General features: G+C 39.5%; 3 protein-coding genes across 9 annotated transcripts; 2 read left to right on the plus strand and 1 right to left on the minus strand.

Moving 5' to 3' along the window:
• Positions 1 to 19,743: 19,743 nt before the first annotated feature.
• Positions 19,744 to 21,477, minus strand: LOC140516693 (syncytin-2-like). The gene has a single exon (XM_072627680.1). The coding sequence runs from the start codon at positions 21,475 to 21,477 to the stop codon at positions 19,744 to 19,746; it is 1,734 nt and encodes a 577-aa protein (XP_072483781.1).
• A 13,780-nt stretch (positions 21,478 to 35,257) lies between these two features.
• On the plus strand, positions 35,258 to 66,280 carry LOC140516694 (carboxypeptidase M-like). Its single transcript, XM_072627681.1, has 6 exons — positions 35,258 to 35,293; positions 35,801 to 36,041; positions 37,572 to 37,784; positions 40,326 to 40,478; positions 57,348 to 57,496; positions 66,182 to 66,280. The coding sequence occupies exons 1-6, from the start codon at positions 35,258 to 35,260 to the stop codon at positions 66,278 to 66,280; spliced, it is 891 nt and encodes a 296-aa protein (XP_072483782.1).
• An 8,478-nt stretch (positions 66,281 to 74,758) lies between these two features.
• Positions 74,759 to 104,684, plus strand: LOC140516583 (E3 ubiquitin-protein ligase Mdm2-like). 7 transcript variants are annotated; one of them, XM_072627527.1, is made up of 11 exons: positions 75,332 to 75,464; positions 75,594 to 75,678; positions 77,638 to 77,712; positions 81,011 to 81,144; positions 82,251 to 82,300; positions 85,961 to 86,028; positions 86,149 to 86,242; positions 87,979 to 88,139; positions 98,494 to 98,637; positions 99,084 to 99,161; positions 103,521 to 104,684. In XM_072627527.1, exons 2-11 carry the CDS (start codon positions 75,613 to 75,615, stop codon positions 104,085 to 104,087), a joined length of 1,437 nt encoding a protein of 478 aa, XP_072483628.1. In that variant the 5' UTR covers positions 75,332 to 75,464; positions 75,594 to 75,612; the 3' UTR covers positions 104,088 to 104,684. The 7 variants fall into 7 exon arrangements, with proteins under 7 accessions (XP_072483633.1, XP_072483628.1, XP_072483630.1 ...); XM_072627529.1 differs by lacking the exon at positions 99,084 to 99,161; XM_072627528.1 differs by lacking the exon at positions 77,638 to 77,712.
• Positions 104,685 to 121,263: the final 16,579 nt, after the last annotated feature.

Here is a 121,263-nt window from a genome sequence, read left to right on the forward strand (position 1 = left end):
TTCATTCTTGTGTTTGAAAGTCAGATTTTCTTTTCATCTCTGGTCTTTTCATCAAAAATGCTTGAAAGTCCTCTATTTCATTGAATGCCCATTTTTTCCCCTGAAGTATTATACTCAGTTTTGCTGGATAGGTGATTCTTGGTTTTAATCCTAGTTCTTTTGACTTCTGGAATATCCTATGCCATGCCCTTCGATCCCTTAATATAGAAGCTGCTAGATCTTGTGTTATCCTGATTGTATTTCCACAATACTTGAATTGTTTCTTTCTAACTGCTTGCAATATTTTCTCCTTGACCTGGGAACTCTGGAATTTGGCTACAATATTCCTAGGAGCTTCTCTTTTTGGATGTCTTTCAGGAGGTAATCAGTGAATTCTTTCAATATTTATTTTACCCTCTCATTCTAGAATATTAGGGCAGTTTTCCTTGATAATTTCCATGAAAGATAATGTCTAGGCTGCTTTTTTGATCATGGCTTTCAGGTAGTCCCATAATTTTAAAATTGTCTCTCTAGGATTTATTTTCCAGGTCATTTATTTTTCCAATGAGATATTTCACATTATCTTCCATTTTTCATTTTTTGGTTTTGTTTTGTAATTTTTTGGTTTCTCATAAAGTCATTCGCTTCCATCTGTTCCATTCTAGTTTTTAAAAAAACTATTTTCTTCAATGAGCTTTTGAACCTCCTTTTCCACTTGGCTAATTCTGCTTTTTAAACCATTCTTCTCCTCATTGGTTTTTTGGACCTCTTTTGCCATTTGGGTTAGTTTATTTTTTAAAAGGTGTTATTTTCTTCAGCATTTTTTGGGTCTCCTTTAGCAAGCTGTTGACTTGCTTTTCATGATTTTCTTGCATCACTGTCATTTCTCTTCCTAGTTTTTCCTCCACCTCTCTTACTTGATTTTCAAAATCCTTTTTGAGCTCTTCCATGGCCTGAGATCATTGCATATTTATTTTGGAGGTTTTGGATGCAGAAGGCTTGACTTTTATGTCTTTCTCTGATGATATGCATTGTTCTTCCTCATCTGAAAGGATGGAAGAAAATACCTGTTCACCAAGAAAGTAGTCTTCTATAGTCTTATTTTTTTCCCCCTTTATTGGGCATTTTCTTAGCCAGTTACTTGACTTCTGAGTCCTTTGTCAAGAGGAAGGTGTACTCTGGGGACCTGTAAGTTCACAGTTCCTCCACGGTGGCACAATTAAGGGAGAGGAGTTTACTCCTCTCCTGGCCTGTGCTGTGGTATGGGAGCAACCACAAGCACTCTTCTGTCCAGGATCTGCGAGTAGGAATCCCTGTCCAGAACCTCCACAGCCAGCGCTCCTCCTCACCCCAGGACCTCCACTCAGGGCTGAAACCCCGATCAACTGCTCAGTTCCCCCAGGGTCTTTAAGCCAAGGGCTCCAAAAATGGCTGCTGCTGGTGGGGCCAGGCCACATTCCCTTTTCACGGAGATGAAAGAGTTTTCTCACTGACCTCTGAAGCTGTCTGTGGCGTTTGTGGGTTGAATAACATGGGAACCGCAGCTGCTGCTGGGGATTCCACCCCTTGAGGCCTGCTCCAATCCTATTCCTGTTGGTGCCCTGCGGCCAAGGCTGGGCTGTGCCTGGTGCGATAGACCTTTCCTGTCAGCCTTCCAGACTATCTTGGGCTGGAAATCTCTTTCGCTGTGTCATTTTGTGGCTTCTGCTGCTCTAGAATTTGTTTAGAATAATTTTTTACAGATATTTTATGGGCAATGGGGGGGAGCTTCTACAGGTTTGTTCTTCTACTCCACCATCTTGGCTCTTCCTCCTCTCTCCCATTTTGACACCAACCCATACACTACTTTTTGGGTCCAGCCATTCAGTTGGTTCTGAAAATCCACCTTTTCTCTTCTAGACCACATATCTCTTCACTTTATAATAGGTAGCATATATATATATATATGTATATACATATATATATATACCTATATAGGTAGCTTATATATACCTCTAGTATATATAAGGATATTGTCAAATATTTTTCTGGGTCTCTACTGTATTCTGATTTATTAGACTAGTAACCATGTTTTTTAAAAATTTTGTTAAATTTGTGTGTGTCCAAGCTTTAATTTCTCCCAAGCTGGCTTGACATGTATTGCATGGCAGTTACAGTGCACAACTGGGCCCCCCTAAGGGGACCAGTTCAGAATTGGCTCAATTTGGGATTTAGGGATACAGATTGTATGCCCTTTGAGTAACCCTGTTTTTCAAAAAAGCAATATTGGCTTAGCGTAACTGATTTATCGGTGAAGCCACAGTGGCTCAGAGATCACTGCTTCTGTCACTAATATTTTAATAGTTCCAGCATCTCACAGATGAAAGTACTCACTCTTATCAATATAATGTGCAGCCTGCTCATTGTCCTTTTCCTTCCCCCATGGATACCCTACAAAAGATCCACCCCAACATGCCAAAGGTTCCCCTCCTAGGTTTTGTCACATTGTGTAAGGACCATTGTAGCACCTGGGCTGTTGATCTGCTCTCTTTGCATTCCAGGATCTCCCTCCCCTTTCTTTGCCCACCTCTTTCCTGGACATAGATTTCATGGGTATAGTTGTTGCCACCTATTTCACATAGGTCCATCAATGGATATGTACTACAGCCTACTTTCACCCATTATATTTCTCTCCAATGCTTTTTTGGATTACCTGCAATTTTTCCTTTTATATATGGTGGTCCAAGATGTATATCCACAAAACATCTCCAGGAAAATACCACTTAAAAAAGATTGTTCCTTGTGTCAGGTTATCCGCTTGGGATCATTAAAAGCACTGCATTCATCTCCCAAATTTGATTTAACCTGCTCTTTTTCAATTTAATTCTGGGCATACAGTAGCTTATTATCTTGGGCTGTATATAATACAATGGTACCCTCAAGGGCTAAGGTAAATATTTCCAACTCATTGGCTTTTATACTTCATTGAATATAGATTTAGAGCTTGAAAATGCCTTTGAGGCCATCTCCTCAAGCTTCTAAAGTTACAGAGAGAGCAAATAGCAGGGATGGGATTTGGTCCAAAGTCCTCTCACTCCAAATCCAGCGTCTTTCCAAAACACACTTCTGTTGTCCTTTTCTAATTCTTTTCCTTTTGGTATCTGTTTTACCTTCTAGATGCTAGGATGACTGTTATTACTTTTCTAATCTACTGTCTTCTTTTATTGTTGTTCAGTCATATTTGTCTCTTCATGACCCCATTTGAGGTTTTCTTGGCAAAGATACTAGAGTGGTTTGACATTTCCTTTTCCAGATGAGGAAACTGAGACAAAGAGGGTTAAATGACTTGCCCAGGGTCATATAGCTATAGTGTCTGAGACTGTATTTGAACATGGGAAGATGGGTCTTTTTGACTCCAGGTCCAGCACTCCATCCACCATCCCTACCTTCCTGTCCTTTATACGTAAGTCTAAATCGATGAGCTTGGAAGTGAGGCCTTGACTCAGCTTACATAAAATGCATTGGCTTTGTGAAAGTCATGTTCCTTATAGCTGTGGGCTTCCCCCCCACTCCTAACTCTGTTCATGTCTATATTGTAGATAGTTAAGGTGACCAGAAATTAAAAACATTCAAATGAAAATTTAGTGATACATATGTTATATAATTACAAGGCCAATTTAATTTAATCACCATGGACTTTCTTCTGCAATGTGCTTTCAAGATACATGTAAAAACACAAAATAGCAAAACATTTAGTGAATTTAACCAGAGCATATAAGAATACTTTATAAACTGTGTACATTGACACTTAACATTATATTGTAAATACAGATATGAAGCTTTAAGAGTTTTTGCTACATGTATTTCCATTCTATTGCTTTAAATGAAAGGGAGGAAAATGGAGACATTAACAGGTGCCCCTCCATGCCAATTAACTACCATAGAGTACCCTCAAATCAAGTGCTAACAGCAGTAGGAAAAGCTGGGGAAAATCAGCCCTGTTGGACAAAACTTGAATCTTCACGAGTTATCTCCTAGTGAACCATGATAACTCATTTGTCTTTACAGTGTAGTGATATAGAATACAGTTATGCAGAAAAAGCAAATTGCTTCTCTTAGGAGATTAGATCATTTGGTTCCTTTCTACGCGGCCCCCTTTTTTGTTTTTCTTTTTCTGTGCTTTTAAGCACTCAGCAGTTTCAAGGCACAATCGTATAGACTCAACATGGTCTCCATGCCTTGTGAGCATTTTTCAATGTGACAAGAACAGTTAAAGAAATGAATTCACTTCTGTGTTGAGTTTCTCAGAGATGTTTGGCTCACCAGAAGTAGGTGGTATTTTTCTCATTTGTTACAGAGATCAAATTCCATTATGGTGGTAACCCTAGGGAACTTGATCCGAACACCCTGGCCACACCTCTGAAATGAGATTTCTTTGAAAATACACTGGTGTGCAATGAAAAGCCACAATCCATTAGGGGCCACACCCAAGTCTGATACAAACCTGAATTCAGAACAATACTTTTCTGCTGCTTAATATTGTGTTGTGTTTTGAGTATTGCTTGAAATATTACAACAGAGATTTCCCTTATTGTAAAGCTATCCTTTACGATAAAGTCAGCTGCAATGGTACTTACGGTTAACATACTATTTTCCAAGCACCAATAATAACAACACAGCAGTAAGAATGTTTGGCTCAGTAAAGCTATTGCTTTTAGATTTATTTACTGACTTAAATATGAACACTCTACAACTGAGTTGCTTGTGAATGGAGATGGCATGGCTCCAGGATCCTACATAGCTTCGCAGTAGGGGCCTACAGTAGTATTGTGCTCCTAAAATCCTACCCCTATGGCTCCATTTGGTACTGTAGGCCCTTTGTCAATTCATTGGTGAATCTACCACATTCCTCATAGCACCACTAATGGCATTAATTCATAGACAGCTTGCCCTTGGTATTTTTCTACAGTCTGCACCCTTCATATGACCTCTCCATCTTCTGCCAGAATTCCTGAACTCTGTAATTTTAGCACGCCAAACAGTGAGAAGCAGGTCCAAACTGGGAGGAAAGACGAAGACTCTACTGTAAGCACTAAGGAAAGCTAAAGGAGAAAAGACTGGCTAGTCATTGAAAAGAAAAGAAAAGAAAAACAAAAACTGATCCATTGTTCTGAGTTCGGTGAGACAGCATCTAACCTTACCCTGACGTAGTGACTAGTAATTGTGCCAAAACCTGTTTCTGTATTTTACCCTGGCCCTGTCAGCCAATGTAACTTTAGATTTTGACCAATAACTCTAGCATTGATTTCTCTAAACCCCAAAAACAATCTTTGTAGTCTCTGTACCACCAGCCTCTACCACTTGAGCCAAGGCCTTGCAGGCAACCTTAAATGTTAATTGATTGATTTTGATCTCATTCTTATGAATTCACTTAGGAATTTCCATTTTATTTGGCAAAGTGGGTTCCATTTTTTTCCTTAGAGGAACTACTTTGTATTCATTTTTATGTTACATAATGATATCTATAGACCCCATCTCAGAATAATATATTTTTAAAACTAATTGAAGTAAATGTTAAATTTCCGTTAGAGTTCAGTGAAAATATTTAATCCTTTCCCCACCCCCCATCTCAAGTTTATGACCTCCTGAAATCTAAACATGCAAGTGTGTCAACCCTAAGTTAAGACGTTCTGTTCTAAAGGCTGAAGAATGAGAAGTCATTCAGAGGTCAGAGCTCCCAAGTGACAAGATGGAAATACACTTTGCTGGACCAGATGACAGATGGTCAAGACCTCATTTGGCAGGTTTGTTAGACCAGAAGATGATTCTTGTCTCCTCCAAACCCTGCTTAGCTGTGATGAAGCCATCAGGTTCTGTTGGTGAAAGTTGAGGAAAGACCTAGAGTTTTCTGATCCACCTTAACAGGTAATTGAAATTCCATTTTGGAATTTCTGAGCAGCATCATTATTGGCATGATTCTGGCATGATTTTATGGGTATCTTAAATATTATTGAGGCTTTTCCAGATACTTTGAGTGATTCAGGAATATCCAGTTCTGTAGGAAAGAGATGCCCCCATCTTAGGGAAAAGTCCATGGAGACCAGACAGCTGACAAGACAGAGTGGGCAAAGTTGAACTGGCCTGGCTTGTTCATTACACATCCTGGAATGGGGGTGGAGGGTGGGGAGCGAAGTTCTGATGGTTTACTTTACATGAAGGATAGATACAAAAGTCAATAAAAATAAGGGGATAAAATGTGATGTCAGTCTATCAGAATGGCTTCTAAGATGCATGTAAAGAGGAACCTCAGAACATGAAACCCGGGTGATCACATTATAATCTGATTTCACTTGGAATGGAAAAGGAAAGTCCACCCTGAGTGCACTGAAGTTTTGCGTGTTCTCTGGTATGGTCACTTGCTTTAGGATTGTTTTATGTCCAGGGACTGTAGCCTAAGGAGAAAAAAGAAACGTCATTTGACTCAGTTCAGATGTCCCACCTTGTCAACATGTTCTACATCAAGAGATAAAAATATTATTTTTGTGTAGTTTCCACAAAGCTTTGCTTGGGCTCCTCCCTAGTCAAGGTCAGAATCCTTCCTGAGAACTCAATGAGCTTTCCAGGGATCCTGGATAGGAATTGATAGTGTTTAATATAAAATTTTGGAATAATCTCTTTGTTCTCTCTGAAGCAAACTCAGAGAGTTTCTTCCTATGTCAGCAAAAGCCAGCCAAAGCTGACTCTGCATTCCTTGGAGACCTTTAACCTATGACATATCTTGAATAATGGGTCTTTCCTTTGTATCTTATTATCTATAGACACATACTATGTTATGGCATATTAATGGTAAAGAAAATATAGACATCTTAGGTCATAATTTCTATTGAACATTGTTTGCCCCTTCCTGTGTCAGTTATCTGTGGTGGGATTTCCTTCCTTGTCACCGAGACATATGTTTACCCAGCTTGGAATCTCAACATTTGATTGACATTGCTTTGTTAATTGTCTTGTCCTACTAAATTTATGATTTGTTCAACTAGGAGAGTTTCGTTCTCACGGCAAAATTTATATAAGCCAGATGATTTCTGCACTGGGTAGCCAGAACATTTCTGGCTCCATAATGCATTATGTTACCGTTATCTTTAATGGGGAATTGATTAATTAATTAAATCATAAAATGTATGTGAGTGGGATAGACTTGGTGAAGACTCCTCAGATTGTGGTTTTCTCCCAAGGGTGAGGTGGGGCCTGGAGGCTCGGGGCTGCAGTGTTTTTGGAATAGAATAGTTCCATATAAGGTATAAAACTGTGTGGTGTACTGGGGTCTCAATGATTGGACAAAACTTGCGTAATTCCTCGATGTCTTCATTTCAAAGGGATTGGTTAGATTTCGTGTCTAGAATGTAAGACCATATCCTCAGCTAATGAGGATAATGGTCAGTGGGGGGAGGAGGGACTTGCGTTAGGGTTTATAAATCACTGTCCTGATTTTTGTCTTCGGCTTTCCTACTCCTACAGGTGAGCCCCGCTTCTCAAGAATCGAATAAATCACTTTTCTGTTATCACTTTGAGAGGCCTCTGAGTAATTGATTTATGTAGGGACCTGAGTGGGACCATCCCACACAGTTTGGGGGCTCGTCCGGGATCTGTGACCTTTCTGAGAGACGGCTGACAGCTCAGTCCAAGGACTTGGGCGCCCGTGGGGAGATTTCCCCATTGTCCTTGAAAGGAGCTGCCGGACCTCCCTCTCTGCAAGGTAACGACCCGAAGCAGAGGAACTCAGTGAAGACAGAAAAGAATAGAGATAAGGACTCCAAAGACTCCGAAGCTGTGAAGTGTGTAAAAATGCCAACCGGTTGGTGTTGAAGTTTGCAGTCAGGCAACTTGTACGGGTATACGACCCAGCGGTAAGCGCGGGGGGGGGGGGGTCTGGGGGTCAATTCGTTGAGTCTTAGACTCGGGGAGAAGGTGACGACTCCCAACCAAATTAGTGGACTGCGGGACCCCAGGGTGAAGGGCCCCCCCAAAAACGTTTGTTGGGTGACTGCTGGTGACGGGCGACCCTCACCTGAGAGCTGGCAAGAGAAGCTAGCAAGGGAGCTAGCATAATTCGTTGAGTCTCAGACTCGGAGGTGTTGGCGACAACCCTCGACCAAAATGGGACAAAAGCAGTCCAGGAATAGAGCTTCGGAGTGGAGTCAGGAAGAAATACTGGCAAATAGTCCCTTGGGAAACTGATTACAAAATTGGCATGAACTACCAAAATTATAGAGAAAAGAATGTAGAAGAAGATGATTAAGTACTGTTGTTTCATATGGGGTGAAAAGACATTGGAAGAGGAGGCACAATCTGGCCCAAATATGGTTCCTCCGAGGACTGGGTGTGACAAAAATTTAAACCTATATGTACTATTCTATTCTGTTAAATGTTTTGTCTGTATATGTTGTGTTGGTATTTCTGTGTGAATGAAAGTCTGTGTGTCTCTGTTTTTATCTGATAAGGTTGTAAATTTAGCCAGCCAGCCAGCCAGCAAGAGCAGAAAGGCTGAGCTGAACTGTCCTTGAAATTCCTGTTACTCCCTTTCTTCAACCCCTCCAGACTAGTTTCAGAGGGGCGGAGGGACAAGGAGGGAGAGAAAGGAAAAAAAAAAATTCTTTTTCCCTCAGACCTAAGAGGCATGCTAGCAACCAATTAACCATTTCCTGCCTCACCCAAAGAAGAAATTTTAGTGTAATGGGAAATAACAGAAAGTTAAGTGAATTCATTCTGGTCGTATTTGGAATTGGGAATAGGTGAAATGTGTCATTCTTAATTGAATGCTTCAGATAGGTTAGAATTTATTAAAGTTTGGTGGAAGTAAGTAGAAGATTAGAAAGTAAAAAAAAAACTCGGAAGTAAGCAACTTAGAGCTGAGAGTTTTGGATTTAGGTTTAATTAGATCAATATATTGGATGCCAGACAATGTATTTAAAGTAAAAAGATAATAAGTTTAGGTTTTTCTTTTTCTTTGCAGAGTGGGAGGGCCAGAAAGGGGTGGCCTTGGGAATCATGGCACAAATAAGAGGAGGGCAGAGACACCCAGCAGCATTTCTGCCAAAAATGTTAGCTCCATTAACAAAAGGATAGGTATTTGTTAGATGCAACATTAATCTAATGTAACTGTTACACGATTTTAAATTTTGTAATTTATTACATATAGATTGGGGTTTTAAAAAGATGTAATAGAAATTTGATAATTTGAAACTTACATTTGGTTATAAAAAGAGCTGAATACATTAATGGCTTCTTTTAAGTTTTAAGTAAACTTAAATAAGTTTAAATTTTTAGGTAATCCATCTAAATATTGTATTAGAAAAAGAGTTGTTATGAATTGTTTTTTTTGTAAGAGTTTTCTTGTTGTAGCATTCTTATTAAGAAAATGAGAATGCTTTTAAAATGTACGGGTATATATATATAGGTGTGATTTTCAAGCCTGTTTCATCTGAGCATGTATTATGTTAAAAGTTTATTTCTGCTGTTGAAAAGGAAATTTTAGCTAAAATTGTTTTTGCCATGAATCAAGCATTTACTCTAAAGTTATTTTTGTGTAAAAGAAAGTTTATGGGCAAATGTGAAAAGGCTGTGGGTTTAGGTCTTGTGATTTCTGTCAATTAGTTTCAAGGGGATTGTGATAAATTGTAAAAATATTTGCTGTATTAAGAAATACTTTGTAAAATCCTTCATATGGGTTTTTGAAAGGCCTACCTATCCAATTCGTATTTGTAAGTTACAAAAGTGGGAAGAATTTAGTTTCTCTAATAGGATATGAAAATACAATTGATGTCATCTGAAATTTATTGTTCAGGTTCAGAGCTAAAAAAAATTTTGTTACCACTTATGAAAAATTATGTTTGCCATTTGTAATTCTAATGCTAAAACCTAAAGCTGGTACACTGTGTGAATATGTGGGGGAAAGAAGCAGTCCTCAGGCTAGTAACAAGTGCAGCCCCAGCAGCTGAGGAGATTGTGTATAGAACTTGCTTTGGTGAGAATTTGAAAATGTACAAGAAATGATCTTCAGTGATTGGCTCTTTAGGGCAAATTTAAGATCTAAGAGGTAAATAAAATCCCTGGGAACATTCTTTCTAAATCTAATGGGAATAAATAGATATTGTATCATTGTTACATAGAACAAGATTGGGATTTAAAGTGAACTGTAATTGTATTTTATTTACAGAAGGATTCAGGGAAAGGAATCCCTTACAAAAAAAAGGGGGGGGGGGTGGCCCCAGGTGGTCTGGGAGCTCCAGGAATGGTCTTGATGGGAGTGGCCAGTAAACTGGAGATTTGGACTGATAGAATTAAGAGTGGGAAGTAGAATAGACTTGGGTATAGTGATAGAGTGGACCTTAGGAGAGTCGGTTCACGTGGCAAAAAAACCAAGGAGTTTTCAAGGTGAGGTTTTTCAAGGCCTTTAGACAAATGGGACTAAAACTTTTTTGGGGTAATGGACAAAGGTCCCAACTTGGAGTGAGATCTTTACAGGTTACAAAATGATGTAAAAGCAATTAGTATTAAAGCAATTAACTGAATTAATTACTGAGACTAAATCAGAGGCATCTTCAGTTTGGGGAAAGAATTTCAGTCTAATTTTCTTAGAGGTAGGTAGCCTCTGGTAATATTTGGCATTGAAAGTTAAATGATTGTTTTGATTTGAATTCATTACATGAACATAAAAATTCAAGTTAGTGTTTGAACTTATCACATGTGTAGCTCATTCTTTTAGATTGAGCAGGGTTAGAAAGGGATAAAGTAGTTTGGGAAACAGATATAAATCTATTAGAGCAATGACTTATGATTGTTCTTCAATCAGGAACTAGAACATGTATAGAAAGGCATGTAGGCTACTTAGACCTGCTTCAAAGATGTTCCTTGGCCAATGTGAAATTAGTCATGTCTGAAACTGATCATTGGAGCTTGCTATTTTAAGATTTTTGTGGGACTATTAACTGACTGTTCTTCTGAGTCTAACTCCAGGTGTGGATAGCAAGAGAGGTGGTCTGAGCCACTGATCCATGATGCCAATAAGCCTGTGAGATGCTGGTATGAACTGCAAAAAGGTGATCTCATGGGAAGGTCGGGAGAGCGACTGTTCAGTCTGGGCTGAGGTAGGATTCTCCTGACTCAATTTCCCCACTGACACCTGGCAGACTTGAAGCCTGGCTGAATGCCAGTTGACAACCTACTCCTGCCTGGAACTGACGTGAAGTAAGGGAGATGATTCCCTGCAATGTCCCTACTCTTAGTGGCAAATTCCTAAAATCAGAAGTTTTGTAAGTAATAATACCAGATCTGTTGAATAATAGATTGTTGGTAGGGGAACATCTGAGGTTAAGTCTAACATTGAGCTAACAGGTTTAGGACTTTAGAACAACCACAATAAGTTAGGGTCCTCTAATTCTTAGTAATGGTGTGGAGATGATTAGGTTAAGGGCTTGTGAGGCTAGCATGCATAGTTATTATTTTGTCCTAGTTGGTTAATGCTAAACGAAAAATGGTTTGTAGACTATATTGTAAATGCTTTAAAAGAAGCATCACATGATCAGAAGTTGGAATTGTTCTATGATGTGATGTGCACTGTGTTAAAAATGATTATTTATTGTATTTATGTAAGTACTGGAGCCTGGTGTTGACTCCTTAGTGAAATCTCATCTTCCTAATGAGGGAATTAATAATGACTTACTGTGAAATGTAGAAGCTGCATTTTAATGTGAATTTTCTTTTTTTTTAAAAAAAAAATGACAATTTGTCAAAGTTTCAATTTTGATTTTTGTAAGAGTGATAGGAATGGTAATCTAAGATGGTATTAAGTTCAGTTTTGCAGGAGAGTGGACATCTGGATTTCTACAAGAAGATAAAGAAAAGAAGATGCTGAGATGCTGTGCTGACGACTGTTTGAAGGAGCGTCCAGATCAGAAAATTGCATAAGATGATATTTCTCCCCAGACTGCTGTATGAGATGGAACCTCTAAATGGACAGTTCATTAATTTAAATCTCTGTATCTGTACTTATGACAAGGGGACTGCCCCCCCTGTAATTTGCTAATGTGTCAGTCAACTTTGCTTTCTTCCCATATTCATATAAAAGGAAGATAGATGAAGGGAAGGATTCATAAGGGAAAGAATGTGAAGAGGTATTTCTTGATTGGATTTAGGTATGGAAAAAGGAAAAATAAGAGGAGGGGAGGAATATGGGTAAGTTGAACCTTGAACTATCTATTCCCCCATACCAATTCAGAAAATGTTTAGCATGATTGGGAAGCCAGTAGACAAAGTTATGGAAGGTTATTGCATTTAAAATTTTAAAGTTGTTTACTTTCATTTATAATTATTGCTATTAGTTAATAACTCTCAAGCTTCATGCTTGGAGACACACTTTGTCAGTATTAAAGCTCCATTTGAAGCGTGTGTGAGAACACACAGAATTTGGAAAAAGATGGCCAACTTGCATACAGGCTGTGGCAGCCACTGCCCTCCTAGTAGAAGAAAGTAGAAAAATCACTTTTGGAGGCTGTTTGATTGTGAGTGTACCTCATCAGGTGCGATGTATCTTAAATCAGAGAGCTGGGAGATGGCTGACAGATTCAAGAATTTTAAAGTATGAGGCCATATTATTTAATACTGTCCCAAGACCATAACCTTAATCCAGCTAGTTTTCTGTCAGCCTCACCCGAGGAGCCTGTAAATTTGGAACACTGCTGTTTGGATATAATTGATTATCAGACAAAAGTGCGGGAGGATTTACAAGAATCCCCTTTGTTTGAGGGAGTGAATTGGTTTATAGATGGGTCCTCTCGGGTGATAGAAGGAAAGAGACAGAATGGGTATGCCATAATAGATGGAGATAGAAGTTCTCTAGTACAAGCTAGTAGCTTACCTAAGACTTGGTCAGCACAAACTTGTGAACTGTATGCTTTGCATCAAGCTTTAAAATTATTAGAAGGGAAAGAAGGATCTATATATACAGACTCTAAGTATGTTTGGGGAGTAGCACATGTTTTTGGAAAAATTTGGGAAGAAAGAGGAATGGTAAATAGTAAGGGAAAGGAACTAGCTCATACCACCCTACTGACTAAAGTATTGAGTAGTTTACTGTTGCCCAAAGCAATTGCTATTGTGCATGTGAAAGGACATCCAATAGGGAACACCTTTGAGGCTAGAGGTAATCGCCTTGCTGATGAGGAAGCGAGGAAGGCTGGGGAAAAGGAACCTGGACAGACTGCAATGTTGGTATTAATTCCTACTTTGCCTCCCAATCTCCCCTCCCCATCCTATACTCAGGAAGAGAAGAAAAAGGCTCAAGACTTGGGAGCCAAGGAGACAGAAGGAGGGCGCTGGTTTCTCCCGGATGGCCGTGAGGTACTGACCAAGGCAGGGATGAGACGAGTCTTGCAATACCTACATCAAGGTAGTCATTGGGATGTCCAAAACCTGTGTGATGCTGTATTGACCAAGTTTGTGTCACCGGGCTTATACACACTGGCCAGACAATTGGTGGAGGGTTGTCTGATTTGTCGAAGGACGAATAAGACTGCTCAACGCCACCCCCCCAAAGGGGGCAGGCCCCTGGAATACAGACCCTTCCAAAGCATTCAGGTGGACTTCACCGAACTACCATCAGTGGGCAGTCTCAAATACCTGCTGCTAGTCATAGTAGATCACCTGACCTCATGGGTAGAAGCCTTTCCCTTATCACGAGCTACTGCCTCCTCAGTTAGTAAGATATTATTGGAACAGATAATTCCACGGTATGGCATGGTGGAGAGGATAGATTCGGACCAAGGCACTCACTTTACTGCCAAGGTTTTGCAGTCCTTAATAAAAGCACTGGAGATTACTTGGGAGTTTCACACTCCCTGGCATCCTCCTTCCTCAGGCAAAGTAGAAAGAATGAATCAGGAAATTAAGAGACAACTAACTAGACTAGCCTTAGAAACACAATTACCATGGACTAAATGCTTACCATTAGCTCTCTTAAGGATTAGAACAAAACCTCGCAGAGATGTAGGCCTATCTCCTTATGAGCTTCTATATGGGCATCCCTACCCGGGAATACAGGAAGGAAACTGGGATCCAATTGTTGATAACAAGGATAGATTTGTAAGGGAACATGTATTTGCTCTGATGAAACATTTGCATGAATTACGACGTAAGGGACTTATTGCTCAGACTCCCCCGTGAGGTTTTGTGGTGCACAAGTTTAACCCTGGCGACTGGGTCCTGATCCGGGTGTGGAAGGAGGAGAAGTTGACTCCGAGCTGGGAAGGTCCCTACCAGGTTCTCCTGACTTCAGACACAGCTGTAAGAACCCAGGAACGAGGTTGGACTCACCATACCAGAGTAAAAGGACCCGTGGATGCCCCGAAGGAGTGGATTGCAGATCCTGACCCATCAAATGAACTAAAGATCCGTCTAAAATATAAGTGAACAGGGATAGTCAATGAGGCCTCTGTATAAATTCATTATAAGCTTTGTTATTTGGGGAACTATACTAGGATTACTATTGTTTGTTATTAACAGGATTCTCTGTTCAGCAATCGTCCTGAGGCAACTACCACAATATCTAAACAGCACTCTTTTATTAAGGCTGTGTGGACTCGACAAACCGTGGGAACAATGCAACCAATATGTAATACCCTGGGACACCAGGCCCCAGTTATCAACCGCCCCTCTTGAAGATAGTTTCCTGGCCCTAATTCAGACCATTGCGGACACCTTTGAGGTATCTGACTGTTGGATTTGTGGGGGACCTCAGCGGTTAAGCCAATGGCCATGGGTAGCAGTACCGCTGAGTCCAGTCTGGATCTTAAGTAATAGATGCTTAGTACATGATGGAACAAGATTCTGGACAAGCCAAGAGAAACACCAATGGTCTTTGTCCGATTCAGTTCCAGGTGAACATTGTTTAAACCAAACAGGACCTGAGTTGCAAGAGACATGGTTGGGAGAAAGTAATTGTAAATGGACATTCACACGAAGGCCAGAAACCCTGGCTCGTATTGATTGTGCCCAGTATGCAGATAGATGGGATCAGAACAGTATTACCTGTTCAGATGGTAGTGTGACTCCCTGTACCCATTCATTTTTCCCATCCTCTTCATACGAAGAGAGAACAAAAGGGGAATATCATGAAAGTTGTGGGTATAAGTTTTACAACCCCTCTGATCCCAGAAAACCATGTGAAGGGGGTCACGACCATGACAATTTGTGGAGTTGTATATATATGAATAGCACAAAGAATAACACAAAATATAAAGAATGGGTATGGAAGTTGGAGAATGGAACACATAGGATGATGTTTGATACTTTCTGGAGTGTAATCAATAGAACTGGGGAGAATTATCAACATTGTACATGGAAGAAGAAACAACAACTTTGGAGGTGTAAGTCAGAAATCATGAAAGGGGGACCATTAGGCCCAGATGATGTGAAATACTTTCCGCCTGTGGATTATAGAGTAAGACTGTTTCTAGAGGAAAATCCTGCTTTGAGAGGGCATTATTGGATATGTGGACAGACAGCCTATACTCACATTCCGCTAAACTGGAGAGGTGTTTGTTACATTGGATTGGTGAGACCTAAATTCTTTTTCTTGCCTGAATCAGGGAAACAGCATCTAGGGGTTCCTCTATATGATGATCTAGCAAAAAGAAAGAGGAACATCGACACCTCCCTCACTCAGACTGGAAATGCAAATGGGTGGGGCGATACTTGGCCTCCTGAGAGGATAATCAGAGAGTATGGGCCTGCAACTTGGGCTCAAGATGGAAGCTGGGGTTATAGAACCCCTATATATCTATTAAACAGACTAATCAGACTTCAAGCAGTAGTTGAAATTATAACCAATCAAACAGCAAAGACTTTGGACTTACTGGCTGATCAAGCCACAGAAACTAGGGAAGCAGTACTGCAACATAGATTAATCTTAGATTATTTACTTGTAGAAGAAGGAGGAGTTTGTGGGAAACTAAATTTATCTACATGTTGCTTATAGTGAAAGAGATCAGCAAGAATAAAATAGTTAGAAATTCTTTACTAAAACTTGCTAGAGTAGAAGAAAGGACTGAAGGAGCCATTCGACTGATGAAATTAAAAAAGGAAGGTTGGGCACCTGTGGAGACAAGAGACATGAATGATCCTGATTGGGATGAGGAGATTAATAGACAGTGTGAGATTATGTTACAGAACTTTGGTTGAAACATCCGTGAGAAGTCTTCAGGCTGATAAAATAAGAGGAGGGATTGAGTGGGATAGACTTGGTGAAGACTCCTCAGATTGTGGCTTTCTCCCAAGGGTGAGGTGGGGCCTGGAGGCTCGGGGCTGCAGTGTTTTTGGAATAGAATAGTTCCATATAAGGTATAAAACTGTGTGGTGTACTGGGGTCTCAATGATTGGACAAAACTTGCGTAATTCCTCGATGTCTTCATTTCAAAGGGATTGGTTAGATTTCGTGTCTAGAATGTAAGACCATATCCTCAGCTAATGAGGATAATGGTCAGTGGGGGGAGGAGGGACTTGCGTTAGGGTTTATAAATCACTGTCCTGATTTTTGTCTTCGGCTTTCCTACTCCTACAGGTGAGCCCCGCTTCTCGAGAATCGAATAAATCACTTTTCTGTCATCACTTTGAGAGGCCTCTGAGTAATTGATTTATTTAGGGACCTGAGCCATCCCACACAGCATTGTTAATATTTAATATAAATTTTAGACTTTAATAAGGGCCAAAGTTGGAATTAAGAAGAGTCTGGACCTAATAGTCTCCTTTGTTTAGAGGAAAACACAGATACCTGGGCTTGTAACTTCAGCTTTTGTCAAACTGTTAAGGCCTGTTTAGGACAGGATACCTGTTATCTGGGTGATGGGACCTTTTCCTTATCTTAAATCACAGAGATATGCTACAGAATGAAGATGCCCATAGCTTGGGATCATAAAACCCAACTGATGCCACTTTTGTTTACAATGTGTCCATCTAAGAGAATTCCTTTCTCATGGCAAAATGTACTTAAGACAGTCGATTTCTGTAGTAAGTCAGCCAGTTCTGATCCCGGCTCCATAGCGCTATGTAACCATTTTCTTTATGGGGAATTGATCGATGAATTAATTAAATCCTAAAATGTGTGCATTTAGCCTGTTGCCTTTTCTCTAACCAAGTTTTCAGGTCAACAGCATCCATTATCTCTCCCACCCTGACCCTTCATTGGTCAGGGAGTTGCAACAGTAACTTTCCCATACAGTTCTTTCAGTCAATTACAGTTCATGGACAGACATTTGTCAAGTACCTGTGTTCCAGGCACCCTTGGGAGGCTTTGGGGGTACAAGTACCAAGTACAAAAAACCATCTCTATTCAAAAAGAGCTTCCATTTTAATGGAGAAGACAGCAAGTACATATATAAGCATATACAGAATAATCAGAAGCGAATGCGTTCAAAGAAATAGAAAGCGGTTCAGTATGGGTGATTTGGAAAGAAGGGTACAGCCAGCTGCAGCAAGAGCACCGTCAGCTTATCTGGGCTTTGGTCACTGTCCAGCAGAGTTATTTCATCCATTTGTATCGTCCAATCCTGATCTGTAATGACAATCTCATTAACTATAACCCTGTTTTCTGAGAGAAAGGTACAATTTATTTTTGCAGTTTACTGCCAGTTTGGGTATTAGAACTCTATCAATTTTCTTCTTGCTAAAAAAGACAGTCACATTTCTAGCTGATCTATCAACTCCTGTTGTTCCCCAGCATTCCACAGCTGTGCTATGTATATTAGGCAACAGTGCTCAAAAGTTGCACTTTAAAATGTCAGTACTGTTCTGAGATGAGCTTCTCTTATTTATTGCACAATCTCTAGAAACATTCTTTTGCTGCAAAGCAAACTTCACTTTTTCTTACAATACTCATTAACTCAGCTCCTCAAACGCATCGAATGGACGCTGCTCACAGTCGAAGGACATCTTTCCATCTGGCTTAATTTGTGATAACTGGACTAATCTTTACAGAATGGTAGGAAACAAAGTTAATGAGGGAGGGGGAGACAAGATGTTTTGCAATACATTTTCCAATAGTCATCAAAGATAAAAATTCCAAAGATAACCCAAATTTCATTATAACCTTTGAAATAACCAGATATGAATAGTTTTAAAAGAAAAATCCCAGCAGTTATGGAATTAGAGTAAATTTGTATAGTCTTCACACTTTTTATTTGGTGAGAGCTCTATTATAATCAAGATATTTTGTAAGAGTGCTTCAGTTGAAAGAACTAAGATCATAGTACACAAACAACATGGATCACCTAAATTCTATAGCCTTTTTAGTTTGACCAGAAATTTTTAAACTTTTTGAAGAATATTTTCATTTGTCACATGTGGGTATTCCCTGCAATGGTGCAGGTCTCAACCCATCCATGTCCTTTCATACTCTGCAACTTTTGTCCATTAAGCTTTTCCTTTAGATTTCTAGATATTGCAGGAATGCCAGTTGAGTATATGGACTTTCCATTAGACATCTCTAACTCTCATCAAAGACTTTTTGTGGGGTCATACAATTTTCTGATGTAATCCTTTATCCTATAAGTTCCTCATGTGTAATGTATAATGTTGCTAACTCACACCCACTATCTGCCACCTTCAACTTCTTAGAAAGTGGCATTCCATGACTTGCAGCTATGTAGAATCACTGGAAGAATATTGGTGCTAAAAAGATAAGCCTTTCTTTCAAGAAATTTGAAGTCATTCAAAGAACCATGAAGGCAATCCATTCTGCCATCCTCCTCCAGTTCACCTTAGGGACGATCTCATGATTCCTTTGCAAAGTCCGGCCAAAATATTTATACTGATGATAAGCTCTTGTCATGTTAATTATGTCAATGAGAGTTAAAGATCTTCCCTACACGTTAAGAGAAGCTTGATTAGGAGAAATTCATCGGAAGGCCCACACCTTTTGTTAATTTCTAATGAGGCACTGGTTCTCAAGGGTTGTGCCCTCTGGCTTTGAAAAATGTATATATACTCTGAGGTGAGGCTTTGTTTTGGGGCTTACTCACTGGAAGTGTTTGGCCAGACAAGACTCTGGGTAGCTGCTAAGGAGCCCCATGCATATGCACACTTTTAAAACTGAGAAGTTGATGCTTCTCTCTCAGGTAACTATGTATGTATATAGTGTTAACCTGAAAACTTGGTTAAAGAAAAGACATTAGACTAAAGGCATGCGTTATTTATTAATTAATTGATTCCCTCTTAAAGATACCTAGTACAGAAATCATCTGTCTTAAATACATTTTGCCATGAGGAGGAAACTCTCTTAAGTACGCAAATCGTAAATTCAGTAAGAGAAGACAATTAACAAAGCAATGTCAATCAAATGTTGAGATTCCAAGCTGGGTAAACATATGTCTTGGTGAAAAGGAAGGAAATCCCACCACAGATAATTGACACAGGAAGGGGCAAACAATGTTCAATAAAAATTATGACCTAAGACGTCTATATTTTTTTACCATTAATATGCCATAACATAGTATGTGTCTATAGATAATAAGATACACAGGAAAGACCCATTATTCAAGATATGTCATAGGTTAAAGGTCTCCAAGGAATGCAGAGTCAGCTTTGGTTGGCTTTTGCTGACATAGGAAGAGGCATTCTCTGAGTTTGCTTCAGAGAGAACAAAGAGATTATTTCAAAATTTTATATTAAACATTATCATTCCCTCCTTTTGGTCAAAGGCAAGCCGAAGGCTTCGCCTGTAGACCAAGGAAAGCTTCACATTTCTTCAGGAAATGGGAATGGGAGTTCTAGAAATTCTTCCTTAATGGAACAGGGAGATGCACTATTCTGTGCATCTGGAGTAGGTTGGGGGAAAATGATCTTGGTCAGCATTATTTTGTTCACCAAAGTGGTGGAACATTTGTGGACCAAGGCTAATCCTATTCGGATACCTGGGAAAATAAGAACCAGAATAGCAAGTACTCCCGCAGCAGAAAGGAGGATGGATCTGAGTAAGCCACCCACTCTTGGGGAAAGGGAACTAAACATATCATACCACTGGGGTGCTTCAGCCCTTTTCCGTAGCTGAGTGGCATGAGAACGAAACACATCTATGCTATCCTGTATCTGTTGGGATTTGTTAACATAAAAGCAACATTCTTCTCCGAGAAAGACACAGACACCCCCCTGAGCCGCAAGGAGGGCATTAAGTGCTCTTCGATTTTGTAAGACCACTCCGGCCAAAGAGCCAAGTTCAGTCTGCAAGTCTCCCACCACCTGGGTCAAATTGTCAATCAGGTCTGCAATTTCGTGAGATAGATCCTTATAAACTTCATTTGTAGCGGCTAGCCCTACTATTCCTACTCCTGTGGTTGCCAGGATACTACCTCCTATGATGAGGGGCAGGAATTGGATGGCACGCCTGAAGCGGAGAGGCTTGGCAGGGGAGTTGGGGTCAGCAATAATTAGGTCTTGAAGTGGCATGGGTATCGGAGTTGAGCCTGGGATATATCGGAGGTCTGGCACTACTCGAACAATGGTACAGAGTCCTGTCCACTGAGGAGGAAGGGTCTGATAAAGGGATGTACCACACAGGAAGAACATTCCTAAGGAAGATGGTAGTGTAAGGGAAAAAGTAAGGGAACCCGGGAACGGTCTAATACTATTTCTAGATCCTCGGTAAAAGTAAGTTCTAGTATCGTTGTACAAAAAGCGTGACTGAGAAAGAATGAGGCCCATAGAAGGGTTTAGGCAGGGGTTGTTGGTCATTCCGTTGGAAACAGGGCCATACCCTTTTTCTGCCCACAAGTAACCCCGATAGTGGTCCCAGTAAACTGTTTCATTTCCTGTTTTATCAGGCCACAGCTTTAGGCAGGATCCAGGGGTGAAAGTGGCATTGAGGAGAAACCAGTCACTGCCACAGACATAACCATTGGGTCGCCCTGCACAGTAGGTGGAAGTAGAGTCTTTTTGAGTTGTGTTGGTGCCTAGAATCCAGGCAGAGGGCAAGGTTACAAAGATAACACTTGATTTCTCTCCCGTAGTTGAGAGCATTCTACCAGGGCGCAGCCAGATTATGTGATTGCACCGGGCAGGGTCGAGGTTCCCTACAGGGGTTCCGGAAGTGTGGTTGGATAAGTAGCAAAAAATAGCAGGGGCTGCCGTGGAAGCCCAGGCTACCTTTGAAAAGACAGGACCCTTAGGGCTAGTTAAGGCTAAATGGACTCTGGTTTTCTTAAAACGCTTTCGGAAATAGGGGGCACTAAGGAGAAGGTCATATTCCTCAGTAGACTGTGCCTGATTTGCCTTTTGAACCAAGATCGGCATTCCAGGATGCCCATCTTCCGAGAACCTAATGCCCTCCATGGGGTGAGCCTGGGACTCCGCTTCGAGAGACCCCCAATCAGAGGCTGATATAGGGTGTGCTGAAATGCGTGTTAGAGGGTCAAGACACAACCAACAGTTGGACAGATTAAATAGTCTGGCCGCCCCCTGGCTCAGCTTCCGCATGGGGTAAATTGGGAAGAAGGAATCACCTCCTCCCCATTCTTGATCATCCCCAGAGATAGGCAGCCATTGCAAGACAATAACAATTAAGCAGAAGGAGTAAGTTGTAAAGGAAATCAAAGTGGATAGTGGGAGGTACAGAGTGGGACACAAAGCGATTAAGCAAGAGTGGGGAGGGAGCTGTTGCTTTTCGCACAGGCCTGGTCCGGACTCTTGGGAGAGCTGTCTACACCAGATGTCGTCTTTTTCTGGCCCTTTCGAAGTCGGAGGGCAAGGTCTCCTATCGGTTCAGATGTCCACTCAGGAGCAGGAGCTAATTTCAGATGTGACAAATGGATCCAGGAGTCTATTCCTTGGAGCTTGGCAGCGGTGGAGGTTGTGAGCAGCACCTGAAAGGGTCCCTTCCACCGTGGTTCCAGAGAGTGTTTCCGTAGGTGGTGCTTCCAGTATACCCAGTCTCCAGGGGAGATGAGAGAGCTGGTTTCCGGCGGTGGACCTAAAGAATAAGACTGAGAAACAAGGTCCTGAACTTGATGAATCTGCTGACCAAGTTTGACACAATATTCCTGAAGACAATGCGAAGCGAGTGGGGAGAGGTCTGCCGGGGTGAGAGGCATTGGTCTCCCAGTGACAATCTCATAGGGGGAGAGTTTAGTCTTGCCCACAGGTCGAGACCGGAGGGCAAGGAGGGCAATAGGTAGCACCTTAATCCATGGTGCCTGGAAATCTGAAGTTAATTTTCCTAGTAGCCCTTTCAATACTCCATTGGTTCTGTCTACTATCCCTGAAGACTGTGGGTGATAAGCACAATGCAAGTGCTGATGAATTCCCCAAGCTTCCAGAATGGTTCTGAGTCCCTTGCCAGTAAAATGAGTTCCTCGATCACTATGAACTTCACGGGGGACTCCCCAATAAGGGATGATGTGTTCACATAGGATTTTTCCTACCATCCCTGAAGTGGCTGCTTGACATGGGAAAACCTCTACCCATCTGGAAAACATACAGACCATCACAAGGGCAAACTTATATCCTCGGTAGGGAGGCAGCTGGATCAAGTCAATTTGCCAGATCTAAAAGGGTGAGAGGGGGAGAGGAAAGCAACCCCGGGGAGGTCTAAGGGACTTGGAGGGATTATATAAAGGGCAAGACTGGCATCCGGATACCACCTCTTCAACCACCTTCTTTGATATTCCCCACCAGTGCTGAGAGGCGAGTTCATAAAGTTTATCTGGTCCCCAGTGACTCAGATGGTGCAAGTGACTTAGTAATGGTCGATGCAGTTGAGGAGGTAGGACAACCTGCTGTCCATGTTTCCAAAGTCCAGTTTCAGAGTCCCGAGTGCATCCTTGTAGTTCCCACTGACGCGCTGTTTCAGGAGAGATAAGAGCTTGGGCTTCAGTTAAAGCTACCAGATCAATAGGCGGGGGAGCAAGCAAGGGGGTGCAGGAAATCATCACAGGAACCGGAGGTAAGAGGGCTGCTTCCCTGGCTGCTTGATCAGCTAGTTGATTCCCTTCAGCCTCAGGGGTGGATTCACGAGAATGGCCTGTAGTTTTGATAACAGCCACCTTCCTGGGGAGTAGGAAGCATTCTAATAACCTAGAGACTTGCTTACTGTTCTTTATGGGCTGTCCTGGGGAGGTTAAAAATCCCCTTTGTTTCCACAACATTCCAAAATCATGAGGCACCCCAAAAGCATATCTGCTATCTGTATAGATGTTAATCTTCAGCCCCCTCCCCAATTCACAGGCCCTTGATACAGCTTCTAACTCTGCCTGCTGCGCAGAGTTAGCCCAGGGGAGAGGGCCCAACTCCAATACCTCAGTTACCGTAGTGATACCGTAACCGGCTACTGCTTGCCCGTCGGAGTTCCTCAGACAGGAGCCGTCAGTAAAGACTGTGAGGTCGGCATCTAGGATGGGTGTTTCCTGAAGGTCGGCTCTTGGAGTCAGTAGGTGATCCAGGATTGTGATGCAGTCGTGATTGGAGGGGTCAGGCTCACGATCATTCTCGAACTGGTCTATCTCAAAACGGGGAATAGTCTCTAGAAACTCAGCAGGATTTAGTACGTTTAGTCTTTTGATTGTGACCTGGGGTCGTGTCATCAACTGGGTTTCGATTTTTGCCAGGCGGCTGCTTGATAGATGTTGGGTGTGATGTGAGTTTAGGAGGGCCTCAACCGCATGGGGTACAAAAAGCGTCACTGGCCAATCGCGAATCGAGTATAATGTCCTCACTTTGTTTAAAAATCTCAGTTATAGCGATGACACTTCTCAGGCAGGGTGGTAGGGCCCTGGCTACTGCATCCAGTTGCTTGCTATAATATCCTACTGGTCTGTAACGTTCCCCATGTTTCTGTGCTAAAACTCCTACTGCATTCCCTCCTTTGTCCATAGCAAAAAGTACAAAAGGCAGGGAATAGTTAGTAAGACCCCAGGCTGGGGGTTGAGAAAGGGAGGCTTTTATGGATTCAATAGCCAGGTGCTGTTCTTTGGATAAGCAAAGGGGATCAGGGTTTTGGTGTCGCAGGGCTTCATACAAAGGGCGGGAGAGTACAGAGAATTCGGGAATCCAAGAGCGGCAGTATCTAGCCAGGCCCAAAAAGGCCCGAAGCTGCCTCTTGGATGTTGGGAGAGGAAAATCACGGATAGCCCGAATTCGGGAGGGATCTAGGGAAACACTGCCCTTAGAAATGACACGACCAAGGAACTTTACAGAGGCACGGCAAAACTGAAGCTTGTCTCGGGAAGCCTTGTGACCATTTAAAGCCAGAAATGTAAGAAGGGTTATCGCATCATCTCTCCCTGAAGTCAGGTCAGGGGAGCAGAGTAATAGGTCGTCAACATACTGGAGAAGTACAGAGCAGTGGGGTAGGACCAGAGAGGCGAGATTGTCATGCAGGGCTTGACAGAAATAGGAGGGATATTCAGTGGAGCCCTGAGGAAGGACTGTCCAGGTATACTGCCGTCCCTCCCAAGTGAAAGCAAAAAGATATTGACTGGAAGGGTGCACGGGTATAGAAAAGAAGGCGCTACAAAGATCCACAGCAGTGAACACAGTAGCAGACGGGGGAATAAGGGACAACAGAGTATGGGGATTGGGAACCATCGGGGATCGAGGAAGAACAATGGCATTAACAGCACGGAGGTCCTGCACGAGGCGCCAGCCTCGGTTACCAGGCTTCTTAATAGGGAAAATAGGAGTGTTGCAAGGAGATGTACAGGGGACAATCAATCCTTTGGAAAGGAACGCTTGGAGGAGAGGCCTAGCACCTTCTATAGCGGCAAGAGGGAGACAATACTGACGGAGACACGGAAGAGGACGCGAGGGGTCAATCTGAACCTCTATGGGGACGGCGGTGGAAATGCGCCCGATGTCTGTATGATCCGTGGCCCATAACTGGGGCGGAACCTCGGCTAAAGCTAGTTCCTCGTCAGAGGGGGCAGGTATATCAGACTGAGGTAGGAGGGATAGGGCTGTGACGAGCACTGGGGAAGGGGAACGGTGTTCTAGCTGAAAACCCGTTGGGGTAAAGCTTAATAGAGCAGAAAGGAAAGATAGGATATCTCGACCAAGGAGATGACAAGGGGCCCCAGGGACAAGGAGGAAGGTGTGTTGGAAGTGGTCCTGGCCGAGAATGACTGAGAGGGGATTAGTTCGGAAAGCCCGAAGAGGCTTATTGGAAACCCCCACCACCAACAAACTATCGTTACTCCGAGGAAGGGGAGTGGGGAATTTGCAGGGATCCAAAACTGACAGAGTAGCACCGGTGTCAACTAGGGCCAGAATGGGGTGACCTTGTACTACTACAGACAGTTCCCCTAGTTGAGAAAGAGATAGAGAGGGGAAGATAAAAGTTGGACCCTGCAAACCTTGCTCGGAGCAACCCTATGGTCGTTGGGGGGAGGGGTTGTAATGCCCCTGGCGTTTCTGTTGTTCCAGTACCTTGAGACGCGTTCTGCATTCTGATTTCCAATGCCCTGGTTTCTTACAATAGTGACAATTGCCACGTTTGCGACGTGTTGTCGCAATGGGAGAAGGGTGTGAAGTTGGAACAGGAGCTGTTAGTTGTTGAAGCTGCATTGTATAAACCTGATCCTTCTTAGTTCGAAGTTCCCTTTTTGCTTCTAAGTCCTCCTCAGCCTGCGTTGCTAAGGTCTGAGCGAGCTGGGAGGCAAGTTCAGCTATGAACTGCGGATGTTTAGACTGCCACTCCGGCTGGGTGATTTTGATATTTCGTGATAAGGAAGGTTGCAGGTTATTAACAAAGTAGGAGAGGAACTGCGTTTGTCCCCCACCTTCCCGATCATGTACTAAGCCAGAGTTAGCATCAAAAACTTCAGCTAGGCGATTATAAAATTGAAACACAGTCTCATCAGATCTCTGCGTAACACACTTAATCTTAGAAAAGTCTACGAGTCGGGGAAAGGCCGCTGGGATAGCTTCAATTAGGGCTTCACCCAGGGCTTTAGCCTCCCGATAATGGTCTTCCTGATTCTTATGAGCAACCCAATCTGTTTTTTGCATTTCTTCAATTGTGGCCTTTATCTCTGCCTTTTTCCACCAATTCCTGGCTTCACCCTTCCCAACCAGGACCACTACCAAAAGGCAAATGTCAGGGATTCCCGGCCTATAAGACTGGAGGGTAACCCCGAATTGATCAGCAAAACCTATAGGGTCCTGGCGAGGATCAGGGAAGTCCTTCTTAATAGCCTGCAATTCGCCCCGCTCCCAAGGTTTAAAATTATACTGAGTGGTGGAAACGAGCGTGACAGTTGGCTTCACCTGGCCTTCTTTGTCTGTTATGGGCATAGTTTGGGGGCTTTGCTTAGTAACCACCTTAAAGGGATAGGCTCCAACGGGGTCACACACAGACTCCTGACCTGCAGACGCGGAACAATCTTGCGCTCTAAGATTAGAGTCTTTAAGGGGAGGGAGAGAGCAAGGGGGCAACGATGGTGGAGCAGAGTTATCCCCCTCACCTTCCTCGGGATTAGAGCAGGCAAGAGCAGGCGAGGACAGAGAGAACAACCTCGAAGAGCTTTTGTCTTTCCCGGAATCAGAGCTTTCAGGGGAAAGAGACGAGGAATGAGGGGGCGGAAGGGAAGGAAGAGAGGCAGGGGGAGGGGAGGGACAGACTGGGGCTGTCGGGGAAGAGGGTAGAGAAGGATAGAGAGAGGTAGCAGGGGTTGAGGGAGGAGGGGGTGGTGCTGAAGCAGCTTTACGAGCTTTAAAGGAAGAGGCCTCAGATTTCCTTTCTCGCTCAGCCATTTCAGCAAACCAACGATGAAAACATTCCCACTCCTGATTAGATGTTTTGTTGGCCTTTAAACTCAATTGGGTTTTAAGATAGAGTAACTTTGACCGGTCAAAAGAGCCCCATCGTGGCCAACATAATTTAGGGCTATCCTTAGTTAACTGATACCAGCGCTGGCAATATTTGTGATCATCAGACTGGTAACGACTCGACATATAAGAAGCAGGGGTCTTGTCGGCCGGATTTCTGATCTTAGTTTTTGACTGACCCATGGCTAGCTAGCTTTCCTAGATCGATCCTCAGAGGAGACCTAATTAGTACAGAGCGACATAACGCGAATTGGTCTCCGCCCCCAGAGTTATCTTTAAGAGAGAATATTTTGGACTGCAACCAAAATAACGGGAGTCCACTGGAAGCTGGGAAATAGAAGCACTTACCCCGACCCCGTCAAGATCCAAGACTCCAGGAAAAATGGATCCTGTTGGCGCCTGAGTCCTGGCGTTGGCGAGGTGAGGAAAATGTCTTCGTCCTTTCCTCAGTTCCAGTCCCCACGTCACGGCACCATTACTGTTAACCTGAAAACTTGGTTAAAGAAAAGACATTAGACTAAAGGCATGCGTGGTTTATTAATTAATTGATTCTCTCTTAAAGATAACAATCATAGCTATGGAGTCAGAGGTGACTCTGACTACCTAGTACAGAAATCATCTGTCTTAAATACATTTTGCCATGAGGAGGAAACTCTCTTGACTATGCAAATCATAAATTCAGTAAGACGAGACAATTAACAAAGCAATGTCAATCAAATGTTGAGATTCCAAGCTGGGTAAACATATGTCTTGGTGACAAGGAAGGAAATCCCACCACAGATAATTGACACAGGAAGGGGCAAACAATGTTCAATAGAAATTATGACCTAAGACGTCTATATTTTTTTTACCATTAATATGCCATAACATATTATGTGTCTATAGATAATAAGATACAAAGGAAAGACCCATTATTCAAGATATGTCATAACATAGTATGTGTCTATAGATAATAAGATACAAAGGAAAGACCCATTATTCAAGATATGTCATAGGTTAAAGGTCTCCAAGGAGTGCAGAGTCAGCTTTGGTTGGCTTTTGCTGACATAGGAAGAGGCACTCTCCGAGTTTACTTCAGAGAGAACAAAGAGATTATTCCAAAATTTTTTATTAACCATTATCAATAGACAGTTGGATCTGTCTGTTGATTTGTGGTGTATGTACTGCTTATGACAGACATTTGAAAGGACTGTCTGTTGGTCTTTCTGTTTGCAATTTCTGCTGTAATTTCTGTTTATATTTCCCTGAAGTTCAGGGTGCTGACTTTCCCCCCTGAACTAAGTGAATTATATATGTGTTTGATTAAAATAGATTGCTGGCCCCTCAAAAGTTGCCTTCCTTTTAAAAAAGCAGATCTGAGAACCTGTACCCTCCTGTTTATGCTGTGACAGCTCTGTGGGTTGTCCACCTCGCTGAATATCATAATACAATAGGCATTTTTCACCCACTTGCTTTTTCCTGAGTGAATAGATAAGCTGAATTCTTTTTCAGTAACTATGGAGGATAAAGCTAAAATTAGCATGAAATTGTATTAACATAAAATGACAAATTATAAAAAGGGGTTGTATTGATTTGCGCTATTTTGTTTACTCAAAGAAAACCAGAGTATCTTTCAAATCAGGCAAATTTGAATTTTGCTCTATCTAAGGACTTGTAGAAATGGAGGGGTACTAGAAGGTTGTGTTCAGTTACTTATAACTCATTTGCTATTTAATAATTATTCCCATATAAAAAAAATAAAATGTGAAAAAATACTCCAAATCACCACTAACTAGAGAAATGCAAGTTAGAAACTCTCTGGGGTTCCACTTCACACCCACGAAATTGACAAAGATAACAAGATGGAAAAATGACAAATGCTGGTGAGATTAGGAGGGAAAGAGGCACATTAGTGCATTGCTGGTAGGACTATAAATTGGTCCAGTCACTTTGAAAAGCAATTTGGAACCATGTCCTAAAGTCACTGAAGTGTGCATGCCATCTGACCCAACAGTACTACTACTGGACAGATACCCCAAACTGATAAAAAGGACAAGGACCCATATAATACAAAACATTTCTATGAGCTTTTTTCATCTTACCTAAACACTGGAAATTAAAAATGGGGGAGGTACCCACCTACTGGGGAATGGCCAACATAGTATATAAATAAATGAAATACTATTGTGTCATAAAAAACGATAGAATAGTTTCACAGGAAGCTATGATGCAGAATGAAGTGAGGAGAACCAAAACGATTTATACAATTGACAACATTACAGAGAAAAAAAGCTTTGTGACGTGAGAACTCTGATCAATGCAATGACGAAAGACCAGAGAAAGAAAGGTGGTGTGTTTACTAAGCACCTCTTGCCAGAAGGGTGATAATGGACGTTAAATAAAGAATGATGAAGACATTTTGGATTTGACCATTGTGGAAATTTGTTTTGCTTGACTTTGAAGATTTGTTAGGAGGGTTTTCTTTTTTTTCTTTTTTTTTTTAATTGTTCAGTGCTGGTGAGATGAGTGAAAGAGAAAGAAAATAAACACTTGTTAATTAGAACAATAATATTGTTTATTAAAAATAGCAAAAAATTTTTGAAATTAAGTCAGTGAAAGTATAGATTTCGTTTCAATCATATACAGTAAAAATGCAATGGAAGAAAATGGTATTATTTCAGTTATTTGTATTAGTGAAGTATTGTGATTGTCAATAGAACATGTGTGGTTAAATATGAATTAGCTAAATAGCCAGTATTTTGGCAGAATTAACTCAGCATTGTCACACCCATGAGTTCATAAAGATTTTAAGCCAGAAAGTGTGTGAAGAGAGACAACTTTAAAAAACATTTTATTTAATATTTTCAAGAATTAAACAAAGGCAAGCAACATAGCTGTTTTTTAAAGCCTGATATAGAAAGGACCAAAGAAGAGAGAAAATACATTTTGAAGGTTTTATTAGTCATCTATTTCTTGCTAGCATCTGTCCTCTGTTTTTGTCAGTCTAGATTCTTCACTTTCTCCAATAGATATAATTTCCACCTCTGTCACCTACATATTCTTGGACAAATCATTTCCCCTTTCTGTGAATCAGTTTTCTCAAATGTGGAAGAGAGACTTGTACTACGTGACCTCTTATGGTCTCTTCTTCTTCCTTCTTTTTTTACCTATTAAAATCCTTCACATCCTTGAAGTCTCTTAAGTAAAAATATTTTAACGAACAATCTCCAAATTAAAATGTAGCCAGTTTTTATATTTCCTTAATCCAAACAACCAGAAAGCTGAAATCTCTAGTTGAGGGTTTGTTTGTTTTTAGGGACTAAGGAAGTGGACTAGATAATCTCTGAGGGACTTTTCAGGTAAAAGTTCTATAAATCTGTGACAAGTGTCTCAAATTTTTGGTAAAAAATACGAATGACTTCACTTTTCCGTGAATGTTATAGGTTTATTCCATTTAAGTGGAACACCTTTTTCTCTGATGACTCTGGATAAATGAGGTGTCACTGTTATTCTTTTCTTTAAAGCTTCCAATTTATGTCTTTTGTCCCATGTCACATCTAGAAATTTTAACTATGAGAACAAAGTGTGGGATGAGAACAAGAGCAGATTTTTGGATCATGCTTCTTCTTAAACCTAGCCTGAGAGATTAAAAGAGAATTAGATATGTCCTTCCTTGCTCCTCAAATCTGTTTGGGATGTGACTTTCAATGTTTGGGTCATATGCCCCTTTGAAGTTCACCTTGTATATGGTGTGAAATGTTGACCTATGCCAAATTTCTGCCATATTGCTTTTCAGTTTTTTTGGTTTCTTTGAACAGTGAATGTTTATCCTAATAGTTGAGGTCTTTGAGATTATGGAACATTATGCTTCTATGTTCATTTTCTTCTGTATGTTGTGTACTTAGCCTGCTAGGTTAATCAAGCTCTCTACTTTTTTTTTTTAACAAGTACCAAATGGTTTCAGTGACTATTGTTTTGTAATGTAGTTTGAGATCTAGTGCTACTAGACTACCTTCCCATTTTTTTTTTATTATTTCCTGGGGAATTCTTGACCTTCTGTGCCTCCAAATGAATTTTGTTATTATTTTTTTCTAGCTTCATAAAGGCATCCTCTGATAGTTTGGTTGGTATAATACTAAAGAAGAAAAGGAGTTGAAGTAATATTGTTGTTTTCATCATATTGGCATGGCTCTCCTCATTCTCTCCCTCTTCTGTCACATCTTAATCCTACTTTCTCTTTCTCCTTTTACTAGTTGTCCCTGTGCTGCCAATTCTTTCCAGTTCAACTACTGATGTCCCTGTTCTTTCCATAGTCAGCTCCTTGAACTTTCTCCTCAATTATGGGATAGATTCTTGTTTATACAAATTCCTTGGAATGTGACCTCACCCAACAGAACCAGTTATACCTAATTTTAAAAAGCCTTTGATTGATTGATTCAAGAAGTTTACAAGTAATTTCCAAACTTAGTTCTAAGATTTTCCTAACAAAAGTAATTGCATTTAAGTGGGAGTAGGGGTAATCAATGGATCCCCATCCTTACACAACTATGGATAGGATAAAAATTGATAACCAAACAAAAGATAGAAAAGTATTAACTGAGTAAAACTGGAAATATTTTCTTATATAAAATTTTAAAAGTTTTTGCATAAAAAATATGTAGTTAAAATTAGAAAGGAAACATTGTTCTGACTTTTTTTGTCTCTAAAAAAATACCATCTATTAGATGGAATATCTCTTAGGAAGGTAGAGGAGGAGGGATACATGGGCTATTATGGTGATATAACAAACAGAAAATATCAATAAAAACTTGTATTAAAAAGAAAAAAAGAGAAAACAAATAATTAGGGGGGATCCTTATGCCAAGTTTCTCTGAAAAAGGTCTGATATTTTAGACATATGAGAAACTGATTCAAATATGAGAACAAGAGCCATTCCCCAATAGTTGAATGGTCAAAGGCTAAAAACAGGTAGTTTGAAAAGGAAGAAATCTATTACCCAAACAACTAAAAGTAGGAAAAATGCAAATTAAAATTACTTTGACATTCCATAGCATGTCAATCATATTGGTAAAGAAAGCAAAAAATAAAAAAAAATGACGCTTGTTAGAGGGGCTATGGGAGGACAGGTATACTGATGCACTGTTGAATGAACTCTTGCGCTATTCATTCTGGAAAGCAATTTGGAACTACTCAAAAAGTCATTAAACTGTATACTCTTAGAACCATTAATAGCACTACTAGGTCCACATTTTAAAGAGATGAAAGACAGAGGAAAAGGATCCATATATACAACAATATTTATATGCCAAAGAACTAAAAACTAAGGGATGGCCATCAATTAGTTCATTGCTAAACAAGTTGTGGTATAGCAATATGATGGAATATGATTGTCCTATAAAAAATGATGAAATGAGAATTTCACAGAAACCTGAGAAGATTTGTATGAATTGATGGGGCATGAAATAAACAGAATTAGGAAAATGAATTCTATAATAACTGCAGGGGTATGCTTGGCCCTTTAGTGCTGATTGTTAATTTTTCCCTGTGAAAATCTACACCTCTGAAATTGGTGCTAAAAATTAGGGCTTGATTTATTGCTATTTTAAGAAGACATCTGAATGATGATGAAGCCTCTACCACCAGACAGAGGTTTTGGACTCAGTTTACATAATAAGTCAAATATTTTTGGACTTGGACAATGTGGAGATTTGTTTCTTTTTTTTTTTTTCTAGTGAGGCAGGTGATATAGAGAATTGAAGGGCATAGAGGGGCTGGCAATAGGGTCACCAAAGGAAAAAAAGAAAAGATCACTAAATCACCTTTTTTTAATACATAGAAGAGGATAGAAGGAAGGTCGGAAGGAAACTCAGGCACAACAGCTTTAAAAGTAACAATGCAGAGTTTAAAATATCCTTGAAAGGAAAAGCAAGTTGTACATAGTAGAAACTTGTAACTTCACATACAATCTTTTCCTATTTGCTTTATATATGAAAATACTCATTTTATTTAATATTTGTTAAGTTCAGAATTTTTAGTAACAAAAAAAGTGGATCTAGGTGTAGTCATTGAAGAAAACCTAAAGAATCACAGAAAGGGAATGGAAAGAGAGAAATGGAAGAAAAAGAGAAAGAAAAGTAGGAGGGGGGGAGTAAATTAGAAATAGGAGGAGAAAATGAAAGAGTTGGGACATGAATTGCCTCAGGAGTCTTGGTTGTCTAACCGTTATATGTTGTCCAACATTTTGCTTCAGACGTTTTAGTAGCTCCAGGTTCTCCCATCATTATTAGTACTATAAAAGAAAGAACTAACACAATTATAAGTTGTAGACTTTCATGAGTGCAGGAAGATAAGCTGACTTTTTTAAAAAGAATATCTTTATTTTTTTTCAATTATACATAAAAACAATTTTTAATATTCCTTTTTAAAATAATTTTTGAGTTCCAAGTTCCATCCCTCCATCCCTGCCCCCCTCCTTGAGAAGGCAAGCACTTTGCTATAGATTACACATGTGCAGTTATGCAAAATATATTTCCATGTTAACCATGTTGCAAAAGAAAACACAGATAATAGCAAGATAAATAGTTTTAAAAGTATGCTTCAATCTGTATTCAGACTTCATCATTTCCTTCTCTGGAGGCAGATATAAGCTGACATTTTTAAAGGGGAAACCAGAATGTTGCAATATGCTAGAACTTAACATTTTTTGTTTAGATAAATTGTTTTATTTTTTATTTTCAACATTTTAACATGCATTCCTAAATCAGTTCCCTATAGTTTTTCTTGGTTACGGATAGCTATATTGATAACGAAGATATCAGTTCCTTCTAAAATATTAGATTGAAAAATTTCAAATTTAATGTAACCTAAAAATCCAACAACAAATCTTCCCATAATACGTTTCCATATTAAACATTGTTAATAAACTGCAGTTTAAGGTTTTTAACTGCAAGAACAAATCTGATTCATTATCCAGCTATGAAAGGATTTCACCGATTTAAATTCTCATTTTAAGCATGTCTCAGAGAATCAGCTTTCAGAGTTGTGTTTTCTCAGTAGTTCCACCTAAGAGCAAAATGATGTTAAATTTATGTGAGTAATTGGAAAGAAGCAACCAATCAATCAACAAACATTTATTAAGCACCCAGTAAGCCAGGCATCGTGATATAATGCTAATATCCTAAGAGGAGAAAAAGGAGCATTGCCCAAAACCCTTAATTACTTCAAAGGGTATTGAGAAAGTTGAATAATAAACACAGAGATCTATGGTGTGGATTGGTAACGTTCTGAGGGCTTAACACAAAGAAAGAGAAGGGAAGGTAAAAAGAGAAATGGGTTAGCAAAGAAAGGAAGAAGGGGAAGGGCGAGAGACGAGTACACAAGCATGTGGTAAGAAGCTCTTGTTTGTAGAGTACTAACATCTGGTCTTGCCCATATACCAAGTACTATGCAAATGTTGGCTGTTGTGATTTTCCACGCTCCCTTCGGTTTTAGTTTTTACTACCCTCTTTGTTGTTCAGGCATTTTTCAGCTGAGTCCAACTCTTCCTGATTCCATTTGGAAACTTCTTGGCAAAGGTAGTGGAGTGATTTGCCATTTCCTTCTCATCTTACGAATGAGGAAACTGAGGCAAATGCCCAGGGTCACACAGCTAGTAAGTGTCCAAGACCAGATTGGAACTCAGAGCTTCCTGAGTCCAGGCCCTGGTGCTCTATCCTAGCTGCCCCCTGATGACAATAACAATAACAGTTGTCAAACTAAACTGGGAAAGCTGTGTATATGTGTGCGCGCACGTATGTACATATGTGTATAGATAAAAAGAGACATATATTTCCTAGTGCTATTAATGTAAAATTAATTGCATGCTTACGTTATGAAACTCGGTAACACCAGCATAGAAAAACGACTTCTCTTGTAATTCAGATTCTGCTAGTTTATAAACTCATTTGTTAAAGAGCTGTCTAAAGGTTGCAAAAAAAAAAGTATATAAAGGAAAGAGTGGGGGAGTGGGAATCACATGAAACTCACTTGTATCCAAAAGACAGAGGAAAACTGAGTATCCACAATTTGTTGTAGGAAATACATTAAATTCAACATGGAAACACTTGAGGATGAGGGCACCTTTAAGAGGAAGGGTAATTCTGGGGAGAGGATAGCTATAAACAAAACCATTTATTGTTCTTAAAGAAGTATTGAAAGTAAGGAAAAAAAGAAAATGAAAAACCAGACTAGAAGGGGATGTCTTAGATCAGATCTAAACAATTGGAAAATGGCAAAACAAGTTTTGGTATACAAACGTAATGTAATGTGATTGCACCATCAGACACGAAGAAGATGACTTCAGAGGATTTAGAGAGTAGAAAGTGAAGCAAACAGAACCGGGAGAATAATTTAGACAAGTGTCACATTGTAAAGAAAAACAACTTTGAAAACTTAGCAACTGTGATCCAAAGAAAGACCAATGATATCACCCAACGTCACCTGTCACCTGACAGAGGTGATGGATACAAGGCATAGAGACATACCCACTGCGAGGATTTATTGTGCTTGATTCTATCTGTTTGTTACAAGGAATTTTTCTCCCCTTTCTTTTCTGGGTTAGTTGGGGAGAGGTGCTGGGTTAACAATAGTGATGCCCACATGAAGATGGCCTTGAAAACTTCTTTTGATTCACAGAAGAGAACAGAAGCAAGTTCAGAAGAAGCACAAACAGGACAATTTTGAAAATAAAGTGTAGAATTAATTTTACATATATATATGTGTATATATATTTTTAATGAGACCTGACTTAAAAACAATGACTGGGACCCCAGGAAACATAAGACTGTCGCAGTCTAGGAACGCTGGGAACCCTGAAATCCAAGGGCAAAAGACATGAGTCCCACCTGAAAGGTATTCAACTCAAGCCTTCCTTCAGTCAGAGACAAGTTTTATTAAAACGCTGGTTAAAGTGGGTGACATTGTAAGAATCTGCTTTGGTAGAGGAGACGAACCCTTTTTATAGGGAAAAGGTGTGTGGGAAGATTTGGATGGAAGTGGACAAAAGCGTCGTCACGGTTCTTTCTTTCTTCCTCCCCCCTCCTCCCGAACCGAGCGCGAGGGGGCCGGCCGTGCGGCCGGCGTGGCGCTGCTTGCTCGCCGCGGGGCGGGTCGACCAGCACTCCGTGAGAGCGTACCGCCGCGACTGGAGGACAGGAGGATCTGTCGATCGATCGCGGACTGCACGGACCTGGGTCGCGCTCTCGGTCTCGCCCCCCTCCCTCCCTCCCTCCCTCCCTCCCTCTCTCTCTCTCTCTCTCTCTCTCTCTCTCTCTCTCTCTCTATCCCCCCTCCCTCCCTCCCTCTCTCTGTCTCTCTCTCTCTCTCTCTCTCTCTTCCTTCCCCCCGCCCCTTCTCTCCCGGACCCTGCGCGCATGTGCGGACAGGGTCAGGGCTGCGGAGGGACCCTGGCGCATGCGCATGCGCCCTACTCTGTCACAGAGGGCGGCGAGGGTAGAGGTGGGGAAGGCCGCCAGCTCTTCTGGCTCCACATGCGCAGCTCCACCAGCTACGAGGGGGCAGCTCCTCTGGCTCCACATGCGCAGCTCCACCAGCTACGAGGGCGCAGCTCTTCTCGCTACACATGCGCAGCTCCTCTGGCTACACATGCGCAGCTCCACCAGCTAGGAGGGCGCAGCTCCACCAGCTACGAGGGCGCAGCTCCTCTGGCTACACATGCGCAGCTCCTCTGGCTCCACATGCGCAGCTCCTCTGGCTCCACATGCGCAGCTCCACCAGCTACGAGGGGGCAGCTCCTCCGGCTACACATGCGCAGCTCCACCAGCTACGAGGGCGCAGCTCCTCTGGCTCCACATGCGCAGCTCCACCAACTACGAGGGGGCAGCTCCTCTGGCAGCCACCATGATTCCCCCTCCCAGTTAGACTCTGCTGCCAAAGAGCAGGAGAGAAAAGAGGAAAGGGATTCCCACCCACCTAGTATACCTTACTCCATACATATATCCCCAGCTGTCCTTGGATTGTTCCAGAGAAACCTTGAAGACCCTTCTATACATTTCCCTGTCACCCTAATGCCCTAAACAATGGGTCTCAAAGACCCAGCAGGGCTGCTAGTAGCCTCTTGAAGAAATGTTATACAGCCTTCCAGGTGACTAGTTTTTGTCAAGGAGAAACAAAGATTCAGGTCATTGTAATACCGTAAAACTTGAAACAGGAAATCTAAGTTCGAAACTACTAGTCCTAGACAACAAGTTGTTTTAAAAAAAAAATAAAACAAAATTTAAAAACAAAATCACTTTTTTTCCCCTTCAAAGCAGAAAAACTCTTCTGGCTTTGGATCGGGCCCTGAATTCAAAGCTTTTGTCAAACTCTGGCCTTGATTGGGTGACAAAGCAGTTCAAACCCAACATAATAAAAGGCCAAATATTCACTTCATTTTCCCACTTGCTCAAAATTTTCTGACTCCACATAGAGCCAGTGAGTTCCCTGGAGTGAGATGGAGGCAGAGAGTATTCTCCATGCTTTGGAAATTTCATTTAGCTTTTCCTTCCCCTGCCTGGGAAACGCTTAGCTGCTCCCAGAGCTTATTCACAGTGAATAAACAGGACAGCAAGATGCTTAGTGAACCCAGCCCTGTTCCTGGTTTGGTCATAGGTTTATCTTGTTTTCTGTTGCCTTGTCTGAAGATAGCACACCCATTCACTTCACTGTGCGTGGGATGATCACATTGCCCCCTCGGGGATTTGTCAGAGCTGTGCTATAGCTTTCCTCAGCTTAAGTTGGCATTTACTGCTATGTATCTGTCTGTCTTCCATTTACAGAGACTGGGACAAAACGGGGCTTTAGCCGAACCCCAGACAATGATGTGTTCGAGTATCTTGCGTATACCTACTCTTCAAAGAATCCTGAAATGAAAACAGGAAACTTTTGTGAAAATAGTATAAATTTCCCCGATGGTATAACAAATGGATACTTGTGGTACCCACTCAAAGGTTAGTTTTTCTCTGGTTCTACTGTGTTCTTTTCTTGTCTCTTTAATCCAAAGGTTATATGTTCTTCTCTCTATAAGCAGTTATCCAAAGACCCCCCAGTCCTTGCAGACTACTGGCAATCCCTTGCTAACAGAGTGTAGATGAGTTTGTGTTTGACATAGATAATAATAACGTTTCCTGTCATCAAGAACCCAGGCAGAAATGAGAAAATGCAACATTCCATGGCCACAGTGGGTCAGGCCCCTATGGGAAGAGTCCCCTCCCCTAGAGGCGTGATTGTACAAATAGCAGCCTAGATACTGCTTCTTTTGAATTCCAGGTGCTGATGGGCCAGAATACTCACTAGTCCCTTTTCCTAACTCCCTCCCCATTCAGTTGTTCAGCTGTGGGAAGGACAGAGAGCAGACACACAAGTTGGTACTTTTTACAGCAGGATGGCTCTGGGCCAGCCACATGAAAGAATGTAAAACAAGCAGACAGTAGGATTGATAATGCAGCCAAATAAATAGGTGTCTTAAGCACATCTTTCTATGGGTTTCACCTCTTTGCTCCCTCTGTTTCCAGGCTTCTGTCACCTTCCTCCCCACTGTTGATACAAAGTTTTCTCCTTACACTTAGAAGAGAAATATTCTCTGGCTCAAAGGCAAGCTTTACTGTCTGTCTCTTGCGTATGAGAACAAACCCGTATTGCGTGGGATTAGTTGGAAACATAGTGACACACAACAGTAATTCTGGGACTCATTCCCATGTGTGAGTCTCGATAGACTTGTGTGTCTTCAGTGCTGATGAATGGGGAGTTTGGCAGGAAGTGTGCTCTATTCAAATGTTTGAAGGGCTAGCATGTGAGAAGGAGGGATTACATTTGTCCTGCCTGGCCACAGAAGTACTCGGTGGAAATTACAGGAAGGCAGATCTCAGTCAACATAAAGGTCTCTTACCCAACAGAACTGTCTATAAATCAGAGCTAGAACCATTCCAGCACAAACCTTGTCAGGGAGATCGTTAGAAGTCATTCATTCTACAGATGGAATATACACTAGTCCAGGGGAGGTTCTTAAATCTTTTTGCATCATGAACCCCTTTGGCAATCTGATGAAGCCTACAAAAGCATGTTTTTAATACATTGGATGACAAATGAAACCAGTTCTATTGAAATGAGGTTAGAATTTTTTTCCCCATCCAAATTCATGGACCTTCTGGCATCTACCCACATAACCCTTAGAGGATAATAACCCCTGAACCATAGAAGATACCTGATGTGTGCATACTTTTCAACTCTTCTAGGATTCTAAGTTAAAATCAGATAAAACATTGTACTTTACATTTATAATCGTCTTAAAAATACGTGCTGGAATGAGAGGCAAAAGAGTGTCAGAGTGAACACCCTCAACATCTGGAGTAGTGGGGACCCCCAGTTCAGTCTGCATCAGTAACAGCAAAATTTGTGCCTTGCTTTTCTATCAGAAGGTTACTCTGGTGATGATTGACCCAGAAATGGCCCAGGAAGTTGAGCCTTCATTACAAAAGTGCAGGTGTGCCCTCTCTTTTTTTTTTTTTTTTTTTGGCCTTAAAGAGATGTGCACTTGAGGAAGCTCTATCTTAAGAGGATCCAGCAATGAGTCATTTTGTTAAGGGAGGAATCCTTTTGTAATGGAAATTTTGTAACATGGGGACAATCTTGGACATGTTTCAGCAGCCTGGTATAAGAGCCATAGTGGAGCATTTCCAGTTGCCCCTAGATAATTGCTTTGTCAGGTCTTGTGTCTGTACACTAATTGATGGAGTGAATGGGGTGTTCAGGGAAGGCTAGTACTTCTGGTGTGAGGGCTTGCTGAGCCCTTGTCAGGGCTACTCATCCACCTTTGGTATCCACCTGTCACCCAACTCTCACCTGTGGCTCCAAGAAGCTGGAGCATGTGCAGGTGGTCACTCCCCAAGTTAAACCATAAGGGTAACCAACAGGCCTCATCAGTGAATTAGGGGGATGTCTAAACCAAACATGTGAAGACTTCCTCCATCGGAATGGGCAGATGAGAACAATTTGTTCCAGCAGTCATGAAGGAGGTGAGGCAGGCTCTGTGGAGTGCTTAGAGCTTGGTCAGACATCAAAGATGCCATGGTCATCCACTGCACCCCAGATCATCACCAGTCATCTTGACTTTTGTCTTGTGACTGGACTTTGATGACTCAGGAAGACAGAATGAGGCTTTATGCAACTCTGCCTCTCTTAAATACAATTGAAGGGCAAGTCAAGACATCATTTGTGAGGTCGCTGGTCATGTTTGAAAACAAAAGAAAACAATACTAATTGGTAAGCACTTGTGAGACAGTCTAATGCAGCCCTCTCATTTTAGAGAGGTCAAGGGACTTGCCAGGGATCTCCTAGGTCTTCAGCAGAAAAAAACAGAATTTAACCCACATTCTCTGCCATCAAATGCAGGCTCTTATCACTGTGAGCGATATGCCTCTTCTTTTCCTGTAACACAAGCATCTGCAGCTGCCTAATTCACCCATTTCTGTTTGTCTGGTGCTTTTGTTTAGGTGGGATGCAAGATTACAACTACATCTGGGCCCAGTGTTTTGAAATTACGTTGGAGGTGTCATGCTGCAAATATCCACCAGAAGAAAATCTCCCAGACTTTTGGAATAAGAAGCGAGTCTCACTAATCAGCTTCATGAAACAGGTTCATCTAGGTCCGTAAGATTTTCAAATGAATTCTTTGCTAACGCCAAGGATGACTTCTAGCAAAACCTGTGGGATAAGAATGCGAACTTACCAATTTCCTGGCTACATTATGGTTTTTCCTAGGAGGCATAACTAGAAGTGAAGAATTTTCTCTGCTAGAGAGGAATCCTTCCATATTTGGGAAGGTGCTATGTCAGCCAGTTGGGGTAAAAGAGAGGACAAAAAGTGTTGATTTCCAGTGGGCCCCAAGTTCAAATATCAAGTCACTTGGAAACTGGCCTCAAGACAAGAACACCCTGTGTTAGTGAAAGGGATGACGCTCATTCAACAAATATTTATTACAAGAATCTGGCATATAAGACGCTCTAGGAGGCACTGGGGCTGCAAAGTGTTGACCTGAAAACTTGGTTAAAGAAAGGCAACAGGCTAATGCATACATTTTATGATTTAATTAATTAATCAATTCCCTATTAAAGAAAACAGTTACATAATGCATTATGGAGCCAGAAATGTTCTGGCTACCCAGTGCAGAAATCTTCTGGCTTATATACATTTTGCCGTGAGAAAGGAACTCTCCTAGTTGAACAAATCATAAATTTAGTAAGACAAGACAATTAACAAAGTAATGTTGGTCAGGCCTTGCAATTCCAGCTGGGTAAGCATATGTCTCGGTGATAAGGAAAGAGACCCCACCACTAGTAAGTGGCAGGCTTTCTCCCTTAAACAGATAATTGACATAGGAAAGGGTAAACAGTGTCCAATAGAAATTACGACCTAAGATGTCTATATTTTCTTTACTACTAATATGCCATAACATAGTATGTGTCTATAGATAACAAGATACAAAGGAAAGTTCCATTATTCAAGATATGCCATATCATAGGGTCTTAGGTTAAAGGTCTCCTTAAGGAATGTAGAGTCAGCCTTGGGTGGTTTTTGCTGACATGGGAAGAGGCACTCTGAGTTTACTTCAGAGAGAACAAAGAGATTATTCGAAAATTTTATATTAAACATTATCAACCCACATAACCCTTAGAGGATAATAACCCCTGAACCATAGAAGATACCTGATGTGTACATACTTTTCAACTCTTCTAGGATTCTAAGTTAAAATCAGATAAAACATTGTACTTTAAATTTATAATCGTCTTAAAAATATGTGCTGGAATGAGAGGCAAAAGAGTGTCAGAGTGAACACCCTCAACATCTGGAGTAGTGGGGACCCCCAGTTCAGTCTGCATCAGTAACAGCAAAATTTGTGCCTTGCTTTTCTATCAGAAGATTACTCTGGTGATGATTGACCCAGAAATGGCCCAGGAAGTTGAGCCTTCATTACAAAAGTGCAGGTGTGCCCTCTCTTTTTTTTTTTTTTTTTTTTTGGCCTGAAAGAGATGTGCACTTGAGGAAGCTCTATCTTAAGAGGATCCAACAATGAGTCATTTTGTTAAGGGAGGAATCCTTTTGTAATGGAAATTTTGTAACATGGGGACAATCTTGGACATGTTTCAGCAGCCTGGTATAAGAGCCATAGTGGAGCATTTCCAGTTGCCCCTAGATAATTGCTTTGTCAGGTCTTGTGTCTGTACACCAATTGATGGAGTGAATGGGGTGTTCAGGGAAGGCTAGTACTTCTGGTGTGAGGGCTTGCTGAGCCCTTGTCAGGGCTACTCATCCACCTTTGGTATCCACCTGTCACCCAACTCTCACCTGTGGCTCCAAGAAGCTGGAGCATGTGCAGATGGTCACTCCCCAAGTTAAACCATAAGGGTAACCAACAGGCCTCATCAGTGAATTAGGGGGATGTCTAAACCAAACATGTGAAGACTTCCTCCATCGGAATGGGCAGATGAGAACAATTTGTTCCAGCAGTCATGAAGGAGGTGAGGCAGGCTCTGTGGAGTGCTTAGAGCTTGTTCAGACATCAAAGATGCCATGGTCATCCCCTGCACCCCAGATCATCACCAGTCATCTTGACTTTTGTCTTGTGACTGGACTTTGATGACTCAGGAAGACAGAATGAGGCTTTATGCAACTCTGCCTCTCTTAAATACAATTGAAGGGCAAGTCAAGACATCATTTGTGAGGTCGCTGGTCATCTTTGAAAACAAAAGAAAACAATACTAATTGGTAAGCACTTGTGAGACAGTCTAATGCAGCCCTCTCATTTTAGAGAGGTCAAGGGACTTGCCAGGGATCTCCTAGCTCTTCAGCAGAAAAAAACAGAATTTAACCCACATTCTCCGCCATCAAATGCAGGCTCTTATCACTGTGAGCGATATGCCTCTTCTTTTCCTTTAACACAAGCATCTGCAGCTGCCTAATTCACCCATTTCTGTTTGTCTGGTGCTTTTGTTTAGGTGGGATGCAAGATTACAACTACATCTGGGCCCAGTGTTTTGAAATTACGTTGGAGGTGTCATGCTGCAAATATCCACCAGAAGAAAATCTCCCAGACTTTTGGAATAAGAAGCGAGTCTCACTAATCAGCTTCATGAAACAGGTTCATCTAGGTCCGTAAGATTTTCAAATGAATTCTTTGCTAACGCCAAGGATGACTTCTAGCAAAACCTGTGGGATAAGAATGCGAACTTACCAATTTCCTGGCTACATTATGGTTTTTCCTAGGAGGCATAACTAGAAGTGAAGAATTTTCTCTGCTAGAGAGGAATCCTTCCATATTTGGGAAGGTGCTATGTCAGCCAGTTGGGGTAAAAGAGAGGACAAAAAGTGTTGATTTCCAGTGGGCCCCAAGTTCAAATATCAAGTCACTTGGAAACTGGCCTCAAGACAAGAACACCCTGTGTTAGTGAAAGGGATGACGCTCATTCAACAAATATTTATTACAAGAATCTGGCATATAAGACGTTCTAGGAGGCACTGGGGCTGCAAAGTGTTGACCTGAAAACTTGGTTAAAGAAAGGCAACAGGCTAATGCATACATTTTATGATTTAATTCATTAATCAATTCCCTATTAAAGAAAACAGTTACATAATGCATTATGGAGCCAGAAATGTTCTGGCTACCCAGTGCAGAAATCTTCTGGCTTATATACATTTTGCCGTGAGAAAGGAACTCTCCTAGTTGAACAAATCATAAATTTAGTAAGACAAGACAATTAACAAAGTAATGTTGGTCAGGCCTTGCAATTCCAGCTGGGTAAGCATATGTCTCGGTGATAAGGAAAGAGACCCCACCACTAGTAAGTGGCAGGCTTTCTCCCTTAAACAGATAATTGACATAGGAAAGGGTAAACAATGTTCAATAGAAATTATGATCTAAGATGTCTATATTTTCTTTATCATTAATACGCCATAACATAGTATATGTCTATAGATCAAAGGAAAGTCCCATTAGTCATAACATAGTATGTGTCTATAGATAATAAGATTCATCAAAGGAAAGTCTCATTATTCATCAAAGGAAACTCTTATTATTCAAGATATAGTGTCTTAGGTTAAAGGTCTCCTTAAGGAGTGTAGAGTCGGCCTTGGCTGGCTTTTGCTGACATAGGAAGAGGCACTCTCTGAGTTTACTTCAGAGAGAACAAAGAGATTATTCTAAAATTTTATATTAAACATTATCATTCCCTCCTTTTGGTCAAAGCCAAGCCGAAGGCTTCGCCTGTAGACCAACAAAGATGTGAAAAAAACCTCTAAATAACCAGTAGTGTGAGAGTTTACTCTTCATGCAAGTCTGGTCCAGGCTCTTGGGAAAGTTGTCTATGTCTGATGGCATCTTCTTCAGGCCTCTTCAAAACTGGAGGGCATGATCCACTCAGGAGCAGGAGCAATGGAGGTGACAGATGGATCCAAGAGTCTATACAGAAAACTTGACAGGGTCTCCCAGAAAACATGGTTTGATAATTGAAATGAAACAATACAACATAGTTAACATGGCTAAAGACACTTAGCAATAGTTCAGTTTCCCAGTCATGCAGGGCTAGGTTCAAGCAATACAGTGAAGTTTTTTTACAGTTCACAAACTGCATTTTTACATTAGATCAGGTACAAATTAAAACTTAGATGGCTCACAATAGACTAGTTTTGAAAGGGAGATTTACATGTCACCAATATAAACAAGAAAATTAAACATGAACCATATAAATCAATACAATTATTTCAAAGTTAATTAACATTAAGTTCCTTGTATCCCAGTAATCCATTCTTAATTTTCATTTAACTTTGAATCCCAGATTTCTCATTTAGTTATCTGATACCTAGATATCTTTTCTTTGACAATAGGTTTTATTCTTGGGACAGTTCAAAAAAGAGAATTCTGCTTTTCTGGTTAAGATCTAGAAGTTCCCACATACTTCAGACAATATAAATTAGTACAATCACTTAAAATTTGTTCTCCACTTTTGAAATTTCAGAAAATTTAGGTTCACATTATTTGCTGTTTCTGTCTTTTCCTAAATCTTGTACCTGGAATAAGAATCTTTTAAAATGTGAGGGTTCAACTATATAATGAACTCATCTGCCTTTTAAATTATTGGACAGATATTTTAATGGAGAAGAAATAATTTCACTTACTTTTACTACTATCCTATATAAATTTTATGCAAAAATCCAAATTTGAGATCTTATTAATAAAAGCATGACAAATTTTAGAAGTCAATCAAATCCATTTGCATATAATTCTTAGAGGAATCAGGCTGATCCTGTTATTTTTACTCAAAATTTGCTACTCTATTTAATTAGACATCTATCACATTACATCTTTGTCTTATTACCTGATCTAATAATTTCCTTGATGTTATGTCTATATTATATTTATTCATTTGGCCAGGAATATAGGTTAAAGTTGTAAGCTATTCATTCCTGCACCCCATTATAATAATTCAGAGATGCTCCAATTTCCATTTATTATTTGATAGACTTAGTATTGTACTTTCAGAACTTCTTGATTATAAAGATTTGCTATAAAAGAAAAAGAGGGACAGTGTTAACAGAAGGAAAGGATCTCCTTAGTTCTGGTTGACTCCAGGAATAAGCCATTATCTGACATGTAATCATGAGGTTACAAGGTGCTGAAAGCAGGGCTTAGAGATAATCAGGTGGGAGATTTCCTTTTTCAGAAAGGAAATAGCACATTTGGGAAATAAAGTTAGGAAGATCCTACCTAGGCCGTGTCCAAGGTCGTCTTCAAAACCTTTCCAAGCATCCACCATTAGCCTGCAGCACATGTCAATTGGCTTTATGATAACTTAGACAAGTATTCCTGTAATCAGAGCTTCAAACAATAGTAAATTGCAGTCCCAGTCTTATATAGCAAATATTGGCTGGTGTCTCTCAGGTAAAATACTTCCTCACTCTTTAAATCACCTGAAACTGACACAAAAGTATCCAGAACAACTATCTAGGAGCAAGAGGGGTTTGCATAACCCATATTTATTCCCAAATCTTATCTACCTTTCATAGTTTCAATCAGAACTTAATTTGTCTTTCCAAATCTCTCAATCCTATTCTTCCACTTGCTTTTACATTTTAACCATAAGACAAGATAGCTCACAAGTTATTACTTTTTACTAGCATAACTGTACTGGAATCTCATTCCAGCTTGAACAAAACAAAGAGGTTAATGACTAAATTTATAGTTTGATGGAATTCTGTCTTTGTTTCTCAAGTTGTTATTCTTCCCTAATTATACTCACTCTGGAAGAATGAGATACTTCAGGAATTAAATCTTTTACACAATAAATTCAAACACAAACCTTAACTCTAACTTAGGCCATAGAATAACTACATATTCAGATCAAAACAGCTTAATTTAACAGCATATTATTTTGAAGTTTTGGTAGGCCTTCTAAGAATCACACATGATTTTTCAAACCATTTCTTCTAAAAGTATTTTCCTTCTTTGAAAACAGTTTAAAATTTACTCTAATGTTCACTAAACTCTTATGAAGAAAACTAGTTGGAAACTTTTAAAATGCTTGATATCTCTTTCTCCATTTTTTTCTTAAGCAAAAATAAACCTTTAAAACTGGAATTCATTAAAGATGAGTTGTTACAAAAATGTTCTTAAGTAATATGAATTTCCAAAGTATTATAACAAACTGAATTCTTAATTACTGCAGTATTCTTAGATATGAGACTGACTCACAGAAAAACACTGTTGTTTTTAAAATCCTTTTAAACAATGGGAACATCTTAAGGTGAATCTTAAGTAGTTTACATAAACTTCTGCATATATTCTAATTTCAGATAAAAATAATATTAGATTTTCCAGTAAGATTACACAAAAGGCTCACATATTTTGCTGGTCACTTGTTATTGACCATAGAAATTTGCTATAGAAGGAAAAAGCAGGGACATATGACATATTTGGTATCATATATGACAGGATAAAACCATCCTTTACTCTGTTTGAATTCAGATAAGAGTGAAATTCTCCAGTCATGCAGTATCTGTTTCATAGCCAGGCTCAAGAATAGACAGGTGAGAAACATTCCTTTTTAAAGGAACACAATAGGGAAACTGAGCCAGGGGGATCCCATCCTAGATTGAGTTTAAAATTGTCCCCTCAGTGTTTAGTCAGATGAGAAATATTTTTTTGTGGCATGTGTCTCAGATACTGATTTAATGCAGACAACTATACCCAAATTCAAACTCAAAACAAAAAATAGTAATGGTCCCAAATGCCTTTACCTTAAACAGCAAGTCTCACCAATCACAACTTAAGTCAGATAACAGTTATTTCCACTCTCTTGGAGTTACAATAAACAATAAAGATTTACCAGGACACACACACATAAGGGATTCCATTTAACATCTTTCCTTCTCAAATTTAAAACTTTCTGATGTAAAAGCCAATTATTAAAAATTTTCTCTATCTATTACAACTTCTGTGCAAGTAATATTCATTGTTTAGAATCTGAATTAACAAACCAAATTCCTTTACTAGGACTGATGATCTTACCCACAGGAATGCAGGAATGGGAGGACTATTCTGAATGAACAGAAGGAATTTAAATAAAGCTTTTGCTCCATTCCCTCCTTTCCATACATAGGAATCATTTAACAATTTTAGGTTTCAGCATTAAAACAGTAATCCCAAATAACTTAGTTAACAATCCTACAACTTCATAGAAGATAGCCAAATTGTTTAGCTTTAACTTTTTTAACAGACAAGGGTGAAAATACCTGGTTTTCTAAATGACAGTTACAAAACATTAAAAGACAAGGTTAGCAGGACTGATAAAGTAACACGACTGGTGTTACACAATTTTCCCAACATCTTTTAGTTTCAACAAAATTCAAATTAAAAATCGCTTTGTCTAACACTATTTCTAGATTACAGTGGTCACTCAATTTTCACAATCTAAGAGAAATTCAGAAATACAATCCTAGAAATACAGTTTTAACACAACAATAACTGCAGATGGTATAATTTGCATTTCCAGAAATTATTGATCTTATTACTTTTAGCAATTAAAACCACTTCAAAGGTAACAATTACATTATAGATAATGTTGTATGCAACATATACCAGTCATTATGTTAAGCATGTTACAATCATTTTATCATTTTGATCCCATAACAACAAGCATAATTATTTTTACAAATCAGAAAATGGGTCAAATAGAGATAAAATACTTTTTTTGCAACTGGAACAAAGAAGTGAAGCTTACCACGAGCAGAGAAACTGATGTCCCAGTGGTGACTTTCGCAGGCAGAGTAGAGAATGCTCGCTACAGGCCTGATTCATCCATCTCCCCCAACCCCCCACAGCGGCAGAATTTACTGAGCCCCTAAGGCGATATGCAGGTGCTGGGACAGGGTGGGCGGAATTAGGACCTAGAAAGGTGGGCTACTCACAATCTTAGGAGTAATTTCAAATAATCAGTTCCTGAAATGTTTCTGATTAATTTCACAACGTACAAATCTGCTAAAATGATTTTCCCTAAGATGATCTACCTTTCCATTGTAATTCCAGGTTGGCCAGACCAGAATGACAAGGAAAAGTCTCAAAGTTTTGTTTGTTAATTTATTTCCCTAGCTGCAGCCCTTGAAGTCTGGCTGCTTGCACTTAAATCTTACAAGATAACGCACTCATTCACAGCACACATGATACGGACAGGGACATACACCAACAGACAAACTGACAACAGGACAAACACAAACGTAGCTCACAAAAAAACAACCCAGAGAGAGAAGGCAATTAGAAGCTTGCTAGAAATCCCCATCATGAATTGGCTATTATCAGTCTGAGGAAAGGGGGTTGCAAGAATCCAAGGTCTGATAATAAAGGGGAATCCTGCAGCCTTTGCTCAGAGCACCCCTGCGGTCATTGGGTGGGGAGCCTTGGTGCCCCAAAGTTTCTGACTGTCTTAAAGGAACAGGCCCCATGGGAATAGGTTCAGGCCTCTAGTTCTTAGGTGGATTGTAACTGTCCTCTTCAGGACCAGAGCCCTTACGGGAAAGCGGGGAGGGGGAAAGGGGAGGAGGGAGGCAACAGAGGCTTGAACAGAAGCTGCCTTCCTCAGCTCTAAGGTAGGGGAAGGCCAGGGGGAAAGATTGCATCTAGGTGCCCTCAGTTTCCCCAGATCAGAGGCTTTCAAGGGGAAGGGGGAGGAAGGAAAAGGGTGAAGAATAGGACGGGGGGAGTGAAGGGAAGGACAGACTGGAGCCCTTGAAGAAGAAAGGATTTTTGCCAGGACACGGCTAGGTGCTGAAGCAGCTCCCAGCCCTACAGGGAAGAAGCTACCTGTCTTTTGTTCTCGTTCAGCCAATTCAGCAAGCCCAGGATGAAATATTCTCGCTACTGGCTAGTTGTTTTGTTGGCCTTCCTTAATTTGGTTGTAAGATAAAATAACTTTGACCGGTCCAAAAGAGCCCTGTGCTGGCCAACATAATTTAGGGCTATCTTTAGTTGATTGACACTAGTGCTAGCAATACCTGTACTAAGTTTCCTGAGATCGATCGCCAGAGGAGACCTAAGTAATACAGAGCGATTTAACCCGACTTGGTCTCCGGTCCGCAGAGTTTCCTTTAAAGGGAATTTAAAGTGAGAGTTCTTTGGAAGCTGGGAATGGAAGGACTTACCCCGACCCCGTCAAGGCCCAGGACTCTAGGAAAAATAGTTCCTATTGGCGCCAGAGTCCTGGCGTCGGCGAGATGAGGCAATGTCCGTTCGGTTCCACAGTTCCAATCCACGTTTGGGCGCCATAACTGTTGACCTGAAAACTTGGTTAAAGAAAGGCAACAGGCTAATGCATACATTTTATGATTTAATTAATTAATCAATTCCCTATTAAAGAAAACAGTTACATAATGCATTATGGAGCCAGAAATGTTCTGGCTACCCAGTGCAGAAATCTTCTGGCTTATATACATTTTGCCGTGAGAAAGGAACTCTCCTAGTTGAACAAATCATAAATTTAGCAAGACAAGACAATTAACAAAGTAATGTTGGTCAGGCCTTGCAATTCCAGCTGGGTAAGCATATGTCTCGGTGATAAGGAAAGAGACCCCACCACTAGTAAGTGGTAGGCTTCCTCCCTTAAACAGATAATGGACATAGGAAAGGGTAAACAATGTTCAATAGAAATTATGATCTAAGATGTCTATATTTTCTTTATCATTAATACGCCATAACATAGTATATGTCTATAGATCAAAGGAAAGTCCCATTAGTCATAACATAGTATGTGTCTATAGATAATAAGATTCATCAAAGGAAAGTCTCATTATTCATCAAAGGAAAGCCTTATTATTCAAGATATAGTGTCTTAGGTTAAAGGTCTCCTTAAGGAGTGTAGAGTCGGCCTTGGCTGGCTTTTGCTGACATAGGAAGAGGCATTCTCTGAGTTTACTTCAGAGAGAACAAAGAGATTATTCTAAAATTTTATATTAAACATTATCAAAAGATAAAAGGTGACATTGTCCTTGTCCTCCATGAATTCACATCTCACATCCCACCGTATAAGTTAATGGTGACCTATCCTAGGTTACTTATTACCCATTATAGAAAAAAATTAATAAAAGCCCACCTACATATGTGATACTTCATAATTTGAACTTCATAAATTTCCATATTTCACTTTAGTTTCCCAGTACAACTCTTCTTGGCCCCATTTCACATCTGGGAAAGCTGATGCTAAGAGTTCAAATGACTTCCTTGAGGTTATAAGTGGTAAGTGGCAAAATGAGGTCTTTGAGGACCAAAACATTCCAGAGGGGTAACTGGACACCTGCTTGATGACCTTTTGTCCGTTTCTTTTCCAAGGTAGGAAGGGACCAACAGTGACTCCAGCATCCCCCCCCTCCCCCCTAGAAATCCTGCCAAATGCATCCAAGCTAGTATCATGGGGCTCTACCCGGCCTGCTTCCGGAAAGTCCTTTGCCAGTGTTTCCCACAGCTGCTGGTCAAATACAATGAACAAAAGAGCAATATATTAACTGGGATCATGTACAGTTCAGCGCCCCAGCTGTCACTCAGTCTTCACTCATGTGGGCTTTGTAAAGCTCTTTGACTTTGTTAAATGTTGGTACCATCTGCTTCTATTTAGAACGTCCAGAAGAAAGATCAGAAATTGGCAAATGTTTTTCTGCTATAACGTCAAGTAAAGTGCAGGGACGAAAGAAAGCGTTTGGGCTTTTGGTTTTGGTTTTTGCCAAGTTCTTGCCCTAATCCTCAACAAAAAGCCATCATATTACATCATCCTTTTTTTGGTTTGTTTTAGAGAAGGTATCATTTCCATCTTCACTTAGGTTCTAGGGTTTTTGCCCATCATCCCATGTCTTTCTCCTTTGCTAAATTCTAAACCTTGATTGATCTCTGGTTACCAGTGCTGAGCCCCCAAACCTTAATCCCCTGGGTCTGTTAGGCTTCCTGGATTTGTACACGTTGTATATGCTCAAGTTCTTAATTACCCGCTTCCTTCTTCTGTCATTTCGGTCGTAACTGTATGTCTACTTTGGGCATCCATTTCCCTTCCTCCTTTACTTTCTGTCTGCCATATGAATTGTACCACAAGAGTATATTTTCTAGGATATGTTCAGAAGGGGCTGTAGGGGGAAAGGACATAGAAGTTTAGAAAAAATTCACTAAAAGTAAATAAGAAATAGATATGAAAGAAAAAAATGACCCAAGTCTTAGGCAGATTGACCCCCTAAGCTTGTTTTCTAAGTTGAGTCATAAAATATAAGTATATTCAAGAGGATATAAATATCACTAAAAAAGGTTTCATTATAAAATATATGATCTGTCTTCCCTCAATTTATCATGACCCTAAAATTTCATCCACCCTTCGCATTCATCCTGAATCACTTCAGCCTGAAAATCCCCTCCTCTTCAGCCTCTAGCTTTCCTCATCTAATACCTTTCTCTCAAATTTTTTTCATCCGTGCCCTGTAACCCCTGTTACAAACAGAATTAGGCCAGCAAAACAAATTTACCATGTTGGACATGTTCAAAACAGTACGTCTTCATTCTGCATCCTGAGTCCACCTCTGTAAGGGGGTGGGTTATAGAAAAGGTAAATGATCTCTCTAGGCCTATGCCCTAAATCATTTGTCTTTTCTCTGATCCATAGCTTTAGCCAAGCAGCAGAGGATGGAGGAATCAAAAGATATGGGTTTCAATCCCAGCTCTTCCACTTACTTCCATTTGAGTCCTTGGACAAGTCGCTTTATTTCTCTGGGCCTCAGTCTCCTCATCTGTAAAACTGGGATAATAATTCCTCCCAGGATTGTAATAAGGGTAAAATGATATAATATTTATAAAGTGTTCTTGCCAATTCTAAATGCTAGCTATTATTCAATGACAGGCCTGGGGCCTCCTGACTCTCAGGTCTGTGCTTTTCCCATGATGTTTGAGTTCTCTTCTGTAGCTAATTCTCATTTGCTCTGATTCAGGAGGTGTGTCCATATTGGCTCCCTTCAGGGACTATAGGGGTAAAGGAACCTGGGTATCAGTCACAGAGTCTCTCTCTCTGGCATACCATAAAGAACCAAAGAAAGGCATTCTGGAGGGGAGAAGGGAAGCAAAGAGAATGGCTTACGCATTGCATATCAAATAACTGATCCTACTCGTAGAATGTAGAAGGGAGGTATAGTTTATCCACACAGAATGTGATTGGCACAAAATTCAGCCCATGGAGTCATTTCTTGCTTGGTTAGAAGACCAGCAGACTGTATACCCCATGCTGACCATTCCAGGACTTTAATGAATGAGAAAACACTGGCTTAGGAAATGATGGACAGGAGGACTTCAGAGAGGCCTGGAAGGACTTCTATGAACTGATGCTGAGTGAAATGAGAAGAACCAGGATTACATTGTACACAGTATCAGCCACAGTGTGTGAGGACTATTTCTGGTAGACCCAGCCCCTCACAGCAATACAAACATTCCCAAAGGACTACTGAGACAAAATGCCACCCACATCCAGAGAAAGAACTATGGAATCAGAACACAGAATGAAGCAGAACATTTCTGCTTTGTGTTGTTTTCGTTTGGTTTGTTTTCTCTCATGATTTCTTCCATTCATTTTAGCTCTTCTATGCAACATGACTAATGGGAAAATGTGCTTAATAAGGATGTATATGTAGAACCCACATAAGATTGCACGCCGTTTCAGGGAGGAGGAGAAAATATAAGACTTATGGAAGTGATTGCAGAACACTGAAAACAAATAACTTAATTATTAAAAAGAAAAGATTGCACTAGTTTAGGAAAGAAAAGATCTACAGTCCCCTTGAGTCAAGTCAACCAAAGACTGAAGGTAATTTCAGAAAGCTACAGTCACTACAGCATTTTCTTCTCTTTTGTCTTTCAGTGAGAACAAGGTAGCGCTTTTCACTCAGGTCTCATCCTTTTCTTCCAGCTTAGAAACAAATCTGCTTTGAAAAAAAAACATGTAGTTTGTGTTTTATCCTTTAAGAATCCTGAATTGGGGTCTTTGCACGCTAACTGTAATTCTTTTATGGTGCCCCACGGTCAGGGTTGGAGGCGAAGGAACATGATTTCTCCTGGATTCTTGCCGGGGGAGGTTTCCAGCTGCAATTTTATTGCAGAAAACAAAATTAATTAATTAAATTAAATGACTGCATGGATTGGTGCAACAATTCTGCCCTCTTGCGGTTTCAGACTGATATTTTCCATTGCAACTGCAACCGCTTTCAAGGTTTCCTCGTGAGGCTTGGATTTCAGGGTCTTCCATGGAATGTCTTTTCTGCCCTTGTGACTTGAAGTCCATGGGAAATCTTGATTCCTGAACTTCCTGACAATGGGCATCTGTTCTAGTGCTCTTCAGCTCTGACCTCGACATTGAAGTGTCTGGTGACTTTGCCATCAATGACCCAATTTCATCATTTGACATGATGTATCTAAAGTGGTTGAGACTGCTATTACTTCAGACTAGACCCTACGTATAAAAACCTTGTTGTAGTGCTTTGAGCACTGGATGTTGGCAGCAGGAAACATGGGTGCCATCACTGACTACAGTTAAAGGTAGTTAGCTAGATGGTGCAGTGGGTAGAGTGCTGGAATCATGAAGACCTAAGTTCAGGTCCCACCTTAGACATTTATTAGGAAAGCCCCTTAACCTCATTCATCTGCAGTTTCTTTATCTGGATAATAATAGCATCTTACAGAGTTATGGTGAGGATGAGATAAATCGTGAGAATGATTCTGCAAACCTAAAGCATTATATGAATGTGAGAGATCATTATTACTAACTAGCTGCATGACCTTAGGCAAGTTCTGTGTCTGCTCCTCTTCTGAAAAATGGGGGCAGTAAGTCCTATTCTATCTAATCCATAGAGTTCACATGAGGGGGAAATGAGATAACACGTGAAACTGCTTCAAAATGACCAGAGGTCTCCAACACGGGAGAATACCACTTTATTATTGTGCCACTCTCAGGTGACATCAGATCTCCTATTGCATTTTCAAGGACTGAGCTTAGAGGGGAGCTTACACATAATTTCTTCTAACAGCTGCATTTTTCATAGAAAGAAGCTAAAGACCTAGAAAGAAGAGAACAGTTTGGCCAGTGTCCCAGAGAGTTAGCCTTAGACAAGTATTAGAGCCAAATTCTAGAAGCTAAGCCTTCTTTGTAGATTCCAGTATCGTAGGCTTTAGAACATGGTGGAACCTTAGAATTTATCCAACCCATTCCCCTCACTTTATAAAGTCTTTGCTTCCTGGGGGCTCTGAGGCTTAGATTAGAATGGGAAATCCTTTCACCTATTGGGAAATCTCTTCTCTGGGCCCAGAAGAGGATTTTAGGGTAAAAGGTCATGAATTTAGAGCTTGAGGAACTTCAGATAATTTCTGGAGCTATTTGGCAGTCTTCAGTTATTTCTTAGAAATCTTAAATGGAAAACATACTGTGCCCTGATTTCCCATAAAGAAAAAACCCTGACGGTTCAAGTTGTGGTCCAGAACCACCCAGCAATCTAAAAGGCTGGACAATAAAAACCTGGGGGATGTTTTGTTCACCAATGGATACAGTCTAGCAAAAGAACTTTGTCCAACCCTGACTGCTTTGTTGTAAGAGAAGAAAAGAGAAAAAGGCCACATAGTATCTATATCAACATTAAAGACCTGAGCCACACTGACCTAAGGCAAGACTACTTGTCTCTCACACTTCTGATGTCTGCCCACCTTGTCATTTGTTGCTTGGCTAGAAGAAGATAAGCAGATGGTATAGCCATAGTATCCAGGGTGTTCATGAATGAAGCCAGGTCAGAAATGGTAAGCTGTGGAGTCAATGGCTAAAGCTTAGTATTTGGAGTCAGGGAGACTCAAGTTCAAAACTGATCTTAGATCCTTTGTAGCTCTCTAATCCTGGTAAAGTTACTTAACGTATCTGCCTCAGTTTCCTTATCTGTAAAATAAGAGCACCTACTTTTGAGAATTGTTGTGAAGACAAAAGGAGATATTTATTAGGCACTTTTGCAAACCTTAAAGTGTTGTATAAATGCTATTTATGATGGTGATGATAACTGCTATCTCATACCTCAACTTACTTTACCTTCCATATTTTCCCATGCATATAGCAAGAAGGAAAGGACTGATATGTACACAAAACATTTACAGCAACTTTTTGTGGTAGCAAAGAATTGGAAACCGAGGGGATGTTCATCAAATGGGGAATGACTGAACAAGTTATGGCATATTATTAACGTGATGAAATACTATTGTGTTGTAAGAAAAGAAGGGAGATGGTTTCAGAAAAGCCTGGAAAGACTTAGATGAACTGACACTAAGTGAAGTGAGCAGAACCAGAATATATGTGTGTGTACGTGTGTGTGTGTGTATATACACATATATATACATATATATATAAATGTGTGTGTATATATATTATTGTTATAAGATAACAACAATATTGTAAAAATAATCAGCCCTGAAAAACTTGGGAACTCTGATCCACAACATGATAAACCACAGTCCCAAAGGACTTATTAAGAAACATGCAATCTACTTTCAGATAGAAGTGATGGGCTGAGAGTAAAATGAAACATCTTTTCTTTCTCTTTCCCTCCCTAATGTGGAGACTGATACTGCATAGCTATACCTATTAGTAATGGGCTTTGTTTTTCTTCCTTTCTCAGTGGATATGAGTAGGCTATTTGGAACTGAAGATAAAATTGACTTTTTTAAAAATTTAAATTAGAGAGGTTGGACTCAATGGCTTATAAGGAATCTTCCCATCCTAGATCTAAGATCCTGAGATGGTATTAATCAAAAAGTATTTGAGTTGAAGAAATTTTTTAAAATACATTTATGAAGTAGTCTTTTGGTCCAAATTGTGAATTCGTTGATTACTCCTGGTGAGGAAACTCCCTCTACAACCACAGATGGGCAACTGTTCTCCAGTTAAACTCTTAAGAAAACTGCCTGCGCAGTTTTCAAAAGAAGAAATCAAAGCTATCAGTGGTCACATGGAAAAAAATGCTCTCCAATGCTATTGATCAGAGAAATGCAAATTAAAACAACACTAAGATACTCCTCACACTTCTCAGATTGGCTAACATCACAGACAAAGAAAACATCAAATGCTGAAGGTGATGCAGAAAAATCAGGACTCTAATGTGTCTGAAACCAGATTTAAGCAGGCAAAGATGAGTCTTCCTGACTCCAGGCTGGGCACACTCTTCACTATGCCACCCAGCTGACCTAAAACACCAACAAAACTACTGTAACTTAAATAAGAAATGGAAAGAACGTCAACAACTGATCAAACAGCCAATCAAAATCCTGTTCAATGCCAATGCCGATAGTATTCAGTCATGAAGGAAACTGAAAACAGATATAAAAGAAAAGTCACGAATCAGATCAAGGAAGGAGCTGCGTGCTTCAAAATGCTATCCTCCTGGTGTGCAGTCTGACAGTGGGATTCGAGAGCAAAGTGGGGGTGTGGCTCTCATGCCTCCACTCTCATCATCTTGGATAAGGAAGTGATGTGAGGCAAAACTGTCATCTCCTCAGTAACTACTGCTCCAACTTTACAGCATATATGCTCAGTCTATACAGCTTTTGAACTGCCTGATATGACCTCCATTCCCACCTCCTGCCTTCTCCTTTGAGCAACCTCCATCTTCAATTCTCATGGTCTGTGGTTTACTCTCCATGAACATAATTTGAACCACTGGACTGCTTCATCCTTCCCCTAAAATTCTCCCCTCTGGCCTTTAACCATCCTACAGGTGTTGGCACCAGTTGGGTCTCTAGAGGGTCCTGAGTCAAAGACATTTCTGTGGTTTCCTACTCAAAGTTAATATTGTTGGGGGAGAGGGATTCCTCTACAAAATGTTATCTGATTATCTAAATAGCTTCCAATAAGAGTTTGGCAAGATATTTTAAATGAAAAAAAGTTTTATTCTCACAGGCTATAAAACTTTTTTTTTTTTGTGCTTTTTAGGTATTAAAGGTCAAGTGTTTGATGTGAACAAAAATCCAATACCAAATGTAATAGTGGAGGCTAAGGGCAGGAACCATATATGCCCCTTCAGAACTAACAAATTTGGAGAATATTATCTTCTTCTTCTGCCTGGATCCTATACGACAAATGTAAGCATATAATTGATGTGGTTCAAATTTACTTTGAAAAGACAAGTCTTTCCCCCATACAAATTCATATCAGACAGGCTATGGTTGGAGGGATTGCTTGGCTCTAAAACAACAATCTCTGGAATCCAGTAACTGACTTGCTTCCTTCTTAGGGTTGAGACTTGTTTTGCTCATAGGGATGCAGTTTGGAGAAATGCAGTGATGGCAACTAAAAGTAAACTCTTCGGAAAGCCCAAGAATTAGAGATGCCTAGGGCTAGAGGGAGGGGATAGTGATAAATTTGACATAGTACAACAAAGAACAATTTTTTTGAAAAATCTGAGATGGGAAAAGTCACATCACATATTGAGCAGCTGTTATTTTTATTGGTTGGTTAGCATTTTTTTTTGAAAGACAGACCATATTCCAAATATTTAGTGTTTAAGAAGTTTAGCACTGAAGGAATCTGAGGGGTAATCTATTCTAACAAATACTTGAGACCTTCCTTAATATCTCTACAAAGTTCTCATCGTACAGTCTCTGATGGATGATCTCCAGTAATTGGGAACTCAGAGAATTTTAGTGTTGGAAAGGGATGTCCACAGCCTTCTGGTCCAATCCATACATGAAAGGCAGTCCCTATGACATATTCAACAAGTGATTGTCTAGCCTTGGCTTGAAGACCTCTAAGTCTTTTTTCTCCAAAACCTCACCAGGTAGCTTCTTCTACTTTCAGACTAGAAGTAATTTTTTTTTTGTCTTAGATCTAGCCAAAATCTGCTTCTCTACAACTTCTACTCATTGGTCCTCATGGAAGATTAGTGTGGCAGTAGGATAAAGGATGGATTAGAAAAGGAAAAGAGGAAAGATCTACTAAGAAGACTTTTGCAATAGTCTAAGTTGGTGGCAGTGAGAGCCTGAACTAGGGGGATGTCATTGGGAAGGCAGAGTAGGGAAAAGATTCAAGAGATATCACAGAGATGGGCTTGTTAACTAATAAAATGTAAGCAGTAAGGAAAATGACGATAATGCCTCTATGTTACCATAGACAATAGGGAGTCGAAAGGAGGAGTAAGTATATTGGGAAAGATGACAAGTGCCATTTTGGACATACTGAGTTTAAGGTACCAGTGGGACATTCCTTGGGAAACAGAGGACATTGAAGATGTTAGAGCTGGAGATAAAGACTGGGAAGTCACATAAATAGATGTTGTAGTTTTATTTTGGCAGTGACAGGGAAGAAACATGGGGTCATGGTAGGAGTAGAATAGTAAAGCAAAGTTTATTTGGAATTCAGAAGACTTGAGCATGATTGTCGGTGCATGAGAAGGGTGTGACAGAAAGATGCAGGAGAGGAATGTCTTGGTTCTGGAGCAAATCGGTTCAAGGGCACAAGGGGAAGGTGGTTCGCTTTATTACAGACTGGAATCTTTCTTTCTGTGGCCACAGGAAAGATTATGCTGAGAGGTTCTTAGGAGAAGAAATATTAAGAGTTTCCTTCAAATAATCTCCTTCTCAGTGTGGAGTGTAGCTGGATAAAGAAGAGGAAAAAGAAAAGGTTTAAAACAATCTCTATGGGGAAAAAGCTGGGGAGTAATGAAGGCCAAGATAGAAGAGTTATCAAATAGTTAGGAGGAAGGTATAGAAGGTGAAAGTTGATTTTCATTTTGTGGCATTTACCAGCAATACCCCTTGAAGTAGAGAAATCAGAAGTTTGAACCACTTAGGATTGATAATTTTCTGTTCAGGAATGGTTGAAGACCATGGAAAGTTCAAGTGATTCTAAGGTAGAAGCTAATAAAATGGTTTTTGGCTTTGTAAAGCCAAAGTGTGGTATACTAATTAGGAGACTAAGTGAAGAATCCATGGTGAAGAATCCATAAGTAAAAGTGCAGATTAGGTTTTAGGAGAGTAGAAGAGACAGAAGAATTAAAAGGTCATGTCAGAGAGAGAAATTTCAAAGTTCAGGATCTTGGAGATATTGCAATTTCAAGAGATGGTGAAGACTAGAGTGTAATAGTGTCAATGAAATGTGTTGGATAAAAAAAGGGTCTTTAGGCTGAGGTATTGTGTGGTCAGATTGTTAGAAGGGTTGCCATTATGAACACTGACATCCCCTAGGATGATGGAAGAGAATGAAATGGAGAGAAAAACGGAAATCATGAACCCAGATCATTGAGAAGGTCGGGCAGTGGCCTGAAGGTCAAGAGATGACATCAGTAAGAATGGGGAGTTGGTTTTGAGTCATTTCAATCGTGCCCAGCTCTTCGTGACTCCATTTGGGTTTTTCTTGGCAAAGATGGTGGAATGGTTTGCTAGTGGTTTCCTTCTCTAGCTCATTTCACGGATGAGGAACTAAGGCAAATGGGATTAAGTGACTTGCCCAAGAACATAGGGATACTAAGTGTCTGAGGTCACATCTGAACTCAGATCTTCCTCACTCCAGACCCAGCACTCTATGTATTGTGCCATTTAATTGCCCTGTAACCAGTGTAATGCAGTGCACATTCAGCCCAATTGAAACCACAGACTTAGAGAGTTCATCCATCCCAGAGATCAAAATAGAACAGAATTCCGGTGTATTGTAAATGTGTCTTTATGGGCACTTACTTCCAGGCAGCTGTAATGTGAGGGTCAAATGAGACAATGGGTGTAAAGCATTTTGCTATAAAAATACCATTTGCTGGTGTAGTAGTAGTAGTAGTAGTAGTAGTAGTAGCAGTAGTAGTAGTAGTAGTAGCAGTAGTAGTAGTAGTAGCAGTAGTAGTAGCAGTAGTAGTAGTAGTAGTAGTAGCAGTAGTAGTAGCAGTAGTAGTAGTAGTAGTAGCAGTAGTAGTAGCAGTAGTAGTAGCAGTAGTAGTAGTAGTAGTAGTAGTAGTAGTAGTAGTAGTAGTAGTAGCAGTAGTAGTATGGGCAGCTAGGCGGTGCAGTGGATAGACCAGGAGTCAGGAGGACCTGAGTTCAAATCTCACCTCAGATACTTGAAACTCACTAGCTGTGTTGACCTTGGGCAAGTCACTTAATCCCAATTGCCTCATCCTGGGTCATCTCCAGTCATCCTGATGAATATCTGGTCACTGGATTCAGATGGCTGTGGAGGAGAAGTGAGGCTGGTGATCTGCACAGCCCTCCCTCACTCAGCACAAAGTCACGTCCAAGTCATGTCATCATTTCTCTGATGGCATGGTCTTCTTCAGCAACGAAGGATGAAACACACAGAAGTAGCAGTACTAGTACTACCAGTAGTAATAGTTTTGTTGTTATCCCAAACTCAGCTGGCCTCCAGTCTGATCATGACTTCATTCCCTCAGCCTTCTAGCACATTCCTATAGAGCTAAAGTAATACGTATGAAGCAATTCAAAGGTGTCCTGGCAAATGTTTAACAAATGGGTTCTGGGAGGGAGCAGTAGCCACACAATTCTAAATTTAATATGCATTATTTACTTTTAGGGCATCTAGGTGGTAAATGGATAGAATGCCAGGCTGGAGTCAGGAGCATTCATCTTTGTTGTTCAGTTATACCCCATTTTGGGGTTTTTGTGACAAAGTTCATTTTATTGATGAGGAAACTGAGGCAAACAGAGTTAAGTGACTTGCTCACAGTCATATAGCTATTAATTGTCTGAGGTCAGATTTGAACTCAGGAAGATTCCTGATTCCAAGCCCAGTGCTTTATAAATTGCACCACCTAGCTACCCATTACCTCTACTGTAAACTGTCAAAACCGTGCATTTGCTCTGATTTGAAGGGGGTAGGAGGTGGGGGAAAGGGGTCTTTGCCCCTTCAAGGGAGATCTTGTTCCTCCTTTTTCTGGTCAGAATATAGTGGACCTTCATGATGTACTGATTAGGGAAACAGTTGGGTATACTGGAAAAGAGGACCTGAGTTCAAATTCCAGCTCTGACATTCACCAGTTGTGGGAGTGACCTTGATCAAGTCATTTATGCTTGTTAACTCTCAATTTCTTCATATACCAAATGAGGGGATTGGACTACATGGTCTCAGATCCCTTCTGGTTCTAAATCTATGATATGATGATCCTTAGGACTATGGCCTCCCTTGCTTAGAAGGGTTTTCTACTCCACTACCACCACCCCGTTTTTTGGTCCCTTCTGTGTACACTGGATTTCACTGTGGTATTTCCTTTTGGCTAGAAACTCATACACGTGGGTGGAGTAAACCTAATGAATAACATGAATTGCTCTCTGTGGTACCAGAGACAACTTTAAATGTATAAACTTCCCTTGAGCGCAAGGACATGCCAACACCCCAAGGGATTCTGCATGACTTGTACCACATTATTTGCCCATTTAATAAACATTAAGCTTGTTGCCTTGGATTTTTCATTTCTTTGGATATTAAATATATGCAAACATTTTAATTATTAAACAGATTGTGAGTCCTCATTGTACATCAAAAAATTATTTGTACAGCCTTCTATGTAAGGAGGCACCCCCAGGTGATGAATTATTTATGCCCCATTGATCAGCCTGGCTTAAAACAAATAGCCTGAAGTTACTATGAAACTTGGTAGGTGAAACCTTTAAGGTCAGAACTAAGGATTTTATTATGACGTGACTTTTAGCCAGATATATGGAGTGTGGTGTTCCATTCTGAGAACCACATTTTAGAAAGGACATTGAGAAACCGAATAATCCTTTAAATCAAGGTAAAATGGGGAAGGGCAGATCTCAAATCCGTGTTATTTAAGGATCAGTTGAAAGGACTCAAGGTGTTTACCCTGTAGAAGAGAAAACTTGGCAGGGGAAGGGACCCTGAAAACTGTCTTCAGATATCTAAAGGATTGTCACCTGGAAAAAGGACTGCTTTTACTTTGCCCTGAGGGCAAAATTAGAAACAGGGGATACTAGATAGTTTTAGAGTTGATATTAGGAAAAAACAGAGAGAACTCCGCAAGAATTGGAATATGGAATTCAGGAGGTAATGTGTTTCCACTCATTGGAGGTGAACTGGATCACTTGTTGGGAGTGTTATAAGGCATTCTTGGTCAGATGTAAGTTATACTAAAGGATCTCCAAGATCTCTTCCAGCTGACATTCTAGGATTCCCTCCCTTGGGCTCTCATACTCCATTTACCATGGATTACATACATACAGCATTTTTCAGTATGAGAATCTCATGGCCAGCTTTTTTCCTATTTTTTCCTCTTAAAAAAAATGTGCTGCTTCTCTCTTTTCTTTGCAGAGGTTGAGGACTGATGAAAGTATGAAATCGTGTATATTATCAGAGGCAGTTCTTCTGTGGGTTAACCTTTGGTTTTGCTAAACTGCTTTTTTTCCTGTCTTTTTTTTTTCAGTCTGTTACAAGCCATTGTTTGTTAGATAAGGAAGGGATAAATCTAGAAATGATCAACAAAAAGAAAATGTTTAGATAAATAAATGAAGAAGGAAAGAAAGAACGGCAGTCAGTCTGGCAGAGACAACAATAGGGACCTTATCTATTACAGAGCCCAAAAGAGCAGAATGAGACCCATACAAGTGCAGGGGGGTGGAGATCTGATTCTCACCCTCCTCCCTTTGTCTTTTCATCATTGTCACTGGCTGAATGCAATTGTCAATCAACCAAGATTTCTGATTCCCTCCCCCGCTTTTGACCAATCACTGATTGAATGAGCTATCAATCAGCAATAGTACAGCTAAGGACCATTTCAATTGGTTGTCATTTCACTCTGCCTGATCTGAGGTGATCGCTGGTTCAGCCAGCTAGTGACAGGGCTCCAGGCTAAGAGTCCTCCTTTATTCCCTCTGCTAATTCAACAAGGACCACCCTCTTGATTACGGGGTGGTGTATTTTGTTGATTCTAGAGATTGCTGCCTAGTATCTCCCCCATGAAGCTGGAGGAAGGAACAATTCTGGGATGCCAGAGTCAGTACCCCCACATGCCAGGATGGGTGACACCCCTGACTGACAACCTACAGAGACAAAACTCAAACTTTGATTGCAATATCCCAAGATAGACAGAGGGCCCTATTTCAAGTTCTTTTGGAAGGCATTCAAGCTTAAATTAACTCTGGAGGGAAAATAAATTGCTAGGGAGCTGACTTGGTCTGTTTATTTTGTTTACAAATATTGCGACATTTCCTGGGAGGGAGCCAGGAACACGTTTCCTTTGGTGCAAATTTTGCCTTCACTGAGGACTCTTGGTCACCCAGAAGAAGACCAGAGTAGAATGATAATTTTGCTTTCTACTTCTCAGCTGCATGCCTGACCTTTTTTTTTTTTCATTTTATAGTTCTTGGCTACATCTTTATCAGCCTTGATTCTGTTGACCTAAAAACTTAAAAAGAAAGGCAACAGGCTGAATGCATATGTGTGGGATGGCTCAGGTCCCTACATAAATCAATTACTCAGAGGCCTCTCAAAGTGATGACAGAAAAGTGATTTATTCGATTCTCGAGAATCGGGGCTCACCTGTAGGAGTAGGAAAGCCGAAGACAAAAATCAGGACAGTGATTTATAAACCCTAACGCAAGTCCCTCCTCCCCCCACTGACCATTATCCTCATTAGCTGAGGACATGGTCTTACATTCTAGACACGAAATCTAACCAATCCCTTTGAAATAAAGACATCGAGGAATTACCCAAGTTTTGTCCAATCATTGAGACCCCAGTACACCACACAGTTTTATACCTTATATGGAACTATTCTATTCCAAAAACACTGCAGCCCCGAGCCTCCAGGCCCCACCTCACCCTTGGGAGAAAGCCACAATCTGAGGAGTCTTCACCAAGTCTATCCCACTCAATCCCTCCTCTTATTTTATCAGCCTGAAGACTTCTCACGGATGTTTCAACCAAAGTTCTGTAACATAATCTCACACTGTCTATTAATCTCCTCATCCCAATCAGGATCATTCATGTCTCTTGTCTCCACAGGTGCCCAACCTTCCTTTTTTAATATCATCAGTCGAATGGCTCCTTCAGTCCTTTCTTCTACTCTAGCAAGTTTTAATAAAGAATTTCTAACTATTTTATTCTTGGTGATCTCTTTCACTATAAGCAACATGTAGATAAATTGAGTTTCCCACAAACTCCTCCTTCTTCTGCAAGTAAATAATCTAAGATTAATCTGTGTTGCAGTACTGCTTCCCTAGTTTGTGTGGCTTGATCAGCCAGTAAGTCCAAAGCCTTTGCTGTTTGATTGGTTATAATTTCAACTACTGCTTGAAGTCTGATTAGTCTGTTTAATAGATATATAGGGGTTCTATAACCCCAGCTTCCATCTTGAGCCCAAGTTGCAGGCCCATACTCTCTGATTATCCTCTCAGGAGGCCAAGTATCGCCCCACCCATTTGCATTTCCAGTCTGAGTGAGGGAGGTGTCGATGTTCCTCTTTCTTTTTGCTAGATCATCATATAGAGGAACCCCTAGATGCTGTTTCCCTGATTCAGGCAAGAAAAAGAATTTAGGTCTCACCAATCCAATGTAACAAACACCTCTCCAGTTTAGCGGAAGGTGAGTATAGGCTGTCTGTCCACATATCCAATAATGCCCTCTCAAAGCAGGATTTTCCTCTAGAAACAGTCTTACTCTATAATCCACAGCCGGAAAGTATTTCACATCATCCGGGCCTAATGGTCCCCCTTTCGTGATTTCTGACTTACACCTCCAAAGTTGTTGTTTCTTCTTCCATGTACAATGTTGATAATTCTCCCCAGTTCTATTGATTACACTCCAGAAAGTATCAAACATCATCCTATGTGTTCCATTCTCCCACTTCCATACCCATTCTTTATATTCTGTGTTATTCTTTGTGCTATTCATATATATACAACTCCACAAATTGTCATGGTCGTGACCCCCTTCACATGGTTTTCTGGGATCAGAGGGGTTGTAAAACTTATACCCACAACTTTCATGATATTCCCCTTTTGTTCTCTCTTCGTATGAAGAGGATGGGAAAAATGAATGGGTACAGGGAGTCACACTACCATCTGAACAGGTAATACTGTTCTGATCCCATCTATCTGCATACTGGGCACAATCAATACGAGCCAGGGTTTCTGGCCTTCGTGTGAATGTCCATTTACAATTACTTTCTCCCAACCATGTCTCTTGCAACTCAGGTCCTGTTTGGTTTAAACAATGTTCACCTGGAACTGATTCGGACAAAGACCATTGGTGTTTCTCTTGGCTTGTCCAGAATCTTGTTCCATCATGTACTACGGATCTATTACTTAAGATCCAGACTGGACTCAGCGGTACTGCTACCCATGGCCATTGGCTTAACCGCTGAGGTCCCCCACAAATCCAACAGTCAGATACCTCAAAGGTGTCCGCAATGGTCTGAATTAGGGCCAGGAAACTATCTTCAAGAGGGGCGGTTGATAACTGGGGCCTGGTGTCCCAGGGCATTACATTTTGGTTGCATTGTTCCCACGGTTTGTCGAGTCCACACAGCCTTAATAAAAGAGTGCTGTTTAGATATTGTGGTAGTTGCCTCAGGACGATTGCTGAACAGAGAATCCTGTTAATAACAAACATAATCCTAGTATAGTTCCCCAAATAACAAAGCTTATAATGAATTTATACAGAGGCCTCATTGACTATCCCTGTTCACTTATATTTTAGACGGATCTTTAGTTCATTTGATGGGTCAGGATCTGCAATCCACTCCTTCGGGGCATCCACGGGTCCTTTTACCCTGGTATGGTGAGTCCAACCTCGTTCCTGGGTTCTTACAGCTGTGTCTGAAGTCAGGAGAACCTGGTAGGGACCTTCCCAGCTCGGAGTCAACTTCTCCTCCTTCCACACCCGGATCAGGACCCAGTCGCCAGGGTTAAACTTGTGCACCACAAAACCTCACGGGGGAGTCTGAGCAATAAGTCCCTTACGTCGTAATTCATGCAAATGTTTCATCAGAGCAAATACATGTTCCCTTACAAATCTATCCTTGTTATCAACAATTGGATCCCAGTTTCCTTCCTGTATTCCCGGGTAGGGATGCCCATATAGAAGCTCATAAGGAGATAGGCCTACATCTCTGCGAGGTTTTGTTCTAATCCTTAAGAGAGCTAATGGTAAGCATTTAGTCCATGGTAATTGTGTTTCTAAGGCTAGTCTAGTTAGTTGTCTCTTAATTTCCTGATTCATTCTTTCTACTTTGCCTGAGGAAGGAGGATGCCAGGGAGTGTGAAACTCCCAAGTAATCTCCAGTGCTTTTATTAAGGACTGCAAAACCTTGGCAGTAAAGTGAGTGCCTTGGTCCGAATCTATCCTCTCCACCATGCCATACCGTGGAATTATCTGTTCCAATAATATCTTACTAACTGAGGAGGCAGTAGCTCGTGATAAGGGAAAGGCTTCTACCCATGAGGTCAGGTGATCTACTATGACTAGCAGCAGGTATTTGAGACTGCCCACTGATGGTAGTTCGGTGAAGTCCACCTGAATGCTTTGGAAGGGTCTGTATTCCAGGGGCCTGCCCCCTTTGGGGGGGTGGCGTTGAGCAGTCTTATTCGTCCTTCGACAAATCAGACAACCCTCCACCAATTGTCTGGCCAGTGTGTATAAGCCCGGTGACACAAACTTGGTCAATACAGCATCACACAGGTTTTGGACATCCCAATGACTACCTTGATGTAGGTATTGCAAGACTCGTCTCATCCCTGCCTTGGTCAGTACCTCACGGCCATCCGGGAGAAACCAGCGCCCTCCTTCTGTCTCCTTGGCTCCCAAGTCTTGAGCCTTTTTCTTCTCTTCCTGAGTATAGGATGGGGAGGGGAGATTGGGAGGCAAAGTAGGAATTAATACCAACATTGCAGTCTGTCCAGGTTCCTTTTCCCCAGCCTTCCTCGCTTCCTCATCAGCAAGGCGATTACCTCTAGCCTCAAAGGTGTTCCCTATTGGATGTCCTTTCACATGCACAATAGCAATTGCTTTGGGCAACAGTAAACTACTCAATACTTTAGTCAGTAGGGTGGTATGAGCTAGTTCCTTTCCCTTACTATTTACCATTCCTCTTTCTTCCCAAATTTTTCCAAAAACATGTGCTACTCCCCAAACATACTTAGAGTCTGTATATATAGATCCTTCTTTCCCTTCTAATAATTTTAAAGCTTGATGCAAAGCATACAGTTCACAAGTTTGTGCTGACCAAGTCTTAGGTAAGCTACTAGCTTGTACTAGAGAACTTCTATCTCCATCTATTATGGCATACCCATTCTGTCTCTTTCCTTCTATCACCCGAGAGGACCCATCTATAAACCAATTCACTCCCTCAAACAAAGGGGATTCTTGTAAATCCTCCCGCACTTTTGTCTGATAATCAATTATATCCAAACAGCAGTGTTCCAAATTTACAGGCTCCTCGGGTGAGGCTGACAGAAAACTAGCTGGATTAAGGTTATGGTCTTGGGACAGTATTAAATAATATGGCCTCATACTTTAAAATTCTTGAATCTGTCAGCCATCTCCCAGCTCTCTGATTTAAGATACATCGCACCTGATGAGGTACACTCACAATCAAACAGCCTCCAAAAGTGATTTGTCTACTTTCTTCTACTAGGAGGGCAGTGGCTGCCACAGCCTGTATGCAAGTTGGCCATCTTTTTCCAAATTCTGTGTGTTCTCACACACGCTTCAAATGGAGCTTTAATACTGACAAAGTGTGTCTCCAAGCATGAAGCTTGAGAGTTATTAACTAATAGCAATAATTATAAATGAAAGTAAACAACTTTAAAATTTTAAATGCAATAACCTTCCATAACTTTGTCTACTGGCTTCCCAATCATGCTAAACATTTTCTGAATTGGTATGGGGGAATAGATAGTTCAAGGTTCAACTTACCCATATTCCTCCCCTCCTCTTATTTTTCCTTTTTCCATACCTAAACCCAATCAAGAAATACCTCTTCACATTCTTTCCCTTATGAATCCTTCCCTTCATCTATCTTCCTTTTATATGAATATGGGAAGAAAGCAAAGTTGACTGACACATTAGCAAATTACAGGGGGGGCAGTCCCCTTGTCATAAGTACAGATACAGAGATTTAAATTAATGAACTGTCCATTTAGAGGTTCCATCTCATACAGCAGTCTGGGGAGAAATATCATCTTATGCAATTTTCTGATCTGGACGCTCCTTCAAACAGTCGTCAGCACAGCATCTCAGCATCTTCTTTTCTTTATCTTCTTGTAGAAATCCAGATGTCCACTCTCCTGCAAAACTGAACTTAATACCATCTTAGATTACCATTCCTATCACTCTTACAAAAATCAAAATTGAAACTTTGACAAATTGTCATTTTTTTTTTAAAAAAAAAGAAAATTCACATTAAAATGCAGCTTCTACATTTCACAGTAAGTCATTATTAATTCCCTCATTAGGAAGATGAGATTTCACTAAGGAGTCAACACCAGGCTCCAGTACTTACATAAATACAATAAATAATCATTTTTAACACAGTGCACATCACATCATAGAACAATTCCAACTTCTGATCATGTGATGCTTCTTTTAAAGCATTTACAATATAGTCTACAAACCATTTTTCGTTTAGCATTAACCAACTAGGACAAAATAATAACTATGCATGCTAGCCTCACAAGCCCTTAACCTAATCATCTCCACACCATTACTAAGAATTAGAGGACCCTAACTTATTGTGGTTGTTCTAAAGTCCTAAACCTGTTAGCTCAATGTTAGACTTAACCTCAGATGTTCCCCTACCAACAATCTATTATTCAACAGATCTGGTATTATTACTTACAAAACTTCTGATTTTAGGAATTTGCCACTAAGAGTAGGGACATTGCAGGGAATCATCTCCCTTACTTCACGTCAGTTCCAGGCAGGAGTAGGTTGTCAACTGGCATTCAGCCAGGCTTCAAGTCTGCCAGGTGTCAGTGGGGAAATTGAGTCAGGAGAATCCTACCTCAGCCCAGACTGAACAGTCGCTCTCCCGACCTTCCCATGAGATCACCTTTTTGCAGTTCATACCAGCATCTCACAGGCTTATTGGCATCATGGATCAGTGGCTCAGACCACCTCTCTTGCTATCCACACCTGGAGTTAGACTCAGAAGAACAGTCAGTTAATAGTCCCACAAAAATCTTAAAATAGCAAGCTCCAATGATCAGTTTCAGACATGACTAATTTCACATTGGCCAAGGAACATCTTTGAAGCAGGTCTAAGTAGCCTACATGCCTTTCTATACATGTTCTAGTTCCTGATTGAAGAACAATCATAAGTCATTGCTCTAATAGATTTATATCTGTTTCCCAAACTACTTTATCCCTTTCTAACCCTGCTCAATCTAAAAGAATGAGCTACACATGTGATAAGTTCAAACACTAACTTGAATTTTTATGTTCATGTAATGAATTCAAATCAAAACAATCATTTAACTTTCAATGCCAAATATTACCAGAGGCTACCTACCTCTAAGAAAATTAGACTGAAATTCTTTCCCCAAACTGAAGATGCCTCTGATTTAGTCTCAGTAATTAATTCAGTTAATTGCTTTAATACTAATTGCTTTTACATCATTTTGTAACCTGTAAAGATCTCACTCCAAGTTGGGACCTTTGTCCATTACCCCAAAAAAGTTTTAGTCCCATTTGTCTAAAGGCCTTGAAAAACCTCACCTTGAAAACTCCTTGGTTTTTTTGCCACGTGAACCGACTCTCCTAAGGTCCACTCTATCACTATACCCAAGTCTATTCTACTTCCCACTCTTAATTCTATCAGTCCAAATCTCCAGTTTACTGGCCACTCCCATCAAGACCATTCCTGGAGCTCCCAGACCACCTGGGGCCACCCCCCCCCCCTTTTTTTTGTAAGGGATTCCTTTCCCTGAATCCTTCTGTAAATAAAATACAATTACAGTTCACTTTAAATCCCAATCTTGTTCTATGTAACAATGATACAATATCTATTTATTCCCATTAGATTTAGAAAGAATGTTCCCAGGGATTTTATTTACCTCTTAGATCTTAAATTTGCCCTAAAGAGCCAATCACTGAAGATCATTTCTTGTACATTTTCAAATTCTCACCAAAGCAAGTTCTATACACAATCTCCTCAGCTGCTGGGGCTGCACTTGTTACTAGCCTGAGGACTGCTTCTTTCCCCCACATATTCACACAGTGTACCAGCTTTAGGTTTTAGCATTAGAATTACAAATGGCAAACATAATTTTTCATAAGTGGTAACAAAATTTTTTTTAGCTCTGAACCTGAACAATAAATTTCAGATGACATCAATTGTATTTTCATATCCTATTAGAGAAACTAAATTCTTCCCACTTTTGTAACTTACAAATACGAATTGGATAGGTAGGCCTTTCAAAAACCCATATGAAGGATTTTACAAAGTATTTCTTAATACAGCAAATATTTTTACAATTTATCACAATCCCCTTGAAACTAATTGACAGAAATCACAAGACCTAAACCCACAGCCTTTTCACATTTGCCCATAAACTTTCTTTTACACAAAAATAACTTTAGAGTAAATGCTTGATTCATGGCAAAAACAATTTTAGCTAAAATTTCCTTTTCAACAGCAGAAATAAACTTTTAACATAATACATGCTCAGATGAAACAGGCTTGAAAATCACACCTATATATATATACCCGTACATTTTAAAAGCATTCTCATTTTCTTAATAAGAATGCTACAACAAGAAAACTCTTACAAAAAAAACAATTCATAACAACTCTTTTTCTAATACAATATTTAGATGGATTACCTAAAAATTTAAACTTATTTAAGTTTACTTAAAACTTAAAAGAAGCCATTAATGTATTCAGCTCTTTTTATAACCAAATGTAAGTTTCAAATTATCAAATTTCTATTACATCTTTTTAAAACCCCAATCTATATGTAATAAATTACAAAATTTAAAATCGTGTAACAGTTACATTAGATTAATGTTGCATCTAACAAATACCTATCCTTTTGTTAATGGAGCTAACATTTTTGGCAGAAATGCTGCTGGGTGTCTCTGCCCTCCTCTTATTTGTGCCATGATTCCCAAGGCCACCCCTTTCTGGCCCTCCCACTCTGCAAAGAAAAAGAAAAACCTAAACTTATTATCTTTTTACTTTAAATACATTGTCTGGCATCCAATATATTGATCTAATTAAACCTAAATCCAAAACTCTCAGCTCTAAGTTGCTTACTTCCGAGTTTTTTTTTTACTTTCTAATCTTCTACTTACTTCCACCAAACTTTAATAAATTCTAACCTATCTGAAGCATTCAATTAAGAATGACACATTTCACCTATTCCCAATTCCAAATACGACCAGAATGAATTCACTTAACTTTCTGTTATTTCCCATTACACTAAAATTTCTTCTTTGGGTGAGGCAGGAAATGGTTAATTGGTTGCTAGCATGCCTCTTAGGTCTGAGGGAAAAAGAATTTTTTTTTTTCCTTTCTCTCCCTCCTTGTCCCTCCGCCCCTCTGAAACTAGTCTGGAGGGGTTGAAGAAAGGGAGTAACAGGAATTTCAAGGACAGTTCAGCTCAGCCTTTCTGCTCTTGCTGGCTGGCTGGCTGGCTAAATTTACAACCTTATCAGATAAAAACAGAGACACACAGACTTTCATTCACACAGAAATACCAACACAACATATACAGACAAAACATTTAACAGAATAGAATAGTACATATAGGTTTAAATTTTTGTCACACCCAGTCCTCGGAGGAACCATATTTGGGCCAGATTGTGCCTCCTCTTCCAATGTCTTTTCACCCCATATGAAACAACAGTACTTAATCATCTTCTTCTACATTCTTTTCTCTATAATTTTGGTAATTCATGCCAATTTTGTAATAAGTTTCCCAAGGGACTATTTGCCGGTATTTCTTCCTGACTCCACTCCGAAGCTCTATTCCTGGACTGCTTTTGTCCCATTTTGGTCGAGGGTTGTCGCCAACACCTCCGAGTCTGAGACTCAACGAATTATGCTAGCTCCCTTGCTAGCTTCTCTTGCCAGCTCTCAGGTGAGGGTCGCCCGTCACCAGCAGTCACCCAACAAACGTTTTTGGGGGGGCCCTTCACCCTGGGGTCCCGCAGTCCACTAATTTGGTTGGGAGTTGTCACCTTCTCCCCGAGTCTAAGACTCAACGAATTGACCCCCAGACACCCCCCCCCCCCCCCCCCCGCGCTTACCACTGGGTCGTATACCCGTACAAGTTGCCTGACTGCAAACTTCAACACCAACCGGTTGGCATTTTTACACACTTCACAGCTTCGGAGTCTTTGGAGTACTTATCTCTATTCTTTTCTGTCTTCACTGAGTTCCTCTGCTTCGGGTCATTACCTTGCAGAGAGGGAGGCCCGGCAGCTCCTTTCAAGGACAATGGGGAAATCTCCCCACGGGCGCCCAAGTCCTTGGACTGAGCTGTCAGCCGTCTCTCAGAAAGGTCACAGATCCCGGACGAGCCCCCAAACTGTGTGGGATGGTCCCACTCAGGTCCCTACATAAATCAATTACTCAGAGGCCTCTCAAAGTGATAACAGAAAAGTGATTTATTCGATTCTCGAGAAGCGGGGCTCACCTGGAGGAGTAGGAAAGCCGAAGACAAAAATCAGGACAGTGATTTATAAACCCTAACGCAAGTCCCTCCTCCCCCCACTGACCATTATCCTCATTAGCTGAGGATATGGTCTTACATTCTAGACACGAAATCTAACCAATCCCTTTGAATTGAAGACATCGAGGAATTACGCAAGTTTTGTCGAATCATTGAGACCCCAGTACACCACACAGTTTTATACCTTATATGGAACTATTCTATTCCAAAAACACTGCAGCCCCGAGCCTCCAGGCCCCACCTCACCCTTGGGAGAAAGCCACAATCTGAGGAGTCTTCACCAAGTCTATCCCACTCAATGCCAATAGAAGGGACTCCTCCCTAACTCCCTAGTGGATTTTGGAGGGCATTCTTCCAGAAGAAAAGAGAATATTATTCCTTTCTTCCCCTATGGCTACGGTGCTAAAATGTCTGACCAAAGTCTATTCAATCAACATTTCTGGAGTGCCTGTTTTGTACCAACTTCTGAGGACACACAAAAAGAAGTAAGACACGAACCTTGCCTCACGGAGTGTGCATGTTCAGAATTATGCAATAACGAAGAATACGCCCTAACAGAAGGACAAAGTCTTCCCTACGGTAGCTTAGAGAAGGGAGGGATTACTTCGGGCTCAGGGAATTCGGGAAGGTGTCTCACCCAGCCTTTTCCCTTGGTGCTGTTTTGTTACGGGTTGGTTTTTTCCATGTTCACTCCACCAGGCTCTTGTTGGGGAGGGGAGGGGAGGGCAGGGAGAAGTCTCTCTCAGTGAGAGTGGCTGTTTGGTCGGGTCAGCCATCACACATTTATTAAGCACCTCTTGTATACCGGCGTCTAGGCTAAGCACCGCAGATACAAAGAAAGGAAAATAAAAGCTCCTGTCCTCAAGAAGCTCACCCTCCCATGGGGGAACAACTACGCTCCAAGAGCTAGGTACAAGCACGATGGAGACGGGATCAATTGGGGATCCCAGGGGCGCAGGGGGCCCCCCAAGTCCTCCACCACAGTCTCTGGGACCGAGCTCACACAGGTCTGAGAACCACGCCAGTAAATGCGGACGGACGCTGAGGCGGAAGGGTTACGCCTAGGTGTTGAGTCGCGACAGGCATCGTGAGAGGCGCCCCAGGTATCGTGACAGTCGCGATAGGAGGCCCGGCCAACCTTAATTTTGCCATCTCCAGGAGCTCGTTAAACTGTAGACGCCCGAAAAGGTTTTGATTTCTGTACCTTTTAAAATAGCGTGCTAGTATTTTTTTTTGGTAAAAAGCTGACTGAAGAAGCCCATTTTGAGGGCCGCTCCTCACTTTATGACTAAATAAAGCTTCGGTCAGGAAACTGGGAACACTTTGGGGAACTCTGGAGTTTGCTCTCCGCTTTTTAAAAAATCGTTCTTACTGAGGGTCATGTTGTTTTTAATTCTTCACAAGCCGGAGCTGTTCGTTGCCCTGGCGCCCTACTGACGAGGTGAAGTAGCGTCAATAAAAACACATGAAGGGCGAAAAGAAAGCTCGAGGGAGATTGGATCGGCTTCGAACGGCAGCCGCTGCGCAGGCGCGTAGAACGCTCGGCGGCGCGCGCAGAGGCCCGGATGGACCGCCGCGCTCGAGAAGGTAGCTTCGGGTTGAGGGAGGTGTGCGCACGCGCAGATATCCCTGCGGCTTCCGGCGCGGGCCCTTGGAGGGGGAGGGGTGCGTGCTCGCTCCCGAGGCCCGGCTGCGCACCCGAAGACCCCATGCGGTTTTCGGCGCGGGCCCGCTCTGGGCTTCCCTCGGGGGCCTTAGCGCGCCGAGGGCCTTCTCCCCTCCCCCCAGAGCCCGGCCAGGGTCCGCGAAGCGGGGTCTGGAGTCCGAAACCGCCCTTCCAGGGCGGTAGGGCCCCGTTCCGCCGGGGGCGCGGGCCGTGGCCAGCACGGCCAGAAGCGCCCCTCAGCTCTGGAGCCGGAGGTGAGGCCGGAGCCGCGGGGGGCCTCGCCTGGCCTGGGGGTCGAGGGGCGCCCTCCCGGCGGACCCTCTTTTCTGGGGCTCCGCCACGTCTCCCTCGGACCAGGAGGGAGGGGGGCGAACGAAGGGGCGGGTCGGCGGCCACCGGCGGGAAAGGGAAAGGAAGAAGCGGACGGTGTTGAGGAGGGGGTCTTCGCATCCGGGGACAAAGGTAGCCGGAAGTCGGGGCCGGCGGGCCCCCGTGGGGGTGGGGGGCAGAGCAGGCGAACCGGGGCCGGTTCTTCGGCAAGTCGTCGGGCGAGGTCGGGGCCAGCCCGCGGCTTGACCGAGCTTTTCCTCTTCGGGGTGGTCATGTTCGGCCCCGTCAGGCGGCGGCCGTGCTGGGGAGCTAAGGCCCGACTTGGCCGCGGGCCGCGGGTATGGAAGCCGCCACCTGCCGGCCTCTGGGTTTCAGGAGCTGTCCTCCGGCGGACCTCGGCGAGCTCTTCCCGTGCTGACCCAGGTGAGGGGCGCGGGCTTCTCTGATCGGGTCTCTCGCTTCTTCTCACGCCTCGTCCACTTTGGGGCCTCGGGTGCCATGGCGTCGGTTTTCTCACGCTTGTGTCGTCTGTGCTTCTTTTCCCGATTTTAGGCAAGTGTGCAATACCAGAATGTCTTCCGATGCAGACGGTGCCTTAAGCACCTCACACATGCCAGCTTCGGAACAAGAGACCCTGGTTAGTCTGCTTGTCCCCAGCGCTCTGCCTCCCTGCGCCCCGTCATCCGTGGGGGTTTCAGCTACAAGTGACGAAGCCCCGCTTTCCTAGGGTTTTCCTCTTGTAAAGTGGACCCCGATCCGATTGTCCCCCTCAGGCCGAAAAGAGAAGTTCCAATCCGACCGTGTAGGCTTGTTCCTAACGGGAGCATTAGCAGAGTGAGGTTCCCCCCCCCAAATCTAGCGAAGGCGCTGAAAGTTAGGCTTTAAGTCTTATTCTTTCTCTTTCTGTCCTGTTCTGAGCTGTCCTGAGAAGTCTTGAAGTTTTCAGGTTAGGATGACTGGTCAAGATGTGGTTTATGGAGTCTTTAGAGGGAAATTAAGGACCTTTGGGAGCACTTTTTCTTTCTAAGTTTACATTTTGAATAAGAGAAGTCTTTGTCTCCTCCTTACCTGAGAAGTCGGTCCTTGAACCTAGGGTACAGGGCCTCTTGCACGTAGTAGACACGAGCTAAAATGCTAACTGGCCGCCTGGCATAAAAAGAGTTGATAGGAAATTTCAGAGGTTAATGATTCTATCATTATTATTATGTGCTTTTTTTTTAAGTTCTGGTAAAAAAAAGGTATTACAGGTATCTTTTTGTGAAAGTTTGTACTTACTCTGTTTTTATATTTTATTTTAAAGTTGATTTTTTCGGAATGAACATTTGCCTTTTAGTTGACTATGGAATAGCAATTTCCATAAGTACAGGTTTTTCGGGTTGGATCTCAAGCTGTTACCTCATCGTAGCTGCATAAATTGAGCAGTGTAATTGTTAGTATTTGAGTGGAAAAACCCCAGAAGCTCTCTGTTTAGAAGAGTGTACCTTTGTTTAATCGTGAACCAAAGGGTTGGTAAGAATTAGAACAACTTTTTTTTTTTTTTAAATTAGAACTACTTTCTGGTGAAGTATGAAGTATATTTCTTCAACAGACGCGGAGTACGTTCTGTTTGCAAGAGTCTTAGGTGCTGTGGGGGATGCAAAATAGAAAAGAGAAGGTCTCAGCCCTCATAATTCACAATCTAGTAGACATTGACATGCTGAATGTTTGAGATAGGGGAGTCCTGAAAAAGTAATTTCAGGCCTTGAAGAACCACGTGAAAGTTATGTTTTGGGGGTTATTACATTACGTTAAACTAAATCCACAAGGCTGTTTTTTTGGCTAAGTTTTTGACTTGGCAGTGGCAGGAGTTTAAGTCACACCCTTATGGAATAGTTTACATAGACTGATATCTCTGTAGCTGGAAAGGACCTTATAGGTCATCTAGTCTAACGTTTTCATTTTGCAGAGAAAGAAACTGAGTCACGGAAGTTGTGACATGCCCAAGGTCTAAGCTGATAGCAACTTGTAAAGCAGGGACTTGAGCTTAAGTCCTGTATTTCCCAGGTTTGGTCCTCTATGAAGTCAAGTGCCCAGGCCCTAAGGAAGCATTGTAGGGTAATGGAAAGACCATTGATCTGGAGGAGAAGAGCTAGGTTCTAGCTCCAACTCTTACAGGCTCATAACTATGAGGACTGATTGCTTTACTTCTCTGGACCTCCTTTTCCTCATGTGTAAAACTAAGAGGATTGTTTTGTAAGATCTTAGGATTCTGGATGCTGTGATTCTTTCATTCCTGCCTATTTTAGACTTCCATGACAGTCCATGATGTGGCTTGATCAAACTTAAATGTAGGTAATCTGTAGTCTTGGGTAGATGGTAGATTAAGGACTGATAGGGACCTTAGATGCCATCTAGTCCCTACTCCCTCATTTTACAGATGAAGAAGCTGAGACCCAGGAAGAGGTTTTGAACCTGAGTCCTATGATTCCAAATCTAGCACTGCCACACCACACTTTATGATTTCATGTATTTGATTATTTTATGTGGTTACATACTAAGAAACGCTTGGTTGTAGAAAGATTTTCTAAGTGTTATAGATGATGTTTGTACTTTATAGGTTAGACCAAAACCATTGCTCTTGAAGTTGTTGAAGTTTGCTGGTGCACAGAAAGAAACATTCACATTGAAGGAGGTAAGGTATATTCGGAAATTATGAAAGAAGTACATTGTATTTTGAGATGAAATACAATTAAATTTTTTTTGTTCAGCATAACATAACTTACAGTCATGGTGAAATAGTTACATTGTGGAGGAATTTGTTCAGCTGCTAGGGAGATGAGATAGTAGAAGGAATTTGACTCTTTTTGTAGGTGCGTAACACTACTTTAATATACTGATTCTACTACTCAGTGGAAAATACTAGCATCAGGTTTCAAGTGGAAGAGACAGGGAGGTCACAGAGAAGATAATGTATGTACCTGGAGTACTATTGAGCTAGCTTACCTATAGGCACTTTGTATAATGTGAACTATGTTTTAACTCATGATTTATCCTTTATAAATGAAATAGAAAGCATTATATTGGAAGCATTTCAACTCTGCCTACAGTGGTATTATATGCAAAGTTGTGGCCTTACTTCTTCCCAAATCCTCCTCTGCTCTAGAATTCTTTTCCTTTTCCTAAGTCAGCATTTTTATTCTCATCATGTTATTTAAAGTAATTTGGCACTAATGTGATCATTACACTATTCTCCTTCCCAGAGTAATTTAATTTAAAAAAAAAAGATCTTTTTAGTCCAAAAGGATGTCTTTTGGGATGTTGATGGGTAGAAGAGAGGGAATGAGACTTTTTTGCTGAGGCCTTTCCTTTTACTCTATGCCTATTATAGGTTTCACTATTCTCTGACAAAGAGAAAGGATGATCATATCAGTTGGTTGAGCGTGGGTTAGGGTGCTTCTTTTCCTTCAAGGCCAGTTTTGAAGTGAAGAGTTGCTTCTTAGCTTTTGTTCTCTAGGAAGAGGAAAGAAGAGGGTAGAAACATAGAATATCTTTACCATTTTTACCTCCCCAACTAGGGGAATCGTTCAGCAGTGTGTACTTCCATCCTGCATGCTTCTTTTTAAGCTTCAAGTCAAATGGTATTGTTCGGGACCAATAATGGGAGTTTTACTTTTTTTTTCCCATTTCATATTCTGCCTCCAAGGGAATTTCAGTTTTCAGTTCATTGCACATTTCTTAAACATGCAAAGTTTTGAGGTTTCAGAGACAGTGAAAATAATCCTTGATGTTGAAGAAAGTGCTTTCTTTTGAGAGATTGGAAATACCCTATTTAATTAACTAATTGCAAAAGTAATTAGGAAAAGTGGAAAGGCTTTCAGAAAGAGGTGGCACTTAGGATGTACCTGGAAGGAGTCTAAGGCTTCTGGGCTTTAGCTAAGTTTAGAGAACCAGAATTAGACCAGTTTAACTGGAAGAGAGATGGGGAAGTAGGAATTGGAAAGGGTTTTGATTCCCAGGTTTGAGGAGTTCATCTACCTGGAGCATTTAGCACAGGAATGATATGGCTAGACTTTTGCTGAAAGATTATTTTGGCAGTTACCTGGAGGATGGTTTGGAAAGGGGAGAAATTGGAATAAAGGAAACCATTTAGGAAGTTACTGGAATAGTCCAGGTAATAGGTGATAAGGGTCTGAAATAAGGTGCTGGCTATGTGTGTCTGAAAGAAGGGAATGACATAAGAGACTTTATGGAGGTAGAATTGACAAAACTTGACAACTGATTGGATGTGGAAAGTGATGAGAATCAAAGATATCTAAGATTGTGAATCTGGCTGACTGTAAGGAGGATGGAGCTCTCAACGGAAAGAGAAATTTGGATGAAGGACAGATTGGAGAGAAAAGATGAGTTTCTCTTCTGTATGTTTGGACATCATTCAGTTGGAAATGTTGTATGGAATCCAAGAGACTATTTCTGATGATGTTGATTTTGTAGTCATCTGCACAGAGATAACTGAATCCATGGGAGATTATGAGATGACTGAAAGAGGTCAAAGGGAGAAGAGAGGAGCACTCAGGACAGAATTTCGGGGACTTTATCATGTTAGTGGGTGATGATCCTGCAAAGAAAATTGAGGAAGATTATTTAGACTGGCAGGAGAACCGTAAAAGAGCAGGAACAGAAGGACAGAGAGGAGATTACATAAGAGGAGGGGGCATCAGCAGCTGTAAGTAAAAAACATGGAGGGAAGAAATGTAGCTGGGCTAGTGAGACTGTAGATCATAGGGTGTTTATTCACAGCTATAGCCTTGCAGGTGGAGAGGGAGAGCTCATACTTAGGAATTTAAGTAATTGTGGGAATCCAGGAAAGCAGTGAATTCTTTAGACATGTCTGTCCTGTGGTAACTGGAGTGAGAAGATAGGGACGTTAGAAGTCCGTGGTCAAGTTTTTAGTTTAGCCATCTTTGTCAGAACAAAATTCAATTCTCAGAACATGAATGTTTTGATGACTCATGAGAATATCAGTTTTTGTACTCTTAAGGCCCCCTTGGATGTGGGTAGAGTTTAACTTGCCCTCTCTCTGGGATCTCCTGGGGTTGTTCTCTGTTGTTGTTAGTGAGCAGATGATTTGTCTCGTGGTAGTGTGTTCGTAGGCTCTCGAGCTTTGTGATTGCAAAGGAACAGAAACTGACTACCACAGGAGAAAGATGCTAAGTCATCGTAGTTTAGAAAGCTCTTGTAAGTTAGTTACTTTTGATGGCGGTATCACAGACATGAATCCAGAAGATCTATCAGCTTTAACTACACATCATTCTGGAACAGTTCTCTGAAAAACACGTTTTTATAGAAAGATTAAAATCTCACCACTCTTAACCTTGTCAGACCTTACTTAGTGAATTGGATTCTTAGTAATTTTTGAAGAAGGATGGTGATAAGCTTGAGAGTATGCAGGAGGAGGGCAGTCAGGAAGAAGAGTTTTGAGTCCATGACTGCTGAGGTTTGGTGGAAAGAACTGGATGTGTTTATCCAGAAGAAGCCACCTGAGGGATGTGACAGTGAAGTTCAAGCACTGTCACGTGGAGGAGGCACAGTCCTTAGTTTCATTGGACCACACAGGGCAGAACCAGGGACCGGGGGGGAAATTGCAAAGAGGCAAACTTAAGCTTTAAGAAAAAGTTTCTAACTGATCTCCCAGGGTGGAATGAGAGGTGGCAGACTCCCACTCCTAGGAGGTCTTCAGGCAGAGACTGAATGACTGCTTGTTGGGTATGTTACAGTTGGGATTCCTTTTGTCTCTAACTTGGACTAGAGAGCTGCCCTATTGCTCCCACTTCTCAAATTCTGTGTTAGGTGGCATCAAACCTATTCCTGAGAACTTCCTGGTAGATATGGTACAGAGGTTGATACTAATACTTTATAGCCTGTTTGCTATATACATATTTCAGATTGTGGCATTGATTTCTCTCTAGTCATAGATTTCATTTCTGTTTCAGGTTTTATTCTACCTTGGCCAGTATATTATGTCAAAACAATTATATGATAAAAAGCAACAGCACATTGTCTATTGTTCAGATGACCTTCTTGGAGATCTGTTTGGGGTACCAAGCTTTTCTGTGAAAGAGCATAGGTAAGCTGTTTCTGTTGACTTTGTTTAGAAATCCCGTTATGACTTCAGGTTTGTGTCTTTTTTTAACCTGTAGGATCATCTTTGTTTAGTGAAAGATTTTCTATAATTATATGTCATGCTAAACGTCATGAGATAGTCTTAGAAACTTGTATTCTTATGAAAACTCTTGAAATTTAATTCTTCAGCTCTGCATTTTTGTTTTCTCCAAATGCATTATCCCGTCTGTACCATAACAGGTTACTGATCACTAAGTCTGTAAATAGCTTACATCTCAACTACTTTTGAAAATGCCTATTTCCCGTTTTGACATGCTGCTGTGAAACTTTTGTTTTGACATCTAAATGTAACTTAGAGCCAGTGTTTTCTTGTAGAGTTGAAATTCATTACCTTGTTTGTACATGATTTCTGATATGTTCATGTTAGGTAATGTTTGATGCTGTAGCTGCTGTTGTGGACAGTTCAATTTTTAAGTGATTTCTGACCAGAAGTTTCATATATAGAAGGAGATTGAACATTCAAGAAAATTACTCATTAGGAAAATGGAAGTAAATAGAAACATTTTAGCAGGCAACTAGCTGGTAATGCTAATTTTCCTTCTCTTTTGGGAACTAGAAAATATGTAATAATGACATGCATGGTAGTCACCAACTGTTCTTTACATGTGCCTAGTTACTTAAGTGATCCTTGGTTCTTTTGTAGATGTTAAACTAATAAAACAAGAACATCAAGTGATTAGCCTAATGTGAATGATAAAATAGAAATGAATACAATTCCTTTGTAGGTTGGATTCTTCTCTGTGAGAAAGATTATGTTTTTTTCCTTGTTTTGACAAATCGAGAAGAAATAGTACTAAGAAGGATATAGTTCTCTAAATCCTTAGGACTCATAAAATTGTCTTCTTTGTTGGCTTACTTTAGTACTAATTAAGAGAGGTCAGTTCTTTATTAAGAGAGCATTGAACTCTGTCACTTGCGTGCTCTATCGGCCCTAATATGTTGATTCCGTTTGAAACTATTTAAATCTTGGATTATGTTAATTTGAATTCAACCACTATGCAGATTTTTCATCACAGACATATTTTTTTATCTCTCTCCCACCCCCACCAGGAGATTGTATGCAATGATTTCTAGAAACTTGATAGTAGTCAATCAACAAGGTAAGTTGATTTTGAAAGAATTCCAAAGTATTTTTTGAATTGTTTACATTCTAGCATTTCATAACTAGTTTTCATTAAATGCAGAATTAATTATGTGGAGTAGTAGTTTTAATAATTTGATGGAATAATTTCATGGAACAGTACAAAGAAACTTTTTTTATGTAGTATTTTATAGCTTCCAAATCAGTTATGTGTAAATTTAAAATTAACCATGACCTTCTTTAAGTTGGAAATTATTGATTTATTTTGAAAGTTGAGTAATTTAGAAGTCCTTGGTTTGTAGAGGTAATCAATATGGCTAGAACTTAGAACACTGAAAAGTGGATTTTATGTCCTGGTTAATAGTATAATAATCAGTGGTCCTGGATGAGACCATTGAATAAGTATGTATCTTTTTGATATACTAACAGAGTACCACATAGATCATTGTGTCTGAGTAAATGATAACTTGCTTCTCTGTCCCCAGTGTGTGGTTCTATTTCAGCATAGCCTTGTTAATTCAAGATTTTCCCGGGAAATCAGATTGGTTTTTAGCACTGACTAGAAATTAGGAATCACTAAACCTGAATTTCTGCCTTATAGCTGCTCCCCAGCCTCTACCTGAAATTCCTATCTAGATGAAACCAAAGCTTCTTCCCAGGTCATCCCAAGACACAGCTGCAAGAGAAGACATATTCTATGTTCAATTAAAATGAACAAATATTAAGCACACTGTGTGAAAAAAAAAGGGCATTGGGAGAGGCTCTGAGAATACAAAGATGATAATAATAATTGAGATCTTTATATAATGCTTGAGATTAAAAAGCACTTTAAATATTGTTATCTCATTTAAACCTCACAGTAGCTCTGCATGTGCCTGGGTCTGTCTTTGGACATGAAGTCTGACGGGTTAATGATTGCCCATGACCGCATTCTACTGAGTGGCAGAAACAGGATTTAAATTTAGGTCTTCCTGACTCCAGTTTCAGTGTACTTTCTGTTGTGCCATGCTGCCTGTGCCTTTGAAACTTATAAGTTGCTCAGGGATTACTTGTGACTGAATCTGCCCACTTCATTAGGGCTGGCCTGGAACTAGAGTTTTCCTGGGTTCGATTTTTGCATACATATTTGCCTGTGTGTTGTCCTTGCTCCCAGATTCTTTGTAGCTATAATATAGAAGTTACAGTGAACTCTCCAAATAGCTATTGGTGCCTTTATAACTATCAATTTCATTTTTCATCTCAGAAGAACATGTAGGTTAGGAGTGCTACCCTCGAGTGCTGTCATATTTGGCAGAAAAAGTTATGGAAGTTAAATGAAACCTTGGGCATATGGCATCTCTCTAGATGAGGGAATTCCCTGTTCCGTGAAACAAACAGAATTTAGACATAACTCCTTAAGTCTTGTGTAAGGAGTGGAAATTACCTTGAAATCAATCTTAATTTGTAGGGCAAGGATGTTTTTTGGCCAGTGAAATTTGTGTGAGTCTCTTGTGTGTAAAATAGGGAGTTCCTAGGTACACAGCCAATCCAAAAACTAGGAGACAGGAATCTCTACATATACTCGAAGATCTCTATGAGGTATTTCCCTGACAAATCATCATGGCTCTCAAGAAGCAGGTTCATCAGCTTTTTCATTTGGAGAAATGCTGTCAGGGTCACTCTGGTTATATGCCAGTCCCAGTTAGAGTAGTAAAGATACCTTTTGTCTAAGAGGATCTTGTGAAAATAGTTATTATGCTGTAAGAGACCACTGAATAGTTTATCTCCAGCCTTCTCAGTGTCTGTCTTTAATCTACAGTGTATCCAACCTCCTTATAGAGTAGAGAGGAGGTAATAGGAACAATTTTACCTGAAGGACAAAATTGTATATTAATGTTTCCATTTAAATGTTCTTTTGACATCTCAAACTCAATATGCTCCAAACTAAACTCATATTCCTTTCTAAGTTCTGACTCCAAATTCTCCTATTTATGTTCAGGGTATGAACACAAGATTAAGAATATGAAATCTGACAGTTGCCTTCAGATTTCTGTACAATATCTTAAATAAGTGGGAATGAAATGCTGGCTGAAGATGGGAGTGCAATCTAAAAGGCTAGTCACACTGTATTTGCCTACTTTCATGCAAATCTAATAAAAAAGAATTCAAGTTTAAAAAAAAAAATAGGGAGTTCCTTTCAGTTTCAGATTCTTAAAAGCAGACTAGTTTTTAGGTCTAGACCTAGATTGTTTATGCAGTTCCATAGGGCTTAGAAATAGAGGAAGTAAGAAGACTACTTTCTTCTACTAGGATACAAGCTATCACCAAAAGCTCACTGAAGCTGTGATCATGGGATTGTATGCTTAGAACCAGAAGGGACCACAAAGGCATGGTAGATGCCTTTCATTTTACAGGAAACTCAGGCCCAAGGAAATGCAATAACTTACTTAAGGTCACAATAGCACAATCAGTATTTGTACCAAAGTCCTCTGACTTGAAACCTGGCCCTCTTCTCACTGTACCATACTACTTTATCTGTTAACCTCATTCCTTCCTTATAACACAGTCTTTTTACTTAAATAGCTTTGAAAAACTTCAGTAAAATTGTCACTCAAAACAAACTTGATGGTTACATATGCTTGGGCCTAATCTTGTTTCTAAAATATCAGAAAATTTACTTTAAAATTAAAATTTGAGCTACTAAATTCATTTTGAATTTATATGAGTCTTAATCAGTGATTTCCTAAATGTTTACAGTTATATCTTCTCTTTGGTTTATTGTAAGTCAGAACCTGACTGTTACCTCCAAGTTCTTTCTGTGAAGCAACCTGGATCTCCAGCAGCCCCTATCTCCTTTTACCAGAGCTTCTACTGCTTTCCATCTTCCCAAACTTTTCTTCTTTGCAGCCTGAGCTTTCTCCCCATATCCTCTGATTACTGTCATGGCTGAGAGGTCCAGTATTGCCTGTATGTAGATAAAGTAGCCATCCATCTGTCCTCACGTTTCAATTATCTGAAAGAAAGTTACTCAGAATAGAGATTTGTGGTACTGTCTCCTAATACAGGAATTCAAAAATAATTATTACACTGTGTAATATAAATTTTAGAACTTTTCATCTGTCAAACCAAAATACATTTAATATGTTAATGCATTAAAAAACTTAGTATTTGGAATGATTTTTCTCTTGTTTTTATTTCTCTAATAATTTTTAAAGCCTTTGTAGGGAGCTATAGAGATTGTTGTCTTCAGATATTATTTTCTGAGTTCTTAAATATTCTTGTTTTCTCAAAGAAAAACATGTAAATTTATGCGAACATAGTGGGCTGTTTCACTTCATGTGTGTGTTAATAATAATAATGACTGACCCTTAAAATGTGTCTCATATTATCTCATTTAATCTTTCAACATTGTGAGGTAGGTACTTTACATCCTATTATCCCCATTTAGTAGAAGAAACAAGTTTAGAGAGGTTAAATAACTTTTCCATGGTCATACAACCTCTGAAATTTAACTCAAAATCTTAATCGAATTTTTCATTTCTAAATTTTCCGGGGAAAAAATGCTATTTTAAAGAAATATATTTGTGCCAGCTCTTAGGAGCATATTTGACAAGAATTTCAACTTTGTAAGAGGTTCATGTTTTGCATTTCCCAATTCAATGTCTTTTCTAAACACCTAATTTATATATTTTTTCCTAAGAATTTGCTAGTCCAGATACATCAACAAATGAAGCCAGCTGTCAGCTTGAAATCGGAAGTGATCAAAAGGTGAGCTTTAACCTTTCATTTTCTACTACAGTAATTCATTTGCCCCGGAAATTGTTTGACTTCTAGCTGACTGGTATTCTTAAGCTTAGTATTTATTTTGCATCTGTGTTGAATACTTAGGAGTCTATTCAGGAATGGCAGGAAGAGAAACCATCACCAAATCTGAATACTAGACCAACTACCTCATCCAGAAGGAGAACACATAGTGAAGCAGGTACATGGTGATATTTAACTTAGATTCAAAATTTTGTTTCATTTCTCCCTTGAAATTAACTTTTGTATTGATGGTGGTTGCTTGAAGGATTTTTTTTCCTTTGTTAAGTGGATGGATCTCTGTTCTTTCTTTTCATTCTCTGTTGATATATGATATGGGCTCATTTATTTAAGGCTGGCTAATTATTTTCTTTAAATTCTTTCTCATTTTTTTCTCATTAAAATGTTTTATTTTTACTGCAGTACATCTTAAGTATAGTTTTTCCCAGTGACAGGTAACTTTTCATTTGAGAAAATGAAAAATGAAGATATCTTTGAATAGAAAATGTAAAAGGAGAAAATTAGAAATGTGTTGAATCACAAATATGCTTATACAACACTTATGCTTTATTGATTTTGTACTTCTGTTATTGTACTTCTGTAAAAACATTTGAGTATATACCCTCAGCGTAGTACACTGTCATATAAATTGCTACATGAAACTATTGCACTGATATGTTACATACGTTATAAAAACACAAAAATAGAAGTTAAAGTATGACAGGTAAAGGACAATAGTTAAACTTTTTTTATTAATGGTACATAAAATTGCAATACTTAGAGTGAGAGCAGTTGAATATGTGCTTTATTATCTTTGAAAATCTTGGTAATTCAAGGTAAAACATGAATGATAATGGATTGAGATCCATCTTTTAAAGATTACGAATAATTTCAAAGGATTTTGATTGATTTTCTGTCTTATTTAATTACAGTTCATTGTACTGTCATTTTTATTTTGTAATTTGGCTGATGAAGGAGTAAGAGAAATGACATCCCTGCCATATTCATGTTCATTTGTGCTCGCGCATTATTAATGTTATCCTCAATCCATAGTTTCTTTGCAGACATCTTTTTAAATCACTTGTCTATTTTGCAAAGGTTAGCGTAGATAAACCTAGATAATACTGTAAATCCACTCAGCCAGGAAAACAAACTGCAATTTGTTGTAATAATGGGGAAAGCAAATCAGTGAATGAGGGCACTAATCTCAACCCTTCTGTGTGGTATATCTCTCACTGTTCCCTTAGAACACCACACATATCGTGATATGTGACCCATCTGAGTGAGGATATTGGTACTAAGTTGTTTATTAAATGTTAATAAAGCTTAATTTTGCTTTTTTAAGGTATAAATAAATGTTAGTAACTTTAACATTTTTACATCTCAATGGTTTGTCTTGTGCGCACAAGTCATTGCAGTCATTGGCAACTATCTTGGCCTGTTTTAAATCATGGAGGTAATCTTTTGTTTAAAAGTAGCTCTCACTTATATTGATATATCCTGCTGAAGAAATAGGATTCTGAAGAAGTTGAAATGATTAAAGCCACCTTAGCAATAATTTTTTTTTATTTTTTGAGATGCCAGTGATAAAAGTTCATATTCTAGAATACAATATTTATCAACATACAGAGGAGTTGAAAGAAGAAAATCTCTTTAGTGAATTTTATAAATCATTACTTGTGGAGATACAAGTCTGCAAAAATGATATGTGTGATGACCTTTTATAAGACTCATTTGGAGGTGTTTTGGTAGATGTTTCTTTTCAGACGTGTTTGTATGTTACTGTTACCTTTTAGTCCATATGCCTATAATTTTAACTTTTTGGTGAAAAAATTGTCAATGTAAAGGTACACAGAACACTTTCTAGAATTATTATAATTGTATAAATTAACAGTTTTTTCTTTTTTTCACCAAAAGAAGAAAATTCGGAAGAGTTGCCTGGTGAAAGACACAGAAAACGACATAAGTCAGATAGTATTTCCCTTACATTTGATGCAAGCTGTGCCCTGTGTGTCATAAGTGAGATATGCTGTGAACGAAGCGGTAGCAGTGACTCAACAGAAATCCCTTCAAGTCCGGTAATCATCACTTGTTAAAATAGATTAGCTATCTTGTCAGCAGAAATGTAGGTAAAGGGGGTTTGAAAGAAGCTCTTTTTCAAAGGACAGGAGTATGGGCTTCTGAATTTGTGATAAGATTTTCCCTTTAAGGGGAGCGACTGTGTAATAACATCCACTTAGATGCAGTCTTGGGGATGGAGAGTTAGAGATTTGATGATAAAATTAATATTAAATGTGATGAAAGATACTTAAGAGAATCAAGCTTATATGGTTTTAGAAACTTGTAGCAATTCTACTTTAGTGATTGTAAAAGTTAAAAAAGCCAGGGCAGAACCCCCCCAAATTTCATTGACCTAGATATTTGTAGCTCTTCATATGAGTCTGAGCACCATAACTGGTATATTTCCTAGTTTTTTCAGTTACTAGAATTTGCGTATTTTCTTGGAAAGCTTAATCATAATTTAAGGCAATGCCTATACGTTTCAGCCACCAGCAAGTATGTCATTGTCCATTATTTTCAACACCTACCACATAGGTGACGTGGTAGGTTTGGAAGTAAAAAAGGGCAGATTTAACTGGAAGGAAGGAAATACGGATGTGACATTATGTATGGTAGGACAGTATCAGTCTTGGTTTTTATTGAAATCTATCACATTTCATTAAGTACCTACTGTGTGTTGAGCATGGTGGGAGATATAAATCATGGCTTTGGTTTCCACTTTATCCAATTTATCCATCTAGCTGAAGGCCAGTGTCTTTTATCTTTGAAATTAGCTGTATTATTTTAACTGTTTTCCTGGCTATCTCACTATGTAACTATAATAAATATCCTTGACACAGTCTTTTATACTCTTTATCAGAGGACCATAGGCTGAGAGTTAAAAAATAATTTAGAGATCCTCTAATCTAACTCCTTTCCAAATCATGAATCCTGTTTCCAGTATGCCTAATCATTGATCATTTAGCCTAAGTGAAGATTTCCTCTGACAGAAAATCCATTAGTTTTTACGTTGGCCCATTTCACTTTTAAATATTCTCAATTTTAGGAGATTTTTTTTCCCTTAGTTTGTACTGAAATGACCTCTCTGTAATTTTTTATCAATTTGTCTTAGGGGGTCAAGCAAAACAATTATGATCTTGCATTCACATAACAATGCTTCATGTGTTTGAAGATTATCATATCCCCTATAAAATGTTATGTTTTCTAGGCTAAACATTCCTATTTCCTTTAATGAAAAATACAGTGATTTAGAGTACTCCTCCTGTTACAGTTCTACTCCTGGTTGAATATTAACTTTTCACCATTTCTTCAAAAAATGTCATACCCAGAGCTAGATATAGTAGTTCCAATATAGTCTGACATGTCTGTCATAGTATAGTGTAATTATCATCTCCTTGTGCCAGGACACTTGGGTCTTTTTTTTCTTTTTTGTAGTCTTACCCTGTGATCTTATTGATGTAAAGTCCCAGGTGAGGAGGCTTCCTCTATTAATACAGATTAGCAACTGTTCTATAACTTAAAACCATATGGAATTGCTTGGGACACTGAGTTCTGAGACCAACTCTGTCTACTACTGATTCTTAAGCTGGTATTCATGGATAAATTTCAGGTTGTCCATGAGCTTAGATGGGGGAAGAATTACATATTTATTTTCACTAATTTCCAAATGAAATTTAGCATTTTCCTTAATTACTTAAAAACTTTCTTTTGAGAAGGGGTCCATGGGTTTCACTAGACTGCCAGGGTTTGGAGGGCATGATACAAAAAGGTTAAGAAGTTCCATGCTACCTCTCCTTGGATACTTTTCCTTTCACTGATAGTAGGAAGTTTTTATGACTTATTTTTCTGTTCTTCAGCTGGTCTATTGGAACTCAGAGCCTTGATCAATCTGTTGGAATTTGGAACCCTCATTGCTCCGTTCAAACTCAGGCTACCTTCATTGAACTATTAGAAGCTGGGCTCAAAATTTACCCATTCCGACTTGGATCCCAAAATTCTACCCTCGCTTCAAGGGGCAGGCCTTGTGAGAAAAAGGAAAGGGTTGTAGATTATTGGTGTATGCTGAGCCTGTCAAAGGTCCTTTTTACTCCTAGATTTAGGGGTTGGAGAGAATAAAGACAGGAGGAGTAGGGCAGCCTTCCTGGGTCAGAACTGAGAGAAGGGGGGGGCTGATTTTTAGGGCAAATAGGGATTTAATCTAGGTATTGTGAAAACATTATTGGGGGAAAGAGACATGGGGGCTGTTTGGAGAAGGGGGATGGCAACTGAGGGAAGAATCCATTTTCACTAGTAAAGGGATAAACCAAATAAACCTTGACTTGAAGTACAGCTGAATTGTTTTGAATAATGACTTTTATGGATTTTTTATGTTTTTACATTGCCACCATTTCAGTTTATAGCTCCTCTTCCCTCCCAACATATATACAATGAGCCCTGCCTTGTAACAAAGAAAAATGGGTAAATAAAACTACTGTCAGCAACTTTTTGACAGTAGTCTACATCATTCCAAACCCACAGTTCCTTATCTTCTCAGAGAAAGAAGAGAAATATATTTATTTTCTCCTTGGGAAGGGGAGGAGCCCATACTGATCATTAAATTTTTTGTGTTTGGCTTTATTTTAGTGTAGTTTCAATTTACCTTGTTTATCATTTTTATATATATTGCTTTTTGGGCAGCTAGGTGGCACAGTGGGTAGGGTGCCAGGCCTGGAGTTAGGAAGATTCGTCTTCCTGAGTTCAAATCTGACCCCAGACACTTACTAGCTGTGTGACCCTGGGCAAGTCATTTTAACCCTACTTGCCTCAGTTTCTTCCTGAACTGTATAATGAGCTAGAGAAGAAAATGGCAAACCACTTCAGTATCTTTGCCAAGAAAACCCCAAATGGAGTCAGGAAGAAGAATAGGACACAACTGGACCACAGCAATTTATTATTCTCCTGTTTCTACTTATTTCATACTCTGCATTTCTTCATTATCTAGTGTTTTTTCTCTAAATTTCTCATATTTATTGTTTTTTATGCTACAATAATATATTATATGTTCATGCACCACAGTTTGTTCAACTGTTTCCTCAGCTAAATGGGTCCAGTTTTTGAAACCACAAAAAGTGTTGCTATGATTGTTTTTGTGTATGTGAGAGCTGTTTGTCTCCCTCTCCACCCCCCAGGACTATACTCTTAAGCATTGGGATCTCTGAATCAGAGATTATGAACAATTTAGGAGAATTTTTCTCCTACATTTTATTCCACATTGTTTTCCAGAATGGTTGGACCAGTTTGCAGGTCCATCAGCAGTGCTGTCTTCCTCATAGATCCTCCAGCATTGACTATTTTCATCTTTTGTTATGATGATTTGCTGAGTATGAGATGAAACTGCCGAATTGTTTTCTTTGCATTTCTGTTATTAATAGTGATTTGGAACATGTTTTTGTATGCTTGTTCACAGTTTGTAATTCTTTTGAAAACTTGGTATTGACTGCTTAACTGTTGGGTAACAGCTCTTTAGATAATTTGTGATTATGATGATAATAGCAGCTAGCATTTACATGGTGTTTTAAGTTTTGCAAAGCATCTTACAGACATCTCGTTTTTATGAACTATTGAATACAATGAATTTTCCCATTGATAACTTCCCTTCTTATGCATGATCATTGTTTTATGATTCAGAACCATTTGGTATCTGTGATTGATTGGTGTTAAAACAGGCTTTTGCATCATCAGGTAATTTAGAACTAATGAATACATGCTGTTGATTTCCAAATGTAACCCATCCCAGTCTCATCCCTACCCAATTCATGCCCAAGCTCATTCTCCATCTGGTACGCCTATCCTACAAACATTGGCAAACTTATTTGATTGGCCATCGGGCGTTATCTAGGCAATATTTTAATCCACTATTTTTTTCCAATTGTGGATTTTTAGACCAGCCTCACATTGCTGTGAGTTTATTTGAAGTTTTGTGTAGTGTTACAGGGGATGATGCAAAAAGTACAGTCATCTGATTAGAAGCATTTGGATAGGCTTGTAATTGATAAGGAATCCTTCATTCAGACTTTATGTAAAGTATATTTTTCATGATGTCTTGTTTGCTGTGAGTCTTACGTGATTTTGATATGTGCCTCCCAGATGCACATCTGAGGAGACTTCAAGTCTCCATTGTTTTGTTTTGTTTTTTGAGTCATATTCTTTTAAATCACTGAATAATAGCCAGGCATGATGATGCACATCTATAATCCTTGCTACTGGGGTAGGTTGATGGATCCCCTTGATTTCGGGAGTGCTGAGCTGCAGTGTGGCTGAAGCTAATGGTGTGTGCTAAGTGCAGCACCAATGTGGTCAACCTTTGGGAGTGGAAGACCACCAGGCTGCCTAAGGAGGAGCAAAGTGGCGCAGGTCGTAGACGGAGCAGAGTGAAGCTTCCATAACAGTCGGTTTTGGATCAGGCTTGTTTAGTGGCTGCTGTATGTTCTCCGTCTTGGACTGGTTGAGGAGACCCATTCTCCAAAGAAGAAAATCAGTGAAAAATAAATAGTGGTGTATTGTGTTCTCTGTATCTTTGAGTCAATAGAGTTGACTGTAAAGTTGTGGTCTTTTGTAGAAAATTGTCTAAGAAAATAACGCTTAAATGGTTTTTGTTGAGGTTACTGTTGATGTGAGCATGGACTGTTGTGACCATTTGAATAAATGGGGTGCTAGTTGCTGCTGTTTTCTCAATTCCCTCCTTTCCTTTCTCCCCTACCCATTTTTGCTTTTTTTTTTTTGGGAGCAGGGTAAGAGCAAAATCCGTAACTTTTTCAGTCTTTAGGAATCTTCACCTCTTTTGATTATCTGCTAATTGATCCTTGAGTGCTTCAGGAATTGTTTCCTGTAGCATGGATTTTTTCTGTGTCTAATTGGCCATTTCTAATGGCTCCCAACTTGTGGTTTAAGTACAGTTGTCACTTCTTCACAAAGCCTGAATTGAATATGATGATTTCTATCTTTTTCATGGGAATGATATACTACCATAAAAAATCCTCACAATTCTGCTATTTTACTTGTGTTTGATTCCATCTGGTTTTATCTGCAAATTCATTCAGGATGAACTGGCTTAATCTGGATCTCACAACATCTTTGTTGGATTGTTTTCTTAACAACTTTTCATTGTTTTGAGGTAATAGTGCTTGTAGTTTTCCAACATTTTTCTGTAGTTTTACAGTTGAGTTTGTATTCAACTTGTATTGCCCTTGGCTGCCATTTGAGGTAGTATATACCTGCCAATGAGGTAGTATTTGCTGGTTGAAATACTTTATGGGCTTTTTTTCCCCACTTTTTTGTTGTGATGACTGTTGTACAGGAGTTGAAATTTTAAGAAATGTGATTAATGAACTTCTGTGAAGATGGAGGAGTAAAAGATCCATGGAGAACCTTCTCAGTATCCCAAATGAGCCAAAAATTGTGTCAATAAATGCCTGAAAGAGTGAAAAACACTATCATTTTTCAAGAGAAAAATTTTGGGGGAAAAAATTCAAGGCTTAATAAACATGAGAAAAGGTTCTGATACAATCAAAATGAATATAAGAGTAGAGACATAAACATCAGACAAATAGAATGTATAAAATACAAAACAGAAGCATTAATCTTTTTAGGACACAGTGGATATTGGAACAGTGGATGTAGTAAAGGAATTTAAGGAAGAAATGAATTTAAGAAAAATGCCATGGAGGAGCTGAAATAAAATGAAAAGAAACTGAATGAGAACTTTCCTGAGATTTCTGAAACAACAGCTTAGAAGTATCTGAAGAAAAAGGTAACATGTTTAAAATAGAATTATTTCCCTGGAGGACAAAATTGAAGAAACCAAGAAAGAGAAACATGGTCAAAAAATTTCACAACTGGACAAAGATTTAGAACAGTTGGATAAATTGTATCTGGAAGCCAGAACAAGGCAAAAGAATATCAGAATTCTCAGTTTCTGGAAGCTGAAGAAACCAAGATGACGTTCTGGGAAACTATATAGGGAAATCTGAGAATATATTGAAAATGAGGGACAGATTATAAGTTAACGGAACAGTTAATCCTAAAGTAATCTTGCCTAGATACATCATTGTTAGACTTCACGACTGCCCTGATAAAGAGATGATTTTGCAAGTCACTGAGAAAAGCATCTCATACCAGAAAACATCAGTTTGAATTATATAACATTTCTAGCAAAACAAGAAAAAGGACAGAATCTGAAATAGTTTAGTTCTAAAAAATTAAAGCTATAAAATTTCATCCCAAATCCAGTTTAGTTTTCCATTTGTGCTAAGTTTCTAATAGAATCTTTTTGAAGACAAAAAAGGTGGTCATTTTGAGTCTACGGGGATTTCAAGGATTTGTGGAGGAGAGAGCCAGTCTTAAGGCAGCTTTGCAACAAGAAGGCAGATCATCGTCAAGGTATGAAAACCAAAGTGAGTTTTACAGTTTAACTCAATGTAATCACTCTAGGGAGATCGTTTTAGGGGTGAGGGAGAAGGGAGGAGGGAAGAAGAGAAATTGAGTATAAGCATCAAAGGTGAAGAAAATGGAGAACAAACAACAAAGAATAGGAAGAGAGGAGAAAGGGTAAGCACTCTTAATACTGATCTCAAAGGGGAGGAAGAGGGAACTGGAATTTTTAGAAAACTAATAGAACTTAAAGAGAGCCTGTTTGTTGAGTGCGATTGTTGTGTGTTAAGGTTGGAATCGGATTAAAATGAAATAAGGGCAATTTTATCCCTTTTACCTAAATGCTAATAAAATATAATTAAGGACAGACCAGAATTGAGATGAGAGATTGGGCTAGAAATGGTGATATCCAATTTCTTAAGTCTACTTTATATGTTCTGGATTTGTAGGAGCTACTGTAATTGTATGCAGTGTCTATACCTTTATCCTTTTTGGATGCTTACTTCAGCCTCTGCTCTATCTGGTCAGCTGATTCCACAGACAGCTGATTTGATGTGATTTGTTTCCTGTCTGTTGAAAAATGGCAAATTTAAATTTTTAATGTTTCTTGCCCTGTTTAGTGCCTTTCCGGCTCTTCTAAACGACTGTACTTAAGATTTGTATGAGAATTTTTAGGAGTCTACTTTCACTTTGGCTTTTAAGTTTTTTGATCATAAGCCATATTTGCCAGTGTAGTTTTCACTTTCTACCCGTGTTCACTTGTGTATTGAAGTTGTTGAATTTCAAAGTATATATTGATTTATCTTGAAGAACGTTGTCAAGTTCTTAAGTAGAATTTCTCTACTACTCTCTGTAGTAGATATTGCGACATGAGCTAGTTATCTTCATGGTGGTATATTTGCTTATGTTGATTTTGAGAATCTTTTGAAATAATTTGAGTATACAATGAAACCAAACACAGCCAGCTTTTTTATTGATAAGCTGCTCATCCATGTAGTTGTGACCTCTTTTATGTATTCTATTCATACTTAATAGTTAGAATGTCAAAGTGGATGTTTTCAGTTTCTCCCACTGATGTCAATTTGTTGGGCGTTAGACATAAAGCATAATTTTTTTCTTGCCAGATTGAGAGTCTGCCCTTTATGTCTTATGCCAAAGAAAGTCACATAGGCAGCATACTTCATTAGGAATAGGAAATGCCTACCAGCTTGCAAATAGATAGTGAATTGAATGCATGTCGTTTTGAATCTTTCCCTTTTAAAATGCTTTATAAATTCTAAAAGCTGAGTTGCAAAAGAATATTTGAGAAATAATACTCAGCTCAGTTATAAAACTGCAGAGATTAAAAAGGTATACACAGAGTTCTTCAGTGAACCATTGTTATCTTTTTAAAATCTCTGAATAAAAAGATATAAGGATGTTCTTTCCTTCTGGTTCTTTGTTACTAACTAAAAGCACTGTTGTCAATATTTTTGTATATATGAGACATTTGGAAACTGTTGATTCCTTTTAGTATGATTGACATATGTAGCACCCACCTTGTAGCTGAGATACAGCATTTCAGATAGCGTAGAAAATAATATATGGTTTTAAATTGACATCTAAGAATCACCTTACGATTCTGGCAATAATTGAAGTACAGTAATCCAGTTTCTAGCTTAACACATTTATGTATTATTTAAATGTTTTTCTTCCATTCCTTGGTAAGGTAGGTATCTAATTAGGCTGATCTATTAAGGTGGATGTTAGCTGGGGAGAATCAGCAAACTCATCCTACCTTGAGTTTGGCTACTCCTTTTTTCCTTTCACATGCGATCAGCTGTAAGTCCAATATGCAGGCCAGTCTCCTGAGAGGCACTTCTTTAAAATTTCTTAATTCCTGCCTTTTCTTAAAGAACTTAGGAAATAATAGCAAATGTTTTGCTGCCCATCTTCACCTTTGCCCTCCAGTAAAATAATCAGATTAGAGCATAGCAGCATTCTTTCCTTGTTATGCATTTAAACCTTCATTTCTACTTCCAAAATTTGTAGTGTAGAAAAGGGGCTAGGATTAAATTGCCTAAAATATTTTATTCTCTTAACTAAGGGCTAAAATTCTCTCAATATGCAAGAAGTTTAAAAAGATTATTTCCTCAAACTCTCTTTATATGGCTACACACTCAAAATTTGTAACCTGGCTGGAATCATTTTTGTCAGGGAAAAATTAGAAGTGAATTCTAACTCATCTGTATAACAGACAAATCATAGTGATTCAAAAGGGCAGGGGAGGGGAGAAGAGAAAAGAAGGAAAGGCTTTCTTTGAGGGAGGGTTGGTAAATTCATTGGTTGGAATTCTCCCCCAAGCTAGGGAAATGTGACATCAGTCATGCTGGCTACTGAACTGGCTGTCCTCACCTGCTGCACTTAGGACTGGAGCTGTACAAACTTGGTACTATTTTCATAAGTGCCAGTGCTATATTATTGAATTGTATAGCTGCTGGTGCCATAATCAGACTGTGTTACAAATGAAGAATGTGGACTTCTAATAGCATATGGCCATGTAATTATAATCAAGCTTCTAGCGTGTCTCCGGCCACATCTGGATGATTGATTAAAGAAGTGGTATACTGAAAACAATTACCCATTCCACCTCTGCCTTCTCTGGGATATGGCAGCATCTGCTAGGGACTGGCTGATCATCTCATTAAAGTATTTTCTTTAAGTGTGATCCTTGCATTTTCTGTGCAAAGATTCAAAATCCGTGGAAGCTGTGGTGGTTAATGAGTGTCATATAGTTTCCATTGATTTCTTCAAGAAGATGTTACTTGCATTTTTCATAGTTGATAGAATTGAGAAGCAAGAAGGGACCTTAGAAATATTTTAGTAGACCTCATAATCCAGATGAGGAGACTGAAACCTAAGCAGTTAAGTGATTGGCCTACAGTCACTCGGTTGTTAATGACTGACCTAAGATTCAAACTCAGTTTTTCTGACTTCCAATTCTTTACACTCAGCTATGTGACTAGATCTCATTCCACAGTAAGGGTCTTTGTCACACCTGCCTTGGTTAACAAATTTAATAGCTCTTTGGCTCAGAGTCCAAAAACTCATCTTTAAGCTGTACCTTGTATAAGGCACATAATACTGATGAACATTAGTTTCTCCTGATTTCTGAAATGTTCAGAGATAGCTGGGAAAGGCAGTTGTCTCAAAATTGAGAACCTTTAGCAGGATTTTTTATAAATAGTCTCAAATTTAGACTATTTTACATAGCCAGTTATTTGTATTTTCTGGGCAAGCCCTCTGGTAAGTGCTAGAATTATGTGAATTGGACCATTCTTTTACCTCTCCAAATTCAACCTGTAATCCTGTTTATTAAGCTGTATAAAGTTTATGTTTCTAAGTCAACAGATTAAAGACCCAAGTGTGCACAAGTCATGTGCTAGTTCTGTGGGGGAGGCCTTAAGAAAGTATAGAGGACAGTCTTTGTCCTCAAATACATAATCTTTTGGGAAAATTAGATAGTACATCTGTAATTCAGTAATTCAAAGGAGACAAATAATTTTCAGATGTGTGATTGGGAAGGTTTTCCAGGAATATGGAACTTGAGCTGACCCTCAAGGACTGTGGAGGAGTGGGATGTGGTTGGGGAGGAGAAGAAGGAAACATTTCAAATAGGAGGAAAGGTTAAAGCAAAGGCTTGGAGGTAGGGACAGTCTGCCTGGAGAGGATGGTTCATTTTGAGGTTATCAAGTGTAAGAAGAGCTTTAAATATTAGCGTTTTTGAAGGCCTGGAATGTCAGGATAAGGAGTCTAGGTTTTGTCCAATTTTGTGTAAGGAAATGACAAAGTGTTTTTGGAAGAATTAGTTTGATGTGCTGATTGGATTTTAAGGTGGGGGTGGGATTGGACAAGTAAGGGAGAGCAGTTAGGAAACTGGATCGTTTTTTTTGCTTGAGTTAAAATTCCTTTTCTTTTGTTTAGGATATTGATACTGGTGTATTAAGTGAAAATTCAGATGATTCAGTTTCAGACCAATTCAGTGTTGAGTTTGAAGTTGAGTCTATTGATTCAGAAGATTATAGCCACAATGAAGAAGGACAAGAACTCACAGATGAAGATGATGAGGTGGGTTTTTTTTTTTTAACATACCTGCTTAAGAAATAAGTGAAGTGTTTTCCTTGTTTTTAGTGCATTCTGTACAGCAAATTGAAATGTTAATCCCAATTTTTGAATGTATTGGTTCATTTAAAATTCCAGAAATTTCTTTATCTTTGTCTTCATCACCCTTCACGCATGAAAGAAAAGTCTGTTTACCTTGTAATTCTGAGAGGTAGCTAACACAAGCAGTATCATTCTCATTTTGTAGATAGAAGTTTAGAAAGGTGAAGTTACTTGCCCTTGGCAAGTTGCGGAGCCTGTCTGGGCTCTGCTCAGCTCCAGTGCTGTGCTTCTGTTTGCTTGTGGGTCAGCTCTTCATTTTCGAAACTCCACTTCTAGTAAATCTAGGGAACTTGTTTAGATAAAATGAAGTAATAGATTGGTATTAATGGAGTTGTTGGGCCTTGTTTTAGATATCCCAGGTAACCTTATATCAGGCAGAGGATAGTGACACTGACTCGTTTGATGAAGATCCTGAAATATCCTTAGCTGTAAGTATAAAATTCTGATTTCCTGCGACACAAAAGCAAATGACAGTGAGATGTGAATTTAGAGTAGGGTTAGAAAAGTATATCCACTTTGTAAGAAGTAAAAAAATTTGTGGAATTTACTTTATTTTTAACATTACAATATACATTAATGACTTAAGGCAGTCATCTGTTGCTACATATATGTTGTTTATTGGAATGTGATTAATATTTTTTTGTTAAATGCTCACATTTATGCCACACACTTAGGATTTCCTGTTCATTAATTAACTGATGTTGAGGAAGATTTTGTTAAACTATTGTTTTAGCTTCTTATTTGGTTAATATTGCTAGTTATTCTTTCCTTCTAAGAATAGATTAGTAGTAAAGTGTATTTTCATATGCTAAAGAAGAGAAAAGATTATAAAATCAGGTATACACCATGGGGATATCTGTGTTTACCTGACTTCAAATACTCTCTTTGTATGTAGAATAAGAAAAAAGGTTAAAAAAGGTGGCCTGGTTGCTACATTTTGAGGACAGAGTATGGCAGGGGGATGACACAGCACTCAGTATCCTTGTGCCAAACAACTTCTAAGGAAGATTGTCCCCCCATGGTGAACTTAGGGAAGGATGTGGTGCAAGGCCTGGATGAGTTGTGATGTGCATTTCTGTTAGAGGGAATGTCCAAATCATTGAGATCAAAGGTATTTGAGAACTGTAAGAACACCATAATACTGTGTGACTTGAAAAGAAAACTTTAAATTTCATTGTAATGTTGGAAGACAAAAACTAGAAAATTAAAATGACTTCATAATATTGATATAGTTGAGGTCAAGTTGAGTAAGCTGTTTCATATAACATACTGTATATAAAAATTTTGAAGTACATAGTCACATAGTAGATCTAGCAATAGTTTTATCTCATCCTAACAGAAACAGTAACATATACCGTTATGATTTTAAAAGAACTTAGTGAAAACTATTTTCTAACATTCTTTTATGACTTCCATTTTAATATTATAAGATAGCATTGTAGACACTGGGCATGCTTGGTTTTGTGAGATGATGTGCTTTAAAGTCCATTGGTGTCAGACTAAATATAGGGGCCACCGATTTCTACATCCAGATCCCTGTGGGCTACTTATTGACTTATGTTACCTCTGTTTTATTGTATTTATTTATTTTGTAACATTTCCCAGGCACATTTTATTCTGGTTCCAGGGAGTGCTTGGAAGCGTTGTGGTGCATCAGTGAACTCTGTGTTTGATGCCTCTGCTCTGGTCCTTAAGCCTGACTGGTCAAGAATTTTGCTTTCACCCATCAGTTATAACTGCATTTGACATTGTTTGCATCATTCTGCCCTTATCTCCAGCTTCTCTTCAGACTGAGCCTTATTGGTTTGTTAGTGACTCAGGGTTCAGGTTTTTTTTTTTCTTTTAATTTACATTGTTGTAGTTGTATGTATGGTTCTACTTATCTGTTTGTATCATTTTATGCAGTTGTTCCTAAGTTATTCTCATAGTTACTATTTCTTATTGTGTAACACTATACTATTACATTCATGTACTGCAATTTAGTCATTGTCCATTTGCTGGACACTCTGCTTTACCATCATAAAAAGTGCTGAATACTGATCACCCTACTTTTCTACCTGTACCTCATACTGTTTCCCTTCATGGACTCAATGCTCCAGCTAAACTGGATTATTTGGTATCTCTTGAATGTGTCTTGTACCTCATTGCCTTTGTTCAAGCCATTTTCTCTACCTAGCATGTCTATCTAGCTAAGTGACTCAGTGAATAGAGGGTTTACTAGAGTCAGGAGGAACTGAATTCAAATCCATTTTCAAACACTTATTAGGTTTGTGTCCCTGGGTAAATCACCTAATCTTTGCTTGCCTCAGTCTTCCCCTACTCTAAAATAGGGATAACAAATAGCACCTACCTTGCAGAGTTGTTGTGAAGATCAAGTGAGATAATATTTGTAAAGTGCTTAGCACAGCCCCTGGCGTATTGTAGGTGCTGTATAAATGCTTATTCTCTTCCCTTCCCTTCCTCCTCACTTTTGACTTTCTACCTATCCTTTCCAATTCAGTTTAGAATGCTCATCATTCATAAAGATTTTTCTAATTTCCCCTCAATGACTTTCTCCCCTCAAATTTTACATAGCACTTGGTTATGAAATCTTTCCTTAATACACAAGTGTTTTATGTACTTTTTTGCATTCTAGTAGTATGTATGTCTTATGCCTCTTCTAGAATAGCTCTGTGAGGGCTATGTTTTCTCTAAACTTCATACCTTCCTCAGGATCTTGCACAATGCTGTGTTCACTGTTAATACTTCACTTCTTAAATATTGTCTGTTGTGGAGGCCTTGGAATGGTGGGCTGAGGAGTCTGGACTTTTATGTTGTAGGTAGTGAAAACCATTGGATGCTTTGGAATAGGGAAATGACATGGGAAACACTGGCTCTAATGTGCAGGATGGATTGGTGGAAAGCTCGTTTAAATCATTTCATTACTCTAGATAATAAAGATCCTGAATGGCAATAAGAATGGGAAGAATTTTTGGATGTTGTGTTTCAGAGGAAGTATGAGGAGACTATAATGACTGAATTTGGGGGTAGAAGGAAATGGGGGGAGTCAGAGGTGGTTCCACTCCTTTGAGAGTTTGGTATTATTAGCAGAAACAAAAGAGTCAGGAGGGAAGGTTGCTTTTTGTTTCTCTCTTGCTTCTCTCTTTGACCCCATCTCAACAAACACCAAACCTGCAGACAAAGCCTTTTACTGAAACTTGTTTTCTGTATTGTTTCTCATAAGATGGTAGTGAGGGACCTTCACTAAAATCCTAGCTTAATGTCTTGTTATATAATTCAGGTAATCCTGAATTTTCAAGTTATTCCAGTGAGACTCAGACTTTTTAGCAAATTTAGTAAATTCCTACCAAGGTGAGAAGTCTAGGCCAAGTGAAGCACTATTAGTCTGTTCTCTCAAGATCAACCCAAGATCTCTCAAGATCAGAGAAGTTTATCACCAGAAGTGATAAGTCGGAAACCCTGTGCTAAGGTGCAGCATATGTACGTCAATACAGTGAGAATATGCTCACATGAGTGAAATCATAGATCTTCGAGGCATAAGAAACAAGTAAAAGTTAGGCTTAGTGTTAAGAAGAGAGACTGCTGAATTACTATGGCTTCTTTCTCTAGTTTAGCTCTCTAGAGCTAAGCAGTTGACAAACTTAAAGATAACAGACTGTTTAGTAACCTCTGTACCCATTCCAAAATATTTTCTCTTCCAAACGTATGCTTACTAAATATTTTCATTTCACTTTGTCCCTGAAATGACTACCAGGGATTCGTTTGAATTTGCAAGCCTTTTGAAAAAAAATGGAGCTATCACTCCTGGGAGGTTTGCTGAGGCTCAGAATTAATTTCTTTTAATTTAGGTTTTCTTCCTAACACAGCTTGATATTTGAAATAAGAATTTTGTTTAGAGTGAAAGGATTATAGGTAATTTGGGGACATGAAGAACATTGGCGGGCACATATGAGTTGAGGATAATATAAGGAAATGCTAAGGGGGAATCACATTAGGATACATAGAGGGAGAAATGAGAGAAAGTACAATGGTAATGAAGATGTCAAAGACAGGTTTCATCTAGGGTTAACCTTCTCCACAGGGCAAGAGAACTAGAGGGGGATCCATTAGATGATTTTCATTCATAATTCCAGCCATCCTCTCAGCCTTTTCCACCTCTCCATTGTTCAGTGTTCTCAATATCTAGTATTATTAATTAGGCTGTATTATAAAGTAGACTTTTCTGAGTTTGGCCTGGGAACCTAACTTCTGTTTCTAGCAATATTTCTATGAAGACATTCATTTTCACTTTCAAAAAAACCTGATTTGTAAAATAACAAAAATCATTTGTAAGGTGGGAACTGGCTACAAATGTAAGTTGGCTAGTTTCCTATAAATTGCATTACTCTCTATTTTACAAAAAGGGGGAGGGGGGGCAATAGTTAAAACAGATTCTTCTGAATACTACCCAATCAAAATAGACATGGTAGCAGATGGTTCCTGACAGATACGGATAAGGATGGATTCCTATTAAAAAAAGGTCTACAACTAAGAGAAATAGAATGCCTCACGTCAGAATCTCCAAAAGGTGAAAAGACCACTTACCCACAATTTCAGGTTTCAGGAGAAGTTGCTAAGAGTTAAAGATGGGGTAGAATTTGAAATGTTTTACAAAATAAGCTACCAAATCTTTTTATTGCAAAACCTGATTTTTAACAAACAAGCTGAATAAATTGGCATGACTAGCATTGTTATTTCTGGTTATTTAAGAACTATTGAAACTAGTTCTACTTCTTTTTTCATTGCAGGACTATTGGAAGTGTACTTCCTGTGATAAAATGAACCCTCCACTTCCACCACGTTGCCATAGATGCTGGGCTTTGCGAGAGAATTGGCTTTCTGAGGGGAAAGGTGACGTGTCAGATAAAGGCAGACTAGAACGCCCCACGCAAGGGGAGGAAGAGGGCTTTGATGTTCCAGATTGTAAGAAAAATAAAATGAATGACTCTCAAGATTCATGTGTTGAGGAAAGTGATGAAAAAATAGTACAGATGTCAGACTCCCAAGAAAGTGAGGATTATTCTCAGCCATCGACATCTAAAAGTATCATCTGTAGTAGTCAGGAAGATGCTGGAGAATTTGAGAGGGAAGAAGTGCAAGACAAAGAAGCAAGTGTGGAATCCATTCTTCCCCCTAGTACAGTAGAGCCCTGTGTCATCTGTCAGAGCCGACCTAAAAATGGATGCATTGTTCATGGAAGGACAGGACATCTTATGGCATGTTTTACATGTGCTAAGAAGCTGAAAAAGAGAAATAAGCCTTGTCCAGTGTGTAGGCAGCCAATTCAGATGATTGTGTTAACTTATTTTCTCTAAATGTGATGTACTAAAAATGGAACCATGTATGAACCTTGTGTATGAAACTCTTAAAGAATGTTCACACGACTTGTGAACTTTATTTAAAATTTTATTTTTGTACATTTTTTTCTGGGATGACTTCTAATCCATATTAGTTAAATCTCATGCAATTTACTTTTTGGAAGAATTTTTTTATTCTCTTCCTTTGGGAAAAAACATTTTAATTACTATTTTTTCCATTTTTGCATTTTTATTAGTTTTCATTTGTATTATTTATAGAGGCAGCCAGGTATAGTGGATAGAGTGCGGGTCAGATACTGCATGGGACACTTACAGCTCGTTTGACCCCGGATGAATCATTTAACCTCTTTGTGCTTTAGTTGGTTCCCAAAACTTATGTGCCAAGTCAGATCATTTGAGAGTAAGTCATAAACACTCATACTGGGTTATATTGAATCTATAGATCCTTTACTGTTTGCATCTGTTAAGAATCACTAGTTATTTTGAAGATTGACTTTCTTTTTGTTAAGTAATTTCCTTATCTAGTTTGGGAGTGTGAAATTTTTTGAAAAAATTGTGTAAATAGTAAATTTAATAAATATTATTTAAGTTGAATACTGTTGGTGAAATGTGATGATGATTCATGAAAATGATTGTTTTTGAGTTGCAAATAAGTTCAGGTTTCTGATTCTTTGAAGTTTTATCTGTCCTTACTTCCAAGAATCTTAGGAAAAATCTCCTAGGAAAAACCTGATAGTTTTCATTTGTTATTTAGAGATCTTTTTATATTGCACAGACAAATACAAAAGAAAGGGTGGCTTTATGTTTTTTAGAGCCCATCATAGTTCTTTTATAAATTTTTAAAATTTCTTTGTAGTTTACAACATTCAGTTCCACAAGCTTTTGAGTTTTAAATTTTCCCCTCTCCCCCAAGATGGCATGCAATCTGATATAAGTTATATATACATTCATATTAAACATTTTCACATTAGTCATGTGGTAAAGAAGAATTAGAATGAATGGAATGAGCCACAAGAAAGAAGAAACAAAACAGAGAACAAATACTATGCATTCAGACTCTAATTCCATCTCTGGATGTGGATAGCCTTTACCCTCATGAGCCTTTTGGAGTTGTCTTAGAACCTTGCATTGCTGAGACTAGCCAAGTCTATCAAAGTTAGTCAAAATACAATATGACTGTAACTGTACGTAGCATATTCTCCTGGTTCTGCTCCCTTCACTTAGCATCAGTTCATTTAAGTCCAGGTTTTCCTGAAGTTCCCGTGCTCATTATTTTATAGCACAATAGTATTCCATTACTTTCATATACCACAACTTGTTCAGCTGTTCCCCAATTGATGACAATCCCCTCAATTTCCAATTCTTTGCCACCACAAGAAGTTGCTGTAAATGTTTTTGTACATGTGGGTCCTTTTTCCATTTGTATGATCCCTTTGGGATACAGCCCTAAAAATGGTATCGTTGGGGCCATCATAATTCTTTCTATACTCCTTTGCCACCAGGACCATACCAGGCAGGTCTTTTTAAGGGCCTCAAGTACAATGTAGCAATGCCCCTTTGGATGAATGATAGCTTACCCCAGACCTTTTTCACCCTTCAAATTAGGATTAGAATTGGGAAAATCTGTTTCTACCAAGTTGAACATAATTCAGATGTAACTCATTATGTTATCTTAATCTGGACATATGGCCCCAGGTAGGTGTCTTGGTTTCAACAACCAGGTCCAGTTTTTAAAAAAAATTCAGGAATTACACAAATGAAAGCATGTTCTTAAAGAATCTTTTGGTTTTTTTAGGCTGTCAAAATATTTACTAGATGTAGTTAAACCATTGGTACATGCTTGAATTTAATGTTTTAAAAGTTGGGGACATCAGTCACAATTACATAAAACTGATATTAACATGAATTTCTGCTCTTCCATGCAAATGAAGGTGATCCATTTTTAAGATTTTGCATAGGGGCACCTCCAAAGCAAATAGATTATGATTTGGTTTTTTTGGAAGCAGATTTACCTTCATAACTATTGTTGCTTAGTTTGTGAATTCTTCGAACTGCAGATTATTTGCTGACTGGAAAGCTAATTTAAATTTGAAATTTTATTGCACCAATTTAGGTGACTAACGTGTTTGTGCAAGTTAAGATAAGGAAATAAAATAAACTGGAGTCCATTTCTGCTTGTATTGAAGACTGGTAGTGAACCAGATAGCTGTACATCTGGATCATTTCCCTAGAATGTCTGCTCCAACTCTTGCTGAGACTGGGCCTACTCAACCCCCGTGGCTGCCCAGCCTGGTGTGTGTGACAATGCTGTTGAGTACAACTTGGACTGGAATCAAAGTATTGCAGCTTGTACCACTCAGTGGTGCTGCCCCATGCTGGGCTCACTGTTGGTGATCACTTGCTGTGGTGCTAAAAGTGGCAGTTGTGTGTGTATGTGTTCGTCCTTTGTTACTGAAGAAGACCATGTCATCAGAGAAATGATGACATGACTTGCACTTGACTTTGTTTTGCGTGAGGGAGGGCTGTGCACATCACCAGCTTCACTGCCCCTCCACAGCCATCTGAATCTAGTGACTAGATATTCATCAGGATGATTGGAGATGACCCAGGATGAGGCAATTGGGGTTAAGTGACTTGCCCAAGGTCACAGAGCTAGTGAGTGTCAAGTGTCTGAGGTGAGATTTGAACTCCGATCCTCCTGACTCCTGCGTTGGTACTCTATCCATTGCACCACCTAGCTGCCCCAGGATGGGATCAAGAGAGTAAATAAAGGAGTTGTTCCAAGCAGGAAGTATCAACTCATGTTTTGAAACCAGAAGAAAGTCAATTACAGGTCAACAAGCATTTATTAGAAATGCCTAGAACAGTTCTAAGTGCTGGGGATACACAGAAAGGCAAAAACAACAATCTTTGCCCTCAAGGAGCCAGCAGTTTAATGGGAGAAAACATGCAAATAAGAAATGTACATAGAAAGCAGAAAGAAGAAAATCATGGTGTTGTGCCCTCATCTAGGAAAACTGGAACCACTTGCAGAAGGTAACATCTGAATTGAGTCCTGTGCCAGACAGGCAGCTACTCTAAGTGATGTTGGGCAGCAGTCGGGCTGCTGGGATCAGGGTGGTGAAGCAGGCAAGGACTGGATAGGAGTGGGAACTGTATTTAAAGGATCTTGGCCAGGGGAGCATTCAATTCGGTATTCATTTGCTAAATATTTTGATTTGCACAGCACTTTTTTAGACAGTGAGAAGATATGTTGAAAAATAAAAGTTTCTCTCTTTAACGGACTCTACAGTCTAGTCCAGTGGATGAGACAGGTACACTATAAGTTTTAGTGCAAATTAGCATGAGAGATTGGACGTGATAAGGGTATCTGAAGTGCATTGAGGATTCTAAGAGGTATAAAATTGTGAGAGCATGGGTGGGTGGGTATTGGGGTGGGGATGTAGTCTGATGTAGAACCGAGCATTGAATGGATTAAGGAGAGAACTGTGAAATAAAGCTGGAAAGTTGGAGCTTACGCTTCATTTAATCTTTGATTTAGAAGATGTATTTCCAGACTTTATGGAATGGCCTAGGAGCATTATTATAAATGTCTGTCACCACTGTTGGTACTGTGAAGTAATTCTAAACTCCTAGGACTTACTAGAATTAGTGGGGGTGGGGTTGGATGCTGAAGACGTGGGAGTTTGCTCTATTTTGTTTGATGCATCATGCCTCTCAGCTTTCCCTGACAGCTTTAGATTGCTCGTACAAAGGAGTATTCAGTGATAATATCTCCAGATTCTTTTCAGGGTAATTTTTAAACATGAGAAGTTCTTATTGATACAAAAGCTAAGCTGTAAGCATCAAATGGTACTACTATGGTTTTTTTTAAATGCCTGCATAAATTTTTGAATTTGAAATTTTGGTACAGGAGACTGTTGGAAAAGATGGAAGTGAAATTCACATTTAAAAAAAAAAAACTTGTTACTATAGGTATTACTTGATTAAGATTCAGTTATCTCTGCATGCCAGTAGATAGTGGTTAAACCACAGAGGGCAGAACTAAGGCAGGACTAGGGATGCCTTAAAGGATGGCAGATTTCTGTTTAACAGAAAGGAAAATGTCTTGACAACTAGAGTAGTCTAAAAGTCAGACTTGACTACCTGGAGTTGTAGTGAGTTCTTCATGGCTGGAGATGATGCTTGAGCTTTGTAATTCCATGACTGCAATATAAAATGGTCAAAAAGACGTGTGTGTATACACACGTGTGTATGCATGTACATGGTATGATATGTATGGATGAATACAAACATATGCACATACACAGTTTAGGCACAGTTTTTTTGTTTTTTAGAGTCATTTATTAAATATTTACCAGCTTCTCTCTCTAGACATAGCATGATATGAATTGGGCTAAAATGGGATTGTAATTGACTTGAAGCTAAATACAGTATGCTTTAAGAAAATTAGAAAAAAATTTTTTCCATTAAAGTTATCTTTCCTCCCACTTTCCCCCTTGAGAAAAAAAAGAAAAGCAAACCTTTTATGCATAGTCAAGCAGAACTGATCTTGCATTGGTCAAGTCCAATAAATAGGTCTCAGTCTGCACCCTAAGTCCATCACCTTTCTGCCAGGAGTTAGGTAGCAGTTTCATCATAAAGTCCTCTGGAAGTGGGTTTAGTCATTACGTTGATAGGAGCGCTTTAAGTCTTTCAGACTTGTCTTTACAATGTTGTGAATATATAATTTTTTCTCCTGGTTCTAGTCACTTAACTTTGCATTATTTCATAGAAGTCTTCCTAGGTTTCTCTGAAATCATTTCTTTTATTATCCTTTTAATATTTCTTATAGCACAATTGCAATTCCATTATGCACTCATATACCATAATTTGTTCAGCCACTCCTCAGTTGGTGAATATTTCCTTAGTTCTTAACACAAAAAGGATTGTTGTATTTTTGAACATTTGGGTCCTTATTTCTTTTATCTCTTTGGTATATGGACTTAGTGGTCATATTGCTGGATCAAAGAGGATGCAGTTTAGTAACTTTTGGGACTTAGTTCCAAAATACTTTCCATTATGACTGATCTGGAAAAAGTTCTACCAATAGTACATTAATGAACTTGTTAACCTCTCCAACATTTGTCATTTTCTTCTATATTTATATTCTTTTTAAATTTGGAAAAATGAACACTGCTTTCCTTAAAAAGCTATTTTTAATGCTTCATCTTTAACTGTGGATTGGACTGTATGATTTCGGGGATGCCTTCCAACTCTGATTTTTTGTGATTGCAAAAGAAATTTAAGATCTTTGCTTACAGGAAGAACATATTTTCAGTGGTGTCTTGGACTTATCCATTGGAGTATTCTACCGGCCCCTGAAACTTATAAGGTCCATCTTGACTTAGATTCACTGCCCTAGCCAAGCTGAGAAGCCTTTCAAAATTTGAGTAAGGATTGAACTAAATCTTGTTTGAGAGTCTGTGATTCCACACCATGCATATGCCTAGATTATTCTTACCTTTGCACCTGTCTTTGTGGAATTTCCTTTCTCTTTGTCAAATCATCCACACTGTTCACTCCTTTCAGTCTTGTCTGACTCTTTGTAACTTGTGGACTGTAGCACACCAAAATTGTCCATGGTGTTTTCTTGGCAAAGATACTGGAGTGCTTTGCCATTTTCTTCTCCCGTGGATTAAGGCCAACAGATTAAGTGACTTGCCCAGGGTCACACAGTTATGTCTACACACAGCTGAGTATGCACTGAGCCACCTAGCTCTAACATTAAATTCATCTATATACCTACTTCCAAACTAGGTTGAAAATTACTTCAGAAATCTTCTGTATATATTTGTATTTCTCCAACTAGATTCTTGGGGCCTAGATTGTCTTCTCTTTTATCTCCATTCCAATACTCTCTATATAGTAAAGACTAAATAAAGGACAGAGTAACAGTATAATTTCTGACCTCAGATATTTGAAGCATGCTAACTCAATAGCACTGTGCACTTTTCTCAGAATGATAATTAAAATTATCTTACAATAATTAAAAAAAAAACTTGTAGAAGTAGTCTTTCAACAGCACTATAAATAAAGTCCAAAAATAAATAAATAGAACAGAATAGAGATTCCAGGTGCCCCACCCAATACACTTTAGGATAAGGGGAAAAAATCCATTATTTCACAGATTATTTGGGAAGGCTGTTTTCATGATGGGTGGGAAATGAATTTAGACCTATATCTCCTAGATATCTACCTTGATGATCTCCAACTGGATAATATAAAACATGTAAAAAAGAAATAAACAGGAAATATTAGCAACATCATAAATGTTGGATTATTTTGAGCATTTTTTTAACAAGAAAAACATGAAAGTATCACTGGGGAAAGTATGTAAAATTTGTGATAAAACTTTCATCTTAACTATATCAGGAACTGGTAAAAATTTTCACAAGCAATTCCTAGCCTCTAATGGATAAATAGATGGTCACAGATTTTGAACAAATAATTCTTAAAAGAAAAAAAATGGTAATCTTTGAAGAATTTGAGAATTTTAATAAAGATGCAAATTGAAACAAATTTGAGTCATCATCTCACATTTTCCAATAGGCCCCCCAAAATAAAAGCAATGAAATTACTAGTCAGACTTACTTCTTCATTGCTGGTGGAAAACTGAAAATAGAGAATTTTGAAGGGCAGTATGCTGTACTAGCTTAAAAACAATTGTACTTCTTGACCCATTCTTTTGTTGACAATATACAACTTAAAAGTATTTTTTTATAACTATCCAAAGATCTACAGTTTTGAAAAAAAAAATAATGAAACTGGTAACAGTCTAAATGTTTAAGAGATAGTTAATGAAACACCACATTGCAATTAGGATGACACAAATACGCAAAATATATAGGAATCTGGAAGGACTCTTATGAAGTCATGCAAAATAAAGAAATCAGAGGGAAGCAGAAAACTGGGGATTTTTGCAACTGGTGTCCGTGATAAAGGCCTCATTTCTAAAATATATAGAGCACTGAGTCAAATGTTCAAGAATACAAGTCATTCCCCAGTTGATAAATGGTCAAAGGATATGGACAGTTTTCAGAGGAAGAAATTAAAGCTGTCTATAGTCATATGAAAAAATGTTCTAAATCACTATTGATTAGAGAGATGCAATCAAAAACTCTGAGGTACCACATCACACCTGTCAGATTGGCTAACATGACAAAACAGGAAGATGACAAATGTTGGAGGAAATGTGGGACAGTTGGAACACTAACTCATTGGTGGAGCTGTGAGCTGATCCAACCACTCTGGAGAGCAATTTGGAACTATGCTCAAAGGGCTACAAAAATGTGCATACCCTTTGACCCATCAATATTGCTTCTAGGACTGTATCCCAAAGAGATCATAAAAATGGGAAAGGGTCCCACCTGTACAAAAATATTTATAGTAGCTCCCTTGGTGTTGGCCAAGAACTGGAAATCAAGGAGATGCCCATCAGTTGGGGAATGATTGACCAAGCTGTGAAATATGAATCTAATGGAATACTATTGTGCTATAAGAAATGATGAACAGGAAGACTTCAGAGAGGCCTAGAAGGACTTATATGAACTGATGCTGAGTGAAAGCAGAACCAGGAGATCACTGTACACAGTAACAACCACAGTGTGCAAGGAATTTTTCTGGTAGACTTAGCCCTTCACAGCAATGCAAGATCCTAAAAAATTTCCAATAGACTCTTGAGGCAAAAAGCCTTCCGCATCCAGAGAAAGAACTATGGAATTGGATTGCAGAATGAAGCAAACTCTTGTGTTATATTTTGTTTTGTTTTCATGGTTTCTCCCATTCATTTTAATTCTTCTATGCAACATGACGAAGGTGAAAATGTATTTAGCAAGAATGTATATGTAGAACCCATATCAAATTACATGCTGCTTCAGGGAGGGGAGATGGAAGAGGGAAGGGAGCAGAGAAGGAAAAGAAGAAAAATCTAAGATTTATGGAAGTGATTGGAGAAAACTGAACACATAAATCAATTTTTAAAAAAATCAGAACCGATAGAATTTTGACCTTTGACTGTATAAAAAGAAAGCTGTCCAAGATAGGAAATGGCTGGAAAGTTATGCTATGTTGTCTGCTGAAATTCATGAAATTCATTTATTTAAAATGTAAATAGGTGCAAAACAAGTTTGATTGATGGAATGTCAATTTCTTGAGAGTAGAAGTTGTTCCATGTCTGTATCCTCTGAACCCAGCACAGAGCCTGGTAGGTACTCGATAAATAGCTTGTTGATGGCTTGGATTGGTTGTATGGATGTTTACCATGTTTATAATAAATTATTTTTTAGATTGCTTTACAGTCAAGTGTCCCAGTACATGTCTGAATTCATTGGTACCAGAGGAAAATGAGCCTGGTGGATTCAACTTGACTTCAGATATTTTGAACTAAAGCCCACCTGGTGTCCCAAGAGTCTAGCATCAATACGATGATCCCCCAGGAGGGGTTAGGGTGGGCTGCCTAAAGAGGGGCAAACTGACCCAGGCTGGAGGCAGCATAGCTTAAAACTTCCATGCCTGTTGGCAGTGGAGTAGGACTTTTTGCACTTTCAGCCTTGGAAAGAGACAAATCCAAGCTCAAAAATTTAAAACAATCCCACTCCCCACCCCAAATAACCTTCACAATGTTAAAGTTTTTTCCAAAATATCACAGCAAAAAAAGGGTTTAAATGGGGGTCAAAGGCACCCACATAAAACCTAATAAAGTGATCTTTAGAAATTGATCTTTGTGTGTACTTAAACAAATTATTTTGAATATTAGGATTGCCAGAGGATGTAGAAGCAGAAAAGTTTGCTTCTCTTCAAGCACACACACACAACCCCCTCCACCCCACTGCCAAGCCTCATAATACATGTTTCTATATAGACACATTTAGATAAAACACTTTATTATTTTTTTGAAAGCAAAAAAGCTTTTAATGAAATAACAAGTCAGGAAAAATGACAAAGTTTCCCCCATGGACACAAGGGTAAACTCACCTACAATTTACTACTCTACAAAGACGGGGATGATGCATACATAGGAAACACATATAACAACTCAAACATCAGTATGTAGATGCTGCAGAGTTATTGATGTCCTCTACTGATGTCAATAGAATTGACTGATCAGAGGAACAGTTTTCTTGGCTACATTTTTACAATTTATTTAATATTTAATTTTTTCTGAATTACATATAAAAAGAATTTTTAACATTCTTTTTAAAAAAAATTTTTTGAGTTCCAAATTCTCTCCCTTCCTCTCCCTTCTCATTGAGAAGGCAAGCAATTTGATACAGATTGTGCTAGTGCAGTCATGCAACATGTATTTTCATATTAGTCATATTGTGAAAGAAAATAGGCCCCCCCCAAAAGCAAAAAAAAAAAAATATTCTTTGTGGAGTTCAGAAACCAATTCATTCTCTACAGATGGATAGCATATTTTTTTCATTCTTTTTTATTTAATTAGTTTATTTGTTTTCAGATTTCAACAATCACTTCCATAAGTTTTAAATTTTCTCCTCCTCCCTTCCCCCTCCCTCCCCAAGATGGCATGCAATCTTATATGGTTCTACACATACATTCTTATTCAACACATTTTCATATTAGTCATGTTGCATAGAAAAAATGAAACTAATGGGAAAAACTATGAGAAAAACCAAACCAAAACACAATATAACACGAGAAAATAGTCTGCTTCATTCTGAATTCCGATTCAATAGTCCTTTCTCTGGATGTGGATGGCATTTTACCTCAAGTCCTTAGGGAATGTTTTAGGTCCTTGCATTGCTGTGAAGGGCCAAGAAGCAGGAACATATGACCAGTGCATGGAAAGTACATTTTCAAACAAACAAATTTTCAAAAATGGAATGGGTTACCTCAGGGGAGTGGTAACTTCCCATGCACTGGCCATATGTTCCTGCTTCTTGGGCCTAGTTAAAAGTCTCTCTTCCCAGAAACAGAATTTCAGATATTTGAAGATTATTATGATCCCTCTTCTCATGGAATCCCTAGTTTCCCTGTTTTTATTGTTTTTCAGTCATGTCCAACTCTTCATGATCCAGAGGACCATACTGTCCGTGGATTTTTCTTGTCAAAGATACTGGAGTGTTTTGGCATTTCCTTCTCCAGCTCACATTACAGAAGAGGAAACTGAGGCAAACAGGGTTAAGTGATTTGCTCAGGGTCACAAAGCTCGGGGGCTGACGCTGGATTTGAACTCATGTCTTCCTGAATCCTGACCCAGGGTTTGATTTATTGAGCCCCCTAGCTGCCTAATTCCCTCAGATAGTCATAAAATCTTAGCATTAAAAGGGATTGTGGAGGTCGTCCATTTTGGTATTCTCCCAACTTTTTTGATCAAGCACACCCAATCAGTAGAAAATTTTTTGCATGTACCCTAATATGTTTGTATAACAAATTATATAATATACCACTATCCTAATAATTGTGTGTATTATAAAGCTTCTTCAAAATAGATATTTTTATATGGATGAGATGGAGATTAATAGTGGATCTTAGGGCCAGGAAGTGGTACTGGAATTTATAGAGCAGATGGTCAGGACTGTGCTGTAGGAAAATCTCTTTGAAAGCTATGTGGATGATAGATTGGAGAGAGGGAAGACTGAAGCAGAGAGACTAATTGAGGGACTGTCACAATAGCTTCAGTGAGAAGTGATGGGGGCCTGAAGCTAAGATGGGTTGTGTTATGAGAGAAGGTAGAAGCATTTGAAAGAGGTGGAGGTAGAAGTAACAGGACTTGGAAGCTAGATATCAGGAGTAGAGAATGACTCTGAGGTTGTATACCTGGGTAGCTGAACTTATAGTCCCCCAAAACTCCTGCATTGTTTTACATAAACCATTATCTACCTGACATCCCATGAGATACCGCTAGTCTGTATTAATTCCATGAACTAAAGTATAAAAACTTGAATTTATACCAAGCAAAATTTCATCTTACAAGATTTGGGCCATTGTCTTAGCTTGTTGAGATCTTTTTGGATCTTGACTAATCATTCAAAATATTAGCCATTGCTTCATATTGCCTTCTTTGATATCTTCATACTTTGATGAGCATATCATCACTCAAGCAATGCCTTTATTCAAGTGAGTGGGCGCTGAACAGCATAAGACCATGGATAGTTCCTTGGAGAGCTATGATAATCTCTCTCCCAGTTTATTTTTTTTATTTTTAATTTAGCTTTCTTTTTTCTTCTTTAATGTTTATTTATTTATTTTTACTTTGCAACATTCATATCCACAAAATTTTGAGGCCCAAATTTCCTCCCCATCTCTTCCCTCCTCCCACCCCAAAAGGCGGTGCATTCTGATTACCCCTTCCCTCAATATGCCCTCCCTTCTATCACACCCCTCCCTTCCCTTATCCTATCTTCTCTCTTTTCTTGTAGGGCAAGATAGATTTCTCTACCCCGTTACCTGTATTTCTTATTTCCCAGTTGCATGCAGAAACAATTCTCAACATTCATTCCTAAAACTTGGAGTTCCAACTTCTCTCCCTTCCTCCCTCTCCACCCATTTCCACTGAGAAGACAAGCAATTGGATATAGGCTATCTATAGATAGTTTTGCAAAACACTTCCATAATAGTCATGTTGTGTAAGACTAACTGTATTTCCTTCCATCCTATCCTGTTCCTCATTTATTCTATTCTCTCTTTTGACCTTGTCCCTCCCCAAAAGAGTTTACTTCTAATTACTCCCTGCTCCCACTTGCTGTCCCTTCTATCATCCTCCCTCACACCACTTCTCCTCTTCTCCCCTACTTTCCTGTAGTGTAAGGCAGATTTTCATACCAAATTGAGTGTGCATGTTATTCCCTCCTTAAGCCAAACGTGATGAGAGTAAACTTCACTTTTTCCCTCTCACCTCCTTCCTTTTCTCTTCCATTAAAAAAAGCTTTTTCTTGTCTCTTTTATGAGAGATAATTTGCCCCATTCCATTTCTGCCTTTCTCCTCCCAATATATTCCTCTCACCCCTTAATTATATTTTTTTAGATATTATCCCCATCTATTCAACTCGCCCTGTGCTCTCTGTCTATATATGTGTGTATAATCCCTCCAACTACCCAAATACTAAGAAAAGTTTCAAGAGTTAAAAATATTATCTTTCCACGTAGGAAGGTAAACAGTTCATCTTTAGTAAGTCCCTTAGGATTTCTCTTTCCTGTTTCCCTTTTTGTGCTTCTCTTCATTCTTGTGTTTGAAAGTCAGATTTTCTTTTCATCTCTGGTCTTTTCATCAAAAATGCTTGAAAGTCCTCTATTTCATTGAATGACCATTTTTTCCCTGAAGTATTATACTCAGTTTTGCTGGATAGGTGATTCTTGGTTTTAATCCTAGTTCTTTTGACTTCAGGAATATCCTATGCCAAGCCCTTTGATCCCTTAATATAGAAGCTGCTAGATCTTGTGTTATCCTGATTGTATTTCCACAATACTTGAATTGTTTCTTTCTAACTGCTTGCAATATTTTCTCCTTGACCTGGGAGCTCTGGAATTTGGCTACAATATTCCTAGGAGTTCCTCTTTTTGGATGTCTTTCAGGAGGTAATCAGTGAATTCTTTCAATATTTATTTTACCCTCTCATTCTAGAATATTAGGGCAGTTTTCCTTGATAATTTCATGAAAGATAATGTCTAGGCTCCTTTTTTGATCATGGCTTTCAGGTAGTCCCATAATTTTAAAATTGTCTCTGTAGGATTTATTTTCCAGGTCATTTATTTTTCAAATGAGATATTTCATATTATCTTCCATTTTTCATTTTTTGGTATTGTTTTGTAATTTTTTGGTTTCTCATAAAGTCATTCGCTTCCATCTGTTCCATTCTAGTTTTTAAAAATCTATTTTCTTCAATGAGCTTTTGAACCTCCTTTTCCACTTGGCTAATTCTGCTTTTTAAACCATTCTTCTCCTCATTGGTTTTTTGGACCTCTTTTGCCATTTGGGTTAGTTTATTTTTTAAAAGGTGTTATTTTCTTCAGCATTTTTTGGGTCTCCTTTAGCAAGCTGTTGACTTGCTTTTCATGATTTTCTTGCATCACTGTCATTTCTCTTTCTAGTTTTTCCTCCACCTCTCTTACTTGATTTTCAAAATCCTTTTTGAGCTCTTCCATGGCCTGAGATCATTGCATATTTATTTTGGAGGTTTTGGATGCAGAAGGCTTGACTTTTATGTCTTTCTCTGATGATATGCATTGTTCTTCCTCATCTGAAAGGATGGAAGAAAATACCTGTTCACCAAGAAAGTAGTCTTCTATAGTCTTATTTTTCCCCCCTTTATTGGGCATTTTCCTAGCCAGTTACTTGACTTCTGAGTCCTTTGTCAAGAGGAAGGTGTACTCTGGGGACCTGTAAGTTCTCAGTTCCTCCAAGGTGGCACAATTAAGGGAGAGGAGTTTACTCCTCTCCTGGCCTGTGCTGTGGTATGGGAGCAACTACAAGCACTCTTCTGTCCAGGATCTGCGAGTAGGAATCCCTGTCCAGAACCTCCACCGCCAGCGCTCCTCCTCACCCTAGGACCTCCACTCAGGGCTGAAACCCAGATCAACTGCTCAGTTCCCCCAGGGTCTTTAAGCCAAGGGCTCCAAAAATGGCTGCTGCTGGTGGGGCCAGGCCACATTCCCTTTTCACGGAGATGAAAGAGTTTTCTCACTGACCTCTGAAGCTGTCTGTGGCGTTTGTGGGTTGAATAACATGGGAACCGCAGCTGCTGCTGGGGATTCCATCCCTTGAGGCCTGCTCCAGTCCTATTCCTGTTGGTGCCCTGCGGCCAAGGCTGGGCTGTGCCTGGTGCGATAGACCTTTCCTGGCAGCCTTCCAGGCTACCTTGGGCTGGAAATCTCTTTCGCTGTGTCATTTTGTGGCTTCTGCTGCTCTAGAATTTGTTTAGAATAATTTTTTACAGATATTTTATGGGCAATGGGGGGGAGCTTCTACAGGTTTGTTCTTCTACTCCACCATCTTGGCTCTTCCTCCTCTCTCCCATTTTGACACCAACCCATACACTACTTTTTGGGTCCAGCCATTCAGTTGGTTCTGAAAATCCACCTTTTCTTTTCTAGACCACATATCTCTTCACTTTATAATAGGTAGCATATATATATACATATATATATACCTATATAGGTAGCTTATATATACCTATATAGGTAGCTTATATATACCTCTAGTATATATAAGGATATTGTCAAATATTTTTCTGGGTCTCTACTGTATTCTGATTTATTAGACTAGTAACCATGTTTTTAAAAAATTTTGTTAAATTTGTGTGTGTCCAAGCTTTAATTTCTCCCAAGCTGGCTTGACATGTATTGCATGGCAGTTACAGTGCACAACTGGGCCCCCCTAAGGGGACCAGTTCAGAATTGGCTCAATTTGGGATTTAGGGATACAGATTGTATGCCCTTTGAGTAACCCTGTTTTTCAAAAAAGCAATATTGGCTTAGCATAACTGATTTATCGGTGAAGCCACAGTGGCTCAGAGATCACTGCTTCTGTCACTAATATTTTAATAGTTCCAGCATCTCACAGATGAAAGTACTCACTCTTATCAATATAATGTGCAGCCTGCTCATTGTCCTTTTCCTTCCCCCATGGATACCCTACAAAAGATCCACCCCAACATGCCAAAGGTTCCCCTCCTAGGTTTTTTCACATTGTGTAAGGACCACTGTAGCACCTGGGCTGTTGATCTGCTCTCTTTGCATTCCAGGATCTCCCTCCCCTTTCTTTGCCCACCTCTTTCCTGGACATAGATTTCATGGGTATAGTTGTTGCCACCTATTTCACATAGGTCCATCAATGGATATGTACTACAGCCTACTTTCACCCATTATATTTCTCTCCAATGCTTTTTTGGATTACCTGCAATTTTTCCTTTTGTATATGGTGGTCCAAGATGTATATCCACAAAACATCTCCAGGAAAATACCACTTAAAAAAGATTGTTCCTTGTGTCAGGTTATCCCCTTGGGATCATTAAAAGCACTGCATTCATCTCCCAAATTTGATTTAACCTGTTCTTTTTCAATTTAATTCTGGGCATACAGTAGCTTATTATCTTGGGCTGTATATAATACAATGGTACCCTCAAGGGCTAAGGTAAATATTTCCAACTCATTGGCTTTTATACTTCATTGAATATAGATTTAGAGCTTGAAAATGCCTTTGAGGCCATCTACTCAAGCTTCTAAAGTTACAGAGAGAGCAAATAGCAGGGATGGGATTTGGTCCAAAGTCCTCTCACTCCAAATCCAGCGTCTTTCCAAAACACACTTCTGTTGTCCTTTTCTAATTCTTTTCCTTTTGGTATCTGTTTTACCTTCTAGATGCTAGGATGACTGTTATTACTTTTCTAATCTACTGTCTTCTTTTATTGTTGTTCAGTCATATTTGTCTCTTCATGACCCCATTTGAGGTTTTCTTGGCAAAGATACTAGAGTGGTTTGACATTTCCTTTTCCAGATGAGGAAACTGAGACAAAGAGGGTTAAATGACTTGCCCAGGGTCATATAGCTATAGTGTCTGAGACTGTATTTGAACATGGGAAGATGGGTCTTTTTGACTCCAGGTCCAGCACTCCATCCACCATCCCTACCTTCCTGTCCTTTATACGTAAGTCTAAATCGATGAGCTTGGAAGTGAGGCCTTGACTCAGCTTACATAAAGTGCATTGGCTTTGTGAAAGTCATGTTCCTTATAGCTGTGGGCTTCCCCCCCACTCCTAACTCTGTTCATGTCTATATTGTAGATAGTTAAGGTGACCAGAAATTAAAAACATTCAAATGAAAATTTAGTGATACATATGTTATATAATTACAAGGCCAATTTAATTTAATCACCATGGACTTTCTTCTGCAATGTGCTTTCAAGATACATGTAAAAACACAAAATAGCAAAACATTTAGTGAATTTAACCAGAGCATATAAGAATACTTTATAAACTGTGTACATTGACACTTAACATTATATTGTAAATACAGATATGAAGCTTTAAGAATTTTTGCTATGTGTATTTCCATTCTATTGCTTTAAATGAAAGGGAGGAAAATGGAGACATTAACAGGTGCCCCTCCATGCCAATTAACTAGCATAGAGTACCCTCAAATCAAGTGCTAACAGCAGTAGGAAAAGCTGGGGAAAATCAGCCCTGTTGGACAAAACTTAAATCTTCATGAGTTATCTCCTAGTGAACCATGATAACTCATTTGTCTTTACAGTGTAGTGGTATAGAATACAGTTATGCAGAAAAAGCAAATTGCTTCTCTTAGGAGATTAGATCATTTGGTTCCTTTCTACGTGGCCCCCTTTTTTTCTTTTTCTTTTTCTGTGCTTTTAAGCACTCACCAGTTTCAAGGCACAATCGTATAGACTCAACATGGTCTCCATGCCTTGTGAGCATTTTTCAATGTGACAAGAACAGTTAAAGAAATGAATTCACTTCTGTGTTGAGTTTCTCAGAGATGTTTGGCTCACCAGAAGTAGGTGGTATTTTTCTCATTTGTTACAGCGATCAAATTCCATTATGGTGGTAACCCTAGGGAACTTGATCCGAACACCCTGGCCACACCTCTAAAATGAGATTTCTTTGAAAATACACTGGTGTGCAATGAAAAGCCACAATCCATTAGGGGCCACACCCAAGTCTTATACAAACCTGGATTCAGAACAATACTTTTCTGGTACTTAATATTGTGTTGTGTTTTGAGTATTGCTTGAAATATTACAACAGAGATTTCCCTTATTGTAAAGCTATCCTTTACGATAAAGTCAGCTGCAATGGTACTTACGGTTAACATACTATTTTCCAAGCACCAATAATAACAACACAGCAGTAAGAACGTTTGGCTCAGTAAAGCCATTGCTTTTAGATTTATTTACTGACTTAAATATGAACACTCTACAACTGAGTTGCTTGTGAATGGAGATGGCATGGCTCCAGGATCCTACATAGCTTCGCAGTAGGGGCCTACAGTAGTATTGTGCTCCTAAAATCCTACCCCTATGGCTCCATTTGGTACTGTAGGCCCTTTGTCAATTCATTGGTGAATCTACCACATTCCTCATAACACCGCTAATGGCATTAGTTCCTAGACAGCTTGCCCTTGGTATTTTTCTACAATCTGCACCCTTCATATGACC

This window comes from Notamacropus eugenii, chromosome Y (assembly GCF_028372415.1).
Source record: "Notamacropus eugenii isolate mMacEug1 chromosome Y, mMacEug1.pri_v2, whole genome shotgun sequence".
Taxonomy (NCBI): Eukaryota; Metazoa; Chordata; class Mammalia; order Diprotodontia; family Macropodidae; genus Notamacropus; species Notamacropus eugenii.

Excerpts from the sequence above, each read along its gene's own strand:
- LOC140516694 (XM_072627681.1), top strand. The coding sequence starts at position 35,258 with ATGATATCACCCAACGTCACCTGTCACCTGACAGAG. Across the intron at positions 36,042-37,571 it reads GGACCTGGGTCGCGCTCTCG|TTGGCATTTACTGCTATGTA; the intron begins GTCTCGCCCCCC and ends CCTCAGCTTAAG. Across the intron at positions 37,785-40,325 it reads CTTGTGGTACCCACTCAAAG|GTGGGATGCAAGATTACAAC; the intron begins GTTAGTTTTTCT and ends GCTTTTGTTTAG.
- LOC140516583 (XM_072627527.1), top strand. The coding sequence starts at position 75,613 with ATGTCTTCCGATGCAGACGGTGCCTTAAGCACCTCACACATGCCAGCT. Across the intron at positions 77,713-81,010 it reads AAACATTCACATTGAAGGAG|GTTTTATTCTACCTTGGCCA; the intron begins GTAAGGTATATT and ends TTTCTGTTTCAG. Across the intron at positions 81,145-82,250 it reads TTTTCTGTGAAAGAGCATAG|GAGATTGTATGCAATGATTT; the intron begins GTAAGCTGTTTC and ends CACCCCCACCAG.
- LOC140516693 (XM_072627680.1), bottom strand. The coding sequence starts at position 21,477 with ATGCGGAAGCTGAGCCAGGGGGCGGCCAGACTATTTAATCTGTCCAAC.